General features: G+C 38.1%; 1 protein-coding gene and 1 pseudogene across 3 annotated transcripts; both read left to right on the top strand.

The window, feature by feature from the left end:
* Window positions 1-32,224: 32,224 nt before the first annotated feature.
* Window positions 32,225-57,971, top strand: LOC135969276 (E3 ubiquitin-protein ligase XIAP pseudogene; annotated as a pseudogene).
* On the top strand, window positions 32,225-125,271 carry CYSLTR1 (cysteinyl leukotriene receptor 1). Of its 3 annotated transcripts, XM_005594006.5 has the most exons (3): window positions 32,225-32,456; window positions 114,717-114,803; window positions 122,956-125,271. In XM_005594006.5, the coding sequence occupies exon 3, from the start codon at window positions 122,983-122,985 to the stop codon at window positions 123,994-123,996; it is 1,014 nt and encodes a 337-aa protein (XP_005594063.3). In that variant the 5' UTR covers window positions 32,225-32,456; window positions 114,717-114,803; window positions 122,956-122,982; the 3' UTR covers window positions 123,997-125,271. The 3 variants fall into 3 exon arrangements, with proteins under 3 accessions (XP_005594063.3, XP_005594064.3, XP_045239184.2); XM_005594007.5 differs by lacking the exon at window positions 114,717-114,803; XM_045383249.3 differs by lacking the exons at window positions 32,225-32,456; window positions 114,717-114,803 and adding an exon at window positions 122,327-122,800.
* Window positions 125,272-144,179: the final 18,908 nt, after the last annotated feature.

The raw sequence follows: 144,179 nt of genomic DNA, 5'->3' as shown, positions 1-144,179 counted from the left end.
ACACGTTCTCTACATGTATCCCAGAACTTAAAGTGTAATAAAAAAAAGAAAGAAAGAAAGAAAAAAAGAATAATTATTATTATCTTATATTTTTATATTTTCTCACATCATCAAACTCTGAAATTATGAGTGTAAATGGAAAAAGAAAGAAAATGAATACCCTTTAGAGATACCTTTTTTCTAGGCAATCTATAGTTCTTTCCTTAATTTATATTAGTCTCATTTTAATTTGCTCTACAAAAAGGAGTTACCACTTTTATTTTACTAAAAGTATACTGGCTCTTGTCCTCTGCTGGTCAGGATCCTATATTAATTTCTGTTCTACACTGGTGACTCTGAATCATGAAATATTTTATCTCTGGGACCAATTTTCAACTAGGTTTGAGGTGATGAAAGTTCTATGCTTTCCTCAGGGTTAGTAGAATCAGACCCCAGACACCCTAACAGTCGCATGTCAGTAGATTAAGGTAAATATTAAATGCCAAAATGTCTGCAGTGCTAGTAGAAACTGGGCCTCTTTTGACTCTATCTTTTATTTGTGGATTTATATTCCCTTAAGGACCTGATGATGACTCTGCCTCAATACATCACTGTATGGCTTATGTGAATTAATCTGTCAAAGTGGACACAAAATAGAAGGAAGCCTGGCCTGAAATAAGGTCCTAGTCCTGTCTCTACTCTTGACAAACCGACTTACTTTGTGGAAATTACATTCTTTTCTGAGCCTTTTTTCCCTCTTTATCTAAAAATAAAAGAATTTAATACGCAGTCATTTTCAGCTCTAAAATTCCATAGTTTAGTTGGCTTGGTGAGTGTCTCTTTCCCTCTCCCATGGTGTGTCTTCTGCAATCACACACTTAGTGAACAAGCACAGCCTTTCCCTCACAAAGAACAGTTTTTTCTGTCATGAATATATAATTTCCATGAGGACGGGGACAAACTATGCAATACCTAGATGAATAAAAGTTTAACTTGCAAAACGGTATTAAATACTGAACCTTGAAAAGTACACATTGTATTTGTACAGCCCAGTAGTCCCTAATTTAGAAAAACAAAACTAGAAAACTGGCTTTTGGCAGCTCTAAAATCCATTTGGTTTTCTTCAATTGGTTTTTATATTTAGCCAAAATGGGATTACTGTGGTATCAGTAATGTCATTTTTTAATATTTAAATTCAGTGACACCTCCAAACAAGGTCAACAACGTACACCATATATAGGTGGCTATGTGCAATGTGACTTGAGTAATAGTGGAAACATCCCATACAAATGCTCCTTCTCCCTCTCACCTGCCATCCCTCACTAGTTCAAGTCCTGAAAATGTCTGTACAAGGCAAATGGTTCCAAGATTTTCAATTTCATGAACCAATAAAATTTTCAGAAAAAAAGTTGGATGAGATAGGGATTGGCCACTGATGGCCAGATTTTTATTTCACTAAGTAAGAACAATAAAGAGTCAACTACTTCTACTATTTACCATTATTTCATAAAAGATAGGGCATTTTAACACCAAAAATGTAGAAAGCATATTATCTCATCATTTAAAAGATACAATTATGCATCACTTAATGATGGGGATGCCATTCTGAAAAATGCATTGTTAGGTAATTCATAATTGTTCAAACATTGTAAAGTATATTTACACAAACTTGGATGGAATTGCCTACTATGGTATAGTTTATTGCTCCCAGGCTACAAATGTGCTTGGGTGATGGGTGTACCTAAATTTCAGAAATCACCATGGAAGAACTTATTCATGTAACCAAACACTACCTGTTTCCCAAAAACCTACTGAAATAAAAATAAAATAAAATAAAAATAAAGATATGCAAAAAAGAGTTTAGTTGTTTACATAAAATATGGAAAGATAGTCAAAATAAATGTAAAAAAAAAACCAAGGTAGAGACTGTGAAGTGTAGTGCCACTTGTTAAACACACACACATGCACATACTTGCACACATTCTTATATATGCTTATGAATGCATAGACTATTTCTGGAAACACAAAAAACTTTACAATGGGGCTAGGGAGGGAAGAGACTTGCTTTCTAACATCTTTAATTTAGTTTGAATTACTTTTTAACATGTCCATGTACTACTTTTATACATTAATACATTTTACATATATTTTTTAATACAAGTGAGCATATTTACTCAGTAAATACTAGTAATTCTTCTTGACCTTGCAGGAAATTTCTAAAGGACAGCTTGAATACAAAGATGAGAAGAGGCCTTTAAAATGACCACAGTGCTTCAAGAGTCTGGTTGAATTTTAATACCAATAATTTGTAACCAACATAAAGCCATTTTGTTTGGCCTAACAGAACCAACATATAATTCTATGGTAGGAATACATAGCACATTTGTTATAAATTTTGGAAGCAGACCCCCTGGATTCAATTCCTAGCTACATCACTAACTGAGCAAACTTAGGCAAGTTACTTAACCTCTTTCCTTCAGTTTTCTCAACATAAAATGAGGGTAAAAATTGTACTCTGTTTAGATTGTTTTTGGGATTGAATGAGTTCATATGTGTAAATCACATAGTATTAATTCTTGGTATTTAGTAAGACCCACTAAGTAATAACTAATGTAACAGGATGCTAAATCTGACTTTTGCTGCTGTGTCAGTTTCATAAAAGGCCCAAGGCCAAAAACAATGTAATGGCCAGTGAAGTGCTAGGTCTTCCAGAAAGGCTTGCACAAGGAGTGGCCAAAATTTGATTCTGCCAACATTCACTCACCTCCAGGATATACAAGGATACATAAGAAAAGGCTAAGAATTTGTTGAGAATATAACAGAACAGTAGTGTAGATTTATTTAAAGTTCTTAATCGCAATTATTTCTGCGATATTTCTGCAACTGATTTTTGTTCTTCTTTTTAAGTTTAGATTTTTCTGTGTGAACACATACGTCTTATATAATAAAACAATGCCATTTTTAAAAAGTCAAAAACACAATGCTATTTTTATTATAAAAATATTTTTAAATCATAAATAGTAAAAATGAATATAACAACTTTATGTAACTTACTGTGTCTATTTTATTTCTTGAGACTCTTTGCGTCTCCAAACTTCATTCACGTCTACTTAAACTCTTTTAATCTATCTCTAAACGGTGCCCAATAAACATTCTTGTTTTTGACGATTGAAGAGTTGTTTAGAAGTTTAAACTTTACCACACTAACTTAAGCACGTATTTTACAATAATAAATAATTACATAACTCTTGACCCTTGTGAGTGACTTTCACAAGAAAACATCGTAATACGACTTATCAAAGTTTTGTACAAACTCATTAAGTATGATTTGTTTTAAATCCTTCTTAATGATAGAGGCTGTGCACCATCAGGAGGTGGAGAGAAGGAGTGTGTTTTTAAAAAAATCTATTGGGTACTATTCTCACTACCTGGGTGATGGGATCCATACCCCAAACCTCAGCATCATGCAACATTCCCACGTAAATTTGCATATGTACCTCCTGTATCTAAAATAGAAGTTGAAGTTTAAAAAATAAAAAAGTCTCTCTGCACCTAAGTAAGTTTGTGAAATATAACCTGCTTTTTTCAAAAAAGGCATTGTCTGTTCAGACACATGTTGGGCAAACGGTCTTTGATGAAATAAGAGACTCTATTGTCTTGAGCTTTGTATACCCACCATGATGTTGAACATTTTGGTTGCTTTGTTCACTTAAGTTACACACTGAGAACCTACTGTGTGCCAACCACTGAGTAAGGCAGTGAGGACACAAGACAAAACCACAGCACCTTCCCTTAAGTTCACAATCCCATGGGGAAGAAAGACATGAATACTAGCCATTAAAACACAAGGTGGTAGGTGTTGTAATGGATAGTGTAAAGATTTCCTTCACGTGTCATGATGTCAAGATTTTCCTCACTGCCTTTTGATACCTTTTGGTTAGAAGGGGAGATGTGTAGCAATAAAATGTAGAAGAACACAGCAATGAGCAATCAAGATGGGAGAGGAGGAATTAAAAACATTGGGGAGAGGAGCTCTTCTCAGACTGGTGAATAATTGAATGTGCACAAGGAAAACCTCCCATACCAATTAGAGTCCAGACCAAGTCCACAGACTGACATAGTCAAGAAAATCTTGGCCTAATGAGAAAATACCATTCAAAGAACCAGGGTTGAAATCAGTTGCTCTCTGGGCAAACAGTGAATGAATCATCAAAAACAGTAAAAGAGGAGCAAGATGGCCGAATAGGAACAGCTCCAGTCTCCAACTCCCAGCGCGAGTGACACAGAAGACCGGTGATTTCTGCATTTTCAACTGAGGTACTGGGTTCATCTCACTGGGGAGTGCCGGACAATCGATGCTGGTCAGCTACTGCAGCCCGACCAGTGAGAGCTGAAGCAGGGAGAGGCATCGCCTCACCTGGGAAGCGAAAGGGGAAAGGGAATCCCTTTTCCTAGCCAGGGGAACTGAGACACACAACACCTGGAAAATCGGGTAACTCCCACCCCAATACTGCACTTTAAGCAAACAGGCACACCAGGAGATTATATCCCACACCTGGCCGGGAGGGTCCCACGCCCACAGAGCCTCCCTCATTGCTAGCACAGCAGTCTGCTATCTCGGCGGCAAGGCAGCAGCGAGGCTGGGGAAGGGGCGCCCGCCATTGCTGAGGCTTAAGTAGGTAAACAAAGCTGCTGGGAAGCTCGAACTGGGTGGAGCTCACAGCAGCTCAAGGAAACCTGCCTGTCTCTGTAGACTCCACCTCTGGGGACAGGGCACAGTAAACAACCACAATAGCAGCAGAAACCTCTGCAGACGCAAACGACTCTGACAGCTTTGGAGAGAGCAGTGGATCTCCCAACACGGAGGTTGAGATCTGAGAAGGGAAAGACTGCCTGCTCAAGTGGGTCCCTGACCCCTGAGTAGCCTAACTGGGAGACATCCCCTACTAGGGGCAGTCTGATGCCCCACACCTCATAGGGTGGAGTACTCCCCTGAGAGGAAGCTTCCAAAGCAAGAATCACACAGGTACACTCGCTGTTCAGCAATATTCTATCTTCTGTAGCCTCTGCTGCTGACACCCAGGCAAACAGGGTCTGGAGTGGACCTCAAGCAATCTCCAACAGACCTGCAGCTGAGGGTCCTGACTGTTAGAAGGAAAACTATCAAACAGGAAGGACACCTACACCAAAACCCCATCAGTAGGTCACCACCATCATCATCAAAGACCAGAGGCAGATAAAACCACAAAGATGGGGAAAAAGCAGGGCAGAAAAGCTGGAAATTCAAAAAATAAGAACGCATCTCCCCCGGCAAAGGAGCGCAGCTCATCGCCAGCAACGGATCAAAGCTTGACGGAGAATGATTTGGACGAGATGAGAGAAGAAGGCTTCAGTCCATCAAACTTCTCACACCTGAAGGAGGAATTACGTACCCAGCGCAAAGAAACTAAAAATCTTGAAACAAAAGTGGAAGAATTGATGGCTAGAGTAATTAATGCAGAGAAGGTCATAAACGAAATGAAAGAGATGAAAACCATGACACGAGAAATACGTGACAAATGCACAAGCTTCAGTAACCGACTCGATCAACTGGAAGAAAGAGTATCAGCGATTGAGGATCAAATGAACGAAATGAAGTGAGAAGAGAAACCAAAAGAGAAAAGAAGAAAAAGAAATGAACAAAGCCTGCAAGAAGTATGGGATTATGTAAAAAGACCAAATCTACGTCTGATTGGGGTGCCTGAAAGTGAGGGGGAAAATGGAATCAAGTTGGAAAACACTCTTCAGGATATCATCCAGGAGAACTTCCTCAACCTAGTAGGGCAGGCCAACATTCAAATCCAGAAAATACAGAGAATGCCACCAAGATACTCCTCGAGAAGAGCAACTCCAAGACACATAATTGCCAGATTCACCAAAGTTGAAATGAAGGAAAAAAATCTTAAGGGCAGCCAGAGAGAAAGGTCAGGCCACCCACAAACGGAAGCCCATCAGACTAACAGCAGATCTCTCGGCAGAAACTCTACAAGCCAGAAGAGAGTGGGGGCCAATATTCAACATTCTTAAAGAAAAGAATTTTAAGCCCAGAATTTCATATCCAGCCAAACTAAGTTTCATAAGTGAAGGAGAAATAAAATCCTTTACAGATAAGCAAATGCTTAGAGATTTGGTCACCACTAGGCCTGCTGTACAAGAGACCCTGAAGGAAGTACTAAACAGGGAAAGGTACAACCGGTACCAGCCATTGCAAAAACATGCCAGAATCTAAAGACCATTTAGGCTAGGAAGAAACTGCATCAACCAACGAGCAAAATAACCAGTTAATATCATAATGGTAGGATCAAGCTCACACATAACAATATTAACCTTAAATGTAAATGGACTAAATGGTCCAATTAAAAGACACAGACTGGCAAACTGGATAAAGAGTCAAGACCCATCAGTCTGCTGTATTCAGGAGACCCATCCCACATGCAGAGACATACATAGGCTCAAAATAAAGGGATGCAGGAAGATTTACCAAGCAAATGGAGAACCAAAAAAAGCAGGGGTTGCAATCCTAGTCTCTGATAAAACAGACTTTAAACCATCAAAGATCAAAAGAGACAAAGAAGGCCATTACATAATGGTAAAAGGATCAATTCAACAGGAAGAGCTAACTATCCTAAATATATATGCACCCAATACAGGAGCACCCAGATTCATAAAGCAAGTCCTTAAAAACTTACAAAGAGACTTAGACTCCCATACAATAATAATGGGAGACTTCAACACTCCACTGTCAACATTACACAGATCAACGAGACAGAAAGTTAACAAGGATATCCAGGAATTGAACTCATCTCTGCAGCAAGCAGACATAATAGACATCTAGAGAACTCTTCACCCCAAATCAACAGAATATATATTCTTCACAGCACCACATCGCACTTATTCCAAAATTGACCACATAATTGGAAGTAAAGCACTCCTCAGCAAATGTACAAGAACAGAAATTATAACAACCTGTCTCTCACACCACAGTGCAATCAAACTAGAACTGAGGAATAAGAAACTCAATCAAAACCGCTCAACTACATGGAAACTGAACAACCTGCTCCTGAATGACTACTGGGTACATAAGGAAATGAAGGCAGAAATAAAGATGTTCTTTGAAACCAATGAGAACAAAGATACAACATACCAGAATCTCTGAGACACATTTAAAGCAGTGTGTAGAGGGAAAATTATAGCACTAAATGCCCACAAGAGAAAGCAGCAAAGATCTAAGATTGACACTCTAACATCACAATTAAAAGAATTAGAGAAGCAAGAGCAAACACATTCGAAAGCTAGCAGAAGGCAAGAAATAACTAAGATCAGAGCAGAACTGAAGGAGATATAGACACAAAAAACCCTCCAAAAAATCAATGAATCCAGGAGTTGGTTTTTTGAAAAGATCAACAAAATTGACAGACTGCTAGCAAGACTAATAAAGAAGAAAAGAGAGAAGAATCAAATAGATGCAATAAAAAATGATAAAGGGGATATCACCACCGACCCCACAGAAATACAAACTACCATCAGAGAATACTATAAACACCTCTACGCAAATAAACTAGAAAATCTAGAAGAAATGGATAGTTTCCTGGACACTTACACTCTTCCAAGACTAAACCAGGAAGAAGTTGAATCCCTGAATAGACCAATAGCAGGCTCTGAAATTGAGGCAATAATTAATAGCCTACCAACCAAAAAAAGTCCAGGACCAGATGGATTCACAGCTGAATTCTACCAGAGGTACAAGGAGGAGCTGGTACCATTCCTTCTGAAAGTATTCCAATCAATAGAAAAAGAGGGAATCCTCCCTAACTCATTTGATGAGGCCAACATCATCCTGATACCAAAGCCTGGCAGAGACACAACAAAAAAGAGAATTTTAGACCAATATCCCTGATGAACATCGATGCAAAAATCCTCAATAAAATACTGGCAAACCAGATTCAACAGCACATCAAAAAGCTTATCCACCATGATCAAGTGGGCTTCATCCCTGGGATGCAAGACTGGTTCAACATTCGCAAATCAATAAACATAATCCAGCATATAAACAGAACCAAAGACAAGAACCACATGATTATCTCAATAGATGCAGAAAAGGCTTTTGACAAAATTCAACAGCCCTTCATGCTAAAAACGCTCAATAAATTCGGTATTGATGGAACGTACCTCAAAATAATAAGAGCTATTTATGACAAACCCACGGCCAATATCATACAGAATGGGCAAAAACTGGAAAAATTCCCTTTGAAAACTGGCACAAGACAGGGATGCCCTCTCTCACCACTCCTATTCAACATAGTGTTGGAAGTTCTGGCTAGGGCAATCAGGCAAGAGAAAGAAATCAAGGGTATTCAGTTAGGAAAAGAAGAAGTCAAATTGATCCTGTTTGCAGATGACATGATTGTATATTTAGAAAACCCCATTGTCTCAGCCCAAAATCTCCTTAAGCTGATAAGCAACTTCAGCAAAGTCTCAGCATACAAAATTAATGTGCAAAAATCACAAGCATTCTTATACACCAGTAACAGATAAACAGAGAGTCAAATCATGAATGAACTTCCATTCACAATTGCTTCAAAGAGAATAAAATACCTAGGAATCCAACTTACAAGGGATGGAAAGGACCTCTTCAAGGAGAACTACAAACCACTGCTCAGTGAGATAAAAGAGGACACAAACAAATGGAAGAACATACCATGCTCATGGAGAGGAAGAATCAATATCGTGAAAATGGCCATACTGCCCAAGGTAATTTATAGATTCAATGCCATCCCCATCAAGCTACCAATGAGTTTCTTCACAGAATTGGAAAAAACTGCTTTAAAGTTCATATGGAACCAAAAAAGAGCCCGCATCTCCAAGACAATCCTAAGTCAAAAGAACAAAGCTGGAGGCATCACGCTACCTGACTTCAAACTATACTACAAGGCTACAGTAACCAAAACAGCATGGTACTGGTACCAAAACAGAGATATAGACCAATGGAACAGAACAGAGTCCTCAGAAATAATACCACACATCTACAGCCATCTAATCTTTGACAAACCTGAGAGAAACAAGAAATGGGGAAAGGATTCCCTATTTAATAAATGGTGCTGGGAAAATTGGCTAGCCATAAGTAGAAAGCTGAAACTGGATCCTTTCCTTACTCCTTATACGAAAATTAATTCAAGATGGATTAGAGACTTAAATGTTAGACCTAATACCATAAAAATCCTAGAGGAAAACCTAGGTAGTACCATTCAGGACATAGGCATGTGCAAAGACTTCATGTCTAAAACACCAAAAGCAATGGCAGCAAAAGCCAAAGTTGACAAATGGGATCTCATTAAACTAAAGAGCTTCTGCACAGCAAAAGAAACTACCATCAGAGTCAACAGGCAACCTACAGAATGGGAGAAAATTTTTGCAATCTACTCATCTGACAAAGGGCTAATATCCAGAACCTACAAAGAACTCAAACAAATTTACAAGAAAAAAAACAAACAACCCCATCCAAAAGTGGGCAAAGGATATGAACAGACATTTCTCAAAAGAAGACATTCATACAGCCAACAGACACATGAAAAAGTGCTCATCATCACTGGCCATCAGAGAAATGCAAAGCAAAACCACAATGAGATACCATCTCACACCAGTTAGAATGGCGATCATTAAAAAGTCAGGAAACAACAGGTGCTGGAGAGGATGTGGAGAAATAGGAACACTTTTACACTGTTGGTGGGATTGTAAACTAGTTCAACCATTATGGAAAACAGTATGGCGATTCCTCAAGGATCTACAACTAGAAGTACCATATGACCCAGCCATCCCATTACTGGGTATATACCCAAAGGATTATAAATCATGCTGCTATAAAGACACATGCACACGTATGTTTATTGCGATACTATTCACAATAGCAAAGACTTGGAATCAACCCAAATGTCCATCAGTGACAGACTGGATTAAGAAAATGTGGCACATATACACCATGGAATACTATGCAGCCATAAAAAAGGATGAGTTTGTGTCCTTTGTAGGGACATGGATGCAGCTGGAAACCATCATTCTTAGCAAACTATCACAAGAACAGAAAACCAAACACCGCATGTTCTCACTCATAAGTGGGAACTGAACAATGAGATCACTTGGACTCGGGAAGGGGAACATCACACACTGGGGCCTATCATGGGGAGGGGGAGGGGGGAGGGATTGCATTGGGAGTTACACCTGATGTAAATGACGAGTTGATGGGTGCTGACCAGTTGATGGGTGCAGCACAGCAACATGACCCAAGTATACATATGTAACAAACCTGCACGTTATGCACATGTACCCTAGAACTTAAAGTTTAATAATAATGATAAAAAAGAAAATAAAAAAAGAATGCCACAAGAAGAGAAAATTACAAGCCAATATCCCTGATTAACATAGATGCAAAAATTTTCAATTAAATACCAGCAATTCAAATTCAACAGCTCTGAAAGATTTATACACCATGATCAAGTGGGATTTTCCCTGTGATGCAAAGATGATTTAACACATGCAAATCAGTAAATATGATACACCACATTAACAGAATGAAAGATAAAAATTATATAATAATTTCAACAGATACAAAAAAATGACAAAACTTAACATCCTTTCATGATAAAACCTCTTAATAAAATAGGTATAGAAGGAATGTCTCTCAACACAATAAAAGCCATATATGACAAGCCCACAACTAAGATAATACACAATGGTGAAAAAAGATCAGAAACAAGACAAGGATGCCTTTCTTGCCACTTCTATTCAACATAGTGTTGGAAGTCCTAGCCAGAGCAATTAGGCAAGAAAGAGAAATAAAAGGCATCCAAATTGGAAAGAAAGAAGATAAATTGTCTCTCTTTGCAGATGACATGATCTTATATATACAAAATAAACAACAGAAGCCAAGATAGTGGACTAGAAGCAGCTCATGTACACCACCCTCACAGAGAGGAAACAAAAGGGCTAGTGAACACTGACCTTGCAGGCCAATAATCTCAGAAACCAAGTCAAGATCCATCAAAAAAGCAGTGGGAAACACAGAGGAGAGAGGAGTAAAGCCTGTTTGAGCTCAGTGCAGAGCCAGGAGCCAGGAGACCCTCCCCAACATGGGAAAGGTTGGGTGAGTGAGACCCCCCTCCCAAGGCATTCACACTCGCCACAAGAACCTGTGCAAGACTGGGAATGACAGAATCTCCATGGCCCCCTTCATACACCCCACACTTTCTATTGTACTTCTGGACGGAGAAAAAGAGCCACCTGGATTTTCTGTGCAGTCAACCCTTGAGTCCAAGGGGACTTCTACAAGCCCTGGGTTTGGAGCAGACCAGCACCAGTGCCATAGCGCCAGTAGAGGCCACAGTCATGGTACGTGGGAGCAGTAGGAGCTCTAGACCCCTCACCAGACAAGACTCGGTGCTTGCTTTCAGCCCAACAGTACCACTTCTGCATGTACTCAGCCAGCAGTCACAGCTTCCTGTTGTTCTGGGAAGGACCTGGACAGCAGAGTGGGAAATACCACCTATATCCACCACTGGTAGCCAGTCAGACAATGCCTGCTGGAACTTCTAGTCCAGGAATCCCACTTCTGTTTGAATTCAGCAAGTGGGCACAGCCTTCTGTTGTCCTGAAAAGCATGCAGATGACAGGGTGGGTGACTCCACCTACCCCTGCCACTTATAGCCAGGCAGGCAATACCTGCTAAAGCTTCTAACCCAGCAGTCCCACTTCTGTGTGGACTCAGCCAGTGGGCACAGCCTCCTCCTTTTGTCCCAGGAAGCACCCAGAAAACAGGGCAGGTAATTCCACCCCCCACCCCCTGTCTCTAATAGGCAGTTGAACCATGCCTGCTACAGCTTCCACCCCAGTGGTTCTACCTCTGCCTGAAGTTGCCAGTGGGCACAGCCTCCTGTTGCCCTGGAAACACCAAGACAGCTGGGAAGGCAACTCCACCCTCCTCTCATAGCCAGAAGGATCACACCCACTAGAGCCTTCAGCACAATGGTCCTGCTTCTGCCTGAACTTTGCAGGCAGGCACAACCTCATGATCCCTCAGGAAGCACTCAGACAGCAGACTAGAACTGACCCAGCAAGGACATAATCTGTCTACCAATTGTATCCCCTACCAGATAAAGCCCCATAGACTAGAACACCCAGCAAAAGAAATGTGAGCACAGAGACAATAATCAGAGCGTATCCTCTAAGACCCCGGTGTGGACTAAAATTAAAGCCAGGTGACTGAACCCACCTTATCAACCAACAATCAAACCCCCAATGAAATCAAAAATGATAAAAGAAAAAAACTCAAAAGGCAGAAACTTTGAAAACAAGGAATATAAGCCCACACAGATGAGGAAAACAAAATATGCAAGAATTTTGGCAACTCAAGAAGCTACAGTGTCTTCTAACCTCCAAGCAACTGCACTAGTTTCCCAGCGATGGTTCTTATCCAGGCTGACATGGCTGAAATGTCAGAAATATAATTCATAATATGGATAGGAACAAATATAATTGACATTCAGGAGAAAGTTGAAACCCAATCCAAAGAACTTAAGAAATAAAAACAAACACTAGAGATAAAAGTTGAGATGATCATTTTAAGAAAAAAAAAAAACAGATGATAGAGATGAAACACTCACTTCAGTAATTTTATGATATAATAGCAAGTATTAACAGGAGACTCAATCAAGCCAAGGAGACTCAATCAAGCCAAGGAAACAATCTCAGAACTTGGAGAACAATTTTTCAAATAAACTCAATCAGACAGAAATAAAGAAAAACCAAAAAGAATAATAAAGAGAACATATAAGAAACATGGGATTATGTAGAGAGAAAAAATCTATGACTCACTGGCATCTCTGAAAGAGAGGGAGAGAAACCAAGCAACTTGGGAAATATACCCAAGGATACCATCCACAAAAATTTCCCCAACCTCACTAGGGAGGCCAACATTTAAATCTAGGAAATGCAGAGAACCCCATCAAGATACTATACAAGATAACCATTCCCAAGACACAAAGTCATCAGATTCTCCAAGGTCAATATGAAAGAAAAAATATTAAAAGCAGCTAGAGAGAAGGAGCAGGTTACCTACAAAGGGAACCTTATCAGGTTAACAGTGGACTTCTCATCAGAAACTCTATAAGCCAGAAGAGATTTGGGGCCTATATTCAGCATTCTTAAAGAAAAGAAATTCCAATCAAGAATTTTCTATCAAGCCAAAATAAGAATCAAAAGTGAAGGAGAAGTAAGATCCTTTTCAGACAAGCAAATGCTACATGCATTCATTATCATCAGACCTGCCTTATAAGAAGTCCTTCAAGGAGTGCTAAATATGGAAAGGAAACCCTGCTACTTGCCACCACAAAAATATACTTAAGTATGAAGACAATGGACACTATAAAGCAACCACACAATCAAGTCTGTTTAATAACCAACTAACAATACAATAACAGGATCAAACCTACACATATAAATATTAACCTTGAATTTAAATGGGCTAAATATCCCAATTAAAAGGCACAGAGTGGCAAGCTGAATAAAGAGGCAAGATCCAACTGTATGTTATCTACAAGAGACCTATCTCACATGCAGTGACATCCATAGCCTCAAAGTAAAGGGATGGAGAAAATTCTACCAAGCTAATTGAAAACAGAAAACAGCTGGAGTTCCTATTCTAACTTCAAACAAGTCATACTTAAGACCAACAATGATCTAAAAAAACAAGGGCATTACATAATGATAAAGGTTTCAATTGAATAAGAACACCCAACTTTCTTAAATATATATGCACCCAATACGAGAGCACCCAGATTCATTAAGCAAGTTCTTAGTGACCAACAAAGACACTTAGATAGCCATACAATAACTGTGGGAGATGTGAACACCCCACTGATGGTATTAGATCATTGAGGCAGAAAACTAACAAAGATATTAAAGATCTGAACTCAACATTTGACCAAATGAACATCTACAGAACAGACCAAGTAGACTTCTACAGAATTTTCTACCTCAAAACAACAGAATATACATTCTCTTCATCTGCACAGGGCATTGACTCTAAAACTGAACACACAATTGGCCATAAAACAATCCTCAGCAAATTCAAAAAACAAAACAAAACAAAACAAAATCATACCAAACACATTCTTGTACCACAGTGCAATAAAAATAGAAATCAATAATAAGAAAATTATTCAAAACCATACAATTACATAAAAATTAAACGACCTACTCCAGAATGATTTTTGGGTAAACAATGAAATTAAGACAGAAATCAAGACATTCTTTGAAATTAATGAGAACAAATACATAATACATCAGAATCTCTGTGACACAGACAAAACAGTAAGAGGGAACTTTATAGCACTAAATGCTCACATCAAAAAGTTAGAAATATCTCAAATTAACAACCTAACATCACACATAGAAGAACCAAGAAAGCAAGAGCAAACCAACCCCAAAGCTAGAAGAAGACAAGAAATAACCAAAATCAGAGTTGAACTGAAGGAAATTAAAATGAAAACAAAAAACAAATTTAAAAGATCAATGAATCCAGGGGTTGCTTCCTTGAAACAATTAAGATTTTTAGATTACAGAACACTAGTTAGATTAATAAAGTATAAAGAGAGAAGATCTAAATAAACATAATCGGAAATGACAAAAGGGACATTATCACCAACCCTACAATAATATGGAAAACCCTCAGAAACTACTACAAACACTTCTATACACACAAATAGAAAACCTAGAAGAAATGGATAAATTCTTCAAAAGATACAAGATCTCAAGATTGAACCAGGAGGAAATTATATACCTGAACAGACCAAAAATGAGCTCTAAAACTGAGTCAGTAATAAAAAACCTGCCAACCAGAAAATGCCCAGGACCATGTGGATTTACAGCTGAATTCTACCAGATATATAAAGAAGAGTTGGTACCATTCCTACTGGAATTATTCCAAAAAGTTGAGAAGGAGGGATTCCTGTCTTAATTCATCCTGTGAGGCCAGCATCATCCTGATACCAAAACCTGGCACAGACACAACAACAAAAGAAAACTTCAGGCCAATATTCTTGATGAACATATATGTAAAAATACTAAAAAAAAAAAAAAAAAAAAAAGTACCTGGTGTCTTTTATTAAGAATTTACTCCCCCCATTTCTCACAGAGAATAACAGTCGGGAGTCATTGTCACAATATAATAGAAATGTTAGCAACCAGATTCATGTAAGGACTAAGTGCTCCTCATGAATTGCATTAAGACTCTGTACTGCTCATATTACACTCCATCCTCTCTGTAGTTTGCTGGGTAGTGGAGGGGGTAAGCTAAATCGTAGTTTCTGACAATAACTGGGAAGGATTTTTCTTAAATAACGATGGAATTGGTATAATTGGGATTGAAAACCAAAACTTGGAACTAAGATAGAGAAGATGGAGTGTATGTAGAAGGGCTGTTAAAAATGTAAACCTTGGTTGCATTATTTGTGGAGGCTCAAACTTGTGAAGGTTAAATACCATAATTTTTCCATTTGTTCTGCATTTTGATTCTGAAAAGAAAGCTGGCTTTGCCCATTTCTTATTTAAAAAACTTGTTGTAAATCCAGTTGTCTAATGGGATCTATATGAAGTTAGCCATGTCTGTATGCCCTTCTCCCACAAAATACTGTATAACTAGTGTGCTTGTAGTAGTTAACTCCACCATCTTTGTAAGCTAATGAAATTGTGAGTCACCCATTTATATCTTAATTTTTAATCATGTCAGTTCTTGAATGGGTATCTCCTTAGCCTGCTGATTTCTTTTTCTTTCTAAAGAAAGTGGGTGGAGAAATTAATTTAGACGTTTGTTTGCAATAAAAAGAATTCATTTAAAAAAAAAATTCTAGGAAACAAAATCCACCAGTACATCAAAAAGCTAGTCCAACATGACCAAGTAGGTTTTCTCCCTGGATGCAAGATTGGTTCACCATACACAAATCAAAAATAGTGATTCACCACATAAACAGAATGAAAAACAAAAACCACATTATCATATCAATAGATGCAGAAAAAGCTTTTGATAAAATTCAACATCCCTTCATGTTAAAAACCCTCTACAAAGGAGGCATTGAAGAAACATACCTCAAAATAATAAGAACCAACTATGACAAACCCATAGCCAACATCATACCAAATGGGCAAAACCTAGAAGCATTCCCTTTGAGAACCAGCACAAGACAAGGATACCCACTGTTACCTCTCCTATTCAACATAATACTGGAAGTCCTGGACAGAGCAATCAGGCAAGAGAAAGAAATAAAAGGTAACCAAATAGGAAAGGAAGAAGTCAAGCTACCTCTCTTTGCAGATTATATAATTTTATACCAAGAAAACCCTGTAGTCTCTCCCCCACAGCTCCTATCTCTGATAAACAAACTTCAGGAAAGTCTCAGGATACAAAATCAATGTACAAAAATCAGTACCATTTCTATACATCAGCAACATCCAAGCTGAGAGTCAAATCAGAATGCAATCCCATTTACAATAGCCACAAAAAGAATAAAATACCTAGGAAAAAAGCTAACAAGGAAGATGAAAGATCTCTACAATGAGAATTACAAAACACTGCTGAAAGAAATCAGAGATGACACAAATGGAAAAACATTTCATGCTCATGGATAAAAAGAATCAATACTGTTAAAATGACAATACTGCCCAAAGCAATTTACAGTTTCAATGCTATCCATATCAAATTCCCAGTGGCAGTCGTCACAAAATTAAGAAAAAAACATTTTAAAATTCATATTGAAACAAAACAGAGCCCAAAACCCAAGGTAATCCTAGGCAAGAAGCACAAAGCTGGAGGCATCAGATTACCAACTTCAAACTATACTACAAGTAACCAAAAGAGGATGGTACTGGTACAAAAATAGACACATAGAACAATGGAACAGAAAAAGAGAGCCCAGAAATAAAGCCACAGACCTACAACTATCTGATCTTCAACAAAGTCAAGAAAAACAAGCAATGGGAGAAGGAGTCCCTATCCAACAAATTGTGCTGGGATAACTTGCTACCCATATGCAGAAGAATGAATCTGGATTCCTTTCTTAATCCATATACAAAAAGCAACTCAATATGGATTAAAGACTTAAATATAAGACCTAAAACTATAAAAGCCCTGAAAGATACCTAGGAAATACCATTCTGGACATAGGCCTGGCAAAAATTTCATGATGAAGATGCCGAAAGTAATTGCAACAACAACAACAACAACAACAACAAACAGACAAACGGAACCTAATTAAACTAAAGAGCTCCTATACAACAAAAGGAAAAGGAACTATCAACAGAGTAAACAGCCAGTCTACAGAAAGGGAGAAAATATGCATTCAACAAAGGTCTAACATACAGAATCTATGAGAAACTCAAACGAATTTACAAGCAAAAAACAAGCAACTTCATTAAAAAGTGGTCAAATTAAATGTGTAGACATTTCAAAAGAAGACTTACATATGACCAACAAGCATATGAAAAAATGCTCAATATCACTAATCATCAGAGAAATGCAAATCAAAACTACAATGGAATACCATTTCACACCAATCAGAACGGCTGTCTTTAAAAAGTCAAAAAATAACAGATGTTGGTGAGGTTGTGGGGAAAGGGGAATGTTTATATGCTGTTGGTGGGAATAAAAATTAGTTTAGCCATTGTGGAAAGCAATGTAGAGATTTCCCAAAGAACTTAAAACAGAACTACCATGTGACCCAGCAATCCCATTACTGGGTACATACCCAAAGGAATGTAAACCATTCTTCCATAAAGAATATAAACCATTCTTCCATACACATAGGCATGCCTATGTTCATCACAGTACTAGTCACAATAGCAGAGTCATGGAATCAATGTAAATGCCCATCAACAGTAAACTGGATAACAAAAACATGGTGCATATATGCCATGGCAGCTGTAAAGAAGAATGAGATCATGTCCTTTGCAGCAATAAGGCTGGACCTGGAGGTCATAATCCTAAGTGAACTAAGGCAAAAACAGAATACGAAATACTGCATATTCTCACTTATAAGTGGGAGTTAAAACTTGAATACACATAGACACAAAGAAGAGAACAACAGACACTGGGGCCTCCATGACTGTGGAGGGTGGGAGGAGGCAGAAGATCATAAAACAACCTATCTGGTACCATGCATATTACCTGAGTGATGAAATAATGTGTACATCAAATCCCCATGACACATAATTTACCTATATAACAAACCCGCAAATGTACCCCTGAACCAAAATTAAAGTTAAAAATAAAAGAAAATTTTTGAAAAGGAAACCATAAAGAGTCCATGAAAAAACTGTTAAAATAAACAAATTCAGTAAAGTTGTAGAATATAAAATCAACATACAAAAATCAGTTGTATTTCTACATACTAACAATGAACCCTCTGAAAAAGAAATTAAGAAAACTATCCTGTTCATGACAGCATCGAAAAAATAAAATACTAAGGAATAGATTTAACAAAGGAGGTGAAAGATCTGTATAGTGAAAATCTATACAACATTGATGAAAGAAATCAAAAAGACAATTAAATGGAAAGATAGCCTATTTTCATGGATTGAAATAATTAATATTGTGAAAATATCCATAATACCCAAGTGATCTACAGATTCAGTGCAATCCCTATCAAAATCTCAATGGTATATCCACAAAAAAATTTTTTTAATTCTAAAATTTCTATGGAACCACAAAAGAGCCCTAATAGCCACATCCTGAGAGAGAAGAAAAGGGCTGGAAAGATTCCACTTCCTAATTTCAGACTATATTACAAAGCTATAATAATCCAAACAATATAATATGGGCACCAAAACAGACACATAGACCAATGGAACAAAATAGAGTGCCCAGAAATAAATCCAAGCATATAAAGTCAACTAATTTTTGACAATGTTGCTATGAATACACAAAAGGGAAAATAAATTCTCTTCAATACGTAGTGCTTGAAAACTGGACACCCACATGCAAAATAATTAAATTGGACCCTTGTCTTACATCATATACCAAAATTAATTCAAAATGAACCACAGACGTAAATGTAAGACCCTGAAACTGTAAAAATCCTAGAAGAAAACATTGGTCTTATGAATTATTTTTTAAATATGACACAAAAAGCACAGGTAACAAAAGCAAAAATAAATGAGTGAAACTACAATAAATGAAAACATTTCTGCACTGGAAAGGAAACAATCAACAAAAGGAAAAGGCAGCCTAGAAAATGGGAGAAAATACGTGCAAACCATATATCCAAAAAGGGATTAATGTCCAAATTATAAAATGAAGTCATACAACTCAACAGCAAAAAAACAAATAACTTGACTAAAATATGGGCAGAGAGCCTGAATAAACATTTTTCCTAAGACATAAAATGGCCTCCAGGTATATGACAAGGTACTCAACATCACTAGAGAAGTACAAATCAAAACCATAATGAAATATCATGTCACAGTTATTAGGATGGCTATTATTGAAAAGACAAGAGATAATAAGTGTTGGTGAGGATGCAGAGATAAGCAAACCCTTGTACACTGTCGCTGGGAATGTAAATTGGTACAGCCATTATGTAAAACATTATGGGTGTTCCTCAAAACATTAAAGATAGAACTATTATATAATCCAGCAATTCTACTTCTAGGGATATATCCAAAGGAAATAAAATCAGTATCTCAAAGAGATACCTACCTGCCCCCATTTTCATTGCAGCACTATTCACAGTAGCCAAAATATGGAAACAACCTAAATGTTATCCACACTGGATAAAGAAAATGCAATATATGTATATATGATATATTTATCCATATATATATAGTGTGAGTATATATACCATAATATACATAGTATATGCTATATACTAAACTATATACTACGTAGTATATGCTATATACTATACTATATACTATGTAGTATATGCTATATACTATACTATATATGCTATATAGTATACAGTGTACACACACACACACACACACAATGGGATACTATTCAGCCATAAAAAGAAGGATATCTTGTCATTTGCAACAACATGGATGAACCTGGAGGACATCATGCTACTGAAATAATACAGACAAGAAAGGCACATAATGTATGATCTCACTTGTATTTGCCATTTAAAACAGTAGAACGTATACAGAGTAGAAGGGTGGTTGCCAGGGACTGGGAGGGTGAGGGAAATAGGGAAATGTTAATCAAATGATACAAACTTTCAGTTATAAGAAGAACAAGTTCTGGGGACCTAATGTACTGCATGAATGATGATTGCCGTGTTAATTAATTTGATTACAATAATCATTATATAATACATATGCATTGTGTAATGCATATACACAATTTAAGTTAAATCATCGTGTTGTATACATTGGATATATACAATCTTTATTTGTCAATTAAATACTTTAAAAAAAGAAAAAAGAAAATGAGCAAAGGAGATGAACAGATATTGCACTAAAGAAGACATACAGATGACAAATAAGCACATAAGATGTTCAACTTTATTAGCCTTTAGGAAAATGCAAATTTAAACAATAAAATGTCACTAAACACCTGTCAGAATAGCTAACATAAAAATAGTGACAACACCAAATGCCAGTGAGGATGCACAGAAATATTGCTGGTGGTAATGTAAAATGATATAACCACTCTGGAAAGCACTTTGGCAATTTCTTACAAATCTAAACATGCAACTGGTATACAACCAAACAACTAGACTCTTGGGCATTTATCTCAGAGAAATGAAAGCTTATGTCCACACAAAAATCTATACACAAGTGTTCATACAGACTTGTTTATAATAACCCCAAACTAGTGACAACCAAAACGTTCTTCAATGGCTGAATAATTAAACAAACTGGCATATCAGTATCATGGAGTAGTACTCATAAATAAAAAGAATCAAACTGTTGATCCACATGACTTGAAGTTCCAGGGAATTATGCTGAGTGGGAAAAAAAAAGACAATCCCAAAATGTTGTATACCATATTATTCCATTTATATGACATTCTTGAAATGATAAAATTATCAGAGCAGAGAAGAGATTAATGGTTGCCCAGAATTAAGGAGGGATAGGGTGAGACACAAGTGGACGTGGCTTTACAAGGGCAACATGGATCCGTGTAGTGTTGAAAATCTTCTGTATCTGATTACATCAATGTCAATAACCTGGTTGTCTTATTGTGCTGTAGTGCTACAAGATGTTATCATTAAGGGAAACTTGGTAAAGGGCACACAGCATCTCTCTGTATTATTGCTTAAAACTGCATAAGAATCTTCGATTATCTCAACATAACATTTTAATTTTTAAAATTTTAGAAGAAACTGAGACAGAGAGAATTTATTTAATGTTATAGAAATCAATTTATAATGTATTGTTAAATAAAAATAGGTTGCAGGCCGGCCCCGGTGGCTCATGCCTGTAATTCCAGCACTTTGGAAGGCCAAGGCAGGTGTATTACCTGTGCTCAAGAGTTTAAGACCAGCCTGATCAACATGGAGAAACCCCGTCTCTACTAAAAATATAAAATTAGCCAAGTGTGGTGGTGTATGCCTGTAATCCCAGCTACTCGTGAGGCTGAGGCAGGAGAACTTCTTGAACCCGTGAGTCGGAGATTTTGGTAAGCTGAGATCATTGCACTCCAGCCTGGGCAACAAGAGTGAATCTCCGTCTCAAAAAAAAAAAAAAAAAAAAAAAGTTGCAAAACAATATATATAAAAAACTCATTTTGATGAATATTTTATGTATATATTTGAAGAAATAAAGAATAAAAGGCTATACACATAAACTTTAAGAATGGATGGTATCATGGATAATTTTTATTGATTTTATTTTCACTTAGTGATATTTTGTAATTTCTTATAACTAAAATAAAATAAAGTCATTTTAGAAAAAAATTTATTTACACCGAATCATTAGTGACTTCTCAAATCCACTTCCTTCAGTTGAATCTCAGTCAGCATAAGAATAGAAGCACTGGTTATAAAAATAGGACAAGTTTGTTGAAAGGTATGAAGTTCATCTTTTGAAAATTAAACATATGGCAGTTATGAAGCATATCATGCACAGAACAAAATAAAAGCAATGTTGGTCCAGGTTTTGAAGAATTATAGTGACCTGTTATTTTAGAAACATAGTATGGATAGAAATAGCACAATAACTTAAATCAAGAAAGTAAAGTGGACTTAGAATTTTTTCTTAGTTTCATTTTATTGTATTTCATAAAAATGTTTACAATGATGATATTTTAAATGGATAAATCAAAGCATATTTTATTTATGTAGGGTATATTTTTAGTTATAATTTAAAGAGTATGACATGACATCTAAAATAACGACTATAAGGCAGAATTATTCTCAGGTGCATGTATAGTAAACATAATTAAGTAAACAACGGTACTTTTCAGTTTGTAGACTAGACATTTTCTTTTAACTAAAATAATCTTTACCTGATTGCCTCATATTCTTTTTGATTTGCATTTGGAGGATGTAAAGCCACCAGGTGACCAGTAATTCTAAATGATATTTTCAATACTTCATATGCAGCTGTACAAAAGATTATATTTTAAAGAAATGGATATAGTATAGATTCTAGAAACATTAACTGTAATGAACATTTAAATAATCATCACAGAGATCAGATATAGTATTAATTTTCTAAAGAAAATAAATTTCCCAGATTGAAGTTAGTGAATGTATTTTTGTTGGTATACCAAAATAAGTTTCCAATTAAAAAGTAGAAAATACGCATGAATGAAGTATAATGTGATTAATCAATTAAAAGTATTGGAGAAATCATTTTTTTACCTCAGTATGTGTAAAGCAAGCACTAAAAGTGATGTTGTGATAAGTATCTCATACCGAAAGAGTGTGATGGTTAATATTGAGTGTCGATTTGATTGAAAGATGCAAAGTAGTGTTCTTAGGTGTGTCTGTGAGGGTGTTGCCAAAGGAAATTAACATTTAAGTCAGTGGAGTGGGAGAGGCAAACCCATCTTCAATTTGGGTGGGCACCATCTAGTCAGTTGCCAGCGTGGCTAGAATAAAACAGAAGGAAGAACGTGGAAGGACTTCACTTGCTGGGTTTTGCGACCTTAATCTTTCTCCCATGCAGGATGCTCCCTGCCCTCTAACATCAGACCCCTAGTTCTGCAGCTTTTGGACTCTTGGACTTACACCAATGGTTTGCCAGGGGCTCTTGGGCCTTTGGCCACAGACTGAAGACTGCACTGTCTGCTTCTCTACTTTTGAGGTTTGGGGACTCACACTGGCTTCCCTGCTCCTCAGCTTACAGATGCCTGTTGTGGGACTTCACCACAACAGTGATCCTGAGAGTCGATATTCCTTAATAAACTCCCTTTCATACACACATCTAGCCTATTAGTTCTGTCCCTTTAGAGAACCATGACTAATACAAAAAGACAAATAGAAAATGAGCAGAAGCACTGGATGCCTGGGCAGCAGAAGGTATAAAAGGGAGAAAAATAGCTATTAATAAAAGAGAAGTCAGGAAGAACTCATTTCAATTATTTTCTAATTGTCTTCAGGGTGGGCCCTGTTGGACTGACAAGTTTAGAGTTAGTGTCACACATGTAGCAGACAAACCATACTTTCAAGAAGACATACACAGGGTGGAGGAGATATTTTGAGCCCTTTTTCTGCATTTACAAAACACTTCTGACTGACTCTTGTGAGAACCTATTACGTGCAACAAGACTATCTGAGGCACTCTTCAAAGTCTGAAAGGAGACAACCATTATGCAACATGGAGTACTTATTTATGTAGAATGCTACCAGCACTTCCTGCTTAAAACAGGAAGGAAGAGAAGAACTGACAGTTATAAACCCAAAATGAGTAAAATGAGGACTTTTAATCTCAGGAACAAAAAGACAGACTCTTACAGCTACCATTTTGACTACTCATGACTGCAGCTTGTTTGTTAGTTTGTTTAACTTATATTGGACTCAAGACATCCTGGAGATTGAATAATTGTCGGATTCCAGAACGTGCTTCATTTAGAAATCAATGTTAGAACCATTTCAGAGGAGAAAAGATGCCAATAATATCTTGCTGCAAAAAAAAAAAAAAGTTCAATGTTATCTAACAAGAGCATTCCATAACTGACACTAAGCTGATAAATAATAATCTTAGAATTTTATACTGCATTCCCATTTTCAAAGTGCTTTCACAGACCTCATTTCATCAATAGTGAGAAACATAAAAGCAATAGTTGAGGTTCTATGTTAAGAAATGTGACAAAAGTTATCAGTTTGAGTGCCTGAACACCATAATCCTTCACTCCTCATCCTGTTAAGTGTGTTTTCCTATTCTCCTGGTTCTATTATTTCTGTAAAGGAAAATGTTCAACCAACCAGTAACCACATATTTGCCCCCCGAGCAGTACACAACACACAACTTGGCCCACGGTTTTTCTGTATGGGTGAGAAATAAATTGTTAGGCACAACTTCACGGAACAAAAGGCAATTTATAAACTGACAAAATGAATTTGAGGCTGATTCACAGATGCATGACCCAAATCAGAAATGATGAAACTAAACAAGCCGAGCCCTTGTTCCATAACCATAGCTATTATACTTCTAGGGATTCAGCTCAGCCCTATGAGACACATATTTTTTGTGTGTTCTCTGAAGTCCAGGAAAAAATATCTTCATTTTTGTTTGTTTTAGTCAAGGTCAAAGCCTTGATCAGGCAATACAGGCTCCAACTGGCCAGTTGTGAGGAGCTCCTGAACAGAACAGGGATGCACATATTTATTAGGAAATAATCAACATCAGGAAAAGCACTTCTGATCATCTGTAAGCAAAACCAAAAGAAAAATCACCAAAAAAGTATAAAGCGAAAGGCCTGTGGAAATATTATCCCCCCCAAAACATCAAGATTATATTGTGTATTCAAATTTGTAACCAATGTTCCCTGAAGACTCACCTGTACAAACTACCAAGTCAGCAGAGTTAAGATGTAGGAAAGTTCTTAATGCTACAAACTAGAAATCATTCTTTCAGACAGTGTCTAATTCCAGTCTGGCAACTTTAAAATATAAATAACTCTGAGAGAGCAAAACCATAGTGTAAATAAAAATAAAGCTACATTTACTGGAAACATAATTTGTGCCAGGCACTGCTACATTTAAGGCTTTTAACCACCCCATAAGGTAGTCAAATTATTGGCCCCATTTTACAGACAAGGAATCTGGGGAATCAAGGGCTGAAAGTTGCATAACTTGTCCAAAATCACAACCAGTAAATGGTGAAACAAAGATTCAGCCCAAATCTATTTACCTCCCAAGCATAAGCTATTAACAACTAGGACATACAACCTCTCAGAATACTGTTTCTTCTGCAGAACTCTACCTCCTCTAGGAGAGGGGATGCTGAAATGAAAAAACAAAAAGAGGGAGTAGGTGAAAATATATTTGATTTGCTTCAAAAATTTTGCCCCAAGCTAGTACTGTTGGTATTTTTTGAAAACCAGGATGTTTCAGCAAGAGAGGTGAAGCTAGGTTAAGGGCTGGGCCCTAAAATCAAATATTTAAATCAATTTCCCTTGGCTGGAGGGTTAGCTGGTCCCTGCTGAAGTAAAGGAAATATGCCAAAGACAACTTCAGAGCATGTCTCTGGGGAATTTCCCCTGTTACAAGGAAACAACCGAGAGGTTGTTTTTACAGCTATTTACAGATCATAAGCACTTTCATGTGCATTAGCTCACTGTTCCCAGTGCAGTACAGGGTGGAGAGCATTATCCCTTTAGTCTTATTAATTACAAATGAGAAAACTGAGACTCACAAGGTTTAAGTGACTTGCTCTGCCCCAGGTCATACTAAAAGTGATGGAGCCAAAATAAACCTAGGTCTTGGGATTCCAATTTCAAGCCAAATGAATGTTTTCCGTTTACCTTCAGCGAACTCCAATAGCTAAGGCAGTTTTACAAATAGTACTTCAGTTGTCCCTAAGCCTTGTTCTTACACCACTCCCTAACACACAAAAACAAGCAGGAAATACATACAAATAACACCTGGCAGATGCTGCCATTGTGGTAAACATGGTTCCATATGTTAAAGTGGTCCTTTGCAACTAGATACTCAATGGCAATAATTCCCTGCCCTGGTAGTATAACACCCTCCAAGACCCCAAGTTATCTCAAAGTTACCCAAATATGTCTCTCCAAGAAAATATTTATAAGAAGGCATGCAGTATTTTGGGTGAGAGAAGGCATTGGGTAGGAGAGGAGGATGAACACATAGGCAATAAAATAATTTTATCTGAATAATACCTTATAGTTTATAAAGCCCTTTCATGTCTTTCATATTATTTGATTTTTAAATTCTGTGAAATAAACAGAGCTGAGATTATTGTGATCATTTTTTCTAATAAGAACACTAAGACTCAGAATGATGGAATAATCTATCCAAGGATGGAAAAAAAATCATCTTGAGATAGCCTTAAGGCTTTTGAGGGATCCTCTCTGGATTCAGTTTCCTCATCTATAATATGAAAGGGTGGGACTAGATTTATTTATTCAACAAATCAAACAAAGCAACACTACAACTAATTTGCATCATGTTTCCTCATGTGTAGAATAAGAGGAAGACATGGATGCTCTCCCTGGTTCTCTTCAGCTCTAACATTCTATGGAAATAGAATCTGCAGGACTCTAGAACTCACCCAGATTTGCAGGGCAAGCTGAAATTTGGCCCAGGCTCTCTGTCTCCCAAGCCTGCCTTGTGAGTAAGAGTTGGGGGTTGACTCTATAATCTAAACATCTTCTCTGTATCCTTCCCATGCCCACCAACCCAGGGCGTTAAAGTCACCATTACCTCCATCTTCTCATTGCATAATCCATGGTATGTTTTTCACATCCAATTCTCCCATCGATAGTGGATGACCTCTCCTATGACAGTCAGTCTTTGGGCCACTTCTCTTTAATGAATCTGAATTTTTTCAGAATTTTTTTTTTTACTTTTATATTTAGGTTCAGGGGTACATGTACAAGTTTGTTACATGGGTAAATCATGTGTTGCTGAGGCTTGGTGTACAAATGATTTTGTCACCCGGGTAGTAAGCATAGCACCTGGTAAGTAGTTTTTTGACCCTTGTCCCCTCCCAAACTCCCCGCTCAAGTAGTATCCAGTGTCTATTGTTCCTATCTTTATGTCCATGTGTATTCAATGTTTAGCTCCCACTTATAAGTGAGAACATGCATTATTTCTAAACTTGACACATTTCTAAGTCATTGTAGACAGTCTCCCTAATTAAGGAAAGGCCTAGCTCTCACTGAAGGTCTTTGCCTACTTCCTCCATTACTGGTCCTCTCTTGTAGCAAAAGATGAGGTAAGAGCAACTGGCTCCAGTCTAACTGGCTCCAATTCCTAGGCTTGGAGACCGTGAAGCAGGTTTCCTGACCACACACACCCAGAAGACTCTCTGTCACCTCATCTGCCAAAATTTCCTCCAACCCAGCCCACCTCCCCATCCATAGCCATCTCCAGCTGAACTCAGGGGCAAACACTAAGCAGCAGGAAGTAAAGCTGGAGCTCATCATAATCATGACACCTCTCATTTGTATAACTTTTTTTATTTTATTTTTTTGTTGTTGTTGTTTTGTTTTTTTGTTTTTTTCATTGAACCTTTATGTATATTTTCTCTTTTGGTCCTGTCAGGAAAGAAAGGCAAGAACTGCAAAAATTTATGTAAAGGAGCTCCCTCATCCATGCTAACCAGGTCCGACCCCCCCCCCAAAAAAAAACACTTTAAAGCCCACAAATAGTCACACACACTCAATGTGCTTGAACCATGCTCAGAGATCCACACTGAATATAAATAAATATATAGAGGTAGAAATAAATCTGCTTCCTCTTCATTAGACACCAAAAAACCTGGGTTCTTCTCCCGACTTTGACACTTAGTTATATGAACTTGTACTGATATTCTTTACCCCAAGCTAGGTATTAATTTTAACATCTGTCCTAACTTTGTGCTGTTCAATGCAGAGCCACATTCACATGTGGCTCTACTACTGAGTGTCTGAAATGTGGCTAGTGTAATTAAAATACAGAATTATTTATTGTATTAATTTACATTTAAATCTAAATAACCAGGTGTGGCTAGTGGTTACCACATGGCTAGTGGTGACAGCACAGAATAATGTACGGGGTAATGTAACATTACTTAGATGATCTGTACCATCTCTCCTAGGTAGTCTATGCTATTTTGTTCACAGGGTTCATTCAACCTCATCCAGCACTCTCAGTTAGAGGGCCCTTGCCTCACTAAAAATGACAATCCAGGGTTGTTTTATACCCATGGAATAGGCCCTGGGGCAGGAAAAAGGAAAGTTGTAATAGCCATATTTCCACAGCCAGCCTGACTTTTTTTTTTCATTGTCTCCATGTTTCTATAAGCTGGAACTGAAAGGTGAATCATAGCTATCCTAGTCTCTGTGAATGAGTGTGATAAAAGAAAAGCCTTAGACAAATTAAAGTTAACAGAGTTTAATTGAGCAAAGAACAATTTGTGAATCAGGCCATCTCCGAACCAGAAAAGGTTCAGAGAGGCTCCAGCGCTGAGGTATGGTTGAACATCTATAGATAGGAAAAGGAAAGTGACGTACAGCAAGTCAAAGTGAAATACACAAACAGTTGGATTGGTTACAACTTGACGTTTTCCTTATTTGAACATGGTTGGAACAGTTGATTACCTTTGTTTGGTCAACCTTAATGATTGACACAAGAGTAGGTTACAGTCTGTTTATACTTCAAGTTAGGTTGTAGTTCACTATGTACGGAGAAACCTTTAGGCTGAACTTAAAGTATTTCCAGAAGACACCTTTAGACTAAAATTAATTTAACAAGCATATATGTCTGTATAGAGCTGGGCTTTGAGTATAGTCATGCTCTTTACCCTTCCAAAGTGTAATTAGTATTGGCTGTGAAAAAATTTCAATCCTGGAGAAAGAAAAATTACTCTTTTTGATTTTGTGGTAAAATAATGGCATCTTGAGAGAGCCTCTTTCTAGCCTGTTTTTTCATCTATAATATGAAAGAGTTGGACTAGATTTATTTACTCAACAAACCAAACAAGGCAATGAGCTAACGGCTGAGGACACGATGATGAATCAGACATGTCATACCCTCAGGAATTCAATTTAATATAAAGTCTGAACCAGATGATGATTTTTCATTACCTCTTTCAGCTCTGACTCCACATAAGCTATGGATCCTGTCACTTATGTGTGAATACTGTTGCGACTGAAAATTATTTATCCTTCTACCCAAGTCTTAGTTCATTGAGACAGATTTCCCATCCAACTACGTGTTATCCCCACTCTCCCTCACCACTCCCTATTTGGTCTTCCCTATCTCAATAAGAAAGTAAGAACTGAAGGAGTCTGGGAAAATGAGCAAGAGTAGAGAGACAGCAGCAGATAGGTATCATTCTGGGCACTTCAACCTTTCCTAAAGTGAAAGAGAATGTGAGAGTAGATATGTAATGAAGATGGATGGATGGGAAGAGAAAAGATAAAGAGATGAAGAAAGGATACAAGGAGTCTGATGTCATTTATAGCAAATGTGGTGTAAATTGATCCAGCTGTACAAGGCAAAGACCCATTTGGGAATGGGTGCATCACTGCATTTCCCATTGCTCAGGAACACAGAATTAGCTAATGAAAGAAACAAGTAGGGGAGCACAAAGAAGAACCACAAGAAACACCCTCTCTGCCACAGCTATTTTGGTGCCAACTTGAAGCTCAAGGATTGAAGGGGGCCTGCCCCTCCACACCTGTGGGTATTTCTCGTCAGGTGGGATGAGAGACTGAGAAAAGAAATAAGACACAGAGAAAAAGTATAGAGAAAGAACAGTGGGCCCAGGGGACAGGCACACTCAGCATGCGAGGACCTGCACCGGCGCTGGTCTCTGAGTTCCCTCAGTATTTATTGATCATTATTTTTACTATCTTGGTGAGGGGAGTGTAGCAGGGCAACAGGTGGGGAGAAGGTCAGCAGGAAAACATGTGAGCAAAGGAATCTGTATCATGAATAAGTTTAAGGAAAGGTACTGTGCCTGGATGTGCACGTAGGCCAGATTTATGTTGCAATTTACACAAACACCTCAGTGTAGCAAAGAGTAACCGAGTAGTATTGCTGCCAGCATATCTCGCCTCCAGCCACAGGGCGGTTTTCTCCTATCTCAGAATAGAACCAATGGGAATGGTTGACTTTACACCGAGACATTCCATTCCCAGGGAGGAGCAGGAGACAGAAGCCTTCCTCTTATCTCAACTGCAAACAGGCCTCCTTCTTTCACTACTACTCTTCAGCAGAGACCCTTTATGGGTCGGGCTGGGGGATGGTAAAGTCTTTCCTTTCTCACGAGGCCATAACTCAGGCTGCCTCAGTGGGGGAAAATCTTGGACAATACTCAGGCTTCCTTGGGCAGAGGTCCCTGCGGCTTTCTGCAATGTATTGTGTCCCTGGTTAATCGAGAATGGAGAATGGTGATGACTTTTACCAAGCATACTGCCTGCAAACATATTGTTAACAAGGCACATCCTGCACAGCCCTAAATCCATTAAACTTTGATTCAATACAGCACATGTTTCTGTGAACACAGGGTTGGAGCTAAAATTACAGGTTAACAGCATCTCAAAGCAGAAACAATTTTTCTTGGTACAGATCAAAATGGAATTTCTTATGTCTTCTTTTTTGACATAGACACAGTAGCAATCTGATCTCTCTTTCTTATCCCCACAAAGGATCTAGTCCCTTTCTCTTTTCTTCATTTCTTAAGTATGAATTGCCCTTCCACTGTAGCTCAAAATGGCTATAACATTTCAGACTGGAGGAAAAGTGATAATTCACTCTTTGTCTCACTTATAAACTTTCCTATAGATCTTTGGGGATCCAAACTCAGTTGAAGAAATACTAGTTTGAATGTCAGTTTAGTTACTAAAACTCCCTAGGAGAGGATTAGAAAGTCTAGTCTTGAATCCAAATGTTATCATCCCTTCTAATGTGGTTGGATAGCCTTTTCCTCCAACTATCACCATCACCACCACAATCCAGAACTCTGTGAAAAGAGATAAAGATTCAAGGGGCCTTAGAGCGATTGTCCCAGGTTGGTTGTGAGGTAATTCTTGTACCTAAAGATACAAAGTTTGGGTAAATGACTTTGTCCCTACGGCAGTTAGCAAGCCAGAAGGCTACTGCTGGGCTCATATTTTACAAGTACATAAAACTAGTTGTTAGTTATGGGGCATGTTTACAAAGTGTTAAAATCAACATATTTATGCCCATCTCCATATAGAATCTTCTTAATATAACTCAAGATAATTGATGTAACAAATTCACATCAGGGTCTTCTCAATTTGGTTTTTAACAATGAAGTGCTTACCCAGGCTTCAATCAGCACATACCAGACTGCTATGTCCCTATTCTCCAGAAGCCATACTGAGCACCCCAGAGCTCTAACACCTCAGAGCCTAGCCAAAGACCAAGAACACTTGCCTGATCCCCCAAATTTCCAACACAGGACCACTGACAGCAAGCCCAGTCATTCCAGATCATCTTCAGTGGGACAAAAAAAGAAAAAAAAAAAACAGTTTTAATCCAATGGAGGCAATTTATTGTTATGAAGACTTCAGGAAACAAAGCTCAAAAAGTAACCAGAAAGGAAAAGGCGTTTTAGAATGTGGATAGAGCCACATGTGTCATTAAGGAAAGAGAGTGAGAAACAGAGAGATGAAATTTACGTTGCTTAAGATCAAGTTTCACATAATGCCAGTTATATTAGCATATACTGGCATGATTATCTTTCCCCACTTACAAATAGTCTAATGACTCACAGTCATAGAAATCAGAGAGAACTAAGCTGAAGAGAGAACACTCCCCTCTGCTTCCCATCTTAAAGCAGCAGAATAATTTCCTGAGAATTCTATTCCTGAAGCTAGGAAGAAAAGCTTATTTATACATACACGCAACCTGCAAGCCTCCAGTTTCTATTCTTCCTTCCTCTCTGACCCTTCCCCTCCCCCACTTTGCACCAGAGAAGTCAAACTCCGGGAGTGCTTTAACAGTTTGAAGGCTAATCTGAAAGAGGAAGAAGAATCTGTATATCTGTATATATTGGCTAGCAAATGTGCCCTGCCCTCTCTCCTCTGAAAAATAGCAGCAACCCATCTTTGCAAAGAAGCTTGCCTATAGAGCAGGCACTCTGTGAATGGACTGTGCTTTTATGACCCTACAGGGTATCCAGATACTGTGCAGCTCACCAACAAGGATTAGTTGCAAGGACTGGTAGATCAAATTTACTGAAGACTTGGAGCTTGCTTCTGAGAAAAAACGCAAAGGACAGTAAACTGTGGACCTTGAAGTTAGCAGGTAAGGAAACTCAGTATTCAGTACTGAGACCAGAACAGTATGTAGTAAAACGTTACTGATGGTAAATTTTAGCAAATTCCCAGGAGTTTGGGGATAAGTTATCTGCCTTGCTTGCTTTAAGTTTGGGTGCTAGTATGAATTCTTTCTGCTTTATTTCTTAGCCAGAGATCTGATTATATGATCAGTCTGTCAACAAATATTGCTCAGTGCTTCTTCTAGGGCTCAATGTGGCAATATACAGAGGAGACACACTCTGCAAGCCTCTAGCACCTTTGCAATTAAGCCAGAAATGTGAGATATGTTTTCAAATCCCATTTTGAGCGTTCAGTGGAGTTTCTCTAATGTAGTGATATTTTCCTTCAATATGGAAAATAAATATGTAGTGATTACTGAAGGTAAACCAGTGGAGAGTAAAATTTTCATAAGGTAGTTTCATATTTATTATCCCACCCGAACCTTTCAACACCCTATAATTTAGACAAGGTAGGTGTTACTGTCCGTGTTTATGAAAGAGAAAATAGACTGAGAGAGGCTAAAAAAAATTCTTGAAACACACCGTACAACTAGAAAGTAGCCAGTTCTGGCCAGAGACTGTAAAAATAAAGCTCTCTCAACTATAACTGAATAGAAGAAAATTGCATGATCTATTTAGCAACTTAGACTCATCTGGCGTAGACTAAGTTTACACAGAGCCAAAAATTCATACATTTTAATAAAATCTTTAGCCAGTAACATTTTTCTACTTAGCGGCAAAAAAGCTGTTTTCAAGAGGAAACAAATGGGTTGGTGAGCTCCACCTACTGAATTCAGTGGTTCTGCTTTCCAGTATTATGATTATTTTGAAACCTAGAGAGAAGCTATGATACCATATGTCTAACAAATGATTATTTTAAAAGAAACTGTAACTAAATCTGAACTAGACTGTACACTATTTTAAATACAAAAAAATGTATTTTTACAATGCATTACAAAATACAAAGGACTGCATTACATTTGAAATACATTAGGAAAATTTGTTCCTAGACAATTTTAACTTTATTGCAAGAAGTCTTAATCATTCAAAAATGGTTTCTGTTGTTGTTTTATGATTAATGGCTTAATTAGAACTAAAAGCTATCTGTTTTTACATCATAAACAACCTCAAGTGCTATATTTACATTCATCCATAAATAAATAAAAATTATTTATTTTTAATAAAAAATTGTTCCCCTGTTCCCCTAAGTATTGACTACACCAGCCAATCAGGGTTCCTCCTAATGAAATAAGTCAGTTTGGGAGTCAGTAAGCACACAGATAATGGTAGGTTAAGAAAAGTTTGCAATTTGCTTTTAGACTTAATCTAGCATGTTAGTGTATTCCTAACCCAGAATCATCAATTCTCATTTTCCACTACCTTCCCTTAATGAAATTTTGATGCATTTAGAAACTATTTATCTGTCATAAAAGCAAGATTCTTCCACAGTATAGAAAATTATAAGTTTGTATTTTCAGTATAATTGGCCGATAATAAAGGGAAGGTGCTGATTCTTAAGGTACATACCCAACCTTGTGAATTCGATACTGTGAATGGTAACTATCATAATCTCCCAAATAACATTGCCCAGTATGGACCTCTACTTTGGTCCATTTTGTTGTTCTCATGTTCTTAACACCTAACAGTGGCTGCTCTAAACTATCTTGCTGCGTGGATTTCAATGGGAGATAAACTGGGTAACTGGGATCACTGGGAGTTCACCCTAGCTTTGACATGTAAACAGCTGGGTGTTCTCTGGCAAGTTAATGGCCATTAGTATTTCTTGGTTCTTTTGTGTATCTAATGCAGTAATGAGCTAATAGGAATATTTTCTAAATCTCTTAAAATGATAAATATAAAATCTGAAAGCAATTTGAAAACACAAACCACCATCAGAAGGATTTTGTTTAAATTCCATTCATTCCAGTAGGATAAAACACATAACAAAACTGATTGCATGGGGAGAGAGTAGAGCTAGATACTTTCTACTCCCTAGACTGTATTTCTAGGTCAGGGACGTCACTCTAAGTCTCAGCAACTTCATCCTACTCTTAGGACCTGTCAGTAGCATCAAACACTCTGGATTATAGTTGTCACTAGCCCTACAATACTTATGCACACCCTCAATGTGAACTCTAAAAGGAGTAAAACTATTTAAGAGTAGTATTTAAGAAGTATTTCTGTGAAAGCACTATCCACTTTTTATTGTTACTACTTTAACCAAGCCCATTGATTCTTAGGATTATATGCTAAGGATTAAAATAGTTTTTTGCACCAAGTTTTGAATGCAACACAATATCCCACTACTCTTTCATAAAACCACTAGTTCAATCACAGATTTGGTTATAATACAAATCATGTTTTTAAAATATGTATGTGTAGTTGTGTGTGTGTGTGTGTGTGTGTGTGTCTAAAATAAAAAGACCTAAAGTCACTTTTATCTCTCACTCCAGTGTTATTTGCATTTCAGGCCACATGAACACCTATGTGGTATGATTTAAGGGTCAGTGAGAAAAGTTTTCCCAGTTCAATCAGATATGAACAAACTGTTGAAAGATATATTTATATCAGTCAACCCTACAAAAGATAGATTAGTCAGTATGTCAATTTGTTGCTTTGCAGTGCAGAAATAAAACTGTTGACTGGGTGTGGTGGCTCACGCTTGTAATACCAGCACTTTGGGAGGCTGAGGTGGGTGGATCACAAAGCTAAGAGATTGAGACCATCCTGGCCAATATGGTGAAAACCCATCTCTACTAAAAATACAAAAATTACCTGGGTGTGGTGGTACCTGCCTGTAGTACCAGCTACTTAGGAGGCTGAGGCAGGAGAATCGCCTGAACCCGGGTGGCAGAGGTTGCAGTGAGCCGAGATAGAGCCACTGTACTGGAGCCTAGCGACACAGTGAGACTCCGTCTTTAAAAAAAAAAAAAAAAAAAAAAAAAAAAAAAAAAAACTGCAAGGAAGCCTGATAGACTCATAGCAAGAAGTACATATCCTCATCCTTACAGAAAAGGCAATAAAGTCATTCCTTTTACCTAATTTGATTAGATAAATCCAGACATCTTAGGTCCATTAATTCATGTTACAATCAAGGTGCTAAAACACCATCAGATGACAATTACTTTTGCCTTTAATTAAGAATTCTTTATGGATTAGTAGAAAAGGCCACTGTATAAATTCTTCTATACTGCTGCTTCATTCTGTCTCATCCCACTCCATCTCATCATGACATGACCTCTCCTTTCTTTGTGCCCCACAGTCCTTCTTCTAGACTAGGGGTGGGGGGTACATAGGGAAGAAAAGAGAAAGAAAAATATTTTAAATTTGGGGGATAAGTTAGGAAGAGGTCCTTATAGAAATAGAGGAAAAGAGACAGAAGAGTAAACATAAGCCCTTGGACATTTAACACATAGTTGATTTTCCTTTTGATGAATAAAATGTCATTATCTTGTTTAGAGTGCTTTCAGAATCAATATAACCCAGACATTTGAGCTCCTACTTAAATGTAACTGATAGAAAAGAAACAGGAGTTCAGATCTAGACTTAGGGTCCTTGAGCTAAAGAAAAAATAGGAGATATTTGGACATTGTTTTATTTTTCATCAATCCCTTTTCCCTAAAAGGGAAAGAAAAATCCAATTTTGAATAGCATTTCAAGATGTCTAAAGTATAAGACTTGTTAAGATTTCTCATAAATTTCACATTAACAGTGTTTGTTTTTAGAAATGGTTGTCTTTGTGTTGTCATGGATTCAACAAGCTCAATGGAATTGAGCTAATACTAACAACACTCAAACATCTCAGATGTGTCTTACATACTTATTCCAAAGTTCCTAGAAAATGTTCAGGCCTCAGAAGGTAATAAAGCTTCTTTTCATTCCAAATTGGTTACCATTTGTGGTTGATCTGAATTTGAATTCTTACTTAAGACAAAGGGCCTTAAATAAAAAGCAATCTCATAGAGAACAATTATTTGGCAAGAACCAGACATCTAAATGCCAAGATGATAGAAGCAGGCCTCAGAGTTAGCTGAGAGCAATGACCTCAGAACATCAGAGGATTCCAAGCTGCTAGGAATTAGGTAGAGAGTTATAGAGGTATTCCTGGAAAAAGGCCCTCTAGTTAGTGCTTTACAAGAAGTTCAAAAGTATGTATGTAAGTTGCAACACATTTCTATCATCCAAACTAGGGGTGAAAGTATCCTGCACTATACACTGTCGCACGCACTCATGCACTCCTCAAGATCTCTATTGCCTTTTGGTAACTTTCATTTCCCTTAAGGTCTGGTCTTATGCATCCTTTTAATCTGGTTACACAGGATAAAGCATTTTTGGCACAGTACAATGGAAGGAGACACACTGTCACTAGTTCTGAATGCCACAGTCCAAGGTCCTTTTTGGTTTGACAGTGTCATATAAAGTTTAGATTCCAACTGTCTGACAACAGAATGGCCTGAATTGATGGGTTTGACATTCTCCTCTTAAGGAGAATAAGAGACTACAGAAGAAACACCTGAGAACTGTCAGCAACGAAGTATCAGTCCCCCCATAGTTTTAAATACCAATGAGAATACATATCCTTGGAAATGTATTCCCAAAAAGCATATCCCTGTGAGCAACACATCCCTGGAAATATAAAGTAAGAAAGCTACTTATTGTAATGATAGGGCTAAAGTGATCACAGACAGAAGGGTCATTCTGCCCTCTTCCCCCAAATCCTTCACTACGATGGAAGAAAGTCACTGGGATTATTAGTATAGCCTGATGGTTTGTAGATTAAGTCTCCATAGAGAATGAGTAGCTTTACTCTAGTCAATCAATAAACAATCACTCAATAAACATCAATTCCACATTTTCCTATGTGCAAAGAGAGATATGACTGTGGGGTGGTGTGGTCAAAGTAGGTGAGCCTTATATGAATAAGAAAGAGAGTAATAAAAATTTAAATTTTAAAGAGCTTTGTAATTTACAAAACACTCATATTTGTTGACTCTCCTATTCATTCAGATATTGATTCAACAAACATTAATGAGTGCCTACTGTATCAAAAGATTAATATAGCATTGTCCCTAACCTCCCTGAGCTCAGACTTACAGGATGGCACAACCAACTTTTTTTCATTTGACAGTAATAGGCTACATGGAGAGGAGGAAAGAGGGCACTGGGGAGTTGGTCAAATAAAAACAGTGCTCCACTGAGCTGCACCCTCTTAAAATATGTTTTCTGCATCCTGCCACTGCTCAGCAGCAGAAGAGGAAGTATCAGTTTTAGGAACCCTGAGTCCCAGCCTCCCCACTTCCTCTTCTGCTTTGGCCCTGCCTTCATCACCCCACTCCTGTTGGCAGTCCTCCAACACATACAGACTATCTGGTGCATGCTAGTATTTACTAGAAAGGTAAAGGAAATCTTGGCAGGCATATAACTTAATAGAATCATAAAAGTACATCCAGATACTGATTTAATCATATTGTCTCTGCTGTTGGTTCAATCCAAAAATACCCATCAGTCTCATTCAAACCCTATAATCAAACATATCCTTGAGTCTTTGGATTTCCATTAGTCTCTGACCTATGGCACTTTTGAACTCTCCTCCAGCCCCACCAGACCATTTATGGTTTTTTTTTTTTTTTTTTTTTTTGAGACAGAGTTTCACTCTTGTTGCCCAAGCTGGAGTGCAATGGCGAAATCACGGCTCACCACAGCCTCTACCTCCTTGATTCAAGAGATTCTCCTGCCTCAGCCTCCTGAGAACCTGGGATTATAGGCATGTGCCACCATGCCCGGCTAATTTTGTATTTTTAGTAGAGACAGGGTTTCTCCATGTTGGTCAGGCTGGTCTCAAACTCCCGGCCTCAGGTGATCCACCCACCTTGGTCACCCAAAGTGCTGGGATTACAGGCATGAGCCACTGCTATGCCTTCTTTGTTTTAAGATCTTTGCCTCCCTTTCTGCCGAAATGTGTAGATTCAATCTGCTCCACCCTCTTTCCTTTCTTCTCTGGTGATTTGTAAAGTGTCCATCCATGAGCCATGGTCCCCTGCACTCTGCGAATTTTCAGGTTTCTTTTAAATAGATTCTACCCCGCTCGATGTATCCACATTTTACTATCACTTTACATCATTATTTAGATTCTTGCATAACAGCACCTGTGCTTACACACACACAGACACACACACACACACACACACACACAGAGAGAGAAAGAGAGAAACATGCTCCTTCCTCTGATCCTAGACATCCACCCTGGAAAATTACATACTCTATTACTCAACAGCTCTTAAAACCACACAGTTACTCTTCAAAGTTGCCCAATTCGGAGAGGAAAAGAGCAAAAAATGAATAAAGCAATTCACTGCCACTAATGAGCTATGAGCTTACTGTCTAAATGGGTGTGACAGGCATGTAAGCAAAAAGAGTAATTACAGCACTGTAATAAACGAAAGAATAGAACTATGCACATGGGAGTATTCATAGAGAGTGATAACTTCAACATAAATCTTGAAGTGTAAGTAGAAATTTTCCAGGTTCACCTCTTGATTATTTAAGTGTGAAAGAGGATGCATAGATCACCGTGAAGTAGCTAAGGCATAATGAGATAAGGATGCTGAACTAAGTCGTTGAAAGAAAGAAAGAAAGAAAGAAAGAAAGAAAGAAAGAAAGAAAGAAAGAAAGAAAGAAAGAAAGAAAGAAAGAAAGAAAGAAAGAAAGAAAGAAAGAAGAAAGAAAGAGAAAGAAAGAAGGAAAGGGTCAGGAGGCATTGCAAAATAAGAATCAACAGGACTTGATGAGGGATAAAATAAGGATAGGGTGGAGTCAAAGATGACTGCCAGGTCCTATGCCTGACTGACTGGAAGACTCTTACTGTCATTGAAGAAACAGAAATATAAGATGGGGAAGTTAATGTTGAAGAGAAGGTTGTATTTGTCTGAAAATATGTTTGAAATTTTTTAAAAGACAAGATATCGAAGTAGAGCAATCTAATAAGCAGCTGAAAATGAGAGACTAAAGTTTAGGTAAGTCATTTGTGGCTGTAGTGGACAGAGATTTGAGTCATCTGCATGAAAGTTTTCTTTTTATTTTTAACTTCTTAAGTTCAGGGGTACATGTGCAGGATGTGCAGGTTTGTTACATAGGTAAATGTGTGTCATGGGGTTCGTTGTACAGATTTTGTCACCAAGGTATTAAGCCTAATATTCCTTAGTTATTTTTCCTGATCCTCTCCCTCTTCCCACCCTCCTACCTCCAACAGGCCCCAGTGTGTGTTGTTCCCTTATATATGTCCATGAGTTCTCATCATTTAGCTCCCACTTATAAGTGAGAACATGCGGTATTTGATTTTCTGTTCCTGCATTAGTTTGCTAAGGATTGTGGGCTCCAGTTCCATCCATGTCCCTACAAAGGACATAATCTCATTCCTTTTTGTGGCTTCATAGTATTCTATGGTGTATATGTCACACATTTTCTTTATTCAGTCTATCATTGATGGGCATTTAGGTTGATTCCACATCTTTGCTATAGTGAATAGTGCTGCAATGAACATATGTATGCATGTGTCTTTATAATAGAAAAATTTACATTCCTTCAGGTATATACCCAGTAATGGGGTTACTGGGTTGAATGGTATTTCTGTCTCTAGGTCTTTTAAATTTAATTTTAATAGTATTGGGGGAACAGGTGGTTTCTGGTTACATTGATAAGTTATTTGGTGATGATTTCTGATATTTCAGTGCTCCCCTCACCCAAGCAGTGTACACTGTACCCAATGTGTAGTCTTTTATCCCTCACTCCCTTCCCACCCTTGCCTGAGTCCCCAAAGTCCATTATGTCATTCTTACGTCTTTGCATCCTCATAGCTTAGCTCCCACATATAAGTGAGAACATATAAATGTTTGGTTTTCCATTCCTGAGCTAGTTCACTTAGAATAATGGTCTTCAACTCTATCCAGATTGATGCAAATGCCATAATTTCATTTATTTGTATGGCTGAGTAGTATTCCATGGTGTAGATATACATTTTTATACAGTCATTGATTGATGGGCATTTAGGCTGATTCCATATTTTTGCACTTGTGAGTTGTGCTGCGATAAACATGCATGTGCATGTGTCTTTTTCATATAATGACTTCTTTTCCTTTGGATAGAAACCCAATAGTAGTATTGCTGGATCAAATGACAGTTCTACTTTTAGTTCTTTAAGTAATCTCCATACTGTTTGCCATAGTAGTTGTACTAGTTTACATTTCCTCCAGCAGCATAAAAGTGTTCCCTTTTCACCACACCCATGCCAACATCTATTATTTTTTAATTTTTTAATTAATTCTTGTAGGAGTAAGGTACTATCTCATTGTGGTTTTAATTTGCATTTCCCAGATAATTAGTGATGTTGAGTATTTTGTCATATGTTCATTGGTCATTTTTATATCTTCTTTTGAGAATTGTCTATACATGTCCCTTTTCCACTTAGTGATGGGATTATTTGGTTTTTTCTTGCTGATTTATTTGAGTTGTTGTAGACTCTGTATATTAGTTGTTTGTCAGATGCATAGTTCACAAATATTTTCTCCCATTCTGTGGGTTGTCTATTTACTCTGCTAATTATTTCTTTTGCTGTGCAGAATTATTTTAGTTTAATTAGGTCTTATCTATTTATTTTTGTTGTTGTTGCATTTGTTTTTGGGTTCTTGGTCATGAAGTCTGCCTTAGCCACCATCTAGAAGAATTTTTCCAATGTTATTTTCTAGAGTTTTTATGGTTTCAGGTCTTAGATTTAAGTCTTTGATCCATCTTCAGTTGATTTTTTGTGTAAAGTGAAAGACAAGGATCCAGTTTCATTCTTCTACATGTGGCTTGCCAATTATTTCAGCACCATTTGCTGAATAGGATGTCTTTTCCCAGTTTATGTTTTTGTTTGCTTTATTGAAGATCAGTTGAATGCAAATATTTGGCTTTATTTTGGGGTCCTGTATTCTGTTCCGTTGGTTTATGTGTTTATTTTTATACCAGTACCATGCTGTTTTGGTAACTATAGTCTTGCAGTATTGTTTGAATTTGGGCAATGTAATGCCTTCAGATTTCTCCTTTCTGATTAGTCTTGCTTTGGCTATGCAGGTTCTTTTTTGGTTACATATAAATTTTTGGATTCTTTTTCTAGTTCTGTGAATAATGATTATGGTACTTTGACAGGAATTGTGTTATATCTGTAGATTACTTTTGGCACTGTGGTCATTTTCACAATATTGATTCTACCCATCCATAAGCATGGGATGTGTTTCCATTTGTCTGTGTTATCTATGATTTCTCTCAGCAGTGTTTTGTAGTTTTCCTTATAGAGATCCTTCACCTCCTTGGTTAGGTAGATTTCTAAGTATTTAATTTTTGCTGCTGTTGCAAAAGGGATTGAGCTCTTGATTTGATTCTCAGCTTGGTCATTGTTGGTGAATAGCAGCACTACTGATTTGTGTACATTGATTTTGTATCCTGAAACTTTACTGAATTCATATCAGATCTAGGAACTTTTTGGATGAGTCTTTAGGGTTTTCTAGGTATACAATAATATCATCAGTTAACGGCGACACTTTGACTTCCTCTTTACCAATTTGGATGTCTTTTATTTCTTTCTCTTGTCTGATTGCTCTGTCTAGGACTTCTAGTACTCTGTTGAATAGAAGTGGTGAAAGTAGGCATCCTTTTCTTGTTCCAGTTCTCAGGGGGGATGCTTTCAAATTTTGCCATTCAGTATAATGTTGGCTGTGGGTTTGTCATAGGTAGCTTTTATTATCTTAAAGTATGTTCCTTCTATGCCAATTTTGCTAAGGGTTTTCATTCCTAAATGAATGCTGGATTTTGTCAAATGTTTTTTCTGCATCTATTGAGATAATTATATGATTTTTGGTTTTAATTCTGTTTATATGATATATCACATTTATTGATTTGTGTATGTCAAACCATCCCTGCACCCCTGATATGAAACTCACTTGATCATGCTGTATTTTCTTTTTGTTATGCTGTTGGATTCAGTTAGCTAGTATTTTGTTGAGAATTTTTGCATGTATGTTCATTAGGGATATTGGTCTGTAGTTTTCTTTTCTTATTATGTCCTTTCCTGGTTTTGATAGCAGAATGATACTGGCTTCGTAGAATGATTTAGGGAGGACTTTCTCTTTCTCTATCTTTTAGAATCGTTTCAGCAGGATTGATAACAATTCTCCTTGAAATTTCTGGTAGAATTCATCTGTGAATCCATCTGGTTCTGGACAATTTTTGTTAGCAATATTTTTATTACTGTTTCAATCTCCCTACTTGTTATTGGTCTGTTCAGAGTTTCTATTTCTTTCTGATGTAATCTAGGAGGGTTGCATATTTCCAGAAATGTATCTATATCCTCTAGATTTTCTAGTTTGTATGTATAAATGTGTTCACAGTAGGCTTGTATGTTTTTTTTTTTTTGTTTTTTTTGTTTTTTTTTTTTTTGCATTTCTGTGGTATTGGTTGTAATATCTCCCATTTCATTTTTAGTTGAGTTTATTTGGATCTTCTCTCTACTTTTCATGGTTAATCTTGCTAATGCTCTGTTAATTTTGTTTATCTTTGTGAAGAACCAGCTTTTTATTTAATTGATCTTTTGGGGTTTTTTGTTTCAATTTTATTTAGTTCTGCTCTAGTCTTTGTTATTTCTTTTCTTCTGCTGGGTTTGGGTTTGGTTTGTTCTTGTTTCTCTAGTTCCTTGACGTGTGATCTTAGATGGTCTCTTTGTGCTCTTTCAGATGTTTTTATGTAAGCATTTAATGCCATAAGCTTTCCTCTTAGCACTGCTTTTTCTGTATCTGCAAAGCTCTGATAAGTTATGGCACTATTATTCTGTTCAAATAATTTTTTAATTTCCATCTTGATTTCATTGTTTACCCAAAGATTCTTCAACAGCAGATTATTTAATTTCCATATGTTTGTATAGTTTGGAAGGTTCCTCTTGGAGTTAATTTTCAGTTTTATTCTACTGTGGTCTGAGAGGATACTTGATATGTTTTGATTTTCTTAAATTTTTTGAGACTTGTTTTGTAGCCTATAATATGGTCTCTCTTGGAAAATGTTTCATATACTGTTGATAAGAATGTATATTCTGCAGTTGTTGAGTAGAATGTTCTGTAAATATTTCTTAAGTCTATTTGTTCTGGTGTATAATTCAAGTCCATTGTTTCTGTGTTGACTTTCTGTCTTAATGACATGTCTAGTGCTGTCAGTGGAGTATTGAAGTCCCCCACTATTATTATGTTGCCATCCATCTCATTTCTTAGGTCTACTAGTAACTGTTTTATGAGGTTGGGAGCTCCAATGTTAGGAGCATATATATTTATGATTGTGATAATTTTCTGTTGCACTATTTTATCATTATATAGGGTCCCTCTTTGCCTTTTTTTTTTTTTTAACTGTTATTGATTTAAAATCTGATTTGTCTAACATAAGCCTAGCTACTCCTGCTGGCTTTTGGTTTCTATTTGCATGGAATATTTTTCCACTCCTTTACCTTAAGTTTATGTGAGTATTAATATTTAGGCGTTAGATGAGTATCTTGAAGACAGCATACACTTGGTTGGTGGACTTTTATCCATTCTGCCATTCTGTATCTTTTAATTGGGGCATTTATGCCTTTTACATTCAATATTAATATGGAGATGTGAGGTACTGTTCCATTCATCATGCTAACCTGTTGCCTAAATACCTTGTTTTGTTTTGTTTTGTTTTCATTTTGTTAGTGTTTTATAGGCCCTTTGAAATTTATGCTTTAAGGAGGTTCTGTTTTGATGTATTTTGAGGTTTTGTTTTAACATTTAGAACTTCTTTCAGCGTTTCTTGTAGTGCTTGGTAGTGGAGAGTTCTCTCAGCATTTCTTTATCTGAAAACCACTGTATATCACCTTCATTTATGAAGTTTAGGTTTGCTGGATACAAAATTTATGGCTGAAAATACTTTTTCTCAAGGAGGCTAAAGATAGGACCCCAATCCTTTGTGGTTATAAGGTTTATGCTGAGAAATCTGCTGTTAATCTGATAGGTTTTCCTTCATAGGTTACCTAATGTGATGATCTTTTTGCAATTAACTTCCCAGGAGTTCTTTGAGCTCCTTGTATTTGGATGTCTAATCTCTAGCAAGACCAGGGAAATTTTCCTCAATTATATCCTCAAATAAGATTTCCAAACTTTTAGATTTCTCTTCTTCCTCAGGAACACCAATTTAACATAACCTCAAATTTCGTGGAGGCTTTGTTCATTTTTTTATTCTTTTTTCTTTGTCTTAGTCTGATTCATTAATTCAAAAGCTGTGTCTTCGAGTTCTGAAGTTCTTTCTTCTACTTGTTCTAGCATATTGTTGAAAGTTTCCACTGCATTTTGTATTTCTCTAAATGTGTCTTTCATTTCCAAAAGTTGTGATTGTATTTTCTTTAAGATATCTATTTCTCTGGAGAATGTTTTACTCATATCCTGTTTTTTTTTTAATTTAAGTTTATTTTCACTTTTCTCTGGTATCTCTTTGCATAGCTTAATAATGAATCTTCTGAATTCTTTATCTGGCAATTCAGAGGTTTCTTCTTGCTTTGGATCTATTGCTGCAGAACTAGTGTGAACTTTTGGGGGTGTTATAGAACTCTATTTTGTCATATTACCAGAATCACTTTTCTGATTTCTTCTCATCTGGATAGACTGTTTCTTAAAATTGTTATTGAATTTATTTTTTATTGAACTGTGGTTTTTTGGATTTTTGGGGTTTTGTCCCTCTTAAGGATCTGACTTCAATGTTTATTTTACCCTAATTTGCTTTTGATGCTCACTCTGTATGAGATCCTTAGTTATAGTGTCTTTGTGCATTGGCTTTTCCCAATGCTGGTTGTAGTAGTTAGATTCTTGGTGTGTGGTCATATTTACTGTCTCCTATGGAGTTAAAATGGCAGGGATCTCTCAAAGATTATCACATTCTCTCATGATATACACTTTATTTATTCATTTAATTTTTTCCACGTGTTTTATTTACTGAGTTGATGATTCAGGTTTCAAGCCAGTCAGGGAGGTAACCCTGGGTAGGCACCAGTTGTGGCTAAGGCAAGCAGGTAGATGTAACATCCAACAGTGGGCCAAGGTCTCAGCCTTGAGGAAGGTGTCTGGGGGAGCTCTCAATTAGATGTGCTAAGGTTTTATCATGATGAAGAGTGGGAGCTACCTTACCTCTTCTGCTAGGTCTTCAGGAAAGCTATTCACTTCACAACCTCACTCCTGTTCTAGTGTTTCAGTTATTCAGATCAGACAGGCATTTCCTTTCATCTATAGAAATGTTGATATTTCAAGTAGGAAGGAATTGTGACTGCCTCTTTTGCAGGCCTGAATCTGGAGTGTGCTCCTTCTGTGGGGCTGTGCCCACCCTGGATTTTTCCAGAAAGGTTGTCTGTAGGTGACTCCACACTGCATTCCTGTGGGAGAAGCCCCAGCTGTGTCTGCAGTGGAGTGCCAGAGGGGAACAAGAACCCCTTCTCCAAGTCCCTTCATGATCACAGAGATTACCAGCTTGTTGGGGTATAAGTGCAGACTTCCCCTACTGCACACAGCACTGCAATTGTGCCTCTGCTGTGAGAAACTACCCACCAGTGGAAAGATCTGAACTCAAGTCCTGCTGTTCAGATTCTTTTGCACTACAAGGTGATCCATTGATGTGGTGTTCTCTCCCTTCCCCTAGGAATGGGGCTTTATGAGAGCCAAACAAATCTCTTCTTTGCAGAGATTGTTACTGCTCTTCTGGGTCTATCCACCCAGTAGAGATACCAAGCTCTAGGGTGGTGCTGGGAAATATCTGCAAAGAATCCTGTGAGGTTATCTGTCTTCAGGTCTCCCAACCATGGATACCAGCACCTGCTGTGGTTGAGGTGGCAGGGGAGTGAATTAGACTCTGTGAGAGTCCTTGGTGTAGATATGATTAGTGTGCTGGCTTTCTCAAATGCTGGTTATGCTAGCAGTGAAGTTGTACAGTGAACACACCCAAGACCTCTGGTTAGCCGGGACATTGCAGGCGGTGATATTTTCTGTTGTTTTCTTCTTCCCAGGAGCAGGGTTATTCTGCCACGTGTTCCTGTAATGGCCTGAATTGGTTGGCCTCCAGCCAGGAGGTGGTGCTTGCAAGAGAGCACCAGCTGTGGCATTAGCAGTGGGATATAAGCTTGCCCTATGTTGGCTGTGGGAAGTATTCTCGTTACTCAGGTGATGGGCAAGTCCATAAAGCTCCCAAGAGTGTATGTCTTTTGTGTTCATCTACCAGGGCAGGTAGAGAAATATCAGCTGGGGGTAGGCTTAGGTGGGTGTGAGCTCAGACTCTCCTTGGGCAGGGCTTGCCAAAGCCTCCGTGAGGAATGGGAATGTGGTTCTCAGGCCAACAGGATTATGTTCCAGAGGGGATTATAGCTGCTTTGATTGTGCCATATAGTTCACCAAAGAAGTGGGGGATAGTTGGTAGTGAAAGGCCTCACCCACCTCCCACACAGTTGGCAAGGCCAGCCTCACTCCCATAGTGCTCCACTAATGGTGCCAAGCTTAGATCCAGGCAGCTTGCTTGTGCAGAACTCAGAACTTGTCCAAGACCATAAACTTCCCCGCTGAGCAAGCAAACTTGGCATTCAGGTCTCACCCCTCCCTATCTGCCCACAATGTTAGCTGTGGCTCCTGCATTCATATCTTCAGCAGTTCCCATTTGCTTCCTGGCTTCTGTTCAAGAAAGTTAGTGCCCAGTTGTAATTGCAAAATTCAGTTGGAAACTTCTTACACCCTGTGACTCCTCCCTAATTCCACTGGGTGCCTTTCCCAAAGGCCCCTGTGAGATATAGTCAGGGATGGCTTCACTGGGCTCAAGCTGGATAATGGGAGTGCCCATAAGGCTCTTCCCACTACTGCTTTTACTTTTATATTTCACATGGCACCCTAAATCCATTCCAGTTCTAGGAAAGGTTAAATCCTCTTGTGATCTGGACTTTCAGATTCCCCAGTGGGGATGTCTGTTCAGAGGCAGGTTTTCACCCAATCACACTTTGAGAACTCACAGTTTTTCACCTAACTCACAGAATTTGTAGTGGCATGCCAGTTCCTTCAAAGGATCTCTGAATTATTCTGGCTTTCCCAGTATGTTCCTGCAGTGGTTCTTGGAGCAAAAGTTTGTGGTATGAGTCTCCGTACACTGTTCTGTCCATCCAAGTGAGATATGCACATTAGCCCTGTTTTCTATCTACGATCTTCTTCGAAAGTTATCTTTTTAAACCAGGAAAGTTGATAACTATTCCAAGGGAAAGATAGAAGCAAATAACTGAGGACCAACTCTTGACCTTTCACAGATTTTGTCTGCAGTGATTACCTCAATTGACTCTCTGAAAAATGTGTCATTAATGAAGGGAAATCAAAAGGAAGAGTGAGAATGAGGGTGGCAGTATGGTAGTAGAACTGGTCTGATGGCCATAATGCCTGGGTTCTACTCCCAGCCCTAGCTATGTGCTCTTAAAGAAGTCATTACCACTACAATCTCATCACCAGGTTTTGAATCTTGCTTTTTCACATGTTAAAAGTCTATTGGTACAAGATCTCAAAGGTCCCTTCTGGCTCAAACTGGCAACTATCCTTAGAATAACAAATGGCATGTTCTACTGACATGAGTTAAAAATATAATGTTCTCTATAAAGAAAGACATAGAATCTCACTAGTCATTTATTGTTTTCCTGCTGTACATGCAAATTACTATGCAAAGTGCTATAGAGAGAAAATGAGAAAGTGTAAGGGGAAGTAAAATACTTGAATGAGAAGATGTGAAGACAAAATTCCTCCTTACAAGGAATTTGCAATCTAGTTGAACCTACTGGCCTTACTTTCAGCTGATTCCCAGTAAATCATAATTCAGCTTTTACACATAGCTATAACTTTTGTTGGATGAAGAACAAACAGCTTAAATTTCGATCTTGTATGAAGTTCTGCTCATTAATTTTTGCTTTGGTAGAATGTTCTGAAAAAATAATTCTCTTACTTTTTCAAGAATTACACCAAAAGAAAGAAAAGAAAATAATATAATAAATGGCATATATGTCTAATGTGCCTCAATAAAACAATCCTGATATGAGTTAGTCTGATTAAACACATTTATTTGGCACCAAGTATAATGTTCCTTCCTAAGTTCTGCAGAAATTGTACATATTAATTAGATCTGACATTGATTCTCCCAAAATAATAACAGCTATTTATGACAAACCCACAGCCAATACCATACTGAATGGACAAAAACTGGAAGCACTCCCTTTGAAAACTGGCACAAGACAGGGATGCCCTCTCTCACCACTCCTATTCAACATAGTGTGGGAAGTTCTGGCTAGCGCATTCAGGCAAGAGAAAGAAATAAAGGATTATAAATCATGCTGCTATAAAGACACGTGCATACGTATGTTTATTGCAGCACCATTCACAATAGCAAAGACTTGGAATCAACCCAAATGTCCATCAGTGACAGACTGGATTAAGAAAATGTGGCACATATGCACCATGGAATACTATGCAGCCATGAAAAAGGATGAGTTTGTGTCCTTTGTAGGGACATGGATGCAGCTGGTAACCATCATTCTTAGCAAATTATCACAAGAACAGAAAACCAAACACCGCATGTTCTCACTCATAGGTGGGAACTGAACAATGAGATCACTTGGACTCGGGAAGGGGAACATCACACACTGGGGCCTATCATGGGGAGTGGGGAGGGGGGAGGGATTGCATTGGGAGTTATACCTGAAGTAAATGACGAGTTGATGGGTGCTGATGAGTTGATGGGTGCAGCACAGCAACATGGCACAAGTATACATATGTAATAAACCTGCATGTTATGCACATGTACCCTAGAACTTAAAGTACAATAATAATAATTTAAAAAATTAAAAAAATAAAAAATAAAAGAAATAAATGGTATTCAATTAGGAAAAGAAGAAGTCAAATTGTCCCTGTTTGCAGATGACATGATTGTATATTTAGAAAACCCCATCATCGCAGCGCAAAATCTCCTTAAGCTGATAAGCAACTTCAGCAAAGTCTCAGGATACAAAATTAATGCGCAAAAATCACAAGCATTCTTCTACACCAGTAACAGGCAAACAGAGAGCCAAATCATGAATGAACTTCCATTCACAATCGCTTCAAAGAGAATAAAACACCTAGGAATCCAACTGACAAGGGATGGAAAGGACCTCTTCAAGGAGAACTACAAACCACTGCTCAGTGAAATAAAAGAGGACACAAACAAATGGAAGAACATACCATGCTCATGGATAGGAAGAATCAATATCGTGAAAATGGCCATACTGCCCAAGGTAATTTATAGATTCAATGCCATCCCCATCAAGCTACCAATGAGTTTCTTCACAGAATTGGAAAAAACTGCTATAAAGTTCATATGGAACCAAAAAAGAACCCAAATTGCCAAGACAATCCTAAGTCAAAAGAACAAAGCTGGAGGCATCACACTACCAGACTTCAAACTATACTACAAGGCTACAGGAACCAAAACAGCATGGTACTGGTACCAAAACAGAGATATAGACCAATGGAACTGAACAGAGTCCTCAGAAATAATACCACACATCTACAGTCATCTGATCTTTGACAAACCTGAGAGAAACAAGAAATGGGGAAAGGATTCCCTATTTAACAAATGGTGCTGGGAAAATTAGCTAGCCATAAGTAGAAAGCTGAAACTGGATCCTTTCCTTACTCCTTATACGAAAATTAATTCAAGATGGATTAGAGACTTAAATGTTAGATCTAATACCATAAAAACCCTAGAAGAAAACATAGGTAGTACCATTCAGGACATACGCATGGGCAAGGACTTCATGTCTAAAACACCTAAAGCAACGGCAACAAAAGCCAAAATTGACAAATGCAATCTAATTTCACTAAAGAGCTTTTGCACAGCATAAGAAACTACCATCAGAGTGAACAGGCAACCTACAGAATGGGAGAAAATTTTTGCAATCTACTCATCTGACAAAGGGCTAATATCCAGAACCTACAAAGAACTCAAACACATTTACAAGAAAAAATCAAACAACCCCATCAAAAAGTGGGCAAGGGATATGAACAGACATTTCTCAAAAGAAGACATTCATACAGCCAACAGACACATGAAAAAATGCTCATCATCACTGGCCATCAGAGAAATGCAAATCAAAACCACAATGAGATACCATTTCACACCAGTTAGAATGGCAATCATTAAAAAGTCAGGAAACAACAGGTGCTGGAGAGGCTGTGGAAAAATAGGAACACTTTTACACTGTTGGTGGGATTGTAAACTAGTTCAACCATTATGGAAAACAGTGTGGTGATTCCTCAAGGATCTAGAACTAGAAGTACCATATGACCCAGCCATCCCATTACTGGGTATATACCCAAAGGATTATAAATCATTCTGCTATAAAGACACATGCACACATATGTTCATTGCAGCACTATTCACAATAGCAAAGACTTGGAATTAATGCAAATGTCCATCAGTGACAGACTGGATTCAGAAAATGTGGCACATATATACCATGGAATACTATGCAGCCATAAAAAGCATGAGTTTGTGTCCTTTGTAGGGACATGGATGCAGCTGGAAACCATCATTCTCAGCAAACTACCGCAAGAACAGAAAAGCAAACACCGCGTGTTCTCACTCATAGGTGGGAACTGAACAATGAGATCACTTGGACTCGGGAAGGGGAACATCACACACCGGGGCCTATTGTGGGGAGGCGGGAGGGGTGAGAGATTGCATTGGGAGTTATACCTGATGTAAATGATGAGTTGATGGGTGCTGATGAGTTGATGGGTGCAGCACACCAACATGGCACAAGTACACATATGTAACAAACCTGCACATTATGCACATGTACCCCAGAACTTAAAGTATAATCATAATAAAAAAATTAAAAAAAATAAGTTACCCAATCTCAGGTATTTATAGCAGTGTGAAAATGGACTAATGCACTGTCCTTCTACCCTCTATCTCCGTAAGTTCAATTGTTTTGATTTTTGGATCCCACAAAAAGGTGGGAACATGTGATGTTTTTCTTTCTGTGCCTGACTTATTTCACTTAACATAATGGACTCCAGTTCCCTCCATGTTGTCACAAATGACAGGATTTCATTTTTTTATGGCTGGATAGTGCTCCATTGTGTATATGTACTACATTTTCTTTATCATTTCATCTGTTAATGGACACTTAGTTTACTTCAAAATCTTGACTACTGTGAACAGTGCTGCAAAAAATATGCGAGTGCAGATATCTCTTTCATATACTAATTTCCTTCCTTTTGGATAGCTGTGGCATTGCTGGATCATATGGGAGTTCTATTTTTACTTTTATGAGTAATCTCCAAACAGTTCTCCATAGAGATTGTACTAATTTACCTTACCACCAATGGTGTATAAGGGTTCCCTTTTCTCCACAACTTACCAGCACTTTGTTATTGCCTGTCTTTTGGTTATAAGCCATTTTAACTGGGGTGATATTATATCTCATTGTAGTTTTGATTTGCATTTCATTGATGATTAATAATGTTGAGCACCTTTGCATATGCCTGCTTTCCATTTGTATGTCTCCTTTTGAGAAATGTTTTTTCAAGTATTTTGCCCATTTTTAATTATATTATTAGATTTTTTCCTGTAGAGTTTTTGAGCTCCTTATATATATATGGTTATTAATTTCTCATCAGAAGTAGCTTGCAAATATTTTCTTCCATTCTGTGGGTTGCCTCTTCACTTGCTTGATTTTTTCCTTTGATAGGCAGATGCTTTTTAACTTGATGCAATTCCATTTGTCCGTTTTTGCTCTGGTTGCCTGTGCTCTTGGGGTATTACTCAAGAAATTTCTCCCACACCAATGTCCTGGAGAGTTTCCCCAATGTTTTCTTGTAGTAGATTTGTAGTTTCAGGTCTTAGATTTAACGTTTTAATTCATTTTGATTTGATTTTTGCATATGGGAAGAAATAGAGGTCTAGTTTCATTCTTCAGTACATGTATATCCAGTTTTCCCAGTCCCATTTATTGAAGAGACTGTCTTTTCCCCACGGTATGTTCTTGGTATCTTTGTCAAAAATGAGTTCACTGTAGATGTGTGGATTTGTTTCTGGGTTTTTAATTCTGTTCCATTGGTGTATGTGCCTGTTTATATGCAGGTACCATGCTGTTTTGGTTACTATAGCTCTGTAGTATAATTTGAAGTCAGGTGAGGTGATTCTTCCAGTTTTATACATTTTGCTTAGGGTACATTTGGCTATTCTGGGACTTTTGCAATTTCACATAATTTTAGTATTTTTGTCTATTTCTTTGAAGAATGTCATTGGTATTTTGATAGGGATTTTATTGAATCTATAGACTGCTTTGGGTAGTGAGGACATTTTAACAATATTGGTTCATCCAATTCATGAATACGGAATATCTTTCCATTTTTTAACATCTTCTTCAACTTCTTTCATCAATGTTTTATAGTTTTCATTATACAAAGTTAATGGTTGGTTAAATTCCTAGGTATTTAATTTTATCCATGGCTATTGTAAATGAGATTACATTTTTGTTATATTTTCAGGTTGTTTACTGTTGGCATATAGAAATGCCACAAATTATTTTATGTTGATTTTGTATCCTGCAACTTTACTGAATTTTTTTGTCAGTTCTAATGGTTTGTTGGTGGAGTCCTTACATTTTTCCAAGTATCAGATCATATCATCTGCAAACAGGAATAATTTGACTTCTTCCTTCCCATTTTGGATGTCTTTTGTTACTTTCTATTGTCTGATTGCTCTAGCTAGGACTTCCAGTACTATGTTGAATAATTGTGGTGAAAGTGGGCATCCTTGTCATGTTTTAGATCTTAGAAGAAAGGCTTACACTTTTGACCGAATTAAATAAGATACTAGCTGTGGATCTGTCATATATGGCTTTTATTAGATTGAGGTGTGTTTCTTCTATCCCTAGTTGTTTGACAATTTTTATTAAAAAGGGATATTGAATTTTAGCAAATGCTTTTTCTGTGTAAATTGAAATGATCATATTGTTTCTGTCCTTTATTCCGTTGATATGATGTACACATTGAATGACTTGCGTATGTTGAACCATCCTTGCATCTCAGGGATAAATCCCACTTGGTCTTGATGAAGGAACTTTGTAATATATTGTTGAATTAGGTTTGCTAGTGTTTTGTGAGGATTTTTGCATCAATATTCATCAGAGATATTGGACTATAGTTTTCTTCTTTAGATATGTCTTTGGTTTTGGTATCAGGGTAATACTGGCCTTATATGTGTTCATAGACACTTCCTTCTCTTCTATTTTTCAGAATAGTTTGAGCAGGATTAGTATCAGTTCTTCTTTAAATGTTTGGTAAAATTCAGCAGTGAAGCCATTGGATCCTGGGCTTTATTTTACTGGGAGACATTTTATTATGACTTTGATCTCATTAGTTGTTATTTATCTGTTCAGATTTAGGATTTCTTCATGGTTTGTTCCTGGTAGGTTTTATGCATCTAGGAATTTATTCATTTCTTCTAGATTATCCAGTTTAATGACATACTTGCTCATAATATCCACTGTTCATCCTTTGAATTGCTGAGATATCAGTTGTAATGTCTCCTTTTTTATCCCTAATTTTCTTTATTTGGATTTTCTCTTTTTTTCTAGTTGGCATGCCTAAAGTTTTGTCAATTTTGTTTAACTTTTCAAGAAACCAGAATTTTGTTTCATTAATCTTTTGTTTTATTCATTTCAATTTTATTTATTTCTGCTCTGATATTTATAATTTCTTTTCTTCTCATAATTTGGGGTTTGTTTGCTCTTGCTTCTTTAATTCTTTTTTTTTTTTTTTTTTTTTTTTTTTTTTTTGAGACTGAGTCTCGCTCTGTCGCCCAGGCTGGAGTGCTGTGGCCAGATCTCAGCTCACTGCAAGCTCCGCCTCCCGGGTTCACGCCATTCTCCTGCCTCAGCCTCCCGAGTAGCTGGGACCACAGGCGCCCGCCACCTCGCCCGGCTAGTTTTTTTTTGTATTTTTTTTTTAGTAGAGACGGGGTTTCACCGTGTTAGCCAGGATGGTCTCTATCTCCTGACCTTGTGATCCGCCCGTCTGGGCCTCCCAAAGTGCTGGGATTACAGGCTTGAGCCACCGCGCCCGGCCGCTTCTTTAATTCTTTAAGATACATTATTAAATTGTTTATTTGATGTTTTTCTTCTTATTTGATGTAAGAACTTATAGCTATAGACTTCCCTCTTAGTACTGCTTTTGTCATATCACATAGGTTTATATATGCTGTATTACCCTTATCAGTTTCAAGAAACTTTTCAATTTACTTCTTAATTTATTCATTAATGCACTGCTCAATCAGGAGCATATTGTGTAATTTCCATGTATCTGCATAGTTTCCAAAATTTATCTTGCTATTGTTTTCTAGTTTTATTCCATTGTGGTCAGAAAATATACTGGAAATTACTCCAATTTTTTTGATGTTTTAAGACTTGTTTTGTGACCTAACGTATTTTCTATCCTTGAGGATGATCCATGTGCTGAGGAAATAAATATACATACTAAAACCATTGAATGCAATATTGTGTAAATATCTATTAGACCCATTTGCTCTATAGTGGAGATAAAGCCTGCAGTTTCTTTGTGTTTTTTCTGTCTTGAAGATTTGTCCAATGCAGAAAGTGAGGTGTTGAAGTCTCCAGCTATTATTGTATTGGTGCCTATCTCTCTATCATTGATAATATTTGCTTTATACCTCTGGGTGCTCCAGTGTTGGGTGTATATATATTTAATATTATTACATCCTCTTGCTGAATTGATCCCTTTATCATTATATAGTAATCTTGTTTGTCTCTTCTTATAGTTTTTTTCTTGAAATCTCTTTTGTGTGATATAAGTATGCCACTCCTGCTCTTTTTTGTTTTCTAATAGTGTGGAATATCTTTTCCATCCCTTTATTGTTAGTCTGTGTGTGTCTCTGTAGGTGAAGTATGTTTCTTGTAGGCAAGATACCATTGAGTGTTGCTTTTTTATCCACTCAACCACGCTACATCTTTTGATTGGAGAGTTAAGCCCATTTGCATTTGTTGTTATTTTATATAAGTAAGGATTTACTCCTGCCATTTTTTTATATTTTTCTGGTTGTTTGGTAGTTTTCTCTTCTTTCTTTCTTTATTTACTTCCTGTCTTCCTTTTATTGAAGGTTATTTTCTCCGGTGATGTGATTTAGTTTCTTGTTTTTTACTTTTGTGTGCCCATTGTATGTAGTTTGCTTTGAAGTTATCATGAGGCTTGCAACTCCTATTTTATAACGCATTATTTTAACCTGATAACAACTTAACGCTGTTTGCATAAATAAACAAGTAAACAGAAAACTAATAAAAACTCTATGCTTTAGCTTAATTTCCTCATTTTTTTACCTTTTTGTTATTTTGATTTATATTTTATTGTACTGTCTATCTCTTGAAAAATTGTAGTTGTTATTTTTTATTTGTTCATCATTTAGTCTTCCTACTTAGTATAACAGCAGTTTACACATCATAGTTACAGTGTTATATTTTATTTTCTCCTGTGTGCTTACTATGACCAGAGAGTTTTGTACCTTCAGGTGATTTCTTATTACTCATTAAGAGCCTTTTCTTTCTAATTGAAGTCCTCTCTTTAGCATTTCTTGTAGGACAGGTGTGCTGTTGATGAAGTCTCTCAGCTTTTGTCTGTCTGGGAAAATCTTTGTTTCTCTTTTATATTTCAAGGATATCTTCACTGAATATACTATTCTAGGTTAAAAGTTATTTTTTCGGCCCACCTGGCAGGGGTGGCCTGGCCCAGGCTGCTTGCCCACTTTCCCTGGACTGCCAATGGAAGTCATGGGTGGGTGGGTGACTTCAAGCCCCTCAGGACTGCCTTCCTAAATCCTGTGACACCTAAGTAAAGGTGGACAAGTCCTATTTCCAAGAGATGACTTTTAACAGTTTTTAAGGATCTAAAACGTGTGTACCTTCATCAATAAGGATGAAAAATTTGTAGAAGAGTTTAGATTAAAAACTTTTGCTAATTTTCCAAGTAGTAGTCCTGTTTCAGCATCAACACTGGCACAAGCAAGGTTTCCTTATACGAGTGAAGGAGATACCATGCAGTGCTTTAGTTGTCATGCAGCCATAGATAGATGGCAATATGGAGACTCAGCAGTTGGAAGACACAGGAAACTATCCCCAAATTGCAGATTTATCAATGGCTTTTATTTTGAAAATAGTGCCACACAGCCTACAAATCCTGGTATTCAAAATGGTCAGTACAAAGTTGAAAACTATCTGGGAAGCAGAAATCGTTTTGCTTTATACACGCCATCTGAGATGCATGCAGGTTTTAGATGCATCTTTTGAGAACTGGGCAGGTTTTAGATGTATCAGACACCATATACCCAAGGAACCCTGCCATGTATAGTGAAGAAGCTACATTAAAGTCCTTTCAGAACTGGCCAGACTATGCCCACCTATCCCCAAAAGAGTTAGCAAGTGCTGGACTCTACTACACAGGTATTGATGACCAAGTGCAGTGCTTTTGTTGTGGTGGAAAACTGAAAAATTGGGAACCTTGTGATAGTGCCTGGTCAGAACACAGGTAACACTTTCCTAATTGCTACTTTGGGGTCAGAATTTTAATATTCAAAGTGAATCTGATGCTGTGAGTTCTGATAGGAATTTCCCAAATTCAACAAATCTTCCAAGAAATCCATTCATGGCAGATTATGAAGCATGGATCATTACTTTTGGGATGTGGATATACTCAGTTAACAAAGGAGCAGCTTGGAAGAGCTGAATTTTATGCTTTAGGTAAAGGTGATAAAGTGCTTTCACTGTAGAGGAAGGCTAACTGATTGGAAGTTCAGTGCAGACCACTGAGAACAACATGCTAAATGGTATCCAGGGTGTAAATATCTGTTAGAACAGAAAGGACAAGAATATATAAACAATATTCATTTAACCCATTCACTTGAGGAGTGTCTCATAAGAACTACTGAGAAAACACTATCACTAACTAGAAGAATTGATGATATCATCTTCCAAAATCCTATGGTACAAGAAGCTATACAAATGGGGTTCACTTTCAAGGACATTAAGAAAATAATGGAGGAAAAATTCAGATATCTGGGAACAACTATAAATCACTTGAGGTTCTGGTTGCAGATCTACTGAATGCTAAGAAAGACAGTCCACAAGATGAATCAAGTCAGACTTCATTTCACAAACAGATTACTACTGAAGAGCACCTAAGGTGCCTGCAAATGAAGGAACTTTGCAAAATCTCTATGTGTAGAAATATTGCTGTCATTGTTGTTCCCTATGGACATGTAGTCACTTGTAAACAACATGCTGAAACAGTTGACAAATGTCCCATGTGCTACTCAGTCATTACTTTAAAGCAAAAAAATTTTATGTCTTAATATAACTCCATACTAGGCATGTTATGTCCTTCTTTTTTTTGTTATATTAATTTTATTTAAATCATATGTATGAATTTATTTATACATTTTAATTTATTTTTTATTATTATTATACTTTAAGTTCTAGGGTACATATGCATAACGTGCAGGTATGTTACATATGTATACTTGTGCCATGTTGGTGTGCTGCACCCATCAACTCGTCAGCACCCATCAACTCATCATTTACATCAGGTATAACTCCCAATGCAATCCCTCCCCCCTCCCCACTCCCCATGATAGGCCCCGGTGTGTGATGTTCCCCTTCCCGAGTCCAAGTGATCTCATTGTTCAGTTCCCAACTATGAGTGAGAACATGCGGTGTTTGGTTTTCTGTTCTTGTGATAGTTTGCTAAGAATGATGGTTTCCAGCTGCATCCATGTCCCTACAAAGGACACAAACTCATCCTTTTTCATGGCTGCATAGTATTCCATGGTGTATATGTGCCACATTTTCTTAATCCAGTCTGTCACTGATGGACATTTGGGTTGATTCCAAGTCTTTGCTATTGTGAATAGTGCTGCAATAAACATACGTGTGCATGTGTCTTTATAGCAGCATGATTTATAATCCTTTGGGTATATACCCAGTAATGGGATGGCTGCGTCATAAGGTACATCTAGTTCTAGATCCTTGAGGAATCGCCATACTGTTTTCCATAATGGTTGAACTAGTTTACAATCCCACCAACAGTGTAAAAGTGTTCCTATTTCACCACATCCTCTCCAGCACCTGTTGTTTCCTGACTTTTTAATGATCGCCATTCTAACTGGTGTGAAATGGTATCTCATTGTGGTTTTGATTTGCATTTCTCTGATGGCCAGTGATGATGAGCATTTTTTCATGTGTCGGTTGGCTGTATGAATGTCTTCTTTTGAGAAATGTCTGTTCATATCCTTTGCCCACTTTTTGATGGGGCTGTTTGTTTTTTTTCTTGTAAATGTGTTTGAGTTCTTTGTAGGTTCTGGATATGAGCCCTTTGTTAGATGAGTAGATTGCAAAAATTTTCTCCTATTCTGCAGGTTGCCTGTTCACTCTGATGGTAGTTTCTTTTGCAGTGCAGAAGCTCTTTAGATTAATTAGATCTCATTTGTCAATTTTGGATTTTGCTGCCATTGCTTTTGGTGTTTTAGACATGAAGTCTTTGCCCATGCCTATGTCCTGAATGGTACTACCTAGGTTTTCCTCTAGGGTTTTTATGGTATTAGGTCTAACATTTAAGTCTCTAATCCATCTTGAATTAATTTTCGTATAAGGAGTAAGGAAAGGATCCAGTTTCAGCTTTCTACTTATGGCTAGCCAATTTTCCCAGCACCATTTATTAAATAGGGGATTCTTTCCCCATTTCTTGTTTCTCTCCACTTTGTCAAAGATCAGATGGCTGTAGATGTGTGGTATTATTTCTGAGGACTCTGTTCTGTTCCATTGGTCTATATCTCTGTTTTGGTACCAGTACCATGCTGTTTTGGTTACTGTAGCCTTGTAGTATAGTTTGAAGTCAGGTAGCATGATGCCTACAGCTTTGTTCTTTTGACTTAGGATTGTCTTGGAGATGCGGGCTCTTTTTTGGTTCCATATGAACTTTAAAGCAGTTTTTTCCAATTCTGTGAAGAAACTCATTGGTAGCTTGATGGGGATGGCATTGAATCTATAAATAACCTTGGGCAGTATGGCCATTTTCACGATATTGATTCTTCCTCTCCATGAGCATGGTATGTTCTTCCATTTGTTTGTGTCCTCTTTTATTTCACTGAGCAGTGGTTTGTAGTTCTCCTTGAAGAGGTCCTTTACATCCCTTGTAAGTTGGATTCCTAGATATTTTATTCTCTTTGAAGCAATTCTGAATGGAAGTTCATTCATGATTTGGCTCTCTGTTTGTCTGTTACTGTTGTACACGAATGCTTGTGATATTTGCACATTAATTTTGTATCCTGAGACTTTGCTGAAGTTGCTTATCAGCTTAAGGAGATTTTGGGCTGAGACAATGGGGTTTTCTAAATATACAATCATGTCATCTGCAAACAGGGACAATTCCACTTCTTCTTTTCCTAACTGAATACCCTTGATTTTTTTCTCTTGCCTGATTGCCCTAGCCAGAACTTCCAACACTATGTTGAATAGGAGTGGTGAGAGAGGGCATCCCTGTCTTGTGCCAGTTTTCAAAGGGAATTTTTCCAGTTTTTACCCATTCAGTATGATATTGGCTGTGGGTTTGTCATAAATAGCTCTTATTATTTTGAGGTACGTTCCATCAATACCGAATTTATTGAGCGTCTTTAGCATGAAGGGCTGTTGAATTTTGTCAAAAGCCTTTTCTGCATCAATTGAGATAATCATGTGGTTCTTGTCTTTGGTTCTGTTTATATGCTGGATTATGTTTATTGATTTGCGAATGTTGAATCAGCCTTGCATCCCAGGGATGAAGCCCACTTGATCATGGTGGATAAGCTTTTTGATGCGCTGCTGAATCCGGTTTGCCAGTATTTTATTGAGGATTTTTGCATCGATGTTCATCAGGGATATTGGTCTAAAATTCTCTTTTTTTGTTGTGTCTCTGCCAGGCTTTGGTATCAGGATGATGTTGGCCTCATCAAATGAGTTAGGGAGGATTCCCTCTTTGTCTATTGATTGGAATAGTTTCAGAAGGAATGGTACCAGCTCCTCCTTGTACCTCTGGTAGAATTCAGCTGTGAATCCATCTGGTCCTGGACTTTTTTTGGTTGGTAAGCTATTAATTATTGCCTCAATTTCAGAGCCTGCTATTGGTCTATTCAGGGATTCAACGTCTTCTTGGTTTAGTCTTGGAAGAGTGTAAGTGTCCAGGAAATTATCCATTTCTTCTAGATTTTCTAGTTTATTTGCGTAGAGGTGTTTATAGTATTCTCTGATGGTAGTTTATATTTCTGTGGGGTCGGTGGTGATACCCCCTTTATCATTTTTTATTGCGTCAATTTGCTTCTTCTCTCTTTTCTTCTTTATTAGTCTTGCTAGCGGTCTGTCAATTTTGTTGATCTTTTCAAAAAACCAGCTCCTGGATTCATTGATTTTTTGGAGGGTTTTTTGTGTCTCTATCTCCTTCAGTTCTGCTCTGACCTTAGTTATTTCTTGCCTTCTGCTAGCTTTTGAATGTGTTTGCTCTTGCTTCTCTAGTTCTTTTAATTGTGATGTTAGAGTGTCCATTTTAGATCTTTCCTGCTTTCTCTTGTGGGCATTTAGTGCTCTAAATTTCCCTCTACACACTGCTTTAAATGTGTCCCAGAGATTCTAGTATGTTGTATCTTTGTTCTCATTGGTTTCAAAGAACATCTTTATTTTTGCCTTCATTTCGTTATGTACCCAGTAGTCATTCAGGAGCAGGTTGTTCAGTTTCCATGTAGTTGAGCAGTTTTGATTGAGTTTCCTAGTCCTGAGTTCTAGTTTGATTGCACTGTGGTCTGAGAGACAGTTTGTTATAATTTCTGTTCTTGTACATTTGCTGAGGAGTGCTTTACTTCCAATTATGTGGTCAATTTTGGAATAAGTGCGATGTGGTGCTGAGAAGAATGCATATTCTGTTGATTTGGGGTGGAGAGTTCTGTAGATGTCTATTAGGTCTGCTTACTGCAGAGATGAGTTCAATTCCTGGATATCCTTGTTAACTTTCTGTCTTGTTTACCTGTGTAATGTTGACAGTGGAGTGTTGAAGTCTCCCATTATTATTGTATGGGAGTCTAAGTCTCTTTGTAAGTCTCTAAGGACTTGCTTTATGAATCTGGGTGCTCCTGTATTGGGTGCATATATATTTAGGATAGTTAGCTCTTCCTGTTGAATTGATCCCTTTATATTATATAATGGCCTTCTTTGTCTCTTTTGATCTTTGATGGTTTAAAGTCTGTTTTATCAGAGACTAGTATTGCAACCCCTGCTTTTTTTTGTTCTCCATTTGCTTTGTAAATCTTCCTCCATCCCTTTCTTTTGAGCCTATCTATGTCTCTGCATGTGAGATGGGTCTGCAGAATACAGCAGACTGATGGGTATTGACTCTTTATCCAGTTTGCCAGTCTGTGTCTTTTAATTGGACCATTTAGTCCATTTACATTTAAGGTTAATATTGTTATGTGTGAACTTGATCCTGCCATTATGATATTAACTGGTTATTTTGCTCGTTAGTTAATGCAGTTTCTTCCTAGCCTCGATGGTCTTTACATTTTGGCATGTTTTTGCAGTGGCTGGTACCAGTTTTTCCTTTCCATCTTTAGTGCTTCCTTCAGGGTCTCTTGTAAGGCAGGCCTAGTGGTGACCAAATCTCTAAGCATTTGCTTGTCTGTAAAGGATTTTATTTCTCCTTCACTTATGAAACTTAGTTTGGCTGGATATGAAATTCTGGGTTCAAAATTCTTTTCTTTAAGAATGTTGAATATTGGCCCCCACTCTCTTCTGGCTTGGAGAGTTTCTGCCGAGAAATCTGCTGTTAGTCTGATGGACTTCCCTTTGTGGGTAACCTGACCTGTATCTCTGGCTGCCCGTAAGATTTTTTCCTTCATTTCAACTTTGGTGAATCTGGCAATTATGTGTCTTGGAGTTGCTCTTCTCGAGGAGTATCTTTGTGGCGTTCTCTGTATTTCCTGGATTTGAATGTTCACCTACCCTACTAGGTTGGGGAAGTTCTCCTGGATGATATCCTGAAGAGTGTCTTCCAACTTGATTCCATTTTCCCCCTCACTTTCAGGCACCCCAATCAGACGTAGATTTGGTCTTTTTACATAATCCCATACTTCTTGCAGGATTTGTTCATTTCTTTTTCTTCTTTTTTCTTTTGGTTTCTCTTCTCGCTTCATTTCATTCATTTGATCCTCAATCGCTGATACTCTTTCTTCCAGTTGATCGGGTCGGTTACTGAAGTTGTGCGTTTGTCACGTATTTCTCGTGTCATGGTTTTCATCTCTTTCATTTCGTTTATGACCTTCTCTGCATTCATTACTCTAGCCATCAATTCTTCCACTTTTTTTTCAAGATTTTTAGTTTCTTTGCACTCGGTACATAATTCCTCCTTTAGCTCTGAGAAGTTTGATGGACTGAAGCCTTCTTCTCTCATCTCGTCAATGTCATTCTCCATCCAGCTTTGATCCTTTGGTGGCGATGAGCTGCGCTACTTTGCTGGGGGAAATGCACTCTTATTTTTTGAATTTCCAGCTTTTCTGCCCTGCTTTTTCCCCATCTTTGTGGTTTTATCTGCCTCTGGTCTTTGATGATGATGGTGATGTACTGATGGGGTTTTGGTGTAGGTGTCCTTCCTGTTTGATAGTTTTCCTTCTAACAGTCAGGACCCTCAGCTGTAGGTCTGTTGGAGATTGCTTGAGGTCCACTCCAGACCCTGTGTGCCTGGGTGTCAGCAGCAGAGGCTGTAGAAGATAGAATATTGCTGAACAGCGAGTGTCCCTGTCTGATTCTTGCTTTGGAGGCTTCCTCTCAGGGGTGTACTCCACCCTGTGAGGTGTGGGGTGTCAGACTGCCCCTAGTGGGGGATGTCTCCCAGTTAGGCTACTCAGGGGTCAGGGACCCACTTGAGCAGGCAGTCTGTCCCTTCTCAGATCCAACCTCCATGTTGGGAGATCCACTGCTCTCTTCAGAGCTGTCAGACAGAGTCGTTTGCGTCTGCAGAGGTTTCTGCTGTTTTAGTTGTTGTTTACTGTGCCCTGTGCCCAGAGGTGGAGTCTACAGAGACAGGCAGGTTTCCTTGAGCTGCTGTGAGCTCCACCCAGTTCGAGCTTCCCAGTGGCTTTGTTTACCTACTTAAGCCTCAGCTATGGTGGGCGCCCCTCCCCCAGCCTCTCTGCTCCCTTGCCGTTAGATCGCAGACTGCTGTACTAGCAATGAGGGAGGCTCTGTGGGCATGGGACCCTCCCGGCCAGGTGTGGGATATAATCTCCTGGTGTGCCTGTTTGCTTAAAGCACAGTATTGGGGTGGGAGTTACCCGATTTTCCAGGTGTTGTGTGTCTCAGTTCCCCTGGCTAGGAAAAAGGATTCCCTTTCCCCTTGCGCTTCCCAGGTGAGGCGATGCCTCGCCCTGCTTCAGCTCTCGCTGGTCGGGCTGCAGCAGCTGACCAGCACCGATTGTCCTGCACTCCCTAGTCAGATGAACCCAGTACCTCAGTGAAAATGCAGAAATCACCGGTCTTCTGTGTGGCTCGCGCTGGGAGTTGGAGACTGAAGCTGTTCCTATTTGGCCATCTTGTTATGTTCTTCTTACTACCCTGATTGAATGTGTGATGTGAACTGACTTTAAGTAATCAGAATTGAATTCCATTAGCATTTGCTACCAAGTAGGAACAAAAATGTACATGGCAGTGTTTTCATTAGCAATATAATCTTTGAATTTCTGGATTCTTCAGGGTATTAGCTGTATTATTTATCTAATTTTTTTGCTGTAATTTAATTGAAACCCTAGGCCAAGAAGCATCATATTATAAGTGATCACAATGTGTATTCATAGTATACTGACTTGATTTCTAAGTGCAAGTGAATTAATCTTCTGGATTTTTTATTCTTTTCAACTAAGCTTAACAAATGGAGCATTCTGCATATAAACGTGGAGATTAGAGAGTTAATATCCCCAATCACGTAGTTTGTTTTTGTGTGAAAAAAGAATAAATTGTTCCACACTGGTGGAAAGATAGAGATTATTTTTGGAGGTTTGTTGTTGTGTTTAGGATTCTGTCCATTTCCTCTTAAAATTATAAACATATTCTTGTGTGAATGATTTTTTAATGTGATTTGCCATTTTTGAAAGGGTATTTAATGATAGAGTACCATTGAGCCAACATGTACTGACATGGAAAGATGTCAAAGATATATTAAGTGTAAAATGCAAGTGGCAAAATGCTATGTATATTCTGAGCCAAATCAAAGTATGTAAGTTTTTTAGATGTATAGAACAAAAGATTTGGAAATTTATGCACCAAACTGTTAAAAGTGGTTTCTCTTCAGGGGGGTGGGGGGTGGGGCCCCACAAGGGTTTTATAGGGGCCTTTCACTTTTCTATTTTTTTCATATTGTTCTGTTTGAGTTTTTTATAAGTGTGTATTACTTTTGTAGTCAGAATTTTTAGAAAGTATTTTACTGATTTAAAGGCTTAGGCATGTTCAAATGCCTGCAAAATTACTTATCACTCAGCTTTAGTTTTTCTAATCCAAGAAGGCAGGGCAGTTAGCCTTTTTGGTGCCAGTGTGAAATGTCAATGCTTTTATGTTTTTCCTGCTTCGTGGATGAAAAATATTTCTGAGTGGTAGTTTTTTGACAGACAGACAGACCATGTCTTCTTATCTTGTTTCAAAATAAGTATTTCTCATTTTGTAAAATAAAATATAAAATATGTCTCAGATCTTCCAATTAATTAGTAAGGGTTCATTCTTAATCCTGGCTAGTTTAAGCCTGCCTAAGTCCCTTTACTAAAAGATATTTGTTAACCCAGTATTTTAAACATCTGTCAGCTTATGTAGGTAAAAGTAGAAGCATGTTTGTACACTGCTTGTAGTTATAGTGACAGTTTTCCGTATTAAGAGTCTCATATCATCTTGTATCTTAAAGCTTCACGTGAGTTTTTAATGTTAGGATGATTAAGATGTATATAGGACAAAATGTTAAGTCTTTTCTCTACCTACATTTGTTTTCTTGACTAGTAATAGTAGTAGATACTTATGAAATAAATATTCTCTCAAAATTCTTAAAATCTCTTGGAAATTATAAAAATATTGGCAAGAAAAGAATAGTTGTTTAAATATTTTTTAAAAGACACTTGAATAAGAGTCGGTAGGGTATAAGCTAGAAGTTTAAAAATGCTTCATAGAACATCCAGGGTTTACATTACAAGATTCTCACAACAAACCTATTGTAGAGGTGAGGAAGGCATGTTACTACAGAGAAAAGTTTGAGAGTAAAACTGTAAAAAATTATATTTTTGTTGTACTTTGTAAGAGAAAGAGTGTTGTTGTGTTCACCTATCTTCAGTTGATCACTACTTTAAGTGGTATTTATTTAAAACATTGCAAATTTATTTTATTTATTTATTTTTCTTTTTGAGATGGAGTCTTGCTCTGTTGCCCAGGCCGAAGAGCAGTGGCTTGATCTTGGCTCACTGCAACCTCTGCCTCCCAGGTTCAACAGATTCTCCTGCCTCAGCTTCCTGAGTAGCTGGGATTACAGGCGAGCACCACCATGCCTGGCTAATTTTTGTATTTTTAGTAGATGGGATTTTACCATATTGCCCAGGCTGGTCTCAAACTCCTGACCTCAAGAGATCTGCCCACCTTGGCCTCCCAAAGTGCTGGGATTACAGCCTTGAGCCACTGCGCACCCAGCCAGAATGTTGCAAATTTAAATCAGGGTTTTAAAAATTAAATAATGACTGCCCTGCTTATGTTTTAGTATGTAAATCCTCAGTTCTTCACCTTTGTACTGTCTGTCACTTAGTTTGGTTATACAGTCATTAACTTGAATTTGATCTGTATAGTCTAGACTTTAAGTTTAAATTTAAAGTGTTCTGCAAGGGGAGAAAAGTGTTGAAATTTTTAAAATATGTTTTCCAGGACACATCAGCTCCAAATCAGGTAGGTAGTTCAATCTAGTTGTTAGTTAAGGACTCCAGGAATAAATTGTTTTAGCATAAGGCTTTTCCTGTTCTGGGAGCAGCAGTTTATTAAAATTCTTCTTCTAAAACTTGTGTGTTTAGAGTTAAGAAAGACATTTTTTTTCTTCTCTGTGAGTTGTGAAATTTAATGCACAACACTGATGTGCTAACAAGTTTATTTTAAGAATTGTTTAGAAATGCTGTTGCTTCAGGTTCTTAAAATCACACAGCACTCCAACTTTTAATCAAATTTTAGGAGACTTACCAGCATTTGTCTGTGTTTGAACTATAAAAAGCACTGGATCTTTTCCATCTAATTCTGCAAAAATGATCATCTGCAAAGTCAAAACTATAACTATATCCAAATCTTTTCCCCTTCCCAAGAGTTCTCAGTGTCTACAGGTAGACATTCCTTTCCTATATAAAGTTCACTCTAGGATTTCAAGTCACCACTTATTTTACATTTTAGTCATGCAAAGATTCAAGTTGTTTTGTAATAAGTACTTATCTTTATTTGTAGTAATTTAGTCTGCTGATCAAAAGCATTGTCTTAATTTTTGAGAAATGGTTTTAGCATTTACAAACTAAATTCCAGTTATTTAATTAATGGCTTTATATTGCCTTTCCTGCTACATTTGTTTTATTCCCCTGTACCTTTGATTATGGGCTAAGGTAGGGTAGAGTGGGTGTAGTGAGTGTATATGATGTGATTTGGCCTTGTGTATTATGATATTTTGTTATTTTTGTTGTTATATTATTTACATTGCAGTAGTTGTTTTTTCTGTTTTCATTTTAGTGGATAAAATTTGTATTTTGGACAATGAAAAAAAATCATTTTTTTCTTCAGCACCTTAAATATGTTATGCCACTATCTCCTGGCCTGTAAGGTATCCAGTGAAAAGTCTACTGCCAGATTTATTGGAACTCCACTGCATATTATTTGCTTATTTTCTCTTGATGATTTTAGGATATTTTCTTTATCTTTGATTCTTCAGGGTTTGATTATTAAAACCCTTAAGGTAGTCTTTTTGAGTTAAATCTGCTTAGTGTTCTATACACTTATTCTTTTTGGATATGGATATCTTTCTCTAGGTTTGGAAAGTTCTCTGTTATTATGCCTTTGAATAAAATTTCTACCCTTATGTGTTTTGCTACCTTCTTTTTAAGGCCAATAATAACTCTTAGATTTGCCCTTTTGAAGCTATTTTTCTAGTAAGCCTGCTTCATTGCTTTCTGTTCTCTTTTCCTTTGTCTCCTGTGACTGTGTAGTTTTAAATAGCCTGTCCTCAAGCTCACTAATTCTTTCTTCTCCTTGATAAATTCTGCTATTAAAAGACTCTGATGCAAATTTTAGTATACCAACTGCATTTTTTGCAGTTGTCATACTAAATTGCAGCTCCAGAATTTCTGCTTGATTATTTTTATGTATTTCAATCTCTTCATTAAGTTTATCTGATACAATTCTGAATTTTTTCTCTGTATTAGATTGCTTTTTCCTTTTTTTTTTGTTTTTTTTTGTTTGTTTGTTTGTTTTGTTTCCTCAAAACAGCTAGTTTGAATTCTTTGTCTGAAAGGTCACATATTTCTGTTGCTAAAGCATTTGTCCCCGGTGACTTATTTATTTCATTTGGTGAGGTAATGTTTTCCTGGATGATCTTGATATTTGTAGATGTTCATCTGTGTCTGCGAATTGAAGAATTTGGTATTCATTGTAGTCTTTGCAGTCTGGGCTTATTTGTATCTGTCCTTCTAGGGAAGGCTTTCTAGATATTCAAAAGGATGTGGGTGTGTGATCTAAGCTGTATCTGAATCTTGGGGCACCACATGCCCAGTAATGCTGTGACTCTTGCAGACTCATAGAAGTTCCACCTCGATGGTCTTGGATAAGATGTGGGAAAATTCTACAGATTGCCAGGCAGAGATTCTTGTTCTCTTCCCTTACTTTCTTCCAAACAGATGTAGTCTCTCACTCTCTCCATTGTGAACCACCTAGAGCTGAGGGTAGAGTGACACAAGCATCCCTGTGGCTACCACCACTGTGACCCCAGGCCTGCTGTAACCACTCCCTGGCTACTGTCTATGTTTACTCAAGGCCCTGGGGAATCTATAATCAGCAGGTGGTAAACCCAGCCAGGCTTGTGTCCCTTTCTTAATAGTAGCAAGTTTCCCCATTCTTTGTGTGGGTCCTGTGGTGCCATTCAGGAGTCAGGGACTAGAATCAAAATCCTTAGGTGTCTACCTGGTGTGCTATTGCACTGCACCTGAGTTGGCACTCAAATTACAAAATGCAGTCCTTCCCACTCTTCCCTCCCCTTTCCAAAGCAGAGAAGCCTCATCCCATGGCCACCATAACCATAGGCCCATGGAGACTACTGTCAGACTACTACCAATGTTCCCTTAAATGCCAAGTTCCCTTTAGTCAGCTTGTAGTCAATGCTGCCCAACATGGGACTCACCTACAGAACGGTAGGTTCCCTTCCAGCCCAAGAAACATACAGAAATGCCATACAAGAGCCATATTATTGATTTGAGGACCCTGAGAGGTCATTTGGTGGTCTGCCTCCCTGTGGCCAAGCTGATTTATAAGGTATAAGACCAAATCCCGTTCACCTTTTTCTCTCCCTTCAGAAGCAGAAGGAATCTTGCCTCAACCACTAGAGCTTGGAATATGCTGAGTTTCACCGGAAGCCAGCAGCTCTCAGTGTCACCAAAAGCCATCAGCAATGTACCTGGATATCATTTCAGGTTATTCAGGGCCCAAGGGCTCTTCAGTTGGCCGGTGATGAGTGTTGCCAGGACTGGGTCCTTCCCTTCAAGGATGTCTAGAAATGTCATTCAGCACACCAACATGGCACAAGTATACATATGTAACAAACCTGCACGTTATGCACATGTACCCTAGAACTCAAAGTATAATAATAAAATAAATAAATAAATAAATAAATAAATAAATAAATAAGAAATGTCATTCAGGAGTTAGGGCCTGGAAAGGGAGCCTTATTGCTCTAACAGGTGCCCTATCCTGCTATGGATGAGGTGGCATCCAAGATGCAAGATAAAGTCCTCCCCACTTTTCTCTTTTGTCTCTTCAAGCAGGAGGAAGGCATCTATTTTGGACTTGCAAGCTGTGCAGGCTGGGATAAGAAGAAGGATGATATGAGCACTCCCTTGGCCTGGTTGGTGTCTCAGTAGATCACATGTCCCTCTAGTCCACTGTATCTGGGCACAGTTTAGAACTAGGACTTTCCTAGAAGTTGCAGTCCTTGCAGCCTAGGCTGCCTTTTAAGATTATTTAGAGCCCCAGGGCACTTTACCCCTGGTGGCAAGACATGCAGGAACTCAAGTTCTGACTGCTGGAGTTAGTAATTCTCCCCTGACTAAGGTTGGTTTAAATGCTCTCTCTGTGGGCAGGTGTTAGCTGAGTTTCATCCAGTTTTTCTTTCTGCTCTAATAGGACAGCACTGAGTTCGATGTCTCACGATTGCTGCACTCTCCCTCTCTGGCACACAGAAACACTCTTCCCACCACACTGTCACTCCTACTCACTGCTAGGGAATAGGAGAGTAGTGGCATTGGTAATTCAAAGCTGTTGTTTCTACCTTTTTAGTGCCTCTATCTGCAATATGAACTTAAAACCAGGTACTATGAGTACTCACCTAATTTTTGGTTCTTATGAAGGGTGATTTTTTGTATTTTTGTAGCTGGTTGTTAAAGTGATGTCCCTGCAGGGAAGACAATTGGTGGAACTTTCCATTCTGCCTTCTTGCTCCATCCTCTGATACAATTACTATTTTTAAAAAGTACAAAGAAGAGCTAGAGACAAATTAAGTAAAAATAGAAATTTGAATTCTGTGGTTGAACCATCAACTCTCTAGTCAACTGTTCTCCAAGGTTCTAACATCGTGAGAATACACTGTACTTCCTTCCTTCTAATTCTTCCACATCTGACCTTTCTAACCCTTTATTTACTGTGCCTTGTGGAACACACTTTCCATTATGAGTAAGTTATCCTATGTCCTAAACGTCTACAGAGAATTCTCTCACCATGTCCTTGCCTTAAGCTAACCTTGGTCTTTCTCATCAAAAGTATGCTGCTTATTTTTCTACATCCCATATACTGTGAGCCAGAGTCTATCAGCTGTCTCTTGGCTTCCTGATGCTACTCTAAATCATTACTTTTCTACCAAAATGCAAAAAGACATTCATCTATGTCATCCTCTAATCTTTCTTATTCACATCATCTGTCAACCTCCTAGACAGTTCTCCTTTCTACCCCCTAAATTCTATGATCACACTGGTAACTTCATCTTCCATGTGAACAACCAACCCAACAAGCTGACTTCAATTTTTACCACCTTATCTGAAACAATGTCCATTCATATTCCACCTTGGTTACTCATTCCATGCTCATGCCCAGGGCCTTATTTATCACCACAGAACTGAAATTTGGAACTCCGGTGTACAACACTCTGACTAAAGCCCATAGGATTTCAGATCTCTCACATCCCTTTTACCACTACACCAGTTCATACATCTCAGTGAGTCTTCAAGTCTTTTGTGCCCTCCCTTTTCTGCCAATCTATTAAACTTCTTCATAATTTTACTTTTAACTATTATTTTGGTTGCATTCTATTGTTGCTAGTTTTATTTTTTATAGTTTCAACTTTTATTTAGATTAAGGGGTACATTGTGCACTTTGTTACATTAGTATACTGCATAATGCTGAGGTTTGGGGTACAAATGATCTCAACACCCAGGTAGGGAACACAGTACCCAATAGGTAGTTTTTCAGCCCATGCCCACTTCCCTTCCTCCCCCATCAGGTAGTCCACAGTGTCCATTGTTCTAATCTTTATGTCTATATGTATTCAATATTTAGCTCCCACTTGTAAGCAAGGAAGTGTGGTATTTGGTTTTTGGTTCCTATGTTAATTGCTTAGGATAATTGCCTCCAGCTCCATCCATGTTGGTTTGTTTTTTATATAGCTGCATAGTATTTCATGGTATATATGTACCACATTTTCTTTAACCAGTCTATCATTGATGGCCATTTAGGTTGATTCCATGTCTTTGCATTGTGAATAGCAGTTTGATGAACATGTGCATGGATGTGTTTTTTGATAGACTGAATTATTTTCCCTTGGCTATATAGCCACTAGTGAGGTTGCTGGGTCAAATAGAGTTCCATTTAAAGTTTTTCAACAAATCTCCAAACTGCTTTCCATAGCGACTGAGCTAGTTTGCATTCCCACTAGCAGTATATAAGCACTCTCTTTTCTCCACAGCCTCACCAGCATCTTTTATTTTTAACTTTTTACTAATTGCCATTTTGACTGTTGTGAGATGGTATTTTACTGTGGTTTTAATTTGCATTTCTCTGGTGATTAGTGATGTTGGGTATTTTTTATGTTTGATGGTCATTTGTACAACTTCTTTTTTGTGTGTGTGGATCTATTTCTTTTTTCTTTTTTATTTATTATTATTATTATACTTTAAGTTCTAGGGTACATGTCCATAACATGCAGGTTTGTTACATATGTATACTTGTGCCATGTTGCTGTGCTGCACCCATCAACTCGTCAGCACCCATCAACTCGTCATTTACATCAGGTATAACTCCCAATGCAATCCCTCCCCCCTCCCCACTCCCCATGATAGGCCCCGGTGTGTGATGTTCCCCTTCCCGAGTCCAAGTGATCTCATTGTTCAGTTCCCACCTATGAGTGAGAACATGTGGTGTTTGGTTTTCTGTTCTTGTGATAGTTTGCTAAGAATGATGGTTTCCAGCTGCATCCATGTCCCTACAAAGGACACAAACTCATCCTTTTTGATGGCTGCATAGTATTCCATGGTGTATATGTGCCACATTTTCTTAATCCAGTCTGTCACTGATGGATATTTGGGTTGATTCCAAGTCTTTGCTATTGTGAATAGTGCCGCAATAAACATACGTGTGCATGTGTCTTTATAGCAGCATGATTTATAATCCTTTGGGTAGGGTCTGTTCCTGTTCTTTTCCCATTTTTAAATTGGATTATTTTGTGCTTGTTGATTTATGTTCCTTATAGATTCTGGATATTAGACCTTTGTCAGGTGTACAGTTGGCAAATATTTTCTCCCATTCTGTAAGCTGCACATTTACTCTGTTGGTAGTTTATTTTGCTTTGCGGAAATTCTTTAATTAAATTAAGTTCTACTTGTCTATTTTTGTTTTTGTTTGAATTGATCTTTGGGACTTAGCCATAAATTAATTTGCCAAAGTCAGTGTTAAGAAGGGTATTTCCTAGGTTTGCTACTAATATTTTTAAAGTTTGAGGTTTTCCATTTAAAACTTTAATTCATCTTCAGTTAATTTTTGTATATAGTGAGAGGTATAGGGTCCATTCTTTTGCATATGGCTAGCCAGTTATCCCAGCATCATTTATTGAATAGGGAGTCCTTTCCCCATTGCTTATTTTTGTCAGTTTTGTCAAAGATCAGATGGTTGTAGGTGTGTACGTTTATTTCTGGGTTCTATATTGTGTTCCACTGGTATGTGTCTGTTTTTGTACCAGTATCATGCTATTTTGGTTACTGTAGCCTCATAGTATGGTTTGATATTGAGTAATGTGATGACTCAAGTTTTGTTCCTTTTGCTTGCAATTGCTTTGGTAAATCAGGCTTTCTTTGGTTTCACATAAATTTTTAGAATTCATTTTTCTAACTGTGAAAAATGACATTGGTATTTTGATGGGATAACATTAAATCCATAAATGGCTTTGGACAGTATGGCCATTTTAACAATATTGATTCTTCCATTCTATGAGCATGGAATATGTTTCCATTTATTTGTATCATCTCTGATTTCTTTTAGCAGCATTTTGTTATTCTCTTTGTATAGATCTTTAATCTTCTTGATTAGATAAATTTCTAGCTATTTCAACATTTGTGGCTATTGTAAATGGAATTGTGTTCTTGATTTGGTTCTTAGCTAAAATGTTTTTGGTGTATACAAATGCAACTGATTTTTGTACATTGATTTTATATTCTGAAACTTTACTGAATTTTTTTATTAGTTCTGGGAGGTTTGTTTTGCAGTGTCTTTAAGGTTTTCTATGTATATAATCAGCAGCAGCAGAGAGATAGTTTGACTTCTTTTCCTATTTGAATGCCTTTTATTTCTTTGCCTTGCCTAATTGCTTGGGCTAGAACTTCTTTGGTAGCATCCTTAACTTCCTTACTCCATTGTCCTTTCATAACATTTGCCCTGTGGCCCCCAGTTTTAGATCAATTGAAACATTTGTATATTTTCTCTCCTACACCCAGGGTGCTTGCTGAGCACTACTGGAATAAATCACACAATCATGCAGACTGGGGCTGTTAAAAATTCACATTCTCAAACCTCAATTGGGCCGTCAGTCCCTTCTTGGTCATATTTCTCTCCCATTCTCCAGAGTCAATTATTCCAACCTCCACCAATCTTTCAATGAGTTGAACCCTACTGCAGCCCATTTTTTTCTCAGCAGATAATATTGCCTCTTATTTTATCAAGAAAATTAAACCACTCAGGGATGGACAAACTATATTTACAGCCCTACTTCCTCTTTCCCTTATATATCAGTATTCTTTTCTCACTCTGCATCTTCTAGTAACTTGCAATTCCCTAGAAGACAAACTCAAATTATCTAGAATGGTATATAACACCCTTTATGATCTACTTTCTGCATTTCTTTTATACCTAATTTCTCACTTTTAAGCCCTGAAGTCCAATCACACACAGACACACACACACCCAAACACACACACATGCACACACATACAAATTTCATCTTGTATTTTAGCCATATCAAAATGTTAGATGTTCCTTAAATATGTCAGGCTACTTTGCACCTCCATTCCTTGCTCATTCTACTTTCTCCCCCTACTTAGGATACTGTTCCCCATATGCCCCACCCTTCTCTCTTTTATAAAGCCTTTTCTACAAATGCATGCACCCATTTACTACTTTTATGCTCTGTGTCCTTTATCAACTTCTATCACAGCAGCTGCAATAATGCAGTGCATTTATTTGTTAACATATCTGTGTCTCCCTCTAGTAGACCGTAAGCCCTTAGTGGGCAAGGTCTATGTCTTGTTTTCCAAATATCTAGCACAGAATTGATACATATTAAGTGGCTAATCCATCCCCTTTAATATAACTACTATTTCAAAGTAATACAGAGCATCTAGAAAGTTTTTAGGGAAGAGGGGATGTAAGAGATTGTCTTAATGATGGTTAGAATTACATATAATAGTGATGAGGACAAAGGGCATTTTATAAATGGCAAAACAAAACAGCATTTTTGCCATCCTTAAAATGCCCTGAGCAAAGAAAAAGAGACAAAATGAGAGATGGAGCTGTTCATAGCATCATTTGCATGATACACATATGGTAAACAACAGGAAAGTAACTCTTTGCAGTCAGGAGGGAATATTATTGTAGTCTTGAATAGTTCTTTGAGCTTAATTAATAGGCCACTGAAGACCTTTGAGAGGGAAAGGATATGATTAAAACTGTACTTTAAGAATAATTCAGCATAAGTGATAAGGACAGATTGAACAGAAGATAAATAAGAAAAAAAGAAATTTGTGATTTGTAAATTCAGCAAACAATATTCGCATGTTGTAAACAAAGAGCAAAAATAATGGATCAATCCTTGCCTTTTGTGCAGTCCTTTGCACAACAGTTTATTTAACGGTCATGATTTGTAGCAGTATATGAATTTATCTTGTACCAGTGTCTATTGAAAGGCTTTGTGGAATCTGAAACTTAATTATATGCTTTAGTGAAAATAGCACTGGACTGTGAGTGAGGTGTCTTTACACTGCCACTAATTCTGTCTGTTACTTCCGGCAGTCATTTTAACTTTCTGGGTCATGAAGGGAGGGTATTAGATGTTCTCCAAGTGCTCTTCCATCCTAACATTCTATAAAACTAAGTCATTCAATCCCAAACAGAGATTTTTATAGCCTCTTATGGTAGCTTCCTTTCACTGAGTAACTCCGCTTGATAATTGTTTTGAGTAACCTGACACATACTCCTTTTATTACCTGTTCAAAGTGACTTGGTTCACCTCACAGTTGTGTGGGAACATAGCTGTCATCTCTTTTCATATTACTCACTTTGTGATCATATTTGGTCTCAAATCCTCATGAAAGTCTGAACACCAGGACGCTGATAAGTTACTCTTTGTCATACCATTTCTTATTCTAAAGGGTGCCCAGGAATTACTGGAAGAAGTTTTCAAAGAACTGAATACACCTTAGAGAATCAAATTTCGTATTATGCTAATAGGTTTATAGTAACAGAAGGGGTCCTGAGAAGTCATTCAGTACCATCTAATGGGACAGGAATTATCCCCTTTCCTGTAAACAACAAGGAGCTTCTAAAAAGGGAGAAGGTGTGATCAATGTGGTGTTCAATCAGGACTACCTCTTCATTGCTGATATACTTTTCACACTTAACACCAATTTTTGTTCTCTCTCTCCCGCCTTCTCTCTCTAGCTCTACTTGCAACTAAACAGTACATTTTGATATACTTTTCACACTTAACACCAATTTTTGTTCTCTCTCTCCCGCCTTCTCTCTCTAGCTCTACTTGCAACTAAACAGTACATTTTTTGACTGGTATTTGATAAACTACAAAAATTTACTTGGCATTCACCTTAGTTATACCTCAACTTTTCAAAGTTATTCAGATTTTTAACTCCCATCCACCAGTTGACAACATCTGCATAAAATAATGACTCTCTTTCCTTGCCTATAATTGAGGATATTAATAACGCAGTGATAGACAAAGGCCAATCCTGTGAAATATAGCTATATCTCTCCCAGGGAAACACAGATCAGGTGTCATCCTCACACATAATCCCTGCCACCAATTCAATGCCAAGCAGTAACATCTAGTGAGGGTTTACTATGTGCCAAGCCCTGGGTTAAGCTCTAAGAGAGGACAAAGATGAGTGAAACCTGCTCCCTGTCCTAAGGAGTTTCATTTAAGAAGTGTTAAGCCAAGTACATAAACGGATAAAATAGAGGCTTAGAAAAATATTTTTCAATGAATGCATATAATATAATACTAGGCAGAAAGTAGTAAGTTCTATGGTTAGACCATTTTTTTCTGTTTTGTTATGAAGAATAGAATTTAAAGTTTCAAATCAGGCTGGTGGGCTCTTTACAATTCCAGTTTGATTTCTTCTTAGTACATCTTAATATTTAATATAAGCTGATCTTGTCAGTATCTTTACCAAAATCTTCCTAGATATAAAAATTAAACTTAGAGGCTCCATTTCCAGTCCTATTATTTAAACTTTCACTTGAACCTCGGTAAATTTAGCTGAATTAATTAAGTTAATAGTTTGGGGTAATTAAGGCTCAGGTAAACAAGGCTCAGCAGATATTTCATTTTATATATGACAAAACCATAAACTATTAATCATATAATCAAAATCCATTTAATTCAATTCAATTTAATTCAATTAATAACTTTTCATGTACCATTTACCTACACAGTTATAAGGTCACCTCCCTTTCATTCTACTCACTAAGAATGGATACATAGCTATGTATTTTTAAGAGGAATGTAACTACATTACTGTTTTTTGCAACACTTGGGGAAATAAGGTACAATCTGCTCCTGCACACCAAGAATACCTAATATCAGGCAACTGGACAGTTTTGTTTCCCCATTGACTCCTTCCTTAATGGTACCGTGTGCTTTTTTTTTCAAGAGCTTCTTTCAGCACTACAAAAACCTGCCTTTACCTGGGAAACCTCAACTGCTTCCCCAGATTTTACTATACTTTGGCATAGAAACCTCACCTGGACTCAGGCCACAGATCCCTGATAAACTCTTTCTGTTTGGAGCATTTACATGCAGACTCTACACTGTTTCACTCCCACCTTGCCAAAAATATGTCTGAGATAAGTAAATATTCACCTGAAGCACCTTGACTAATCACTCAAACATTTTTATTTACAAGTCCACACTTCTGCTGCTGCCACTGTTAAGGATTTTTATAGCTTGGCTTTAGACCACATTTTCCTCCTTAGAAAATCACCACAGGCCTCCTAATTACCAAGTCCAATTGCCATTTTACAAACCTCATTCTCTTTGGTCTTTTGGAACATTTCAAACCAATGACCACATTCTTTCTTAAAAACCACTCCTTTGGATTCTACAATACTACACATTTTTCATTTTTTTTCCTCTCTGATACCCTTTTGCTGTCTTTTCTCCTTTATTATCTTCATTTTCCAGATGAAGAAACAGTATCAGAGAAGTTAAGTAACTTGCCCAAGGTTACACAGCTAAGTGAAGAAACAATGATTCAAACTCAGATCATTCTTGGACAAAGACTATTGTGTTATAGCTGCTTTACCCATATTGTCTTTGCTTCATTAGAAAATTAAACTAATTTTTCTCCTTTCTTAAAGGAGAAGTGATTTAGTATAACTAAAAAGAAGTCTTTATTATAAAACAGGGCACTTACCATAAATAAGAGATGGCATAGAATAAAACTAGAAACCCTCAATGGAGGCTGGCTGTAGTGGCTCATGCCTGTAATCCCAGCACTTTGGGAAACTGAGGCAGACAGATCACCTGAGGTCAGGAGTTCGAGACCAACCTGGCCAACATGGTGAAACACGGTCTCTACTAAAAATACAAAAATTAGCCAGGTATGGTGGCAGGCACCTGTAATCCCAGCTACTCGGGAGGCTGAGGCAGAAGAATTGCTTAAACATGGGAGGTGGAGGTTGCAGTGAGCCAAGATCACACCATTACACTCCAGCCTGGGTGACAGAGTGAGACATCCTCAAAAAAAAAAAAAAAAAAAAGGAAGGAAGGAAGGAAGGAAGGAGGAAAGAAAGAAAGAAAGAAAGAAAGAAAGAAAGAAAGAAAGAAAGAAAGAAAGAAAGAAAGAAAGAAAGAAAGAAAGAAAGAAAGAAAGAAAGGAAGGAAGGAAGGAAGGAAGGAAGGAAGGAAGGAAGGAAGGAAGGAAGGAAGGAAGGAAGGAAGGAAGGAAAAACCCTCAACGACCATGAGTTCAAGTGTTTTGATTTTTAAATCCCACAAATAAGTGAGAACATGTGATGTTTGTCTTTCTGTTCCTGGCTTATTTCACTTTTCACTTAACGTAATGATCTCTAGTTCTATATATGTTGTTGCAAATTACTGGATCTAATTTTATGGCCAAATAGTATTCCACTGCGTATATGTACCACATTTCCTTTATCCATTCATCTGTTGATGAACACTTAGGTTGCTTCCAAATCTTAGCTATTGTAAATAGTTCTGCCAATTGTCCTGATGAATAGGCAAAGAAAAGGTGGTATATGCATAAAATTGAATATAATCCAGCCTTTAAAAAAAAGAAGGAAATTCTGTAATATGCAACTGCATGGATGAGCCTTGAGGATGTTATGCTAAGCAAAATAAGCCAATCACCGAAAGATAAATACTGCACTTATTCCACTTAAATGAAATATCTAAAATAGTCAAATGTATAGAATCAGAAACTAGAATGGCACTTGCCAGGGGCTGCTGGGAAAGTGAGGAATGGGCATAAAATTTCAGTGAAGCAAGATGAATAAATCTTAGGATTATCTTCTAAGCAATGAAATATCCATTTTGATGTTGCTATTTATCCAATCTAGAAAAAAGTAACTTTTTTTCCTTATAAGTAATATCTTGGAAGGTACTCAAGTATATCTGATGTCTCCACCAACCCTAATCAGGGGATCTGTCAGGACAACTTCGATCAGTATGGTGAGGGTGGTAGTTTGTTTGCTTTTAGGCATTTGGACTCTAAAACAATCTCAAGAGATTGCCTTAAGTCTGGAATTTGGTTCCCAGAAGACTATGAGAAAATTTTGAAAAATATACAAAAAAGAACAGCTGTCTTACTAAAGTCAAAGGTTTAATTTATTGCACTTCGTTGGAGTAAAACAAATTACAAACATTTTTACTTGGGGCAAAGAGGACTCATTTGTTTAGGTTATTAAGGGCCCAAGAACCAAAATGGTCCACATTAAGGAAGTGATGTGCTTTCCTAGGAATCAAAGCCTGTTAGAAACTCTGCAGAGTTTAGATCCCAATAAATTTGTTTGTGGAGGCCTGGGGAGTTTCTTAATCTAAATGGGTCTAGGTGCTGGGGTGATTACCCTCATCTTGTCTCCTGCTAAATCGTGGAGGTTTGGGGGGCTCCTTTAGATCCCAATAAACTTGTTTGTGGAGGCCTGGGGAGTTCCTTCAGACCCCCAATAAAGTTTGTTTAATCCTAAATGAGTCCTGTTAAGAATTCCTTCATTATTTTGTCATGTTTAAGGCCCAGGAAAAGCCTAGGCAAAACCCTTGGTGGACTCTTTGTTAAATTCCAGCCTTCACATAAGGGCACTGGCTTTTAATATTTAACTTAACCACTCAGTCAGTACTGAAACAGTTATTATGGAGGCCTGTGTTAGTGAAACCTGGCATGCCACAACACGATAGGGCAGGATGGGCTTCTCATAAAACAAATGATAAAAATGAGCTATCAAATATGATTTCAGGAGTTTCTCTCTTAGAAGACCTGAAGAATGGTAGTCCTATAGTAAGAACCAGAGGTGGCATAACTTGTAAAACAAAAAGGATAAGTCCAGGGAGAAAGACCTGTGGGATTTGACAAGTGAGAAAACTTTAAATCATAAATTTAGCACTTTGTTTAGAAATCACTTTCAAATCTAGAACAACTGTACTGCCTTTACAGTGCCTGGCCAAGCCTGTATTCTGAGCACAGCTAATACACTCAAAGAATTGAGTCTTTCCCTCAGATATCACCTGGAAGAAGTTCAGGGAACATCTAGTAGTCGTAAGTCAAGATCACAAACAACTTATGTCCATGTTTCTCTTCATGGAAGCTATAAATCTCTTATCCTACAGCTCTCAAAAAACAGAAATACCCTGATTCACATATTTATAGTATGGTAGACTAGAAGGGACATCAGAGATCATATAATTCAAACCCTATTGTATTATAGATAAGTGAAAAGGTCACAAAAAAGAAGTGATTTGCCCAAGATCACTCAATTAATCATCCACTGAAGCCTGAGGTATAATCCAAATCTTCAGCCTAACAGTCCTATGAATTTTCCACCATGTTCATTGTCTTTCTACATGCAAGAATTATCACTGATTTTGATAAGACATGAATTAAATGATACAGAAAATGGATTAACTCAAATAAATTAATATTTAAAAGGCACTGTACTACATACAGCAGGATATACCAAAAGAATGACTTATTCATTGCTTTGACTGTCTAGTGGGACTGGGGTAGGATTAATGGGGAAGTTTACATTGAATGACCAGGGACTGGAGGTGGAGCAAGATGGTAAAATAGAAGGCTCCACTGATTGTCCCCACCACACCTCACAAGGACATCAATTTAACAATTATCTACATACAAAAAAACCACCTTTATAAGAACCAAACATCAGGTGAGCACTCACAGTACCTGATTTTAACTTTGTAATGCTGAAAGAGGCACAGAAGAGGCAGAAAAAACAGTCTTGAATTGCCAACACATTGCTATGTTTTAGCAAAGAGACTGGTGGCATTTTGCCCCTGCCCTAGAGATTCGTGAAACTCTGAACTTGAGGGAGATAATTTAGGGTATCTGGTAGAAGAAATTTCTAAGCAGCAAAGCATTCAAGAATTTACTTGGGTGCTGTTAAAAGCATTCAGTTTTAAAAGGGAAACAGAGCATAAAGGGTCAGAAAATTTGCAGCCTGATGATGCAGTAGTAAAGAAAAACCCATTTTCTGAGAACAAATTCAAGTCAGCTGCAGAAATTTGAATAAGTAATGAGAAGCCAAATGTTAATCACCAAGACAATGGGGAAAATGTCTCCAGAGCATGTCAGAGACCTTTGCAGCAGCCCTTTCCATCACAGGCCCAGAGGCTTAGGAGGAAAAAATGGTTTCATGGACCAGGCCTAGGACCCCCCTGCTTTGTGAAGCCTAGAGACTTGGTGTCCTGCATTCCAGCCACTCTCGCCATGGCTAAAACGAGCCAAGGTACAGCTTAGGCTGTGGCTTCACAGGGTGCAAGCCCCAAGCCTTGGCAGCTTCCATGTGGTGTTGAGCCTGTGGGTGGGCAGAAGTCAAGAATTGAGGTTTAGAAACCTCCAGTTATATTTCAGAGGATGTATGGAAATGCCTAGATGTACAGGCAGAAATTTGCTGCAGGGGCAGGGCCCTCATGAAGAACCTCTGGTTGTGAGAGCTTGTACAGGGGAACTCGAATTTAGAAAACCATCAGATTTCATGAGACTTATTCACTATCATGAGAACAGCATGGGATAGACCTGCCCTCATGATTCAATTACCTCTCACCAGGTCCCTTTCACAACACATGGGAATTATGGGAGCTACAATTCAAGATGAGATTTGGGTGGCGACACAGCCAAACTATATCACTGTTTGTTTGGAAGAAAGTAAAGGAAGAGAACAAGAGTCTCTGGTAATCTAGAGAATTCTCCTGGATCTTGCACAAGATCATTACAAGGAACTTCTATGTGTCTGAAAGAATCAAAACATTGCTGGGCTTAGGGTGCCCCCTAAAGCAGATACAGTTTAGATTTCAACACCCAAGTACTTTCAAATATCTGGAAAGCCTTCCCAAGAAGGGCAGGTAAAAACAAGCCCAAACTGAAAATGCTGAAATAAATGCCTAATTTTTCAATGCCCTGACACAGATAGATGAACATCCACAGGTATCAAGACCATCCAGGAAAAAGATTTAAATTATAGTCATTGGCAAATGATAAAACAAAAAAGTATTTACGTGATTAAAAATGTGGATCTTTTTTTTTATGAGTTGATACTTAATTCTCTAGAACTGTCTTAGCTTTAAAATGGATAGCAGTAAGAATGGATTGCAGTAAAATGAGAATTCCAGAAATAAAATACCCTAGGCACTAGCAAAGCACCAAGTGATACAGAGGAAATCTCAGCATAGATTAGTTGATACCATATTCAGAAAGAAAGAGATCATGAAATTACTTCACTCTTAAAACATCCCTCTGCAATCCATATTCTGTCACAACTGACTCCTGAGAATTCTCTCACAATCTCTTCTGGCACTCTTCTTCCTTCTAATCAAGAGGAAAATAGCACAACATTTTATCAACATGACATCCCCTCTCATCGTTTTCCAATTCTCCATTTATGTGCTGATTAAACTAGATTCTGCTAATATCTGTTTGGCTCAAATTAAGCAGGCTCCTTTTGTGGGGAAATAAAGGGAATTTTTTTTCTTTTCTTTTCTTTTTTTTTTTTTTTTTTTTTTTTTTTGAGACTAGAATCTCACTCTGTCTGTCCCAGGCTGGAGTGCAGTGGCACGATCTCGGCTCACTGCAACCTCCACCTCCTGGATTCAAGTGATTCTCCTGCCTCAGCCTCCCCAGTAGCTGGGATTACAGGCCTGCGCCACCATGCCTGGCTAATTTTGGTATTTTTAGTAGAGATGGGGTTTCACCATGTTGGCCAGGCTGGCCTCGAACTCCTAACCTCAAGTGATCTGTCTGCCTTGGCTTTCCAAAGTGCTGGGGATTACAGGCGTGAGCCACCGTGCCCAGTGGATTTTTTTTTTTCGTAATTATGTTTGATCCTAATTAGCCCTACTTCTGTCACAATTAATTTATTCAATAAAGCTCAGCTTGTTGGCAAAAAAAAAAAAAAAACATCCAGGAGATCATGACTTTGCCAAATGAACTAAATAAGTTTCCAGGGACGAATATTGGAGCAACAGAGATATGTGACCATTCACACAGAGAATTCAAAATAGCTTTGTTGAGGAAACTCAAAGAAATTCAATATAACACAGAGAAGAAATTCAGAATTCTATTAGACAAATTTAACAAAGATTAAAATGATTTAAAAGAATCAAGTAGAAATCCGGGAGCTGAAAAATGAAATAGATATATTGAAGAATGCATCAGAGTCTTTTAATAGCAGAATTGATCCAAGGAAAGGATTAGTAAACTTCAAGACAGGTTATTTGAAAATATATAACCAGAGGAAACAAACGAAAAAAGAATAAAAAACAATGAAGCATGCCTACAGGATCTAAAAAATAGCCTCAAAAGGGCAAATTTAAGAGTGATTAGCTTTAAAGAAGAGGTAAAGAAAGAAATAGAGTTAGAAACCATGTTCAAAGGGATAGCATCAGAGAACTTACTACATCTAGAGAAAAATATAAATATCCAAGTACAAGAAAGTTATAGAACACCAAGCAGATTTAACCCAAATAAGACTACCTAATGACATTTAATAATCAAAATTTTCAAAGGTAAAAAATAGAGAAAGGATATGAAAAACAATAAGAGAAAAGTAACAAATAACATACAATGAAGCTCCAATACCTCTGGCAGCATACTTTTCAGTGAAAATCTTACAAGGCAGGAGAGAGTGGCATTAGATATTTAAAGTGCTGAAGGAGAAAAAATCTACCATAAAATAGTGTACCTGGTGAAAATATCCCTCAAACATGAAGGAGAAATAAAGACTTTCCAGACAAAAAGAAAAGCTGAGAAATTTTATTATTATCAGACCTGTCCTACAAGAAGTGTTAAAGGGATTACCTCAATTATGAAAAAAGGACATTAGTGAACAATAAATAATCATTTGAATGTACAAAACTTACTGGTAATAGTAAGTACACAGAAAAACACATAATATTATAGTATTGTAACTCAGTGTGTGAACTACTCATATACTAAGTAGAAAGATTAAACAATGAACCAATCAAAAATAATAACTACAATAACTTTTCAAGACATAGTCAGTACAATAAGATATTAATACAAACAACAAAATGTTAAAAAGTTGGGGGATAAAGTTAAGGCATAGAGTTTTTATAAATATTATTCTTGCTTTTTTATTTGTTTATGCAAATAGTGTTAAGTTTTTATCAGGTTGAAATAATAAATTATAAGATAGTATTTACAGGCCTTGTGGTAACCTCAAACCAAACAACGTACAATGGATACACAAAAAACAAAAAGCAAGAAGCAATCATATCACCAGCAAAAATCACCTGCACTAAATACAGGAAGGAAAAAAAGAAGGAAGAGAATAACATAAAACAACCAGAAAACAAATAACAAGATGGCAGGATTAACTCCTTACTTATTAATAATAACATTGAATGTATATGAACTAAACTCTCCAATCAAAAGACATAGACTGGCTGAATGGATGAACAAACAAGATCTGATGCTTACAAGAAATACACTTCGCTTATAAAGGCACACATGGACAGAAAATAAAAGAATGGAAAAAAGACATTCCGTGCTAATAAAAAACCAAAAGGAACAGGAGTCACTATACTTACATCAGACAAAATAGATTTCAACCTAAAAATATAAGAGACAAAGTCACTATATTATCATAAAGGGGTAAATTCAGCAAGAGGATATAACAATTTTAAATATATATGCATCCAACAAGGGAGCATCCAGATATATAAAGTAAATATCATTAGAGATAAAAAGAGAGATAGGCCCCAGTACAATAATTGTTGGAGACTTCAGCACCCCACTTTCAGCATTAGACAGATGCTCCAAACAGAAGATCAACAAAGAAAATCAGACTTAATCTGCACTACAGACTAAAAGGATCTAACTGATATTCACAGAATGTTTCATCCAAGAGCTGCAGAACACACATTATTTTCCTCAGTACGTAGATTATTCTAATGGATAAACCATATGTTAAGCCACAAAACAAATCTTAAAACATTCAAAAAATTGAAATAATATCAAGAATATTCTCCATCCACAATGGAATAAAACTGGACATTAATAACAGGAGGAATTTTGGAAACTATACAAACACATAGAAATTAAGCAATACGCTCCTGAGTGACCAGTCTGTCAAGGAAACAATTAAGAAGGAAATTGAGAAAATGTTTGAAACAAATGATAATGGAAACACAACATATCAAAACCTAGGAGATATAGCAAAAGTGATACTAAGAGGGAGGTTTATAGCTACCAGTGCCTACATTATAAAAAAGGAAAACTTCAAATGAGCAATCTAACAATGCATCTTAAACAACTAGAAAAGGAAGAGCAAAGCAAACCCAAAATTAGCGGAAGAAAAAGAATAATAAAGATCAGATCAGAAATAAATGAAATTGAAATGAAAAAACAATATGAAAGATCAATGAAACAAAAAAATCGGTTTTTTGAAAAGTTAAACAAAATTAATAATCCTTGAGCTAGACTAAGAAAAGAGAGAGATCCAAATAAATAAAATCACAAATGAAAAAGGAGACATTATAACTGATACTGCAGAAATTCAAAGGATTATTAGTGACTACTACGAACAAGTATATGCCATGAAATTGGAAAATCCAGAAGTAATGGACAAATTGCTAGACACACGAAACCTACCAAGATTGAACCAGGAAGAAACCCAAAACCTGAACAGATCAATAACAAGTTTGAAGTTATAATAAAAAGTTTACCAGTAAAGAAAAGCCTGAGACCTGAAGTCATTACTGATTAATTCTACCAAACATTTCAAAAGAACTCATACCAATCTTCTTCAAACTATTCCAAAAAATAGAGGAGGATAGAACACTTCCAAACTTATCCTAAAAGGCCAGTATTATCTTGATACCAAACCAAACAAACACACATCAAAAAAGAAAACTACAAACCACTGTCTCTGATGAATATTCATGCAAAAATTATCAATAAAATACTAGCAAACCAAATTTGACCAATACATTAGAAAGATCATTCATCTTGACCAACTGGGATTTATCCCTGGAATTCATGGTTCAACATATGCAAATCAATCAATGTGCTACATCATGTAAACAGAATAAAAGACAGAAAACATACAATCATTTTAATTTTATGCTGGAAAATTTTTTTATAGAATTCAATATCCTTTCATGATCAAAACTCTCAAAAAACTAAGTAGAAGAAATATGCCTCAAGTAATAAAAGCCCTATTACAACAGACTCACAGCTAGAATTTTATTGAATGAGGAAAAACTAAAAACTAAAAGTGTTTCCTCTAAGATTTGGAACACAATGCCCATTTTCACCACAATTATTCAACATAGTACTGGAAATCCTAGCTAGAGCAATCAAAAAAGAAAAAGAAATAAAGAGTATGTAAGTTAAAAAGGAGTAAGTCAACTTATCCTTGTTTGTAGATGATATAATCTTATAGTTAGAAAAACCTAAAGATTCCACCAAAAAATCAATAGAACTGATAAATAAATTCCATAAAGTTGCAAGACACAAAATCAACATACAAAAATCAGTAGCATTTCTATAAGCCAACTGTGAACAATGTGAAAAAGAAATTTTGAAAGTAATCCTATTACAAGAACCACAAATAAAATTAAATACCTAGGAATTAACCAAAGAAGTGAAAGATTTCTATAAGAAAACTATAATATACTGGTGAAAGAAATTGAAGAGGATACCAAAAAATAGAAAGATATTTCATTTTCATGTTTTGGAATAATCAATAATGTTAAAATGTCCATACTACCCAAAGCAATCTATAGATTCAATGCAATTTCTATCAAAATATCAATGACATTCTTCACAGAAATAGAAAAAACAATGCTAAAATTTATATGGAAACACAACAGACCCAGAATAGCCAAAGCTGTTAAGCAAAATAAGAAAACTGGAGGAATCACATTACCTAACTTGAAATTATACTATTAAACCATAGTAACCCAAACAGCATGGTACTGGTGTAAAAACAGACAGGTAGACCAATGGAACAGAATAGAGAACCCAGAAACACAACCACTCACCTACAGTGAACTCATTTTCAACAAAGTTTCCAAGAACATACACTGGGGAAAAGACACACTCTTCAATGAATGGTGCTGGTTAAAATAAATATTCATATGCAGAAGAAAAAAACGTGACCCCCATCTCTTACCATATACAAAAATCAAATCAAAATGGATTAAAGACTTAAATCTAAGACCTCAAGCTTGAAACTACTACAAAAAAACATTAGGGAAACTCTCCAGGACATTGTTCTGGGCAAAAAAAAAAAAAAATTATTGAGTAATACCCTACAAGCACAGGCAACCAGAGCAAAAAATGGACAAGTGGGATACTATCAAGTTAAAAATCTTCTACATGGCAAAGGAAACAATCAACAAAGTGAACAGAAAACCCACAGATTGGGAGAAAATATTTGCAAACTACCCATCTAACAAGAGATTTATAACCATAATATATAAGGAATTCAAACAATTGTATAGGAAAAGAAATCTAATAACTTAATCAAAAATGGGCAAAAGATTTGAAAAGACATTTCTCAGAAGAAGACATACAAATGGTAAATAGGCATATGAAAGGGGTTCAACATCATTTATCATCAGAGAAATACAAATCAAAACTGCAATGAGACATCATCTCACCCCAGTTAAAATTGTTTATATACAAAAGACAGGCAGTAAAAATGCTGGTGAGAATGTGAAGAAAAGGAATGTCTTACACACTGTTGATGAGAATGTAAATTAGTACAACCACTATGGAGAACAGTTTGGAGGTTCCTCAAAAAACTAAAAATAGAACTCCCATATGATCCAGCACTCCCACTGCTGGATATATACACTACCGCCTCCCTCAACCTGCTGGAAAAAAAAAAAAAAAAAAAAAAAGGAATCAGTATATCAAAGAGATATCTGCACTTCTGTTTGTAACAGCACCATCACAATAGCCAATATTTGGGAACAACCTAAGGGCCCATCAATAGATGAATGGATAAAGCAAAAGACGGTACATATACACAATGGCGTACTATTCGGCCGTAAAATAAAGAATTTAATCCTGTCATTTGCAACAACATGGATGGAACAGAAGATCATTATTTTAAGTGACATAAGCCAGGCACAAAAAGATAAACATTGGTTCTATTCCAAGATGGCCAAATAGGAACAACTCTGGTCTGCAGCTCCCAGCATGATCAACAAAGAAGATGGGTGATTTCAGCATTTCCATCGAAGTACCTGTTTCATCTCACTGGCACCAGTTGGACAGTGGGTGCAGCCCACCGAGGGCGAGCCAAAGTGGGGTGGGCATCACCTCACCTGTGAATTTCAAGGGGTCAGGGGATTTCCCTTTCCTAGTCAAGGGAAGCTGTGACAGACTGTACTTGGAAAATCAGTACACTCCTGCCCAAATACTGTGCTTTTCCCACAGTCTTAGCAACTGGCAGACCGGGAGATTCTCTGACATGCCTGGATCGGTGGGTCACACGCACGCAAAGCCTTGCTCACTGCCAGCACAGCAGTCTGAGATTGAACTGTGAGGCTTCTACCCAGTGGATGGAGGGGCAGCCGCCATTGCTGAGGCTTCAGTAGGTAAACCACGTGGCTGGGAAGCTCAAACTGGGTGGAGCCCACCACAGCTCAGCAAGGCCTACTGCCTCTATAGACTCCACCTCTGTGGACAGGGCATAGCTGAACAAAAGGCAGCAGACAACTTCTGCAGACCTAAATGTCCCTGTCTGACAGGCCCAATGAAAGCAGTGGTTCTCCCTGCTTGGAGTTTGAGCTCTGAGACTGGACATACTGCCTCCTTATGTGGGTCCCTGACCCCCATGTAGCCTAACTGGGAGTCACCTCCCAGTAGGGGCTGACAGACACCTCATACAGGAGGGTGCCCCTCTGGGATGAAGCTTCCAGAGGAAGGATCAGGCAGAAATATTTGCTGTTCTGCAATATCTGCTGTTCTGCAGCCTCCACTGGTGATACCGAAGCAAACAGGGTCTGGAGTGGACCTCCAGCAAAGTCCAACAGACCTGTATCTGAGAGACCTGTTAGAAGGAAAACTAACAAACAGAAAGTAAGAGCATCATCATCAACAAAAAGGACATCCACACCAAAACCTCATCTGCAGGTACCAATATCAAAGACCAAAGGTAGGAGAGGTTCCAAGATGGCCGAATAGGAACAGCTCCAGTCTACAGCTCCCAATGTGAGTGACGCAGAAGACAGATGATTTCTGCATTTCCAACTGAGATACCGGGTTGATCTCACTGGGGCTTGTCAGACAGTGGGTGCAGGATAGTGGGTGCAGTCCACGGACTGAGCTGAAGCAGGGTGAGGTATTGCCTCACCTGGGAAGTGCAAGGGGTCAGGGAATTCCCTTTCCTATCCAACGGAAGCCATGACAGACAGCACCTGGAAAATTGGATCACTCCCACTCTAATACTGTGCTTTTCCAATGGCCTTAGCAAAAGGCACACCAGGAGATTACATCCTGTACCTGGCTCAGAGGGCCGCACGCCAACAGAGCCTTCGTCACTGCTAGCACAGCAGTCTGAGATTGAACTGCAAGGCGGCAACAAGGCTGGGGAAAGGGCATCCGCCATTGCTGAGGCTTGAGTAGGTAAACAAAGTGGCCAGGAAGCTCGAACTGGGTGAAGCCCACCACAGCTCAAGGAGGCCTGCCTGCCTCTGTAGACTGCACTTCTAGGGGCAGGGCATAGCTGAACAAAAGGCAGCAGAAACATCTGCAGACTTAAATATCCCTGTCTGACAGCTTTGAAGAGAGCAGTGGTTCTCCCATGAGGGAGTTTGAGATCGGAGAATGGACAGACTGCCTCCTCAAGTGGGTCCCTGACCCCCGAGTGCCTTAACTGGGAGGCACCTCCCAGTAGGGGCTGACAGAAACCTAATACAACTGGGTGCCCCTCTGTGACGAAGTTTCCAGAGGAACGATCAGGCAACAACACTTGCCATTCTGCAATATTTGTGGTTCTGCAGCCTCTGCTGGTGATACCCAGGCAAACAGGGTCTGGAGTGGACCTCCAGCAAACTGGAACAGAACTGCAGCTGAGGGGTTCTTGACTGTTAGAAGGAAAACTAACAAACAGAAAGGACATCCAAACCAAAACCCCATCTGTACATCATCATCATCAAAGACCAAAGGAAGACAAAACCACAAAGATGGGAAGAAACCAGAGCAGAAACGCTGAAAATTCTAAAAATCAGAGCACCTCCTCTCCTCCAAAGGAAGGCAGCTCCTCACCAGCAACAGAACAAAGCTGGATGGAGAATAACTTTGACGAGTTGAGAGAAGATGGCTTCAGAAGATCAGTAATAACAAACTTATCCGAGCTAAAGGAGGATGTTCGAACTAATCGCAAAGAAGCTAAAAACTTTGGGAAAAGATTGGACGAATGGCTAACTAGAATAAACAGCATAAAGAAGAACTTAAATGACCTGATGGAGCTGAAAACCATGGCACGAGAACTACATGACACATGCACAAGCTTCAGTAGCCGATTCAATCAACTGGAAGAAAGGGTATCAGTGATTGAAGATCAAATGAATGAAATGAAGCGAGAAGAGAAGTTTAGAGAAAAAAAAAACAGTAAAAGGAAATGAACACAGCCTCCAAGCAATATGGAATTATGTGAAAAGACCAAATCTATGTCTGATTGGTGTAACTGAAAGTGACGGGGAGAATGGGACCAAGTTGGAAAACACTCTTCAGGATATAATCCAGGAGAACTACCCCAACCTAGCAAGGCAAGCCAACATTCAATTTCAGGAAATACAGAGAATGCAACATAGATACTCCTTGAGAACAGCAACTCCGATACATATAATTGTCAGATTCACCAAAGTTGAAATGAAGGAAAAACTCTTAACGGCAGACAGAGAGAAAGGTCAGGTTGCCCACAAAGGGAAGCCCATCAGACTAACAGCAGATCTCTCAGCAGAAACTCTACAAGGCAGAAGAGAGTGGGGGCCAATATTCAACATTCTTAAAGAAAAGAATTTCAACACAGAATTTCATATCCAGCCAAGCTAAGCTTCAAAAGTGAAGGAGAAATAAAATCCTTTGCAGACAAGCAAATGCTGAGAGATTTTTTCACCGCCAGGCCTGCCTTACAAGAGCTCCTGAAGGAAGCACTAAATATGGAAAGGAAAAACCAGTAACAGCCACTGTGAAAACATGCCAACTTGTAAACACCATTGATACTAGGAAGAAACAGCATCAGCTAATGAGCAAAATAACCAGTTAACCTCATAATGACAGGATCAAATTCACACATAACAATATTAACCTTAATTGTAAATGGGCTAAATGCTCCAATTAAGACATAGACTGGCAAATTGGAAAAAGAATCAAGACCCATCAGTATGCTGTATTCAGGAGACCCATCTCACGTGCAGAGATACACATAGGCTCAAAATAAAGGGAGGAAGATCTACCAGGCAAATGGAAAACAAAAAAAAAGCAGGGGTTGCAATCCAGTTTCTGATACAACAGACTTTAAACCAACAAAGTTCAACAGAAACAAAGAAGGCCATCTCATAATGGTAAAGGGATCAATTCAACAAGAAGAGATAACTATCCTAAATATATACGCACCCAATACAGGAGCACCCAGATTCATAAAGCAAGTCCTTAGAGACTTACAAAGAGACTTAAACTCCCACACAATAATAATGGGAGACTTTAGCACCCCACTGTCAACATTAGACAGATCAATGAGACAGAAACTTAACAAGGATATCCAGGAATTCAACTCAACTCTGCACCAAGTGGAACTAGGAGACACGTACAGAACTCTCCACCCCAAATCAACAGAATATACATTCTTCTCAGCACCACTTAACACTTATTCCAAAATTGAACAATATAGTTGGAAGTAAAGCACTCCTCAGCAAATGTACAAGAACAGAAATTATAACAAACTGTCTCTCAGACCACAGTGCAATCAAACTAGAGCTCAGGATTAAGAAACTCACTCAAGTCTCTGGTTTGGCCGGGCGCGGTGGCTCAAGCCTGTAATCCCAGCACTTTGGGAGGCCGAGACGGGTGGATCACGAGGTCAGGAGATCGAGACCATCCTGGCTAACATGGTGAAAACCCGTCTCTACTAAAAAATACAAAAAACTAGCTGGGTGAGTTGGCGGGTGCCTGTAGTCCCAGCTACTGGGGAGGCTGAGGCAGGAGAATGGCGTAAACTGGGGAGGCAGAGCTTGCAGTGAGCTGAGATCCAGCCACTGCACTCCAGCCTGGGCAACAGAGCGAGACCCTGTCTCAAAAAAAATAAATAAGTAAATGAATGAATAAATAAATAAATAAATAAATAAACTCAAAACAGTTCAACTACATGGAAACTGAACAACCTGCTCCTGAATGACTACTGGGTACATAATGAAATGAAGGCAGAAATAAAGATGTTCTTTGGAACCAATGAGAACAAAGATACAACATAACAGAATCTCTGGGACACATTTAAAGCTGTGTGTAGAGGGAAATTTATAGAACTAAATGCCCACAACAGAAAGCAGAAAAGATCTAAAATTGACACTCTAACATCACAATTAAAAGAACTAGAGAAGCGAGAACAAACACATCCAAAAGCTAGCAGAAAGCAAGAAATTTCTAAGATCAGAGCAGAACTGAAGGGGATAGAGACACAAAACAAAACCTTCAAAAAAAATCAATGAATCCAGGAGCTGGTTTTTTGAAAAAACAAACAAAATTGATAGACCACTAGCAACACTAATAAAGAAGAAAAGAGAGAAGAATCAGATGCAATAAAAAGTGATAAAGGGAATATCACCAATGACCCCACAGAAATACAAACTACCATCAGAGAATACTATAATCACCTCTATGCAAATAAACTAGAAAACCTAGAAGAAATGGATAAATTCCTGGACAGATATACTATTCCAAAACTAAACCAGCAAAAAGTTGAATCCCTGAATAGGCCAGTAACAGGTTCTGAAATTGAGGCAATAATTAATAGCCTACAAACCAAAAAAAGTCCAGGACCAGACGGATTCACAGCCCAAATCTACCAGAGGTACAAGAAGGAGCTGGTACCATTCCTTGTGAAACTCTTCCAATCAATAGAAAAAGAGGGAATCCTCCCTAACTCATTTTATGAGGCCAACATCATCCTGATACCAAAGCCTGGCAGAGACACAACACAAAAAGAGAATTTTAGACCAATATCCCTGAAGAACATCGATGCAAAAATCCTCAATAAAATACTGACAAACCGAATCCAGCAGCACATCCAAAAGCTTATCCACCATAATCAAGTGGGCTTCACCCCTGGGATTCAAGGCTGGTTCAACATATGCAAATCAATAAACATAATCCAGCATATAAACAGAATCAAAGACAAAAACCACATGATTATCTCAATAGATGCAGAAAAGGTCTTGGAAAAAATTCCACAACCCTTCATGCTAAAAACTCTCAATAAATTCGGTATGCATGGAATGTATCTCAAAATAATAAGAGGTATTTATGACAAACCCAGGGCCAATATCATACTGAATGGGCAAAAACTGGAAGGATTCCCTTTGAAAAATGGCACAAGACAAGGATACCCTCTCTCATTACTCCTCTTCAACATAGTTTTTGAAGTTCTGGCCAGGGCAACAGGCAGGTGATTGAATAAAGGGTATTTGATTAGGAAAAGAGGAAGTCAAATTATCCCCATTTGCAGATGACATGATTGTATATTTAGGAAACCCCATCATCTCAGCAAAAAATCTCCTTAAGTTGATAAGTGGCTTCAGTAAAGTCTCAGGATAAAAAATCAATGTGTAAAAATCACAAACATTTCTATACACCAAAAACACACAAACACAGAGCCAAACCACGAGTGAACTCCCATTACAATTGCTTCAAAGAGAATAAAATACCTAGGAATCCAAATTACAAGGGATGTAAAGGACCTCTTTAGGAGAACTATAAACCACTGCTCAAAGAAATAAAAGAGGGGGGGTGGAGCAAGATGGCCGAATAGGAACAGCTCCAGTCTCCAACTCACAGCGCGAGCGACACAGAAGATCGGTGATTTCTGCATTTTCAACTGAGGTACTGGGTTCATCTCACTAGGGAGTGCCGGATAATTGGTGCTGGTCAGCTGCTGCAGCCCGACCAGCGAGAGCTGAAGCAGGGTGAGGCATCGCCTCACCTGGGAAGCGCAAGGGGAAAGGGAATCCCTTTTCCTAGCCAGGGGAACTGAGACACACAACACCTGGAAAATTGGGTAACTCCCACCCCAATACTGCGCTTTAAGCAAACAGGCACACCAGGAGATCATATCCCACACCTGCCCGGGAGGGTCCCACGCCCACGGAGCCTCCCTCATTGCTAGCACAGCAGCTGCGATCTCGCGGAAAGGCAGCAGCGAGGCTGGGGGAGGGGCGCCCGCCATTGCTGAGGCTTAAGTAGATAAACAAAGCCGCTGGGAAGCTCGAACTGGGTGGAGCTCACAGCAGCTCAAGGAAACCTGCCTGTCTCTGTAGACTCCACCTCTGGGGACAGGGCATAGTAAACAACCACAAAAGCAGCAGAAACCTCTGTGGAAGCAAACGACTCTGTCTGACAGCTTTGAAGAGAGCAGTGGATCTCCCAACACGGAGGTTGAGATCTGAGAAGGGACAGACTCCCTGCTCAAGTGGGTCCCTGACCCCTGAGTAGCCTAACTGGGAAACATCCCCCACTACGGGCAGTCTGACACCCCACACCTCACAGGGTGGAGTACACCCCTGAGAGGAAGCCTCCAAAGCAAGAATCAGACAGGGACACTCGCTGTTCAGCAATATTCTATCTTCTGCAGCCTCTGCTGCTGACACCCAGGCACACAGGGTCTGGAGTGGACCTCAAGCAATCTCCAACAGACCTACATCTGAGGGTCCTGACTGTTAGAAGGAAAACTATCAAACAGGAAGGACACCTACACCAAAACCCCATCAGTACGTCACCATCATCATCAAAGACCAGAGGCAGATAAAACCACAAAGATGGGGAAAAAGCAGGGCAGAAAAGCTGGAAATTCAAAAAATAAGAGCGCATCACCCTCAGCAAAGGAGCGCAGCTCATCGCCACCAACGGATCAAAGCTGGACGGAGAATGACTTTGACGAGATGAGAGAAGAAGGGTTCAGTCCATCAAACTTCTCAGAGCTAAAGGAGGAATTACGTACCCGGCACAAAGAAACAAAAAATCTTGAAAAAAAAGTGGAAGAATTGACGGCTAGAGTAATGAATGCAGAGAAGGTCATAAACGAAATGAAAGAGATGAAAACCATGACACGAGAAATATGTGACAAATGCACAAGCTTCAGTAACCGACTCGATCAACTGGAAGAAAGAGTATCAGCGATTGAGGATCAAATGAACGAAATGAAGCGAGAAGAGAAACCAAAAGAAAAAAGAAGAAAAAGAAATGAACAAATCCTGCAAGAAGTATGGGATTATGTAAAAAGACCAAATCTACGTCTGATTGGGGTGCCTGAAAGTGAGGGGGAAAATGGAACCAAGTTGGAAAACGGAACCAAGTTGGAAAACACTCTTCAGGATATCATCCAGGAGAACTTCCCCAACCTAGTAGGACAGGCAAACATTCAAGTCCAGGAAATACAGAGAACGCCACAAAGATACTCCTCGAGAAGAGCAACTCCAAGACACATAATTGCCAGATTCACCAAAGTTGAAATGAAGGAAAAAATCTTAAGGGCAGCCAGAGGGAAAAGTCGGGTTACCCACAAAGGGAAGCCCATCAGACTGACAGCAGATCTCTCGGCAGAAACTCTCCAAGCCAGAAGAGAGTGGGGGCCAATATTCAATGTTCTTAAAGAAAAGAATTTTCAACCCAGAATTTCATATCCAGCCAAACTAAGTTTCATAAGTGAAGGAGAAATAAAATCCTTTACAGATAAGCAAATGCTTAGAAATTTGGTCACCACTAGGCCTGCCTTACAAGAGACCCTCAAGGAAGCACTAAACATGGAAAGGAACAACCGGTACCAGCCATTGCAAAAACATGCCAAAAGGTAAAGACCATTTAGGCTAGGAAGAAACTGCATCAACTAATGAGCAAAATAATCAGTTAGTATCATAATGGCAGGATCAAGTTCACACATAACAATATTAACCTTAAATGTAAATGGACTAAATGCTCCAATGAAAAGACACAGACTGTCAAACTGGATAAAGAGTCAAGACGAATCAGTCTGCTGTATTCAGGAGACCCATCTCACACGCAGAGACATACATAGGCACAAAATAAACGGATGGAGGAAGATTTACCAAGCAAATGCAGAACAAAAAAAAGCAGGGGTTGCAATACTAGTCTCTGATAAAACAGACTTTAAACCATCAAAGATCAAAAGAGACAAAGAAGGCCATTACATAATGGTAAAAGGATCAATTCAACAGGAAGAGCTAACTATCCTAAATATATATGCACCCAATACAGGAGCACCCAGATTCATCAAGCAAGTCCTTAGAGACTTACAAACAGACTTAGACTCCCATACAATAATAATGGGAGACTTCAACACTCCACTGTCAACATTAGACAGATCAACGAGACAGAAAGTTAACAAGGATATTCAGGAATTGAACTCATCTCTGCAGCAAGCAGACCTAATAGACATCTATAGAACTCTCATCCCCAAATCAACAAAATATACATTCTTCTCAGCACCACATCGCACTTATTCCAAAATTGACCACATAATTGGAATTAAGCACTCCTCAGCAACTGTACAAGAATACAAATTGTAACAAACTCTCTCTCAGACCACAGTGCAATCAAACTAGAACTCAGGACTAAGAAACTCAATCAAAACCGCTCAACTACATGGAAACTGAACAACCTGCTCCTGAATGACTACTGGGTACATAATGAAATGAAGGCAGAAATAAAGATGTTCTTTGAAACCAATGAGAACAAAGATACAACATACTAGAATCTCTGGGACACATTTAAAGCAGTGTGTAGAGGGAAATTTATAGCACTAAATGCCCACAAGAGAAAGCAGGAAAGATCTAAAATTGACACTCTAACATCACAATTAAAAAAACTAGAGAAGCAAGAGCAAACGCATTCAAAAGCTAGCAGAAGGCAAGAAATAACTAAGATCAGAGCAGAACTGAAGGAGATAGAGACACAAAAAACCCTCCAAAATATCAATTAATCCAGGAGTTGGTTTTTTGAAAAGATCAACAAAATTGACAGACCACTAGCCAGACTAATAAACAAGAAAAGAGAGAAGAATCAAATAGACGCAATAAAAAATGATAAAGGGGATATCACCACCGACCCCACAGAAATACAAACTACCATCAGAGAATACTATAAACACCTCTACGCAAATAAACTAGAAAATCTAGAAGAAATGGATAATTTCCTGGACACTTACACTCTTCCAAGACTAAACCAAGAAGAAGTTGAATCCCTGAATAGACCAATAGCAGGCTCTGAAATTGAGGCAATAATTAATAGCCCACCAACGAAAAAAAGTCCAGGACCAGATGGATCCACAGCTGAATTCTACCAGAGGTACAAGGAGGAGCTGGTACCATTCCTTCTGAAACTATTCCAATCAATAGACAAAGAGGGAATCCTCCCTAACTCATTTTATGAGGCCAACATCATCCTGATACCATAGCCTGGCAGAGACACAACAAAAAAAGAGAATTTTAGACCAATATCCCTGATGAACATCGATGCAAAAATCCTCAATAAAATACTGGCAAACCGGATTCAGAAGCACATCAAAAAGTTTATCCACCATGATCAAGTGGGCTTCATCCCTGGGATGCAAGGCTGATACAACATTCGCAAATCAATAAACATAATCCAGCATATAAACAGAACCAAAGACAAGAACCACATGATTATCTCAATAGATGCAGAAAAGGCTTTTGACAAAATTCAACAGCCCTTCATGCTAAAAACGCTCAATAAATTCGGTATTGATGGAATGTACCTCAAAATAATAACAGCTATTTATGACAAACCCACAGCCAATATCATACTGAATGGGCAAAAACTGGAAAAATTCCCTTTGAAAACTGGCACAAGACAGGGATGCCCTCTCTCACCACTCCTATTCAACATAGTGTTGAAAGTTCTGGCTAGGGCAATCAGGCAAGAGAAAGAAATCAAGGGTATTCAGTTAGGAAAAGAAGAAGTGAAATTGTCCCTGTTTGCAGATGACATGATTGTATATTTAGAAAACCCCATTGTCTCAGCCCAAAATCTCCTTAAGCTGATAAGCAACTTCAGCAAAGTCTCAGGATACAAAATTAATGTTCAAAAATCAGAAGCATTCTTATACACCAGTAACAGACAAACAGAGAGCCAAATCAGGAATGAACTTCCATTCAGAATTGCTTCAGAGAGAATAAAATACCTAGTAATCCAACTGACAAGGGATGTAAAGGACCTCTTCAAGGAGAACTACAAACCACTGCTCAGTGAAATAAAAGAGGACACAAACAAATGGAAGAACATACCATGCTCATGGAGAGGAAGAATCAATATCGTGAAAATGGCCATACTGCCCAAGGTTATTTATAGATTCAATGCCATCCCCATCAAGCTACCAACGAGTTTCTTCACAGAATTGGAAAAAACTGCTTTAAAGTTCATATGGAACCAAAAAAGAGCCCGCATCTCCAAGACAATCCTAAGTCAAAAGAACAAAGCTGGAGGCATCACGCTACCTGACTTCAAACTATACTACAAGGCTACAGTAACCAAAACAGCATGGTACTGGTACCAAAACAGAGATATAGACCAATGGAACAGAACAGAGTCCTCAGAAATAATACCACACATCTACAGCCATCTGATCTTTGACAAACCTGAGAGAAACAAGAAATGAGGAAAGGATTCCCTATTTAATAAATGGTGCTGGGAAAATTGGCTAGCAATAAGTAGAAAGTTGAAACTGGATCCTTTCCTTGCTCCTTATACGAAAATTAATTCAAGATGGATTAGAGACTTAAATGTTGGACCTAATACCATAAAAACCCGAGAGGAAAACCTAGGTAGTACCATTGAGGACATAGGCATGGGCAAAGACTTCATGCCTAAAACACCAAAAGCAACGGCAGCAAAAGCCAAAATTGGCAAATGGGATCTAATTAAACTAAAGAGCTTCTGCACAGCAAAAGAAACTACCATCAGAGTGAACAGGCAACCTACAGAATGGGAGAAAATTTTTGCAATCTACTCATCTGAGAAAGGGCTAATATCCAGAACCTACAAAGAACTCAAACACATTTACAAGAAAAAAACAAACAACCCCATCAAAAAGTGGGTAAAGGATATGAACAAACATTTCTCAAAAGAGGACATTCATACAGCCAACAGACACATGAAAAAATGCTCATCATCACTGGCCATCAGAGAAATGCAAATCAAAACAACAATGAGATACCATCTCACACCAGTTAGAATGGCGATCATTAAAAAGTCAGGAAACAACAGGTGCTGGAGAGGATGTGGAGAAATAGGAACACTTTTACACTGTTGGTGGGATTGTAAACTAGTTCAACCATTATGGAAAACAGTATGGCGATTCCTCAAGGATCTAGAACTAGATGTACCATATGAGCCAGCCATCCCATTACTGGGTATATACTCAAAGGATTATAAATCATGCTGCTCTAAAGACACATGCACACGTATGTTTATTGCGGCACTATTCACAATAGCAAAGACTTGGAATCAACCCAAATGTCCATCAGTGACAGACTGGATTAAGAAAATGTGGCACATATACACCATGGAATACTATGCAGCCATCAAAAAGGATGAGTTTGTGTCCTTTGTAGGGACATTGATGCAGCTGGAAACCATCATTCTTAGCAAACTATCACAAGAACAGAAAACCAAACACCACATGTTCTCACTCATAGGTGGGAACTGAACAATGAGATCACTTGGACTCGGGAAGGGGGACATCACACACCGGGGCCTATCATGGGGAGGGGAGAGAGGGGAGGGATTGCATTGGGAGTTATACCTGATGTAAATGACGAGTTGATGGGTGCTGACGAGTTGATGGGTGCAGCACAGCAACATGGCACAAGTATACATATGTAACAAACCTGCACGTTATGCACATGTACCCTAGAACTTAAAGTATAATAATAATAAATAAATTACAAAAATAAATAAATAAATAAAATAAAATAAAATTACAAAAAAAATAAAAGAAATAAAAGAGGACACAAACAAATGGAAGGACATACCATGCTCATGGATAGGAAGAATCAATATCATGTAAATGGCCATACTACCCAAGGTAATTTATAGATTCAATGCCATCCCCATCAAGCTACCAAAGACTTTCTTCACAGAATTGGAAAAAATGACTTTAAAGTTCATATGGAACCAAAAAAGAGCCTGCATTGCCAAGACAATCCTAAGCCGAAAGAACAAAGCTGGAGGCATCACGCTACCTGACTTCAAACTATACTACAAGGCTACAGTAACCAAAACAGCATGGTACTGGTACCAAAACAGAGATATAGACCAATGGAACAGAACAGAGTCCTCAGAAATAATATCACACATCTACAACCATCTGATCTTTGACAAACATGACAAAAACAAGAAATGGGGAAAGGATTCCCTATTTAATAAATGGTGCTGGGAAAACTGGCTAACCATGTGTAGAAAGCTGAAATTGGATCCTTTCCTTATGCCTTATACAAAAATTAATTCAACATGGATTAGAGACTTAAATCTTAGACAGAAAACCATAAAACCCCTAGAAGAAAACCTAGAAAATAACATTCAGAACATAGGCATGGGCAAGGACTTCATGTCTAAAACACCAAAAGCAATGGCAACAAAAGCCAAAATTAACAAATGGGATCTAATTAAACTAAAGAGCTTCTGCACAGCAAAAGAAACTACCATCAGAGTGAACAGGCAACCTACAGAATGTGAGAAAATTTTTGCAATCTACCCATCTGAGAAAGGGCTAATATCCAGAACCCTCAAAGAACTCAAACAGATTTACAAGAAAAAAACAACCCCATCAAAAAGTAGGCAAAGGATATGAACAGACATTTCTCAAAAGAAGACATGTACGGCCAACAGACACATGAAAAAATGCTTGTCATCACTGGCCATCAGAGAAATGCAAATCAAAACCACAATGAGATACCATCTCACACCAGTTAGAATGGTGATCATTAAAAAGTCAGGAAACAACAGGTGCTGGAGAGGATGTGGAGAAATAGCAACAGTTTTACACTGTTGGTGGGACTGTAAACTAGTTCAACCACTGTGGAAGACAGTGTGACCATTCCTCAAGGATCTAGAACTACAAATACCATTTGACCCAGTCATCTCATTGCTGGGTATATACCCAAAGTATTATAAATCATGCTGCTATAAAGACACATGAACACGTATGTTTATTGCAACACTATGCACAACAGCAAAGACTTGGAACCAACCCAAAGGTACATCAATGACAGACTGGATTAAGAAAATGTGGCACATATACACCATGGAATATTATGTAGTCATAAAAAAGGATAAGTTCATGTCCTTTGTAGGGACATGGATGCAGCTGGAAACCATCATTCTCAGAGAACTATCGCAAGGAGAGAAAACCAAACAACACGTGTTCTCACTCATAGGTGGGAATTGAAAAATGAGAACACTTGGACACAGGAAGGGGATCATCACACACCAGGGTCTGTCATGGGTGGGGGTAGGGGGGAGGGATAGCATTCAGAGATATACTTAATATAAATGATGAGTTAATGGGTGCAGCACACCAACATGGCACATCTATACATATGTGACAAACCTGCACATTGTGCACATGTACCCTAGAACTTAAAGTATAATAAAAAAGAAAAGACCAAAGGTAGATACAACCACAAAGATGGGGAGAAACCAGAGCAGAAAAGCTGAAAATTCTAAAACCCTGAGGGGCTGTTCTCCTCCAAAGGAAGGCAGCTCCTTGCCAGCAATTGAACAAAGCTGGACGGGAATGAGTTTGACGAGTTAACAGAAGTAGGCTTCAGAAGGTCAGTAATAACAAAATTCTCCGAGCTAAAGGAGCATGATCTAACCCATCACAAGGAAGCTAAAAACCTTGAAAAAAGGTTAGATGAATGGATAACTAGAATAAATAGTGTAGAAAAGAACTTAAATGACCTGATGGAGCTGAAAACCCTGGCACGAGAACTTTGTGATGCACGCACAAGCTTCAATAGCCAATTCAATCAAGTGAGAGAAACGATATAAGTGATTGAAGATCAAATTAATGAAATAAAGTGAGAAGACAAGTTAAGAGAAAAAAGAGTAAAAAGAAATGTACAAAGCCTCCAAGAAATATGGGACTATGTGAAAAAACCTAATCTACGTTTGATTCGTGTACCTGAAAGTGACAGGGAGAATGGAACCAAGTTGGAATACACTCTTAAGGATATTGTCCAGGAGAACTTCCCCAAACTAGCAAGGCAGGCCAACATTCAAATTCAGGAAATGCAGAGAACACCACAAAGATACTCCTCAAGAAGAGCAACCCCAAGACACATAATTGTCAGATTCACCAAGGTTGAAATGAAAGAAAAAATGTTAAGGGCAGACAGAGAGAAAGGTCGGGGTAATCACAAAGGGAAGCCTCAGACTAACAGAGGATCTCAGCAGCAACCCTACAAGCCAGAAGAGAGTGGGGACCAATATTCAACATTCTCAAAGAATTTTCAATCAAGAATTTCATATTCAGCCACATGTACACATATGTTTATTATGGCACTATTCATAATAGCAAAGACTTGGAATCAACCCAAATGTCCATTAGTGACAGACTGGATTAAGAAAATGTGGCACATATACACCATGGAATACTATGCAGCCATAAAAAAGGATGAGTTCGTGTCCTTTGCAGGGACATGAATGAAGCCAGAAACCATCATTCTCAGCAAACTATCACAAGGACAGAAAACCAAACACCACATGTTCTCCCTTGTAGGTGGGAATTGAACACTTGGACACAGGGTGGGGAACATCACACACCAGGGCCTGTCAGGAGGTGGGGAGCTGGGGGAGGGGAGGAATAGCATTAGGAGAAATACCTAATGTAAATGACGAGTTGATGGGTGCAGTGAACCAACATGGCACATGTATACCTATGTAACAAACCTGCACGTTGTGCACATGTACCCTAGAACTTAAAGAATAATTTAAAAAAAGATAAACATTGCATATTCTCACTTATTTGTGGGATATAAAAACCAAAACAATTTAATTCATGGATATAGACAGTTGAAGGGTGGTTACCAGAGGTTTGGAAGGGTAGTGGGGAGGAGGTGGGGATGGTTAATGGATACAAAAACATTAATTAGAGAGAATGAATAAGACTCAGTATTTGACAGAACAACAGAGTGACTATAGTGAATAACAACTTATTTGTACATTTTAAATAACCAAAAAGAGTAAAATTGGATTGTTTGTAACACAAAGGACAAATGCTTGAGGGGAAAGATACCCTATTCTTCATGATATGATTTTTTTTTTTTTTTTTTTTTTTTAATTTATTTATTATTATTATACTTTAAGTTGTAGGGTACATGTGCATAACGTGCAGGTTTGTTACATATGTATACTTGTGCCATGTTGCTGTGCTGCACCCATCAACTCGTCATTTACATCAGGTATAACTCCCAATGCAATCCCTCCCCCCTCCCCCCTCCCCATGATAGGCCCCGGTGTGTGATGTTCCCCTTCCTGAGTCCGAGTGATCTCATTGTTCAGTTCCCACCTATGAGTGAGAACATGCGGTGTTTGGTTTTCTGTTCTTGTGATAGTTTGCTAAGAATGATGGATTCCAGCTGCATCCAAGTCCCTACAAAGGACTCAAACTCATCCTTTTTTATGGCTGCATAGTATTCCATGGTGTATATGTGCCACATTTTCTTAATCCAATCTGTCACTGATGGACATTTGGGTTGATTCCAAGTCTTTGCTATTGTGAATAGTGCTGCAATAAACATACGTGTGCATGTGTCTTTATAGCAGCATAATTTGTAATCCTTTGGGTATATACCCAGTAATGGGATGGCTGGGTCATATGGTACATCTAGTTCTAGATCCTTGAGGAATCGCCATACTGTTTTCCATAATGGTTGAACTAGTTTACAATCCCACCAACAGTGTAAAAGTGTTCCTATTTCTCCACATCCTCTCCAGCACCTGTTGTTTCCTGACTTTTTAATGATTGCCATTCTAACTGGTGTGAGATGGTATCTCATGGAGGTTTTGATTTGCATTTCTCTGATGGCCAGTGATGATGAGCATTTTTTCATGTGTCTGTTGGCTGTATGAATGTCTTCTTTTGAGAAATGTCTGTTCATGTCCTTTGCCCACTTTTTGATGGGGTTGTTTGTTTTTTTCTTGTAAATTTGTTTGAGTTCTTTGTAGGTTCTGGATATTAGCCCTTTGTCAGATGAGTAGATTGCAAAAATTTTCTCCCATTCTGTAGGTTGCCTGTTCACTCTGATGGTAGTGTCTTTTGCTGTGCAGAAGCTCTTTAGTTTAATGAGATCCCATTTGTCAATTTTGGCTTTTGCTGCTGTTGCTTTTGGTGTTTTAGACATGAAATCTTTGCCCATGCCTATGTCCTGAATGGTACTACCTAGGTTTTCCTCTAGGATTTTTATGGTATTAGGTCTAACATTTAAGTCTCTAATCCATCTTGAATTAATTTTCGTATAAGGAGTAAGGAAAGGATCCAGTTTCAGCTTTCTACTTATGGCTAGCCAATTTTCCCAGCACCATTTATTAAATAGGGAATCCTTTCCCCATTTCTTGTTTCTCTCAGGTTTGTCAAAGATCAAATGGCTGTAGATGTGTGGTATTATTTCTGAGGACTCTGTTCTGTTCCATTGGTCTATATCTCTGTTTTGGTACCAGTACCATGCTGTTTTGGTTACTGTAGCCTTGTAGTATAGTTTGAAGTCAGGTAGCGTGATGCCTCCAGCTTTGTTCTTTTGGCTTAGGATTGTCTTGGAGATGCGGGCTCTTTTTTGGTTCCATATGAACTTTAAAGCAGTTTTTTCCAATTCTGTGAAGAAACTCATTGGTAGCTTGATGGGGATGGCATTGAATCTATAAATTACCTTGGGCAGTATGGCCATTTTCACGATATTGATTCTTCCTATCCATGAGCATGGTATGTTCTTCCATTTGTTTGTGTCCTCTTTGATTTCACTGAGCAGTGGTTTGTAGTTCTCCTTGAAGAGGTCCTTTACATCCCTTGTAAGTTGGATTCCTAGGTATTTGATTCTCTTTGAAGCAATTGTGAATGGAAGTTCATTCCTGATTTGGCTCTCTGTTTGTCTGTTACTGGTGTATAAGAATGCTTGTGATTTTTGCACATTAATTTTGTATCCTGAGACTTTGCTGAAGTTGCTTATCAGCTTAAGGAGATTTTGGGCTGAGACAATGGGGTTTTCTAAATATACAATCATGTCATCTGCAAACAGGGACAATTTGACTTCTTCTTTTCCTAACTGAATACCCTTGATTTCTTTCTCTTGCCTGATTGCCCTAGCCAGAACTTCCAACACTATGTTGAATAGGAGTGGTGAGAGAGGGCATCCCTGTCTTGTGCCAGTTTTCAAAGGGAATTTTTCCAGTTTGTGGCCATTCAGTATGATATTGGCTGTGGGTTTGTCATAAATAGCTCTTATTATTTTGAGGTACGTTCCATCAATACCGAATTTATTGAGCGTTTTTAGCATGAAGGGCTGTTGAATTTTGTCAAAAGCCTTTTCTGCATCAATTGAGATAATCATGTGGTTCTTGTCTTTGGTTCTGTTTATATGCTGGATTATGTTTATTGATTTGCGAATGTTGAACCAGCCTTGCATCCCAGGGATGAAGCCCACTTGATCATGGTGGATAAGCTTTTTGATGTGTTGCTGAATCCGGTTTGCCAGTATTTTATTGAGGATTTTTGCATCGATGTTCATCAGGGATATTGGTCTAAAATTCTCTTTTTTTGTTGTGTCTCTGCCAGGCTTTGGTATCAGGATGATGTTGGCCTCATAAAATGAGTTAGGGAGGATTCCCTCTTTTTCTATTGATTGGAATAGTTTCAGAAGGAATGGTACCAACTCCTCCTTGTACCTCTGGTAGAATTCAGCTGTGAATCCATCTGGTCCTGGACTTTTTTTGGTTGGTAGGCTATTAATTGTTGCCTCAATTTCAGAGCCTGCTATTGGTCTATTCAGGGATTCAACTTCTTCCTGGTTTAGTCTTGGAAGAGTGTAAGTGTCCAGGAAATTATCCATTTCTTCTAGATTTTCCAGTTTATTTGCGTAGAGGTGTTTATAGTATTCTCTGATGGTAGTTTGTATTTCTGTGGGGTCGGTGGTGATATCCCCTTGATCATTTTTAATTGCGTCGATTTGATTCTTCTCTCTTTTCTTCTTTATTAGTCTGGCTAGTGGTCTGTCAATTTTGTTGATCTTTTCAAAAAACCAACTCCTGGATTCATTGATTTTTTGGAGGGTTTTTTGTGTTTCTATCTCCTTCAGTTCTGCTCTGATCTTAGTTATTTCTTGCCTTCTGCTAGCTTTAGAATGTGTTTGCTCTTGCTTCTCTAGTTCTTTTAATTGCGATGTTAGAGTGTCAATTTTACATCTTTCCTGCTTTCTCTTGTGGGCATTTAGTGCTATAAATTTCCCTCTACACACTGCTTTAAATGTGTCCCAGAGATTCTGGTATGTTGTATCTTTGTTCTCATTGGTTTCAAAGAACATCTTTATTTCTGCCTTCATTTCGTTATGTACCCAGTAGTCATTCAGGAGCAGGTTGTTCAGTTTCCATGTAGTTGAGCGGTTTTGATTGAGTTTCTTAGTCCTGAGTTCTAGTTTGATTGCACTGTGGTCTGAGAGGCAGTTTGTTATAATTTCTGTTCTTGTACATTTGCTGAGGAGTGCTTTACTTCCAATTACGTGGTCAATTTTGGAGTAAGTATGATGTGGTGCTGAGAAGAATGTATATTCTGTTGATTTGGGGTGGAGAGTTCTATAGATGTCTATTAGGTCTGCTTGCTGCAGAGATGAGTTCAATTCCTGGATATCCTTGTTAACTTTCTGTCTCGTTGATCTGTCTAATGTTGACAGTGGAGTGTTGAAGTCTCCCATTATTATTGTATGGGAGTCTAAGTCTCTTTGTAAGTCTCTAAGGACTTGCTTTATGAATCTGGGTGCTCCTGTATTGGGTGCATATATATTTAGGATAGTTAGCTCTTCCTGTTGAATTGATCCCTTTACCATTATGTAATGGCCTTCTTTGTCTCTTTTGATCTTTGATGGTTTAAAGTCTGTTTTATCAGAGACTAGTATTGCAACCCCTGCTTTTTTTTGTTCTCCATTTGCTTGGTAAATCTTCCTCCATCCCTTTATTTTGAGCCTATGTATGTCTCTGCGTGTGAGATGGGTCTCCTGAATACAGCAGACTGATGGGTCTTGACTCTTTATCCAGTTTGCCAGTCTGTGTCTTTTAATTGGAGCATTTAGTCCATTTACATTTAAGCTTAATATTGTTATGTGTGAACTTGATCCTGCCATTATGATATTAACTGGTTATTTTGCTCATTAGTTGATGCAGTTTCTTCCTAGCCTCGATGGTCTTTACATTTTGGCATGTTTTTGCAATGGCTGGTACCGGTTGTTCCTTTCCATGTTTAGTGCTTCCTTCAGGATCTCTTGTAAGGCAGGCCTAGTGGTGACAAAATCTCTAAGCATTTGCTTATCTGTAAAGGATTTTATTTCTCCTTCACTTATGAAACTTAGTTTGGCTGGATATGAAATTCTGGGTTTAAAATTCTTTTCTTTAAGAATGTTGAATATTGGCCCCCACTCTCTTCTGGCTTGTAGAGTTTCTGCTGAGAGATCTGCTGTTAGTCTGATGGGCTTCCCTTTGTGGGTAACCCGACCTTTCTCTCTGGCTGCCCTTAAGATTTTCCTTCATTTCAACTTTGGTGAATCTGGCAATTATGTGTCTTGGAGTTGCTCTTCTCGAGGAGTATCTTTGTGGCGTTCTCTGTATTTCCTGGATTTGAATGTTGGCCTGCCCTACTAGGTTGGGGAAGTTCTCCTGGATGATATCCTGAAGAGTGTTTTCCAACTTGGTTCCATTTTCCCCCTCACTTTCAGGCACCCCAATCAGACGTAGATTTGGTCTTTTTACATAATCCCATACTTCTTGCAGGCTTTGTTCGTTTCTTTTTCTTCTTTTTTCTTTTGGTTTCTCTTCTCGCTTCATTTCATTCATTTGATCCTCAATCGCTGATACTCTTTCTTCCAGTTGATCGAGTCGGTTACTGAAGCTTGTGCATTTGTCACGTATTTCTCGTGTCATGGTTTTCATCTCTTTCATTTCGTTTAGGACCTTCTCTGCATTAATTACTCTAGCCATCAATTCTTCCACTTTTTTTTCAAGATTTTTAGTTTCTTTGCGCTGGGTACGTAACTCCTCCTTTAGCTCTGAGAAATTTGATGGACTGAAGCCTTCTTCTCTCATCTCGTCAAAGTCATTCTCCGTCCAGCTTTGATCCGTTGCTGGCGATGAGCTGCGCTCCTTTGCCGGGGGAGATGCGCTCTTATTTTTGGAATTTCCAGCTTTTCTGCCCTGCTTTTTCCCCATCTTTGTGGTTTTATCTGCCTCTGGTCTTTGATGATGGTGATGTACTGATGGGGTTTTGGTGTAGGTGTCCTTCCTGTTTGATAGTTTTCCTTCTAACAGTCAGGACCCTCAGCTGTAGGTCTGTTGGAGATTGCTTGAGGTCCACTCCAGACCCTGTTTGCCTGGGTATCAGCAGCAGAGGCTGCAGAAGATAGAATATTTCTGAACAGCGAGTGTACCTGTCTGATTCTTGCTTTGGAAGCTTCCTCTCAGGGGTGTACTCCTCCCTGTGAGGTGTGGGGTGTCAGACTGCCCCTAGTGGGGGATGTCTCCCAGTTAGGCTACTCAGGGGTCAGGGACCCGCTTGAGCAGGGAGTCTGTCCCTTCTCAGATCTCAACCTCCGTGTTGGGAGATCCACTGCTCTCTTCAAAGCTGTCAGACAGAGTCGTTTGCGTCTGTGCAGAGGTGTCTGTGTGTCTTAGTTTACTGTGCCCTGTCCCCAGAGGTGGAGTCTACAGAGACAGGCAGGTTTCCTTGAGCTGCTGTGAGCTCCACCCAGTTCGAGCTTCCCAGCAGCTTTGTTTACCTACTTAAGCCTCAGCAATGGCGGGCGCCCCTCCCCCAGCCTCGCTGCTGCCTTGCCGGTAGATCACAGACTGCTGCGCTAGCAACGAGGGAGGCTCCGTGGGTGTGGGACCCTCCTGGCCAGGTGTGGGATATGATCTCCTGGTGTGCCTGTTTCCTAAAGCGCAGTATTGGGGTGGGAGTTACCCGATTTTCCAGGTGTTGTGTGTCTCAGTTCCCCTGGCTAGGAAAAGGGATTCCCTTCCCCCTTGCGCTTCCCAGGTGAGGCAATGCCTCGCCCTGCTTCAGCTCTCGCTGGTCGGGCTGCAGCAGCTGACCAGCTCCGATCGTCCGGCACTCCCCAGTGAGATGAACCCAGTACCTCAGTTGAAAATGCAGAAATCACCGGTCTTCTGTGTCGCTGGCGCTGGGAGTTGGAGACTGGAACTGCTCCTATTCGGCCATCTTGCCAATCATGATATGATTTTTATGCATTGCATGCTTGTATCAAAACATTTCATGTACCCTATAAATATATACAGCTACTATGTTCCCACAGAAATGAAAAATAAAAAAAATTAAAAACATAAATTGAATGACCACAGAGAAGCAATGAATGGAATTATCAAGAAATGTACAGACAAAATACTGTAGCATTTCAAAGGAGAGAAATGTAAAATTGGGTTAAAAGGATCAATAATGGCTTACTATTTCACTAGGAACAAAAAAGAAGTATTATTACAATTTCATTTAGTAGAAGATACCAGTCTGGGGACTACCTGGGGACACTTTTGGATCACTAGCTGTTCCTGGACCTCACTTAACACAATAGTATATAATTGATTCTTGTTCATACAATTCTATTGCAGCAACAATATAGTTGTATGGTATATGTGTTGGCACCTTTTTTTTTTTTTTTTAAGAGACAGGCTGTTGGTCTGTCACCAGGCTGGAGTGCACTGGTACAATTATGACTCACTGCAGCCTTGACCTCATGGGCTCAAGCAATTCTCCCCCCTGAGCCTTCTGAGTAGCTAGGACTACAGGCACTATGCCACCATACTTGGCTAATTATTTTATCATATTTTTTTTTTGTTCTTTGTTTTTTTCTGAGAGAACTAATTTTTTAAAATTATCTTACCATTCATGTCCCTTAAAAACAGCTGTACTGAGGTAGAACTGACATGAAGTAATCTGCACACATTTAAAGTGCACAATTTGATGAGTTTTCACACATGTATATACTTATGAAACCATCATCATAATCAACATAGTGAATATATCCATCACCCCAAAATGTCCCCTTTGTAATTTCTCCCTCCTGTCTCTAGTTATGGGCTCTCCCCTTCCTACCCTGTTCCTATTCCCAGGGATCTGCTGATTTACTCTTCATCACTATGCACTAGTTTATCTAGAATTTTATATAAATGGAATCACACAGTATGGATTCTTTTTTGTCTGGCTTCTTTCACTCAGTATAATTGTTTTGAGATTCATCCACATTGTTGACTGTTTCAATAATTTCTTCATTTTTAGCGAAAACTCAAGGTATAATTTATACATCATAAAATTCACCTATTGTAAGTGTACAATTCAATTATAGTAAATTTCCAGAAGTGTGCAGTCATCACCACAATGCAATTTTAGAACACTTTCACCACCCCCCAGAAGATCCTTTGTGTCCAGTTGCAATCACTCCCTGCTCCCACGTGTGGATTCAGGCAGCTATCACCTATCTCTATGGGTTTGTCTTTTTGGGATATTTCAGATAAATGGAATAAGCAAAATGTGGTCTTTTACATATAGCTTTTCCATTTAGCAAATATTCTTGAGTTGATCCATGTTGTAGCATCTATCAGCACTTCCTCATGACTTTGAGTAAAGAAAAAATTTCTTAGCTATGGCACCAAAATCACAATCTATAAAAGAAAAGTTGATAAATTGGATGTCATCACAATGAAAACTTCTGTTGTTTGGAAGGCACTGTTAAGAGAGTAAAAACGCAACCCATAAAATAGTAGCAAATATTTGCAAAGCATTTATTTGATATAGGTATTGTGTCCAGAACATATAAAGAACTCTCATACACAATAATAAGAAAATAAACATCCTAATGAAAAATGTGTGAAATATTTGAATAAACATTTCACAAAGGGAAATATATGTATGGCAAATAAGCACATGAAAAGGTGCTCAATATCATTCATCATTAGAAAAATGCAAATCAAAATCAAAATGAGATATCACAACACACGTATTAGATGGATATAATTTAAAAGACTGACCATACCAAGTGGTAGCATATGGTGATATGGAGGGAATACCAAGTAGTATACCCACATTACCCACCTTAAAAAGCAGTTTTCAGTTTTTTAAAAAGTTTAACATACACCTACCTTATAATCCAGCTACCCAAGAAAAGTGAAAACATGCCCATATAGAGACTTGTATATAAATGTTTGTGGCAGTTTTATTTGTAATAGTCAAAACCTGAAAGCAACTCATATGTCCATCAATGAGTAAGTGTATAAACAATTTGTATATCTATATAATGAAATCCTATTCAGCAACAATTTTTTATTTTTTGTAGAGGGGTGGTCTTGCTGTTTTGCCCATGCTTGTCTCGAACTTCTGACCTCAAGCAATCCTCCCATCTCACCCTCCCGAAGCACTAGGATTACACAACTAACCTGGGGTCTGATATTCTTAGAAAACCTCTGGGCTCTCTTATTTACCTTGTACACTAGAGCTTGACCAGGTTATAGGTTCAATAGATGCTAAGGACTGATGCAGAAAACGTATCCTCTTCCTTATAAAAATAGGGGCTCCTTAAATATTTGTTAACCTGAACTGAATTGGTCTTAACATGAGCTGAATAAAAGATCTGAGTAGCTCTTGAATTAAACAATTAAAATCAAAATCATACAACCACATTTGACTTCATTAACTCACCTTTACCCTCCCTATCACCCAGATAACAATGGTAGAGCCCAATATTGGCAGAGCTCCTGTCAGAGACAAGAGTCCTCAAGGAACTGAAAAGGAAAGAGAAGGAAGGAGTGAAAGTATTGAGTGCCTACTACGTGCAAGGCTAATTCATAAAGGAACCATAGAAGACCCTTCAGAATCCCGAACTTGAAAAATACTACATTGTTGCCCAGACAATGTGACATTTACTCACTTGTGTATGTGAAGATTGGACTAAATTGTAATTGCACAGTCACTATGGAAATGGATAACCAGATAGTGTATTAAGCTGGTAATATTAAACTTCTCATAGGTGGGTCTTAGAAATTCATAAACTTTCTTTCTTGTCCCACACTAGGGGAAAAAAAAGCTTTGTCTAAACACAAAACCAGGACAGAGCCAAGTTAATTTTCTTCACAGATGAGTAGAGTCATATAATTTCAGGATCAGAAAGGATTTTTATACATTCAACGTTCAGTCACTAGATTTTTATTGATGTACGGAGACCCAGGACAAGCTAAACAAACTTTAAAAATATGTTTATTGCCTGATTGACAAAATATAAAAGACAACTCTGAGTAATTTTGCACCAGCAACACACACTTTACCCAGAGTGTAGTAGGTTACATATGTCAACTTCTTACCTAGAGAAGAAGGAATAATTTGGAGAGGGAGAAGAAAGTGGAGAAGATCTAAGAAATGATTATCTGAGTACAATGGGGGTTCAAATGGCAATATTGCAGCAGTAGGTTCAGGTTTCTACTTTTAAAACTAGACTATATTTTTCATTTTTGCATTTCTTTTATTTTCCTTTTGATTTTCTTTTTTTTTTTTTAGTAGAGTTCCTTTAGAAAGTCCCAGCCTATTTCTACTGATTAAGAATAAACTGAAGGGGCCGGATGTGGTTGCTCATGCCTGTAGTCTCAGCACTTTGGGAGGCTGAGGCGAGCAGATTACCTGAGGTTGGGAGTTTGAGACCAGCCTGGCCAACATGGTGAAACCCCATCTCTACTAAAAATACAAAAATTAGCTGGGTGTGTTGGTGCATGCCTGCAATCCCAGCTACTCAGGAGGCTGAGGCAGGAGAATTGCTTGAATCTGGGAGGCGGACGTTAGAGTGAGCAGAGATCATGCCACTGCACTCCAGTCACTCCAGCCTGGGCAGAGTGAGACTCTGTCTCAAATAAATAAATAAATAAATAAACAAACAAACAAACAAACAAACTGAAGGAAAGTGTTTATTTTGTTAGCGCTTGGACCACGGATAAAGGAATAGTAGCTAGGCTCTGGAGGCCTTGCAGGCAGGAATTAAAGTTGCCATAGGACAAGAAAAACTTAGAAGAAAAGCATTCAGGTTGCTCCTCCTTCAAGAAAGCCCATCTCTGCTCATTTCTTGGAGATTTGTTATACTTTCTTAGATTATTGAGTATAATTTAATTGAGGAGAAGTGATATATGCTTATGAAAAGTTAACTATATAAAAAGTTGATCTCCAAATGTATATAATATATGCCAAATTAGTGATATAAGCATTACATGCTATTATAGTTTATAAGGAGAAGAGTGCAAGGTTCTTTAAGCCATTCGTCCTTTAAGGAAAACTATTTCTAAGCCATCCCAGACAGATACACTTGATATTTTTAATGTTCTAACACCTATTCGTAGCAATCCAGATCCCTGGATGTAAAGTTCCAAATTACTTCCCCTCTTAACTTTATAACCAAGTGTTTAGAAGAGAAGATAGAGGAAATACCCTGGTTTCATAGAGAGAGGAATATTTTATAATAGTGTGTTCATTTTAGATAGAGAAGCTACAAGCACACAGCAGCAAATATCTGTGACCAGCCCTTGTCTGTATTCTAAGTTTCCCCCTGGGAATGTAAAAACAGATGGAGAAAAAAGGAGACACAGAATTCAGTGACTAGCCCTAAATCTGTCAGTAAAGCTTTGATGTCCCATTACACACTCTGGATCTATAAATAAGGCTGCTAAGTTCTCATGACCCTTCCGGACTGCTTCTACAGTTGTTAACTTCCTTTTCAATCTTATGATTTCAGCGTGGGCTTCCTCTGATATTACACCATAAAAAGCATTGATCACCATAAGAAGGAACATTTGTGAAGGTACTCCAGTGCCAGAAAGAGGTATACCTGAATTTTCCAAATGAACTTTGCTTTTTCAACTTGCAATTATCTTAACAAAGTAACTTACTTCATTATTCTCACGGAAATAAAATCAGTTCTATTTATGTTTGTTGCTAGCTTTTATTAACCCATTTGTTTTCTGCTAAGACGGCTTTTACAATGCTGTATTGTAACCTCTTCACACTTCTAAGCTATCATTCCTATCCCCCACTAGAATATGAGCTGCTTGAAGGCAGGGATGAGGTCTAAAGTATCTTAGATTTCCAAAGAAACTCTCTGTATTCATCTAGTGGAGGGTAACATTATTGGGGGATCACAGTAAATTCTAAAAAGCAAATTAAATGCTGTTTCAGCCAAGTAAAGCCATAATCTGTGAAAAGAGTGGCTTGTACTAAATGATCTCTACCACTCTAGGATTCACCACTTGCTTGAAAGTTTTACAATCTTCTTTTTATGGCTTAATACAAATTGTTGACTTCATTATAAATAGACAACTGAATCTAAATATTTAGATTTTTAGAAAAGTTTATTTTGGTCTGCAAGGACTGGGACGTTATTAATGAGACTACAGACCATCTGCTTCTTTGTATATTTTTATAGTTATTTATCAGTTTTATTTAGCATCTTTCAAAGATGTGAGAATTTCAAACTTAATTATAACATGTAATGGACAAATGATTAGTCTATATCAATGATATGGGTGGGATTTTTTTACTTTTTAGATACAAGGTCTCACTGTTTTGCCCAGGCTTATCTCGAACTCCTGAGCTCAAGCAATCCTCCTGCCTCAGCCTCTTGAGTAGCCGGGATTACAGGCATGTGCCACCACAACTGACATTATCTGTGCTTTTTAACATTATGGTTAGCCTTGTGACTTAGTACTTTCCTTGATATATTGGGAAGCAACTTTACTTACACAGCAACTTCGGACTCTGACATTGGAAAGATTTTAATTTATATTGGAATGAGAAGATAACTCCAAATGGTTTTAAATGACAAATAATACTTTCAAATGTTAAACTTGCCCTATCATTAATTTAGTATTCACTCAACACTTACTGAGCACTTATGGGCAAGGTACATATGTGCTAGGCCCTGTGTGGGCTGCTTTTTTATATATCAACCAGATAGTCTGGGAGATAAGATATTTATACAAATCATTGATTTGCAAGATTGATTTAAGTTCCTCTAGAAGTTCATCAAAGATAGAAATTACTTCAGATAGAGGCTGAGGGAAGACTTAGTCAAGAAAGTGTAATTTGAGCTGAATGATGAGTAGTTTTTGTATATGCAAAGAAGGAGGAAAGGGCATTTCAGGAAGGAGGAAAGGCCATTCAAGAAGAAAAAAGACAGTGAAAAAAGACAGCCAGGTGGGTAAGCTTATGGCACATGTCACTGGTATACTGAAATAGTTGTTTCTTCTAACTATACAGTGTACAAAAGAGAGCAGTGAGAGAGAAACTTGGAAAGGTAAATTGCACCCAGACTATAGAGAGCCTTAAATATCAGGCCAGGAAGTCTAGATGTTATTCTGAAGGCATTCTAAATCACTGAAGATTTTAAGGAAGACATGTCATGATTGAAAGCTACAATGTGTAAAGAATTATTCCAGAAAGGGTTTGTAGCAAGGTAGATTGAAAGTTGATAGTGGTGGGAAGGCCTGCTGGTAATTATCTAATACCTTTCAAGTGTGGCTCATCTATAATATGAACAAGTTCTGAGGAGTTAAGGTACAGTATGGTGGCTATAGTTAATATTATATTATTTACTTGAAATTATTATATTATTTACTTGAAATTTGATAAGGAAGATCTTATTTCAAAACCACAATGAAATACCATCGCACACCAGTTCAAATGGCTATTATTTAAAAATCAAAACATAAGGCAGGCCAAGCATGGTGGCTGACACCTGTAATCCCAGCACTTTGGGAGACCAAGGCAGGCAAATCACCAGAGGTCAGGAGTTCAACACCAGCCTGGCCAACATGGTGAAATCTGGTCTCTACCAAAAAAATACAAAAATTAGCCAGGTGTGATGGCAAACGCCTATAATCCCAGTTATTCGTGAGGTTGAGGTGGGAGAATAGCTTGAACTCGGGAAGCGGAGATTGCAGTGAGCCGAGATTATGCCATTGCACTCCAGCCTAGGTGACAGAGTGAGACCCTGTCTCAAAAAAAATAAATAAATGAAACATAATAAAACATAACAGGTGCTGATGAGATTGTAGAGAAAAAAACACTTATACACTGTTGGTGGGAGTGTAAATTAGGTCACCCATTGTAGAAAGCAGTGTGGCAATTCCTCAAAGAGCTAAAAACAGAACTGTCATTCCACCCAGAAATTCTGTTACTGGGTATATACCCAAAGGAATATAAATCATTCTACCATAAAGATGTGTGTATGCATATGTTCACTGCAGCACTAGTCACAATAGCAAAGACATAGAATCAACCTAAATGTCCCTGAATAGAAGACTGGATAAAGAAATTGTAGTATGTATGCACCATGGAATACTATGCAGCCATATAAAAGAATGACATTATGTCCTTTGCAGGAACATGGATGGAGCTGGAGGCCATTATTCTTAGCAAACTAACACAGAAACAGAAAACCAAATACCACATGTTCTCACTTATAAGTGGGAACTAAATGATAAGAACACATGGACACAAAGAGGAGAACAGACACTGGGACCTACCTGAGGGTGGAGGCTGTGAGGCAGGAGAGGATAAGAAAAAATAAGTAATGTGTACTAGGCTTAACACCTAGGTGATGAAATAATCTGTACAACAAATGATTGTATAGATTAAAAAAAAAAAATCACATGACACAAGTTTACTTATATAACAAACCTGCACATGTACCCCTGAACCTAAAATAGAAGTGAAAAAAAAAGAAAGTAGATCTTAAGCATTCTTACCTCTCCCCCCCCCCACCCACCCAACACACACACACAAATGGTATATGAGGTAATGGATGTGTTGATTAACTTTGTTAGAGAAATGATTTCACAGTGTATACTTACATGAAATCATCACATTGTACACCTTAGAATATGCAATTTCTATTTGTCAATTATATCTCAAAAAAGCTGAAATGGGTTATTACCAAAATTTTCAACAGCACTATCTAGTGTATTACAAGATAATACTGCTTAGTTTAGAAAAAAACACTTGACATGGAACTAAGGAAAAGGTTAACTTTAGGCAGTTTTTTTTTTTTTTCTTCCACAACTGCACCTGAGTTCACAACCAATGGTGAATGAGCCAGGTAACTAGAAAGCAAACTGAGAAATAATGCAGGAGTTGAAATAGGCGTCACATTTTTCTCTATGGCTTCAGCATGATTGTTCTTCAATTTTGGGGGTTGGGGAGGATTCAGGGGCTACATGTGCAGGTTTGTTACATGGGTATATTGTGTGATGCTAAGGATTGGGGTATGAATGGTTCCATCACTGAGGTAGTGAGTATAGTGCCCAATAGGTAGTTTTTCAGTCCACAATCCTCTCCCTTCCACCCTACCTCCTATGATAGTCTCCAATATATACGTTCCCATCTTTATGTCCATATATACCCAATGTTTAGCTCCCATTTACAAGTGAGAACATGCAGTATTTGATTTTCTGGTCCTGCATTAATTTTCTTAGGATAATGGCCTCCAACTGCATAAATGTTGCAGCCAAGGACATTATTTAATGCTTTTTTATGGCTGCCTAGTATCAAATAGTGTATACATACCATATTTTCTTTATCAGTCCACCATGGATGAGCATCTGAGTTGATTCCATGTTTTTACTATTGTGAATTGTGCTGCAATGAACACATGAGTATATGCGTCTTTATAGAAAAACAATTTATATACCTGTGGGTATTTATCCAATAATGGGATTGTTTGGGTAAAATGGTAGTTCCGTTTTAAGTCTTTTCAGAAATCTCCAAACTGCTTTCCATAGTAGCTGAACTAACTCACATTCCCACCAGCAATGTTTAAGTGTTCCCTTTTCGCAACCTCACTGACATCTATTATTTTTGTTACTTTTGAATAACAGCCATTTTCACTGGTGTGAGATTACCATCTCACTGTGGTTTTGACTTGCATTTCTCTGAATAGTTACGTTGAGCATTTTTTCATATGTTTGTTGGCTGCATCTATGTCTTGTTTTGAGAAGTGTCTGTTCATGTCCATTGCCCATTTTTTAACAGGGTTGTTTTCAGAATGTTGATTTGATTTTCTTATAGATTCTGGATATTAGACCTTTGTTGGATGTATTGTTTGCAAATATTTTCTCCCATTCTATAGGTTGTCTGTTTGCTCTGTTGATAGCTCCTTTTGCTGTGTGGAAGCTCTTTAGTATAATTAGATCCCAATTGTTAATTTTTGCTTTTGCTGCAATTGCTTTTGATATTTTCTTCGTGAAATCTTTGCTAGGTACTGTGTCAAGAATGGTATTTCTTAAGTTTTCTTGTAGGGTTTTTATACTTTTAGGTCTTATGCTTAAGTCTTTCATTCATCTTGAGTTTATTTTTGTAGATGGTGAAAGGATGTGGTCCAGATTCAATCTTCTGCGTATGGCACTAGCCAGTTATCACAGCACCATTTTTTGAATAGGAAGTCCCTTCTCCATGGCTTGTTATTATTTACTTTGTTGAATATCAGATGGTTGTAGGTGTGCAGATTTATTTCTGGAATCCCTATTCTGTGTCATTGGTCTATGTGTCTATTTTCATACCCGCCTTATGCTGTTTTGTTACTCTAGCTTTGTACTGTAGTTTAAAGTAGTTTGATGCCTCCAGCTTTGTTCTTTTTGCTTAGTTTGCTTTGGGTGTTCAGGCTCTTTTCTGGTGCCATATGAATTTTAGAGGTGATTTTCTTAATTCTGTGGAAAGTGATGTTGGTAGTTTCATAGGAATAGCATTAAATCTGTAAATGGGCAGTATGGCCATTTTAACAATATTGATTCTTCCCCTCCAGGAGCACAAAATGCATTTCTATTTGTTTATGTCATATCTGGTTTCTTTGAGCAGTGTTTTGTAATTCTCATTGTAGAGATCTTCCACCTCCCTTGCTAGCTGTATTCCCACGAATTTTACTCTTTTTGTGGCTATTGTGAATGGACTTGTGTTCCTGATGTTTTCCATGTTGCTTGCTCTCTCTCCCTGTCTTTCTGGGATGCCAATGAGTCATGGGTTCAGTCTATTTACATAATCCCATATTTCTCAGAGGTTTTGTTCTTTCTTTATTTTTGTCTGACTGAGTTATTTCTGAGAACTGATCTTTGAGCTCTGAGATTCTTTCCTCACCTTGGTCTGTTCTGCTGTTAATATTTCCATTTGCATTATGACATTCTTAAAGAGAGTTTTTCAGCTCTAGAAGATCAGTTTGTTTCTTTCTTAAAATGGCTATTTTATCTTTTAGCTCTTGTATCATTTTATTGGATTCATTAGCTTGAATTCTGTTGCAGCTTGCTCCTGAATTTCAATGAGCTTTGTTGCCACACAGATTTTTTAATTCTATGTCTGTCATTTCAACTATTTCAATCTGGTTAAGAGTCATTCCTCAGGAGCCAGTGTGGTCATTTGGAGATAAGAAGATACTCTGGATTTTAGAATTGTCAGAGCTCTCCCACTGGTTCTTTCTTATTTGTGTGGGCTGATGTCCCTTTAAGGTTTGAAGTTGCTCTTCTTTGCATACGGCTTTTTGCTTTTATATTCTTTGACGCCCTTGAGGGTTTGACTGTGGTATAACTTAAGTTTAGTCAATTGACTTTGTTTCTGGATAATTTCAGGGGTCCAAGTTTCAGCCCCGTCCTCCTGAGCTGTGTGTTTTAACCTTGGTGGACTGGGACCAGGTCCACAGTTTTTCGCTGGTCCTTCAAGATTAAGGACCTGCTGTGCTGGAGGAACCAAGGTGTTCCCAGTCTACTGACAACAACACGTCAATAGGGACTGCCAGCAAAACCACTTCAGGGTGGTGGAGGGTGGCAGTGGGGTCTTTGCACATGTACTGGTGAAGTGGTGGGGAGACAATTGCATGCTAGTGGCAGTCTATCTACAAAAGCTCTCTGACTGTTATGCAGGGTCATCTGGTGAAAGAGCTAAGGTGGTGTCTGCTAGCAAGTTATTTGGCTGGGCAGCTGAGGCTGTGCTGCAAGCAGGTGTGGCCAGGCAGGGACCCTGGGAGAGTCCAGCAGACAAGGGTATCCTCAGATCAGACTACCGCTATCCTATGAGCAAGATAGCCCTGCTCTGTCCAGGTCTGGCAGTCAACAAAGGATGAAGCTACTTAGAAGAGTATGGCGATCCTTGGGGTATGTGTAACCATGGCCATGCTCCACTATAGTCATTCTGGTGCCAAATACTCTGGGCTCTGTGAAGGCTGGATTTCTGTCTCTGCCAACTCTCTGAGCAGTTCTCCCTGCTAGCTCAAATGTCCATGGAGAACATGGGGTCTCCTGCAGTTAAGATTCCAAATGTCCATGGCCCGCATGTCCTTGCAGCACTCCATGCCTGTTTCACTCATCTCTTCCCCAGGAGCTTCTCTGGGCCAGAAATGAGTCCTAGTACTTGGTACCCCTGTGCAGTGTTCTCAGTTTCCTCCCCTTTCAGCCCAGGGTCTCCATCCTCCATCTGTCCACTTTCAATGCCTTTTTTACAAGGATCAATTTGGAGTGTGCCAATCTTCTTCACAGTCTGGTCTTTTGGTGGAAGAAGCTCTTTCTGACTGCATATAATTGGCCATCTTGGCTCAGATAATCCATCCAATTTTTATCTTATACCAAAGGTTCTTGGTAACAATAATACAAATGGCATTTTTTAATGAAAGGGGGAAAATGGAACAACTTGCTGGGATGGCTAGACGGATGGACACTGCATCCACAACAGCAAATATAATTGTTAGCAGTAGTAAACCTGGGAAGTTATATCCTACCTGCAACAACTACCATAGCTATCTGTTTCTGTATCCCTAGTAAAGATCAGTCCCCTTCATGGCTGGCAGTTTTTGCATACTCAAGCAGTCTTCCCACCTTACAAACCCCAATACCTCTCTTACAAGGGAGCAGGAGTTGTGTAAAAGGCCAACATTAGACTTCAATCAAAGATTATCTGACATGTTACATATTGAGTCTCTTCAACCTTTGTAAAGAATAAAAGAGGATAATCTAGAGAAACATGAGAGACATCACTACTTCTACACTACAATATCTCACCTCAAGCCTTCTCTGATCAGAACTTATTGACTGCCCTCAGTGACATAGCTGAAATAGACTAGAGCAAGTATCAACTACAAGAGAAATTCTTCCTATAAGAGAAATAACTATATATTGCTAAACAGTAAAGTCTATAAAGTTTAGAAAGAAAACAAGAATGAATGGCTACAACATTTTTCTCACCCGACAAGTATATTCCAACTACTTGTACTACATCTTTCTTCAGAGATTTAAATACTGGTGCAGATTTTAGAAATGTATTTTATCACTCTGGAACATTTTTCTCATCATTAAAACAACTATATGTCTTCTAAGGTTTCTTTTGCCATGGAGTTCTGCAGTTATAGGTGGAGTCAACCATGTTCTAGATTAATACTCTCCCCCAGGGGAGGGAGTTTCATTAACAGCAAATTAGATTATTTTCCACAGGTGTGGGCGGCACTCAACAGATATTAACAAGGAAGTCCTCTTCCTGAGGGAACCAAGCATTTTCATCCAGATTTTATTCTCTAAAATATTTCAGAGATTTTCCAATAAATAGATAGATATAGATATAGATACATTCATACATGTGAAACTGCTATCTTAAAGCTTTTCTCTAATAGAAAAACAAGTTCATTTGAAAGGATAACCTACCAAATTGTACTAGAGTAATACGATTTAAAATACAGGAGGGCTGTTTTACCTAGGTCTTGAAGATTTAGAGGAAGTCCATCAGAAAAACATGGGAAGGAAAGGACAAAAAATGTTTTTGGATGCCTGTAGGATGCAAACTCTTCTCCAGAGGGTAAGGTACAGATGAATCCCTCTTCAATGCCTCACTACTCTTGCTTGCTGCTGTGGTCAAAAAGTATACATAGTGACACTATGAAATGAAACATTAGTACTTCCTGTAATTTATGGTCTAGTTAAAATTGACAATTTTTTTTTTATTTATTGTAGGCACAAAGCAGACATTCCTAGAGAAACATGGATGAAACCACAAATCTGACAGTATCTTCTGCCACATGCCACGACACTATTGATGACTTCCGCAATCAAGTGTATTCCACCTTGTACTCTATGATCTCTGTTGTAGGCTTATTTGGCAATGGCTTTGTGCTCTATGTCCTCATAAAAACCTATCATGAGAAGTCAGCCTTCCAAGTATACATGATTAATTTAGCAGTAGCAGATCTACTTTGTGTGTGCACACTGCCTCTCCGTGTGGTCTACTATGTTCACAAAGGCATTTGGTTCTTTGGTGACTTCTTATGCCGCCTCAGCACCTATGCTTTGTATGTCAACCTCTATTGTAGCATCTTCTTTATGACAGCCATGAGCTTTTTCCGGTGCATTGCAATTGTTTTTCCAGTCCAGAACATTAATTTGGTTACTCAGAAAAAAGCCAGGTTTGTGTGTGTAGGTATTTGGATTTTTGTGATTTTGACCAGTTCTCCATTTCTAATGGCTAAACCACAAAAAGATGAGAAAAATAATACCAAGTGTTTTGAGCCCCCACAAGACAATCAAACTAAAAATCATGTTTTGGTCTTGCATTATGTGTCATTGTTTGTTGGCTTTATCATCCCTTTTGTTATTATAATTGTCTGTTACACAATGATCATTTTGACCTTACTAAAAAAATCAATGAAAAAAAATCTGCCAAGTCGTAAAAAGGCTGTAGGAATGATCGTGGTCGTGACCACTGCCTTTTTAGTCAGTTTCATGCCATATCATATTCAACGTACCATTCACCTTCATTTTTTACACAATGAAACTAAACCCTGTGATTCTGTCCTTAGAATGCAGAAGTCCGTGGTCATAACCTTGTCTCTGGCTGCATCAAATTGTTGCTTTGACCCTCTCCTATATTTCTTTTCTGGAGGTAACTTTAGGAAAAGGCTGTCTACATTTAGAAAGCATTCTTTGTCCAGCGTGACTTATGTACCCAGAAAGAAGGCCTCTTTGCCAGAAAAAGGAGAAGAAATATGTAAAGTATAGTTTAAACCCATTTCCAGTCCAAACCAATGAAAATAGTTTCCCAAATAAATATTTTGCCAAATCATTTACAAAAAAATACAATTTTTCATTAATATTTTACAAATACTTAACTATTTGGGTTTACAAATCTATCTCATTTTTGCATTCACATGATTAGATATTTATAGATATTTTAAGTGCTAAAAATTCAGTCCACAACTATGAACTAAATTATAAATAATTTTGACCACTTACCAGAATTTGGAGAATATTTGTATGTTTGCACTATAAAATATGTCTTATATTAAAGTTTTCCTTTTCAAATAAAAGCTTTACAAAGGATAAAATACATAAAATTAGTCAATATAAAATATATGTAAGCTAAAAGTTACAAAATATAAAAATAGATATAAAATTGGCAAAGAGTTTTCAATCATTCTAACATATTCCTTTGCATGCATGCCATCGGATGAGAACTGGAGATGACTCAGAAGCTAAATAAAATGTACTGTCAGCTTTCTTTGTAGTACTGATTGGCTGGGCAAATTAGGGCCATTTCTTCCAAAAGAGAATTTAAAAGTGCTAGAACAGACTAGTATTCAGCTAAATGGTCCTAAAGGCACCATACAATGTTCAATATGGAAACAGGAGAAATCTGGTCAAAAGCCAGTTTGTCTCCAGTTTTCTTCTGCCTTTGCCTCAGGCTCCCAAAATTGAATAGTGGAGTTTTAGCTGCTCAGTGAGGTTCCTGTAGAGAATTCTCTCCATCCATGACATAAAATTCTTCCTTAAGAAGCCAGACAACTGGCAGTCCCTTATATAAACAGAAGTAATTAAAAATTTATCTGAAGAAGAGGAAAGGAAAAGGAATCTACTTTTCTATATGCTAATTGCTGGGATCAAAATAAACTACAAGGGATTGATGAAGAAAATTGTGAATGTTCATGTTACAAATTATTTTAAGAAGTGCATACATTTATGTATATGTATTCAACAACTTTATGTAAGAGATTTTCCTCTATGATATGCATTATGGCTGAAAGTTCACTCTAAGTTTTATTATTGTTTTATTACTTTTTATTGGTATGTTGACAGGAATATCATGGATATATTTACAGTGACTTTTATATTACAGTGGACGCTTTGATCTTAAAACAGTCACAACAACTCATCTAGGGCTGAAATATAATATTCATGGACAAGTTTTTGCTGAAGTGTAGTGTGTCCTTTAGCTTTGCCTTTCAAGAGGTACATTACCTCAGAGGAAATAAATGATAACTATAAAGAAAAAAGAAAGCTTTGGGAAAATTTTCTATCTGAATCTGCCATGGGTACATTATTTCTATTTCATTTCTAATGTTGTAGTCCCTTGGGGAAAAAATTACAAAACATAAACAGAAAGGACTTCTAAGGCATAGTAATAGCTTGTGCCCACTTACTTTTAATATACCTGTGACCTGGCCATCCCTATACTCTTACCCTATACTATTTTTCCCCTGCTGGAGACAAAGACCAAACATAATATTTATCACAAAATTCAATCCTCATTTCTCATTTACTGGGCCTTCTGCTATTCAGCAAGTAGCATAGTATGGTAGAAGAGCACTAGATTGGAATCCAGAAGACCTGGATGCTAACCTGGTCTCTATTGCTTACTAGTTATGTAATTCTAAGCAAATGACATAAACTCTAATCCTCAGCTTCCTCATTTGTAAAATGGTAATAATAATATTTATCTTGCATTTTTACAGGGCATTTGTGAAACTCAAATGAGATCAGGAATGTTAAAGTTTTTAAAAATATATAACAAGATATAATTTTTAAGTATTTAGTGGTACTTCTGTTACTTAAAATTACTGAGTCATATTTACTACATAAATTCTCAGATTTGAAAGAATTTGAACAAAAAATGGCCATAGTTAAATCCTACTCCACATCAAAGAATCTTGTGGGTTATTTATTTCTTCCAGGCTTTTGTCTATGTTGTCATTTCCAATCATAGTCCCACTTCCTCCCATACAGCAACATACCATAAAATCTTCAATTACTTGCAAGCCCACCATAAATTTGCTTTTTTTTCGTGTCTTATGTATTTATAGCCTCTACCATACTGCATAGTACTTAATGTTTTCACCAATTTTTCCACGTGTTAATATTGTCTCCCAAAGTGGAGTTATCACTTTGTGGAATTATAAATTCCTTGAGGTTGAAAATTATGTATTTAAGTGGTAGTGTCTAACATTTAATAAACTCTAACTATATACTATATTCTATTTTAAGTGCTTTGCCCATATCAATTCATTTTATGCTTACAACTGCCCTGCAAGGTATGTACCATTATTATGCCTGCTTCGCTGAATTAAAAACTGAGGTGAGGTTATGTAACTTGCTCAGTCAGTCAGCTAGTAAGCACTGGAACCAAGGTTAAAACCCAGGCAGTGTGATTTCACAACCCATGTTCTTAATTTGCTATAATATCCTGCTGGACCATTTTCAGGCAAAAAGCTTCAGCTGTGAGAGAGAAATAGGTTCTACAGATGTGTTTTTCAACATTGAGCCTATAGTTAACAGTACAATATTATATATTTAAAAGTTTGTTAAGAGAATATATTTCATCTTAGGTGCTTTTACCACAGTAAAAGATATACAAATACAGAGAGAAAGAGAAATATAGAAAATTAAAGTTTATTTTTTAATGATGTTTAAATTATTTATTCATTTATTTTTAAAACTAGGTTTAATTAAACTACAGGCTTATATTTTTTAATTATATAAACACATGAACCATGACCTAAAGCCTATTATTTTAGTTGGAAGAACATCTTAAGAATATTATATCCTGGCCCAGCATGGTGGCTTACGCCTGTAATCCCACCACTTTGGGAGACAAAGGCAGGTGGATCACAAGGTCAGGAGTTTGAGACCAGCCTGGTCAACATGGCGAAAACCCGTCTCCACTAAAAATACAAAAATTAGCTAGGTGTGGTGGCACACACCTGCAATTCCAGCTACTAGGGAGGCTGAGGCAGGAGAATTGCTTGAACCCAGGAAGTAGAGGTTGCAGTGAGCCAAGATCGCACCACTGCATTCTAGCCTGGGTGACAGAGCAGGCCTCTGTCTCAAAAAAAAAAAAGAATATTATATCGTAGAACATTGACATTAAAAGGAGCTTCGCATTTATGATTCCTAATGGCCTTCACACACATTCTTTTGGTTGTAAACGGTCCTTTCAAATATTATCAGCTATCTAAACTCTCATTATATACTTAGTTTTTTATTTTGTTCAGCCAATATGCTTTCTGTATATCAAAAAAAATTTTCAAATCTTGAAAGAATACTCTGCATTTTCTCCTACAAAATAAACATAAATGGTTCTGTGTACTCAGACTGTAAACTTTGGTTTTCTTGGTTGTCAAAACCTCCTAGCCTTTCACCTTAGTGACATAATTTTGCATTTTAATTGTCCTTTTAAGAAAATTAAATATATATTTCAATATCTACTTCTTACTAACACTTTAGTGACTCCAAAGTTAGAAAATTCAGGGGGTGGTCGGAGCAAGATGGCCGAATAGGAACAGCTCCAGTCTCCAGCTTCCAGCGTGAGCGACACAGAAGACAGGTGATTTCTGCATTATCAACTGAGGTACTGGGTTCATCTCACTGGGGAGTGCCGGCCAATCGGCACTGGTCAGCTGTTGCAGCCCGACCAGCGAGAGCTGAAGCAGGGCGAGGCATCGCCTCACCTGTGAAGCACAAGGGGGAAGTGAATCCCTTTTCCTAGCCAGGGGAACTGAGACACACAACACCTGGAAAATCGGGTAACTCCCACCCCAATACTGCGCTCTACCAAGGATCTTAGCAAACGGGCACACCAGGAGACTATATCCCACACCTGGCCGGGAGGGTCCCACACCCACGGAGCCTCCCTCATTGCTAGCACAGCAGTCTGCAATCTAGCCTCAAGGCAGCAGCGAGGCTGCGGGAGGGGCGCCTGCCATTGCTGAGGCTTAAGTAGATAAACAAAGCCGCTGGGAAGCTCAAACGGGGTGGAGCTCACAGCAGCCCAAAAAGTCCTGCCTGTCTCTGTAGACTCCACCTCTGGGGACAGGGCACAGCTAAACAACAACAACAACAACAAAAAGCAGCTGAAACCTCTGCAGACACAAATGACTCTGTCTGACAGCTTTGAAGTGAGCAGTGGATCTCCCAACATGGAGGTTGAGATCTGAGAACAGAAACATTACCTGCTCAAGTGGGTCCCTGACCCCTGAGTAGCCTAACTGGGAGACATCCCCCACTCGGGGCAGACCAACACCCCACACCTCACATGGTGGAGTACACTCCTGAGAGGAAGCTTCCATAGCAAGAATCAGAGAGGTGCACTCCCTGTTCAGCAATATTCTATGTTCCGCAGCCTCTGCTGCTGACACCCAGGCAAACAGGGTCTGGAGTGGACCTCAAGCAATCTCCAACAGATCTACAGCTGAGGGTCCTGATGGTTAGAAGGAAAACTAACAAACAGGAAGGACACCCACACCAAAACCCCAGCAGTACGTCACCATCATCAAAGACCAGAGGCAGATAAAACCACAAAGATGGGGAAAAAGCAGGGCAGAAAAGCTGGAAATTTAAAAAATAAGAGCGCATCTCTCCCTCCAAAGGAACGCAGCTCATCACCAGCAATGGATCAAAGCTGGATGGACAATGGCTTTGATGAGATGAGAGAAGAAGGCTCCAGACCATGAAACTTCTCAGAGCTAAAGGAGGAATTACATACCCAGCACAAAGAAACTAAAAATCTTGGGGAAAAAAGTGGAAGAATTGATAACTAGAATAATTAATGCAGAGAAGGCCATAAACGAAGGACAGAGATGAAAACCATGACAAGAGAAACACGTGACAAATGCACAAGCTTCAGTAACTGACCCGATCAACTGGAAGAAAGAGTATCAGCGATTGAGGATCAAATGAATGAAATGAAGCGAGAAGAGAAACCAAAAGAAAAAAGAAGAAAAAGAAATGAACAAAGCCTGCAAGAAGCATGGGATTATGTAAAAAGACCAAATCTACGTCTGATTGGGGTGCCTGAAAGTGAGGGGGAAAATGGAACCAAGTTGGAAAACACTCTTCAGGATATCATCCAGGAGAACTTCCCCAACCTAGTAGGGCAGCCCAACATTCAAATCCAGGAAATACAGAGAACGCCACAAAGATACTCCTCGAGAAGAGCAACTCCAAGACACATAATTGCCAGATTCACCAAAGTTGAAATGAAGGAAAAAATCTTAAGGGCAGCCAGAGAGAAAGTCGGGTTACCCACAAAGGGAAGCCCATCAGACTAACAGCAGATCTCTCGGCAGAAACTCTACAAGCCAGAAGAGAGTGGGGGCCAATATTCAACACTCTTAAAGAAAAGAATTTTCAACCCAGAATTTCATATCCAGCCAAACTAAGTTTCATAAGTGAAGGAGAAATAAAATCCTTTACAGATAAGCAAATGCTTAGAGATTTGGTCACCACTAGGCCTGCCTTACAAGAGACCCTGAAGGAAGCATTAAACATGGAAAGGAACAACCGGTACCAGCCATTGCAAAAACATGCCAAAATGTAAAGACCATCGAGGCTAGGAAGAAACTGCATCAACTAACGAGCAAAATAACCAGTTAATATCATAATGGCAGGATCAAGTTCACACATAACAATCTTAACCTTAAATGTAAATGGACTAAATGCTCCAATTAAAAGATACAGACTGGCAAACTGGATAAAGAGTCAAGACCCATCAGTCTGCTGTATTCAAGAGACCCATCTCACATGCAGAGACATACATAGGCTCAAAATAAAGGGATGGAGGAAGATCTACCAAGCAAATGGAGAACAAAAAAAAAAGCAGGGGTTGCAATATTAGTCTCTGATAAAACAGACTTTAAACCATCAAAGATCAAAAGAGACAAAGAAGGCCATTACATAATGGTAAAGGGATCAATTCAACAGGAAGAGCTAACTATCCTAAATATATATGCACCCAATACAGGAGCACCCAGATTCATAAAGGAAGTCCTTAGAGATTTACAAAGAGACTTAGACTCCCATACAATAATAATGGGAGACTTCAACACTCCATTGTCAACATTACACAGATCAACAAGACAGAAAGTTAACAAGGATATCCAGGAATTGAACTCATCTCTGCAGCAAGCAGACCTAATATACATCTACAGAACTCTCTACCCCAAATCAAGAGAATATACCTTCTTCTCAGAACCACATCACACTTATTCCAAAATTGACCACATAATTGGAAGTAAAGCACCAGTAACAGACAAACAGAGAACCAAATCATGAATGAACTTCCATTCACAATTGCTTCCAAGAGAATAAAATAGCTAGGAATCCAACTTACAAGGGATGGAAAGGACCTCTTCAAGGAGAACTACAAACCACTGCTCAGTGAAATAAAAGAGGACACAAACAAATGGAAGAACATACCATGCTCATGGAGAGGAAGAATCAATATCGTGAAAATGGCCATACTGCCCAAGGTAATTTACAGATTCAATGCCATCCCCATCAAGCTACCAATGAGTTTCTTCACAGAATTGGAAAAAACTGCTTTAAAGCTCATATGGAACCAAAAAAGAGCCCACATCTCCAAGACAATCCTAAGTCAAAAGAACAAAGCTGGAGGCATCATGCTACCTGACTTCAAACTATACTACAAGGCTACAGTAACCAAAACAGCATGGTACTGGTACCAAAACAGAGATATGGACCAATGGAACAGAACAGAGTCCTCAGAAATAATACCACACATCTACAGCCATCTGATCGTTGATAAACCTGAGAGAAACAAGAAATGAGGAAAGGATTCCCTATTTAATAAATGGTGCTGGGAAAATTGGCTAGCCATAAGTAGAAAGCTGAGACTGGACCCTTTCCTTGCTCCTTATATGAAAATTAATTCAAGATGGATTAGAGACTTAAATGTTAGACCTAATACCAGAAAAACCCTAGAAGAAAACATTGGCAATGCCATTCAGGACATAGGCATGGGCAAAGACTTCATGTCTAAAACACCAAAAGCAATGGCAACAAAAGCCAAAATTGACAAATGAGATCTAATTAAACTAAAGAGCTTCTGCACAGCAAAAGAAACTACCATCAGAGTCAACAGGCAACCTACAGAATGGGAGAAAATTTTTGCAATCTACTCATCTGACAAAGGGCTAATATCCAGAACCTACAAAGAACTCAAACACATTTACAAGAAAAAAACAAACAACCCCATCAAAAAGTGGGTAAAGGATATGAACAGACATTTCTCAAAAGAGGACATTCATACAGCCAACAGACACATGAAAAGATGCTCATCATCACTGGACATCAGAGAAATGCAAATCAAAACCACAATGACATACCATTTCACACCAGTTAGAATGGCAATCATTAAAAAGTCAGGAAACAACAGGTGCTGGAGAGGATGTGGAGAAATAGGAACACTTTTACACTGTTGGTGGGATTGTAAACTAGTTCAACCATTATGGAAAACAGTATGGCGATTCCTCAAGGATCTAGATCTAGAAGTACCATATGACCCAGCCATCCCATTACTGGGTATATACCCAAAGGATTATAAATCATTCTGCTCTAAAGACACATGCACACATATGTTTATTGCGGCCCTATTCACAATAGCAAAGACTTGGAATCAACCCAAATGTCCATCAGTGACAGACTGGATTAAGAAAATGTGGCATATATACACCATGGAATCCTATGCAGCCATAAAAAAGGATGAGTTTGTGTCCTTTGTAGGGACATGGATGCAGCTGGAAACCATCATTCTCAGCAAACTACCACAAGAACAGAAAATCAAACACCGCGTGTTCTCACTCATAAGTGGGAACTGAACAATGAGATCACTTGGACTCGGGAAGGGGAACATCACACACTGGGGCCTATCACGAGGAAGGGGGAGGGGGGAGGGATTGCATCGGGAGTTATACCTGATGTAAATGATGAGTTGATGGGTGCTGACGAGTTGATGGGTGCAGCACAGCAACATGACACAAGTATACATATGTAACAAACCTGCACATTATGCACACGTACCCTATAACTTAAAGTATAATAAAAAAAAAAAGAAAGCTAATAGTAATCCTCCAAAAACTATTTCAAAATACTGAGGAGAAAGGAATTCTCCATAAGCCAGTATCACTATGATACCAAAACCAGGCAAGAACATACACAAAAGAATAAAACTGCATGCCAATATCTCTAATAAACATGGGTGCATAAATTATCAATAAAATACTACCAAACTGAATCCAACAGCACCTCAAAAAGATAATACACCATAATCAAGTGTGTTTCTTCCCAGGAATGCAAGGTTGGTTCAAGGTATGCATATCAATAAATGTAATACAACACATGAACAGAATCAAGGACATAAACCAGATGATAATCTCAATAAATGCATAAAAAGCATGGATGAGATTATTTTATATTTAGAAAACACTAACGACTCTGCCAAAATAAAACATAAAAAAATCTTAGATTTAGCATATCACTTCAGTGAAGTTTCAGGATGCAAAATCAATGTGCAAAAATCAGTAGCATTTCTATACGCTAATAATGATCAATATGTGAAAAAACTCAAGGAGGCACTCCCACTTACTAAAGCTACAGAAAAATACCTAGGAATATATTTAATCAGGGAGTTGAAAGAGCTCTACAATAAAAACTACAAAACACTGATAAAAGAAATTATAGATGAAAAAAACAAATAGAAAAAATATTCTTTTTCATGGATCAGAAGAATTACTATTGTAAAAATGAACATACTGCCTAAAGAAATCTACAGATTCAATGCAATGTCTATAAAAACCAATGTCATTTATCATAGAATTAGGAAAAACAATCCAGAAATTCATATGGAGCCAAGAAAGAACTCAAATAGCCAAAGCAATCCTAAGAAAAAAAGAAAAAAAATAACTACAGGCATTCCATAGCCTGACCTCAAATTGCACTTCAAAGCTAGGGTAATTATAACAGCGTCATGCTGGCATAAAAATAGATGCATAGATCAGTTGAACAGAATAGAAAACCAAGAAATAAAGTCACATGAATAGAGCCAACTGATCTTTGACAAAGTTGAAAAGAACATAAACTGAGGAAAGGATGCCCTTTTCAATAGGTGCTGGGAAAATTGGATTGCCATAGGCAGAATAATAAAACTGGACCCCTATTTCTCACCATGCACAAAAGTCAACTCGAGATGGATTAAAGACCCAAATGTAAGACCTGAAACTTTAAAAGTACTAGAAGAAAACCTAGGAAAAGCTCTTCTGGACAAAAAAATTACGACTAAGATCTCAGAAGCACAAGCAATGAAAACAAAAATAAGTAAATGAAACTTAAACTCAAAATATTCTGCACAGCAAAGGAAACAATAAACAGAGTTAAGAGACAACACACAGAATGACATAAAAGATTTGCAAACTAAGCATCCAACAGGGGACTGATATCCATAATTTATAAGGAACTCAACAACAAAATAAAAACAACCTCATTAAAAAGTTTGCAAACGGAATGAATAGATATTTTTCAAAAAAATACAAACAAATAACCAACAACCATATGACAAAAATGTTCAACATCACTTATTATTATAAAAATGCAAACTAAAACCACAATGAGGTATCATCTTATAGGACTTAGAATGGCTCTTATTAAAAATGACAAAAAAAAATAACATGTTGGAGGATTTGAAGAAAGAAAATGCCAATACACTGCTGGTGGGAATGTAAATTAGTACAGCCTCTATGAAAAACAATATAGAGATTCTCAAAGAACTAAAAATAGGACTACCAATTAATCCAGCAATACCACTACTGGGCATTTACCCAAAGGAAAAGAAATAATTATATCTAAAAGATAGCAGCATCTATATATTTGTAACAGCACTATTCACAATAGCAAAGACATAGAATCAACCTTAATATCCACCAATGGATGACTGGGTAAAGAAAATGTGGTATATATACACAACGGAATACTATTCAGCCTTTAAAAATAATGAAATAATGTCTTTGTCTGTAACACGGGTGGAACTGAAAGCCATTATCTTAAGTGAAACCACTCAAACACAGAAAGACAACAATCACATATTCTCACTTATAAGTGGGAGGTAAATAATGTGTACATGTGAATGTAGAATGTGGAATGATAAGACAATGGAGACAGTGATAAGGGGGTTTGAGGCAGTGAAGAATGGGAAATTACTTAATAGGTACAATGTATGTTATTTGGATAATGGACACTCTAAAAGCCCTGACTTCACCACAACACAATCTATTCATGTGATAAAATTACACTTATACTCCATAAATTTATATAAGCAAATATTATTACTATTACAATTTAGAGTTTTAGTGTCAATTTTAATTAATATTTTATAGGTCATTTATGGATTTATAACATAAGCCACTAAAAATCAATAATTAAAGCAGATACTAAACCTTTCATTACTAAGCCATTTAAAGAGTTATTTCATCTTTATTAACTATTTAAAAATTATTTTAGTCCACAGAGACAACACACTATTCATTTTGACTTAAATGTTTTAAGATTTAAAATTATTTTATTGTAGTGTATCGACAATACTTGTAAAATTTTTTGAATAGTTAATGCACTCATATGGTTCAAGAATCAAAACATAGAATGAGTATTTGGTGCATAGTCTTCGCCACCTCTCTGCCCAGCCACCCATTTTCCCCTTCTGGAAGCGGACAATGTGGTCAGTCACCTGTGTATCTTTTCACAAACATATTAGCGAATGCCTACATATATATGTTTTTATACATTTACTCTTTATACCTTTTTCAGAAAAACTGGTAGAAGACTGTAAATGTTTCCCAATTTGTACATGTGTGTTCAATTAACAATGTACCTTTTTTAACTTTTTTTTAACTTTTATTATAGTCAGGCATACATGTGCCGGTTTGTTACATAGGTAAACTACTGACTCAGGGGTTTGGTGTACAAACTATTTCATCACTTGGGTACTAAACATAGTACCCAACAGGTTTTTTTTTCCCCCAAACCTCTTTCTTCTCCTTTCTAACATTTCTACAATGGTAGAAAGCACTGTGGCAGAAAGCTTATACACCAGCAATGTATAAACGTTCCTTTTTCTCTGTAACCTCACCAGAATCTGTTATTTTTGTCTTTTTAATAATAGCCATTCAAACTGTGTGTGAGATGGTATCTCATTGTGGTTTTGATTTGCATTTCTTTAATGTTTAGTGATATTGAGCATTTTTTCATATCATTCTTAGCCGCATGTATGTCTTCTTTTGAATGGTGTCTGTTCATGTCCTTTGCCCACTTTTTAATAGGGTTGCTTGTTTTTTGCTTGAATGTTTCAGTTCCTTATAGATTCTGAAAATTAGACCTTTGTCAGATGTATAATTTACAAATATTTTCTTCCGTTCCGTAGGCTGCATGTTGACTCTGTTGATAGTTTCTTTTGCTGTGCAGAGCTCTAGAGTTTAATTAAGTCCAATTTGTCAATTTTTGCTTTAGTTGCAATTGCTTTGACATTTTCATTATGAAATCTTTGCCAGTTCCTATGTCCAGAATGGTATTTCCTAGGTTATATTACAGGTGTTTTATAGTTTTGAGTATTATATTTAGGTTCTTGATTCATCTTGAGATGATTTTTGTATATGGTGTAAGGAAAGTGTCCAGTTTCAGTCTTCTGCATTGATAAGGTTTGGCTCTCTGTCCCCACCCATAATCCCATCTCGAATTGCAATCCTCACATGTCAAGGGAGAAACCTGTAATCCCCACATATCAAGGGAGGGAGGTGATTGGATCATGGGGACAGTTTCCCCCATGCTGTCTTTATGATACTGAGTGAGTTCTCATGAGATCTGTTGGTTTTATAAGGGTCTGGCATTTCCCTTCCTTGCATTTTTCTTTTCTGCCACCACATGAGAAAGGTCCTTGCTTCTCCTTCACCTTCCACTATGATTGTAAGTTTCCTGAGGCCTCCCTAGCCATGTGGAACTGTGAGCCAAATAAACCTCTTTCCTTTAAAAATTACCCAGTCTTGGCTGGGCTCATGCCTGTAATCCCAGCACTTTGGGAGGCCAAGGCACGCAGATCACCTGAGGTCAGGAGTTTGAGAACAGCCTGGCCAACATGGTGAAACCCTATCTCTACTAAAAATTTAAAAAATTAGGTGGATGTGGTGGCATGCACCTGTACTCCCAGCTACCCAGGAAGCTGAGGCAGGAGAATCGCTGGAACCCTGGAGGCAGAGGCTGCAGTGAGCCAAGATTGCACCACTGCACTCCAGACTGGGTGACAGAACAAGACTCATTTCTTCCCCCCCACCCGACCAAAAGGAAAAATTACCCAGTCTCGGGTACTTGTTTGTAGCAGTATGAAAACAAGCTTTACATGCATATAGCTTGCCAGTTATTGCAGCACCATTTATTTAATAGGGAGTTCTTTCCCCATTGCTTGCTTTTGTCAGCTTTGGTGAAGATCAGATGGTTGTAGGTGTGTGGCATTATTTCTGGGTTCTCTAGACTGTTCCATCGATCTATGTATGTTTGTGTACCAGTTTTGATCTATGTGTATGTTTTTGTACTAGTACCATGCTATTTTGATTACTGCAGCTTTGTAGTACAGTTCAAAGTCAGGCAATGTGATACTTCCAGCTTTGTTCTTTTTGCTTAGGATTACCTTGCCTATTTGGACTCTTTTTGGGTTCCAAATGTATTTTAGAATAGTTTTTCCGACTTCTGTGAAGAATGCCATTGGTAGTTTGATAGGAACAGCATTGAATTTGTATATTGCTTTGCTTTGGACAGTATCGCCATTTTGATTATATAATTTTTCCTATCCATGGGCATGGAATGTTCTTCCATTTGTCTATGTTATCTTTCATTTATTTGAACAATGTTTTGTAATTCTTATTGTAGGGATCTTTCATCTCCCTGGCTACCTGTAGTCCTAGGTATTTTATTCTTTTTGTGGCAATTGTAAGATTTCACTTCTGATTTGGCTCTTAGCTTGGGGGTGTTCGTGTATAGAAATGCTACTGATATTTGCCCATTAGTTTTGTATCCCAAAACTTTGCTGAAATTTCTTATCAGCTCAAAGAGCTTTTGAACTGAGACTGGAGTTGAGGGGGTGGTTCTTGGTATAAAATCATGTCATCTGCAAACAGGGATAGTTTGACTTCCTCTCTTCTTATTTAAATGTTGTTTCTTTCTTTGTCTTGTCTGATTGCTTTGGACAGAACTTTCAATATTATGTTGAATATTATGTTGAATTGAATATTATGTTCAATTTATGTTGAAAACTTGTCTTGTGCAGTTTTCAACAGGAAAGTTTTCAGATTTTGCCCATTCAGTATGATATTGGCTGTGGGTTTCTCATAGATGGCGCTTACTATTTTAAAGTATGTTCTTTCAGTGCCTAGTTAATTCAGGGTTTTTAATGAGAACAGATACTGAATTTTATTGAAAGTCTTTTCTGCATCTATTGAGATAATCATATAGTTTTTGCCTTTAGTTCTTTTATGTGATGAATCACATTTATTGATTTGCATATAGTGGATTAACTTCTTCATGTGCTGCTGGATTTAGTTTGCTAGTATTTAGTTGAAGATTTTTGCATTTATGTTCATCAGGGATATTAACCTGAAGTTCTCTTTTTTGCTGCATCTCTACTAGGTTTTGGTATCAGAATGATGCTGGTCTCATAGAATGAATTGGAAATGAATTTCTCATCCTCAATTTTTTTGAATAGCTTTAGTAGGAACGTTACCAGCTTTTTTTGCACATCTGGTGGAATTTGTATGTGAATCCATCTGGTCCTAGGCTTTTTTTATTTGGAAGGATACTTTTTAAAATTTTTTTTTACTATTATACTTTAAGTTCTAGGGTACATGTGCACAACATGCAGGTTTGTTACATATGTATACATGTGCCATGATAGTGTGCTGCACCCATTAACTCATAATTTACATTAGGTACATCTCCAAATGCTATCCCTCTCCCCTCCGCCACCTCATGACAGGCCCTGGTGTTTGATGTTCCCCGCCCTGTGTTCAAGTGTTCTCATTGTTCAATTCCCACTTATAAGTGAGAACATGCGGTGTTTGCTTTTCTGTCGTTGCAATAGTTTCCTAAGAATGATGGTTTCCAGATTCATCCATGTCCTTACAAAGGACATGAACTCATCCTTTTTTATGACTGCATAGTATTCCCTGATGTATATGTGCTACATTTTGTTAATCCAGTCTATCATTGATGGGCATTTGCATTGGTTCCATGTGCTTGCTATTATGAGTAGTGCCACAATAAACATACGTGTGCATGTGTCTTTATAGTAGCATGATTTATAATCCTTTGGGTATATCCCCAGTAATGGGATGGCTGGGTCAAATGGTATTTCTAATTCTAGATCCCTGAGGAATAGCCACACTGTCATCCACAATGGTTGAACTAGTTTACATTCCCACCAACAGTGTAAAACTTCCTATTTCTCCACATCCTCTCCAGCACCTGTTGTTTCCTGACTTTTTAATGACCACCATTCTAACTGGTGTGAGATCACATCTCATTGTGGTTTTGATTTGCATATCTCTGATGGCGAGTGATGATGAGCATTTTTTCATGTGTCTGTTGGCTGCATAGATGTCTTCTTTTGAGAAGTGTCTGTTCATGTCCTTCGCTCACTTCTTGATGGGGTTGTTTGATTTTTTTGTGCAAAGTTGTTTAAGTTCTTTGTAGATTCTGGATATTAGCCCTTTGTCACATGGGTAGATTGCAAAAATTTTCTCCCATTCTGTAGGTTGCCTGTTCACTCTGATGGTAGTTTCTTTTGCTGTGCAGAAGCTCTTTAGTTTAATTAGATCCCATTTGTCAATTTTGGCTTTTGTTGCCATTGCTTTTGGTGTTGTAGACATGAAGTCCTTGCCCATACCGATGTCCTGAATGGTATTGCCAATGTTTTCTTCAAGGGTTTTTATGGTTTTAGGTCTAACATTTAAGTCTTTAATCCATGTTGAATTAATTTTTGCATAAGGTATAAGGAAGGGATTCAGTTACAGCTTTCTACTTATGGCTAGCCAGTTTTCCCCGCACTGTTTATTAAATAGGGAATCCTTTCCCCATTTCTTGTTTTTGCCAGGTTTGTCAAAGATCAGATAGTTGTAGACGTGTGGTGGTATTTCTGAGGCCTCTCTTGTGTTCCATTGGTCTATATCTCTGTTTTGGTACCAGTGCCGTGCTGTTTTGCTTACTCTAGCCTTGTAGTGTAGTTTCAAGTCAGGTAGCATGATGCCTCCAGCTTTATTCTTTTGGATTAGGATTGTGTTGGCTAGGTGGGCTCTTTTTTGGTTCCAAATGAACTTTATAGCAGTTTTTTCCAATTCTGTGAAGAAAGTCATTGGTAATTTGATGGGGATGGCATTGAATCTATAAATTACCTTGGGCAAGATGGCCATTTTTAGGATATTGATTCTTCCTATCCATGAGCATGGAATGTTCTTCCATTTGTTTGTGTCCTCTTTTGTTTCGTTGAACAGTGGTTTGTAGTTCTCCTTGAAGAAGTCCTTCATATCCCCTGTAAGTTGGATTCCTAGGTATTTTATTCTACTTGAAGTAATTGTGAATGGGAGTTCACTGATGATTTGGCTCTCTGTTGATCTGTTATTGGTGTATAGGAATGCTTGTGATTTTTGCACATTGATTTTGTATCCTGAGACTTTGCTGAAGTTGCTTATCAGCTTAACGAGATTTTGGCTGAGACAATGGGGTTTTCTAAATATACAATCATGTCATCTGCAAACAGGGACAATTTTACTTTCTCTTTTCCTGATTGAATACCCTTTATTTCTTTCTCCTGACTGATAGCCCTGGCCAGAACTTCCAACACTATGTTGAATAGGAGTGGTGAGAGAGGGCATCCCTGTCTTGCGCTGGTTTTCAAAGCAAATGCTTTCAGTTTTTGCACATTCCATATGATATTGGCTGTGGGTTTGTCATAAATAGCTCTTATGATTTTGAGATACGTTCCAGCAATACCGAATTTATTGAGAGTTTTTAGCATGAAGGGCTGTTGAATTTTGTCAAAGGCCTTTTCTGCATCTATTGAGATAATCATGTGGTTTTTGTCTTTGGTTCTGTTTATATGCTGGATTATGTTTATTGATTTGCAAATGTTGAACCAACCTTGCATCCCAGGGATGAAGCCCACTTGATCATGGTGGATAAGCTTTTTGATGTGCTGCTGAATCCGGTTTGCCAGTATTTTATTGAGGATTTTTGCATCGATGTTCATCAGGGATATTGGTCTAAAATTCTCTTTTTTTGTTGTGTCTCTGCCAGGCTTTGGTATCAGGATGATGCTGGCCTCATCAAATGAGTTAGGGAGGATTCCCTCTTTTTCTATTGATTGGAACAGTTTCAGAAGGAATGGTACCAACTCCTCCTTGTACCTCTGGTAGAATTCAGCTGTGAATCCATCTGGTCCTGGACTTTTTTTGCTTGGTAGGCTCTTAATTATTGCCTCAATGTCAGAGCCTGTTATTGGTCTATTCAGGGATTCAGCTTCTTCCTGGTTTAATCTTGGGAGAGTGTAAGTGTCCAGGAAACTATCCATTTCTTCTAGATTTTCTAGTTTATTTGTGTAGAGGTGTTTATAGTATTCTCTGATGGTAGTTTGTATTTCTGTGGGGTCGGTGGTGATATCCCCTTTATCATTTTTTATTGCGTCTATTTGTTTCTTCTCTCTTTTCTTCTTTATTAGTCTTGCTAGCAGTCTATCAATATTGTTGATCTTTTCAAAAAACCAACTCCTGTATTCATTGATTTTTTGGAGGGTTTTTTGTGTCTCTATCTCCTTCAGTTCTGCTCTGATCTTAGTTATTTCTTGTCTTCTGTTAGCTTTTGAATGTGTTTGCTCTTGCTTCTCTAGTTCTTTTAATTGTGATGTTAGAGTGTCAATTTTAGATCTTTCTAGCTTTCTCTTGTGCGCATTTAGTGCTCTAAATTTCCCTCTACACACTGCTTTAAATGTGTCCCAGAGATTCTGGTATGTTAATATCTTTGTTCTCATTGGTTTCAAAGAACATCTTTATTTCTGCCTTCATTTCGTTATGTATCCAGTAGTCATTCAGGAGCAGGTTATTCAGTTTCCGTGTAGTTGAGCAGTTTTGATTGAGTTTCTTAGTCCTGAGTTCTAGTTTGATTGCACTGTGGTCTGAGAGACAGTTTGTTATAATTTCTGTTCTTGTACATTTGCTGAGGAGTGCTTTACTTCCAATTATGTGGTCAATTTTGGAATAAGTGTGATGTGGTGCTGAGAAGAATGTATATTCTGTTGATTTGGGGTGGAGAGTTCTGTAGATGTCTATTAGGTCCGCTTGGTGCAGAGATGATTTCAATTCCTGGATATCCTTGTTAACTTTCTGTCTCGTTGATCTGTCTAATGTTGACAGTGCAGTGTTGAAGTCTCCTATTATTATGGTATGGGAGTCTAAGTCTCTTTGTAAGTCTCTAAGGACTTGCTTTATGAATCTGGGTGCTCCTGTATTGGGTGCATATATATTTAGGATAGTTAGCTCTTCCTGTTGAATTGATCCTTTTAACATTATGTAATGGCCTTCTTTGTCTCTTTTGATCTTTGATGGTTTAAAGTCTGTTTTATCAGAGACTAGTATTGCAACCCCTGCTTTTTTTTTTTTTGTTCTCCATTTGCTTGGTAGATCTTCCTCCATCCCTTTATTTTGAGCCTATGTATGTCTCTGCATGTGGGATGTGTCTCCTGAATACAGCAGACTGATGGGTCTTAACTCTTTATCCAGTTTGCCAGTCTGTGTCTTTTTATTGGAGCATTTAGTCCATTTACATTTAAGGTTAAGATTGTTATGTATGAACTTGATCCTGCCATTATGATATTAACTGGTTATTTTGCTCGTTAGTTGATGCAGTTTCTTCCTAGCCTCGATGGTCTTTACATTTTGGCATGTTTTTGCAATGGCTGGTACCGGTTGTTCCTTTCCATGTTGAGTGCTTCCTTCAGGGTCTCTTGTAAGGCAGGCCTAGTGGTGACAAAATCTCTAAGCATTTGCTTATCTGTAAAGGATTTTATTTCTCCTTCACTTATGAAACTTAGTTTGGCTGGATATGAAATTCTGGGTTTAAAATTCTTTTCTTTAAGAATGTTGAATATTGGCCCCCTCTCTCTTCTGGCTTGTAGAGTTTCTGCCGAGAGATCTGCTCTTAGTCTGATGGGCTTCCCTTTGTGGGTAACCCGACCTTTCTCTCTGGCTGCCCTTAAGATTTTTTCCTTCATTTCAACTTTGGTGAATCTGGCAATTATGTGTCTTGGAGTTGCTCTTCTAGAAGAGTATCTTTGTGGCGTTCTCTGTATTTCCTGGATTTGAATGTTGGCCTGCCCTACTAGGTTGGGGAAGTTCTCCTGGATGATATCCTGAAGAGTGTTTTCCAACTTGGTTCCATTTTCCCCCTCACTTTCAGGCACACCAATCAGACGTAGATTTGGTCTTTTTACATAATCCCATGCTTCTTGCAGGCTTTGTTCATTTCTTTTTCTTCTTTTTTCTTTAGATTTCTCTTTTCACTTCATTTCATTCATTTGATCCTCAATCGCTGATACTCTTTCTTCCAGTTGATCGAGTCGGTTACTGAAGCTTGTGCATTTGTCACGTATTTCTCGTGTCATGGTTTTCATCTCTGTCAGTTCGTTTAGGACCTTCTCTGCATTAATTATTCTAGTTATCAATTCTTCCACTCTTTTTTCAAGACTTTTAGTTTCTTTGCGCTGGGTACATAATTCCTCCTTTAGCTCTGAGAAGTCTGAAGGACTGAAGCCTTCTTCTCTCATCTCATCAAAGTCGTTCTCTGTCCAGCTTTCATCCGTTGCTGGCGATAAGCTGTGTTCCTTTGGAGGGGGAGATGTGCTCTTTTTTTTTAAATTTCCAGCTTTTCTGCCCTGCTTTTTCCCCATCTTTGTGGTTTTATCTGCCTCTGGTCTTTGATGATGGTGACGTACTGATGGGGTTTTGGTGTGGGTGTCCTTCCTGTTTGATAGTTTTCCTTCTAACCGTCAGGACCCTCAGCTGTAGATCTGTTGGAGATTGCTTGAGGTCCACTCCAGACCCTGTTTGCCTGAGTGTCAGCAGCAGAGGCTGCAGAAGATAGAATACTGCTGAACAGCAAGTATACCTGTGTGATTCTTGCTTTGGAAGCTTCCTTTCAGAAAGGTATGGGGTGTCGGTCTGCCCCTAGTGAAGGATGTCTCCCAGTTAGGCAACTCAGGGGTCTGGGACCCACTTGAGCAGGCAGTCTGTCCGTTCTCAGATCTCAGCCTCCATGTTGGGAGATCCACTGCTCTCTTCAAAGCTGTCAGACAGGGTCGTTTGCGTCTACAGAGGTTTCAGCTGCTTTGTTGTTGTTGTTGTTGATGTTTAGCTGTGCCCTGTCCCCAGAGGTGGAGTCTACAGAGACTGGCAGGCCTCCTTGAGCTGCTGTGAGCTCCACCCAGTTCTACCTTCCCAGGGCTTTGTTTCCCTAATTAAGCCTCAGCAATGGCGGGCACCCCTCCCCCAGCCTCGCTGCTGCCTTGCCGGTAGATCGCAGACTGCTGTGCTAGCAATGAGGAAGGCTCCGTGGACGTGGGACCCTCCTGGCCAGGTGTGGGATATAATCTCCTGGTGTGCCTGTTTGCTTAAAGCACAGTATTGGGGTGGGAGTTACCCGATTTTCCAGGTGTTGTGTGTCTCAGTTCCCCTGGCTAGGAAAAGGGATTCCCTTCCCCCTTGCACTTCCCAGGTGAGGTGATGCCTCGCCCTGCTTCAGCTCTTGCTGGTCGGGCTGCAACAGCTGACCAGCACCGACTGTCTGGCACTCCCTAGTGAGATGAACCCAGTACCTCAGTTGAAAATGCAGGAATCACCCGTCTTCTGTGTCGCTCGCGCTGGGAGTTGGAGACTGGAGCTGTTCCTATTCGGCCAACTTGCTCTGCCCCCTAGTGTCCTCCCTTGATGCCAACATTACAAAGATATGAAAGCAATTATTTTTATACCTGAATATTTATATCTCATTTAAGCTTATTCCTAGACACTGTTCTGTATATGAAGTAATTTTGATTCAAT

This window comes from Macaca fascicularis, chromosome X, assembly GCF_037993035.2.
Source record: "Macaca fascicularis isolate 582-1 chromosome X, T2T-MFA8v1.1".
NCBI classification, from domain to species: Eukaryota; Metazoa; Chordata; class Mammalia; order Primates; family Cercopithecidae; genus Macaca; species Macaca fascicularis.
The sequence above is the reverse complement of the archived record's forward strand: the minus strand, read 5'-3'. Positions and strand labels throughout refer to the sequence as shown.

Bases quoted from the DNA above. Each gene is read 5' to 3' on its own strand.
- CYSLTR1 (XM_005594007.5), top strand. From the start codon at position 122,983: ATGGATGAAACCACAAATCTGACAGTATCTTCTGCCACATGCCACGAC.